Here is a 120,722-nt window from a genome sequence, read left to right on the forward strand (position 1 = left end):
AACCTGGCAGGCACAGGTTGCAGTGAGTCAAGATCGCACCACTGCACTCCAGCCTAGGTGACAGGGACTCTGTCTCAAAAAAAAAAAAAAAAAAAAAAAAAAACAACAACAAAAAAAAACTCCAGGTGTGGTGGCTCACACCTGTAATCCCAACACTTTGGAGGTCAGGAGTTTCAGATCAGCCTGACCAACATGGTGAAACCCTGTCTCTACTAAAAATACAAAAAAATTAGTCAGGTGTGGTGGAGGGCACCTGTAATCCCAGCTACTTGGGAGGCTGAGGCAGAAGAATCGCTTGAACCTGGGAGGCGGAGGTTGCAGTGAGCTGAGATTGCGCCACTGCATTCCAGCCTGGGTGACAGAGTGAGACTCCATCTCAGGGAAAAAAAAAAAGATTCTGACAAAATGCCGTGAAGATCATCTGTGGATCTTGTCTTGTTAAAGTGGAGTTGGATTCAGAGGGTTGGGGGCGGGGTCTGAAATAGTTTCTAAGCAGTTCTCACGTGGAGCCAACGCTGCTGGTGCAAGGACCACCATCCAGCAGCAAACATCCAGTGTACTTTACTTAACAGACAAGGATGCTAGCTGGGAAGGGAGTGACTTGCCCAGGGTGACAGGGCAGGGTGGCACATAGGAAGCTAACGGCCAGGGAATGTGCATGCAGCTGTTTTGCCAAAAATGGGTCACCTCCTTAAGCTGACCCAGATAGTGTCCACTTTTTTTAAATTTTTTATTTATTTATTTTGAGACAGAGTCTCACTCTCGCCCAGGCTAGAGTGCAGTGGCACAATCTCGGCTCACTGCAACCTCTGCCTCCCAGGTTCAAGCGATTCTCCTGCCTCAGCCTCCTGAGTAGCTGGGATTACAGGCACACACCACCACACCCAGCTAATTTTTTTTGTATTTTTAGTAGAGATGTTGGCCAGGCTGGTCTTGAACTCCTGACCTCAGGTGATCCACCTGCCTCAGCCTCCTAAAGTGCTGGGATTACAAGCGTGAGCCACCGTGCCCGGCCTTGAACCAAGGTTTCTAAGATGCTCTTAGCCTCCTTGGATCTGGCCTAGCCCACCTTTCCATCTTAGCTTTTCTGCACAACCGCCCACAGCTAGCCCAGCCTACGCCTCAGCCAATCTGGTTCCCGACGATGCAGAGCCGGCATTGGCTGCAGAAGCCAGGCCTAGTCCTGTCCAGGGCCCCCTGGCCGCAGACAAATGCTACAGACACGGCTCGTAGCACATGGTTCTCTTTATTGTGATGCTCAGTGGAAAACATCTGTAAACCAGCTTACTGTAGTGGTGACAGCTGCAACACATGCTAAGGCACTTTTATTATATAAAAAAGGGAGTAGGGTGGGAGTTTCACTCACTCCTTTGTGACAGCAACTGGGACCTGAATTCAGAGCTTGTAGGCATACGCAGCTTTTATATCGCTTCATGATTTAAGAGTTTGTTTCCTTTAAAAAAAAAAAAAATGCCTTCTTGCCGTAAGTCTCAATGCAGCATATACAAAACAGTTAGGAATACAAGTAAATTCGGCAACCAGTGTAGACCAGTGAGGACGAGCTACTCTCTTCTAAACAAAGGCAGTGAGAAAGACTCCGAATTTTATCATTTATTACGAGAAAGGGGAAAAAAGAAAACCTTATTTTGCTTTCAAAAATACCTGTGCAGGTGGCAGATTTTTAAACTATACTGAGTCAACGGTGCAGGTAAACTACCCTCGGGCCCAGTCCTGGAGTAGACACAAGATCGCCTGGGAGGGCCGCTGGCCCCTCTAACGCTCTGGCTGTCAGACTTGGGACAAGTCCCTTAACCATTAAATATATTTGGTCCCCAAGAGTGTTGGGAGAAGCCACTGGAAGGCTGCTGGCCTTTCCAGCTTGACCCCGACAGCCTTGCTGTGGCAGAGGCAGGCTGTCCTCGGTAAAGGAGGGGAGGGGGCATTGCACTTGAGACATTTTAGAATCAGGAGGGAGACAGTGGACAGTGGCGCTGCCTGGGACAGGGTGGGGAGGAATCCACTCGTCCCCCCACCCCAGCCTTCTGTGCCCTGCACAGAGGTGGAGCCCCAGGGCCTTCTCCTTCCGGACCGCCCAGAGCATGGGAGTGGGAGGCCCGAGGGGCAGAGGTGTGTGAGGTCACCACGTGTGATTGCAAACAGCAAAGAAAGGAGGAGGAGTGGGGGCGCTGGTGGCAGAGGTCAGGGAGGCTGACGACTGCGGGGGGTCCGACTACCAAAAGGCCTCAGTCTGAAGAAAAATAGATTCATAGAAAACTCTGGCCCCTCCCCGGGGGCCTGCCCTCCTCGCCTCCACATCTTGTGCTTTTTGGCAAGAGAGGGCTGAGAAGCCTGCTGGTCGCTCTCTGCCTGGGCCCGGGCCCTGTCTCTTTGGTATCAGATTCTGAGCGGGGGAGGGAGCTGGAAGAGGATGCAGCAGAGGAAGCCAAATGCCCTCAACAACACCTGGAGGGAAACGGGATGGGGGGATGGGGCGGAGGGCAGGAGGCACGTTCACAGCAGTCCCAAGAAGGTGGGGAGAGGCGTGCTGCGGGGTCTGGGAAGGGGAGGCTGTGGTGTCCGTCTGTCCATCCATCTCAGGCTGCAGGAGAAGAGGCTTATTCGGCAGGTTTGGCCTCAGCCCCATCCGCTTTGCCATCCACCTCTTCGTCGGAGCCATCCCCGGCGCCTTTCCGGGCCATTCGGCGGGGCACGACAAACGGGAGGTCCCCGCGCCTGGGGGCAGAGGCAGAGGCAGAGGCAGAGGGTCAGCGGGCCCAGCCAGGCCAGGGGTGGCCACAGCTCAGCACACACATGTCAAAGCGAATTCGAGAGGGAAACCAGGTGCCTGGCTGCTCCCACCAGGAAGAAGCAAGGCGGAGCCTTGGGAGCCACAGCTGAGCTAGACAGGACCACTCTCAGGAAAGCAGGCAAAGCTTCCCGCAAAATGTTTAGGTGTCAGTCATCTTCACACACAACAGCAGCACAAAAACAGCTCAGGCAAACAGGACCAATTACAACAGGAAAGGCACAAAAGTAAGTGTAAAATGCCATCCTCTGTTGCAACTCCTATAAAACCGGTGAAACCAAGACAGGTAAACAGGTGTGCCTGTTCACACAGAGTACAAAGACAGGCACCCTCTTTCTACTACATGGCAGAAAATTCATACACAATACTGACTACTTATGCTTAAAAAAAGAGCCCCATGAAGGCCTGGAGCGGTGGCTCACGCTTGTAATCTCAGCACTCTGGGAGGCCAAGGCGGGTGATCACCTGAGGTCAGGAGTTTGAGACCAGCCTGACCAATATGGTGAAACCCCGTTTCTACTAAAAATATAAAAATTAGCCGGGCATAGTGGTGCATGCCTGTAATCCCAGCTACTTCAGAGGCTGAGGGAGGAGAATCGCTTGAACCCGGGAGGCAGAGGCTGCACTGAGCCGAGATTGCACCATTGCACTCCAGTCTGGGCAACAAGAGCGAAACTCCGTCTCAGGGAAAAAAAAAAAAAAAGATCCCCACAAAAAACACGTCAGAAATGAGAATCTCAGAGAATAAGATACTCTGCTTCAAACATTCACTACTTCTTGAGTGTCAACACTCCCTGAGAAATGCAAAGGAGCCTTTTTAACCTCTGTAGGCATCATTCATGAGGCTCGTATTCGTTTTGCAGGTATTTAACTGAGGCACCTAAACATGTGCCAGGACTGGGCCAGGTGGCCTCAAGCAACTTCCAATTCAAAAGACAATAGACTTTTAGGACAGGCTGGGAATAAACTACCTAGAGTTTACCGTGTGTTCAAAACACTAAGCTAAAGCCTCAAAGGCAAGAAGCCAGAAGGGGCAGAGATTACTTCGTGCAGTCCTTTCTTGGTGACATTCGTGCCTTGCTTGTGGGCTCTGGTTGAGGAACAAGCTACCTTTTGAGAGAAGTGCCGAGGCAAAGGCGCGGGTGGGCAGGGTGGCTCACCTGAGCTTGTTCTTTAGGGAGCTGACTTCGCGGTTCATGGCATCGGCTGTCTCGGTGGCGTCCTCCAGCTCGCGCTGCAGTTTCCGGCGGGAGGCGTTGGCCCGCTGGGCCTCCTCTTCGGCCTCCTCCAGCTGCCGCTTGAGCTGCTTCAGGCGGGTGGATGCCTTGTCGGCCTGCAGAGATGGACGTGTGGCCCGTGGCCCCGGTTAGGGGCTCTGGGCGTGCAGCCAGCCAGCCCCACTGCCCTGCCTGTCACCCCATCTGCTGCCCAGCCCCGCTGCCCTTCTCACTGCCCCACCAGCGCCCACACCTGGTCCTTGTACTGCTCGGCGTTCCTCCGCTCGTCATCCACCTGCAGCAGCACATCCTTCAGCTTCTTCTCGGTCCGACGCACCTGTTTGCAGGCTGCCTGGCGCTCCCTGCATGACAGACAAGGTGGCTCAGAGGGAACACCCTCCTTCAGAGGGTCCGGCCAACAAGCCCTAACCTGGACCACCCATTCCCCGGGGCTCACTGGCATCTAGGGATCACCTAGGGAAGCCTTTGCTGGACACCTATGTGTGCCTGGCTTCTTACGACGGGCACTGCAAATAGCCCCATTTACAGATGAGGAAACGGGCTCAGGTAAGGGAAGAGCATCTATGTAACTGGAAAAGAGGTTTGGGGGCCTGGTGTAAAACCCATTCCCTCCAAGGAAGTCTCAGTCCTGCTGAGCCCATAGAACAACTGCCCCAGTGGGCAGGACCCCCCTCTACCTCCTGCTCTGATTCACCCTCAGACACAGCCACCAAAACTCCTGGCTTTAGAGGTGGAAAAGAGAATCCTGTTCAAACCCCACAAGCTCCCCCAACCACCCAACCTGTGGAAGGGATGAGGGCCCCATCAGGAGGGAGGGAAACAGCCTCCAGGCTCAGGAGACAGAGAGCTGGTTGTGGCCCAGATTTGGGCAGGACTGCAGGGGGGCCAGAGTTTTTCCCAGGACAGCTGGGGTTGGGCGGGGCCAGGGGCACGTACTTGGTCTCGTTGTCCAGCTGTTCCTCCAGCTGTGCGATCTTGGCCTCGAGGGCGGTGATGGAGGCCTTGTACTTGGACTTGACAGTGCCCTCCATCTCCTGCAGCTTGACCTTGAGCTCCTTGTTCTGGCGTTCCAGCTGCTGTCGAGCGTTCTCGTTCTTCTGGGCGTGGCTGCGCTCCAGGTTCAGGTCGGTGTTGATCTGGTCGATCTGCAGAAGGAGGGCCAGTGACCTTGGGGAGGGCTGGGGCCCTGGCTGGAGGGCATGAGCAGGGCCGGAGGAAGGTGGCAGCAGGATCCCACCAAACCCCTGGGGTCCAGAGTCTTGGGTCTCCCAGAAAAGAGAAGATTAGAAACTTCTGAACACCCAATACAGAAGCCAGAGGGGGACCTTTCATGTCCAGGTGCCTGGACATTTTCCCCTAAGCGCCTGGGGAGCAGCTGGCACTTGGCCTGTGCTTCTGCCAGCTGGGTCCGAGGCCAGCTCTGCCGTGGTGGCTCCAGCCAGAGCCCAGGGTGGGAGGCCTGGCACCCACCTGCAGGTTGGCCTTCTTCAGCCGGTCGTTGATCAGCTCCGTGTTGCCCTGCTCCTCCTCCAGCTCCTCCTCCAGCTGGGCGATGCGGGCCTCCAGACGCCGCTTCTCCTCTAATGCCAGGGCTCTGCGGGGTGGGCAGGAAAAGTGAGGGGCCTACCCTGGGGACACACCTGGTCCCCCCCAACTCTGCCCCCTCACTCGGCTCACCCTTTGCCGCTGCTGTTGGCGATCTCATCAGCCAGCTCATCCCGCTCCTGCTGGGCCTGGCGCTTGGCACGCTCCGCGGCTGCCAGTTCCTGCCACAAAGACCCAGAGCGTGACCTGAAGGCAGCCACAGCCCCGCAAGACCATCCTTCCCAGCCCCAGGCACCCTCCCCTCAAGCCCTTCCCCAGGCCCACCAGAAACCCTCTAGCTCACAGGGCTGGTGCCCCCCTGAAGATATAGCTTAAGCACCGTAAGTTTATAAAACTCTTACATTTAAGTGCCAGGAATCAAGCCAGGTGCCAGGGTGTGGCGATAAGTAAGAAGTGTTCTGGCCTAACCCGGGAGACCACGTGGACAGAGCCACTCAGTGCGGCCCCTCCCTGTTCTGAGTGAGCCAGAGCCTGGAGTCAGCTCTGGAGGCCGCAGGCAGATGGCTACACCCTGGACGCACTCGCAGCCAGCACATCACACTGCAGGGCACCCTCTAGACCTGGGAAACACTTCAGGACGGGCTCAGGTGCGACGGACAGGGCGGCCGAGGGGACGCTCAGACCCTTTCTCACCAGGCACCATTCACAGCAGGAGGTGGTGGCAGCCACAAAGCCTCATCTCATATGAGGGATGCCAGTTTCACACACACACACTCTGATCATACAAGGGAGCCCCGCTATGTAACGGAACCCTGGAGGGAATCCTTACGTAACTTGAGAGCCATCCCCAGACAATTCCTGGAGCCCAGTCCGACTCCAGCCCTGTCCTCAGCTGAAAGCCCCACGCTGCCATCTGCTGGCCGCAGGGCAGCGGTGCCGCTCTCCACTGCAGCCCCACCCACCTCCTGCAACTGGATCATCTCGGCCTCCATGCTCTTCAGCTTTTTCTCGTTCTCTTTGGCCTGGGCCAGGATCTCCTCGCGGGAGGCGCGGGTGTCATCCAGCTCGCGCATGCAGTCCTTCATCTGGGCCTGGGGTGGGGACAGAGGCTTGGCACCCCACCCAGCTCCTTGGCCCTCCACCCCAACCCTCGCAGGTCACCTCGCCAACAGGGCTCATGGCTGGTGCTCCGCTCAATGCTGTATTTAACCAACTAACCGTGGTGACAGGCAAAAAGGTAACTAAAGATAACCATCTGTGTATCCCACCCCATAACGCACACTTTGACGGTGTTCGTCACCATGGACGTGAGCCCAAGCTGAGCTTCATTTTCTACTTTCTGTCCCCTCCTGTGGGCCGGAAGCCAGTGCCCATGGTGCCACCCCTAATGCGCACCTGCCACTCAAAACCAGTGCCCAGCCTGCCAGGCCGTCCCCACCACAGGCAGGAAACACCTTTCCTTTTGTTAGTCTCCTGTTATTTGTTTTAACACTAAAGATCTTTGTCAAATAGCCTTTTTTTCCTTTTGCAGATAAATCCGAAATTGAGATTCCCCAAATCAAAGAGCATGACTGGCTATGTGCAGCCCGACCACACCAGTAAAAAAATGCCACCAGCAATCAGAGCATCTATGCCCACAACCTTGACCACAGTGAGGTTTTAAAGTTTTTGTGGGTTTTTTTTTACACTTAAAAATTTTTTTTTGGCCGGGCGCAGTGGCTCATGCCTGTAATCCCAGCACTTTGGGAGGCCGAGGCGGGCGGATCACAAGGTCAGGAGATCGAAACCATCCTGGCTAACATGATGAAACCCCATCTCTACTAAAATTACAAAAATTAGCCAGGCGTGGTGGCATGCGCCTGTAGTCCCAGCTGCTGGGGAGGCTGAGGCAGGAGAATGGTGTGAACCCAGGAGGCGGAGCTTGCAGTGAGCCGAGATCGCGCCACTGCACTCCAACCTGGGCAACAGAGCAAGACTCTGTCACAAAAAAAAAAAAAAAAAAAAATTTTTTTAAACTAAGGTTATTCTTGTTACATGATATGGCGTATCAGAGCTGTTTTTACGTGTTAATTATTCTTTAATTATTAGTGAGGTGAAGATTTCCAAGTATGTGTCCCACACTCCGGGCTGCTTCTCCGAACCATCGCCCCAGAGCCCAGAAGGCTGGAGGGTGTCAGGACCCGGGTGATTCTGGAAGTCTGCATTAAGTGAGACCTTCTTGAACTCCACCCATGTCTAGGCTTGTACTTGTTTGCTTCTGTGTTTTATGTACTCAGTCATACACCGTTTTGCAAGTTTGCTGTTGGACTATCATGTTTCCACTCACCTCCGAGCCTCTGAGTCTCTGTCAGTGAGATGGGGCTGGAAGCACCCCAGGACCTTCCCAGGAGGCGCCACCCTGCCAGGTTCCCGCCCCGGGCCGAGCCCTGGCACCTTCACATGTAGTTGGCTCAGTCGGGTGCCGCCCACCCTCACCTGGGCCCCGCCCACCCTCACCTGCAGCTTCCGCAGCTGTTTGATGGCTTCGTCCCGGTTCTTGTTGGCCGAGTCGATGTGCGCCTCCAGGTCCTTCAGGTCCATCTCCAGCTTCTTCCGGGCGGCCACTGCCATCGAGCGCTGCTTCCTCTCGTCCTCCAGCTCTGCCTCCATCTCCCGCACCTGGGGGAAGGAACATCAACAGCTTGGGAAGCTGGACCCACTCAGAGACCCTGCCCTAGCTCTGAACTCAGAAGCCTCAGGCCAGTTCTGCAGGATCCATGGGGCCTCAGGAAGCCAGTGGGGATTACTGATCATAAGAACTCTAAGAAGGTGAGTCACTGAACCCCGAGACAGGGGGCTAGAAAGAAGGGATATGGGAGGGGAGGTGTGGTCAAGGGGCCCTAACACAATCCAGGTGGAAAGAGAGAAGCCTGCATGAAGCCAAGGCAGCCTTGAGCACCCACGGGGTAGCAGGAGGCCATGCACACCTGTCTGACCAGCTGCTTCTTCTTCTCCTCGCTCTGCTCGTCCCGGCCCTGCAGGTCCCGCTCGAACTGGGCCTTCATGGCCTGCAGGTTGACCTCCAACCGCAGCTTGGCGTCTTCGGTGGCCTGCAGCTCGTCCTCCAGCTCTTCCAGCTGTGTCTTCATCTCCTCCACCTGCTGCTCCAGGGCCCGCTTGGACTTCTCCAGCTCGTGGACCTGAGCCCCAGAGAGCCCAAGTCAGGAGCAAGGGACTGGCAGGTACCTGGGTCTGCGAGACCCGGAGTCCGTGCACACACCGACCCTCTGTGATGACCCCGCTCGGGTCCCTCCCAAGACCTGGCTGCCAGGCCCAGCACTCACGCTCTTGCCCACGTCGTCCTTGGAGCTCATGAGGTCCTCCATCTCCGTGCGGAACTGCTTGTTGAGCCGCTCCAGCTCCGCCTTCTGCTCCATGGCTTCCTCCAGGGCCCGGGCCAGCGACAGCGCCTTAGTCTCCTTCTCTCTGGCCTCCGCCTCAGCCCGGTCGCGCTCCTCTGCGTACTTGGCAGAGATGGTCTTCTCCTCCGCCAGGAGCTGGGAAAGAGGTGGGCACCATGAGGCTCAGAGCTACGGCCCCCAGCAGGGCAGAGCAGCTGGGCCTAAGCTCCCTGGGGAACGAGGAGCCCAGAGGCCATGGCAGAGAGGAGCAGGCCTAGGAAGCACAGGCCCAGGGCTGTGCCCGGGACAATACACACAGTCCCGTGCATCCTCATGATGGGATGACTGCCGACTGGGGCAGGCACCACTGTGAACACCATGTTGTAACGTCTGTTTAATTTTCATCACTTACTAATCGCAACCCTTTATGGCACGCTGCCCCTTCCATGAGAGCCCTCCAAACCTGTAAGAGCTTTGGTTCTCCTGAACCAAAGTTGGCATTTGGTTGGCATTTTTCACGAAGTGAATACCAAGCTGGCTGCCAGGAAGCCTGAACCCCATTTGTGGTCTCCTCTAACGACAGCTTCTGTCCCCTGGCATCTGTTCTCTGTGCGCACCCACCTGGCTCTATCCTATTTCCCCACCTTCCCTTCCTTTTGGCCCAAACCTTAATTATCCCATGGGTTGCTGACCATTTCCTAAAGGGCCAGATAGTGCATTCTTTAGAGTATGCAGGCCCTACAGTCTCTGCAGCAATGGCTCAACCCCACTACCACAGCACAAAGCAACCAGAGACAACACGAGAACGACGGAGCGTGGCTGTGTTCAGTCTATCTTTCCCTACAAAATGCAGGGGGCCAGATCCGGCTGCTGCAGTTGGCTGCCCGATGTCTTCTACTGTTCTATCCCGTCCCCGAGTCCGCATCCCCCTCAGCTGCCCTCAGATCTTTTGGAATAAGGAAGTAATATGAATGCATAAATAAATCGTTTAAAAGACAGTCAAACCAGTTCATTAGAGAAAATCTGAAAAATGTAAAAAATCAGAAAGGAAAAGTCACTCCTCAACCCATCGCATGAAGACTCCCTCTTCCACTGGCCTTCTCCCCGGGACCCTCGACAAGCCAGAGACTGGGGGGCCTCTAAGCGCTGGCCCCGCACGGCCCCTCCTGGGTGAGACCCTGAGGGAGCCCAGGCTTTCTCTGATGGGCCCTTCGCCTTGGACTCAGTGCTTGAAGGAGAGGAAATGCAAAGGATGGGGCCAACGGCCACACACCTGGTCAAACTTCTTCTGCTTCTTCTCCAGGTTGCACACGCTCTGGCGCTGGTGGTCCAGGTCCACCAGCAGGTCATCCAGCTCCTGCTGCAGCCGCGTCTTGGTCTTCTCCAGCTTGTCGTAGGCGGCCACCTTCTCCTCATGCCGCTGGCTCAGGCCCTCCAGGTCCTTCTGGAGCTTCCTCTTCACCTCCTCAGCGGTTTCCAGGCATCCCACACTGTCCTCCATCTTCTTCTTCATGTCGGCCACCTGGGCAGGAGCAAGGAGTAAGCAGATGCCCGAGATGGCACCTGCTCAGGTGGCACACCCGTCCTTGGGGCAGCTGGGAGCCTGCCTGCCACACCGTGGAAGGGGCACCGGGGATCTGCCCAGTTATGAAACCGCCTCCCCCAGTCACTTCCCTCTTCATGGGGACAAGACAAATGGAGCTTCTGCAAAGGGGCATCCGTCTACTGTGTGAAGCCCAGGGGAGGCTGACACCCAGGCCCGCTGCGGGGGCTCCCAGCCCTCATCCACACCAAGCCTCTCGCCCTACGGAGACCGCTCCCAGAGAGCAGGGCCAGTGCCCTGTGGGGGTGTCCACAAGGTCCCCATCACCCAGCCCCATCCTTGCACTTGGAGATAAACCTGCAATCAGGCACACTCGCGGGCTACTCCTGCCCTGATTGTGGAATGGACTCCCAGCCCAACCCGAGGTGGTTCAGGCTTTCTGGCCTGGCACATGGAGGCCCAAGATAGGATCTAGAGCAGGAGCTCTGAATACATATTAGGCTATGGACCTCTTGGCAGTCTAGAGAGGCCTAAGGACTCCTTCTCATGACAATGTTTTAACAGGCATGAAATAAACATATGGGATCACCAGGCCAACCAGTACAGAAAAATGCATTTGTCACACATTCTAAAAAACCGTGGCTCAGGAAGCCACATGCTGCAAGGTAGCACATCAGATAGCAAACTCAGCGCAGGCCTGGGACCCACGAGGCCAAGGAACTCGGCCGCGACCTAGACAGGGTAACTGGCCATTTCCACAGATGACGAGGGTGCAGGTACTGCCACCACCATGGCTTGCTGCCTACATTCATAATGGAAGCAATGCTGAATTTCAGCTAAAGACTGGTGGAAATACAGGTGTAAAATAGTGAAAGCAGTGGTGTCCCCCATCTAAGTCCACAGATCCCTGGATTCCTCTCCTTGAGAGCACTGATGTGGGAGAGCACGGTGGGCTTCCCTGGGGGAGAGCAGCAACGGGCCGGCCCAGCGGGCAGGGCTGTCCTGCAGTGCCCAGGCCAATGCCCGGCCAGCAGCTCCCCAGCCTGCAGAGTCCGGCCGGTTCCCCAGACCTCCAAACCTGGGCATGGAGGGTGGCGATCTGCTTCTCCAGGTTGTGCTTGGCCTCCTCCTCCTCCTCCAGCTGCTCCCGGAAAGAATTCTTCTCATCCTCCACCTGCTTGAGCTTGGTGCTCAGGCTCAGCTTCTGCCGGTTCTCCTCCTGCAGCAGCTCCTACTCGCAGGTTGAGAGGGGTGCGGGTGCTCAGGAGGGTGGTGTCCAAAACCCAGGAACCCCACACCCTTGAGGAGAGGGAGGAGCTGGTCCTGCTGATTTAGGGGATGGCCACGTAAAGACCTGGTGGGAGCTGGGAGGACGCAGAGACCCACCCACAGGATGAAGGAGATGAAGGAGAGGATGGGCAATCCGATGGGCTCTGAAGCTAAGGTCGCGTGGACACAGGGGCCTTCCTGGGGGAGTCCACCTTCTGGGAACCTGGTGCCACCCTTACCTGAGTGTCCTGCAGCTGGGACTCCAGCGCGGAGAAGTCCTTGGTGAGCTTGCTGGACTTGCTGTCAGACTGGCTGAGAAGCCCGGTCACGTTGTCCAGCTCCACCTGCACCGGGCGGGGAGACACAAAGGACCATGGACCCAGCCCCACTGCTCCTGCCCCACCTCAGCTCCTTTAGGTAAAGCTGGACCTGAGTCACAAGCTGAACCGTGAGGGTCTGAGGAACCAGCATGTGAGACAGCACACGTGCACCCGGGGACCTGGGCCACAACTGCTGCTGGGGCCCACTGCCCACGCCGGGGTCCCGGCGGAGGCCTCACCTGCAGCTTGGTGACCTTGTCGGCCAGCTCTGTGCGCACGCGCTCTCCCTCGTTGAACTTGACCTGCAGCTCCTGCAGCTGTGCCTCCACTTTCTTGCGCTTGTGCTCCGAGTCCCCTTTGCCCTGCAGCAGCACCTTCACCTCGTTGGCCAGCTCCCCCCGCTCATTCTCCAGGGTCTGCTTTGCCTTCTCGAGGTTTGCTTTCACCTAGTGGGAAAGAAAGCAAAGACGTGAGTGGGGGCCTCCTGACACAAGGCTGGCTGGTCTATCATCACTGGACTCTAGATCCAGACATCACTGCTTCTGCAGCCCTGACGACGGTGTGCCTGAGTCCTGGACTCAGACGACTCAGGCCTCATCTGTCCTGTCCTCTTCTCTCTTAGCTGGTGGGTGACACTTGGCTCCTGTCTTCACTGCTTAGGATATCTCATAGCTTCCCCATCTCTAAAATAATACCTGCCCAGCCTTCTGCCCTGGGTAGAGGCCAGGTTCTAGGGCATGGCATTGGTGTTGCAGATGTTAGCAATATTTATAATGCAATGAGGGGAACTATAATTGTTTGTAGTTAGACTTCCAATAAAGCCTGTTTGAAGTCTGATGTTCAAAGTAACGATGTAATGTTTTCACCCTCAAATAACCACATGAGACAGACATACCATAATCCTCCCTTATGAACAGGGAAACTGAGGCATGAGTCACAAAGCCCCTAAGAGGGGGAGCCTGGCCTCAGAACCAGGCAGTTGGGTAGGACCCTGCAACTGCTCTGCAGGACTGGTTTGGATTCTGTGGGCCCAGCATGGGGAACCCTGCCCTCCCACTGCGGTCTCAGGGAGGCTCCGCACCCGCTTCGTCTGCTCCAGCTGTTCCGCCAGCTCCTCCACGGCCTGTGAGTGCTTCTGCCTCATCTCCTGGATCTGGGCCTCGTGGGTCTTGGCCTCCTCCTCCAGGGTCTTCTTCAGGATGTTCACCTCCTGCTCACGTTTCGACCTGGACAGAGAAATCCCCTGAGTGGAGGCTGGGGGTGCTGGAGCGAGGCTGTCCCTAGGGCTCTTCCCTGACCAAAGAGAGGCCTGGCCAGGGCACAGGCACTCCAGGCAGCTTTTCTACCCACCGGCCCCTCCTAGCCATCTAGCCCACGGCCCAGGCTCAAAGACGCGCCGTGAGAGGCTTCTGTAGCCTTTCAGCTTTAAAGCCCAGCCTTGCCTCACCCACAACTTTGAGCCAGGTTCTTCAACAGGCTTTCTACTCTGTAGAGAGAAACTGCTGAGGAACCAGCAGCTTCCATGCCTGCTGGTGCATAACAGGGCTACGGTGTGTGTGTGTGCAGAGGCCCGGGGTCCATGTCTCCAAGCCAAGGCCCCCCTGGCTGCCCTCCCCATCCCCAGGGACTTGGTCCCAGGGCACACCTGAGCTCCTGCTGGGCAGCTGTGGAATCCAGCGTGTCCTCCAACTCTGTTTTCAGCGCCTCTAGCTCTTCCCCAAGGTCCCGTTTCTGCTTCTCAGCTTTATTCCTGGAAGCACGCTCAGACTCCAGGTCTTCCTGGAGTTCAGAGATCTGAGATTCCAGCTCCCGGATCTTCTTGAGGGCCATGTTCTTCTGGGCAGCTTCCTCTTCCACTCTGCCAAAGCGACCAGCAACATCAGTATAAGGAGAGTTTCACCTCCAAGGAGCAGAGTTTGCAGGACAGGCCTGAGAGAGGTGCAGCAGCCAAAGCTGCCTCCTGTGGTCACAATCATGGCACTTAGGATGGCTCTCAGCAGAAACAACATCTGAGACAACCAGATTGAAGGGCAACACCCCTCTGAGAAGTAGAAAACCTCATAGAGGAATCGTTTCAATTTCCAAAGTAAGATTCACTGCTTCAAATATTTTTAAAAGTCAAATGATTTGTTAAATGGGAAGAAAAGGAAATAAAATGCTACACCACAGGATGACTGCAACTCAGTAAAAATACAAATGTGCTACGGACTTTAGATGGTTATGACGGGTCAACGTAGGTTCACCAATTAGAACAGACACAGCACTGTGGTGGGGGATGCTGACTGCAGAGGAGGCGGTGCATGAGTGGGGCAGCGGATAGATGGAGAAACTTCTGCTGACTCTTGCTGTGAATCTAAAACTACTCTAAAAAATAAAGTCTCAGAAAGAGACTTTTTTAAACAGAGTATCGCTCTGTCACCTAGGCTGGTGTGCAACGGCACGATCTTGGCTGACTGCAACCTCTGCCTCCTGGGTTCAAGCGATTCTCCTGCCTCAGCCTCCTGAGTAGCTGAGATTACAGTCATGCACCACCACACTGGAGAATTTTTTAATATTTTTGGTAGGGATGGGGGTTTCACCATGTTGGCCAGGCTGGTCTCGAACTCTTGACCTCAAGTGATCCACTCGGTCTGGCCTCCCAAAGTGCTGGAATCACAGACGTGAGCCAACGTGCCTGGCCAAGTCTTTTTTTTTTTTTTTTTTTTTTAAGTGTGCCTATAGCAAGAAATTAGGAAAGGACTATTGTAGGTGGGTGATAGAGCTGTGGATGACTTTTTTTCATATTATAAACAAATAAACAAAAGACAAATGAGGCCCCTCACCATGCCCTGAATGCACAAGAACTGTTTGGCTATGAAATAAATGGCTCTTCTAAGACAACGGTGGAAAGAATGCTCACAGCTCACTGGTGCAGAGAACCAAGGCCAGCAGCAAGTAGGAAGGGCTGGCCCAGGCCACCTGGCCTCGGGCGGGCTGGCGGGGTCCTCACCTGGCCAGGGCGGCCTGGAGCTCCTCCTCTTTCTTGGCCAGCTGCATCTTGAGCTCCGCGATCTGCGCCTGGAGCTCGGCGATCTGGTCGCTGAGGTCTGTGGAGTCTCCCTCCAGCTTCCGGCGGGTCTTCTCCAGCTCCTGTCGCTGCTTCTCCTCCCTGCGGAGGCGCTCTGCAATGAGCGGGGAGCCCACATAGCCCTCAGTGCCATGGGTTCTGTCCCCGTGTCAATTACTTATACAAAATACTGAGCACTCGTTAAGAAACGTGTGTCAGGCTTAAAGCATCACAAATACACAGACACTCGCACCCAACTCCTGGGTGCAGGAAGAGGACATCACCGCAAACTGCCAGCCCCTGGCGTGTCTCTCTCCAACTCACTCCTTGTCCTTCCCTGCCAGGAATTAAGTACTCTCCTAAAGCTGGTGTTCGTAATTCCCTTGGTTCCCTTGAAGGCTGTACCATGTCGGTATCTCTAAAAAACATGTTCAATTGTGTGTGAATCTGAACTTATATAATGGAACTGCCTTGTGTGAATTCCACAGTTGGAATCGCACAGTCAGGGCTCTATGTCTAGCTTTATAACTCTATGACGTCACTTGGGAAAGCTACTTTCTACACCTCGTCTGAGTAATAAGCAAAAGGAGACGGCCTACTTCATTAGGATGTTGTGAGGCGCCAATGAGTTACTATCTTAAAAAGCACCTAGAACAGTGCCTGCCTCGTGATGGTTATTCCCTGCCGTGCCTTTGCCACCTCATCTCATGATCTTGAGATGTAGCCCGTGAAGTTTCGCTGGAATAGATGTGTATGAACATTTGTCTAGGATTCCATTATGAGAATACACCACAACTTATTTATGTACCCGTCCTGCAGCTGGCGGGCATGCGGCTGTGTTCATCGCACGCTCTGATCAACGCTGCTGCAAGCATCCTGCTCACTCTCAGTGCACACGGCTGAGTGACAGATGGAACGGCCGGGTCACCGGCATGCCAAACTTCAACCTCACTAGGACTGCCGGATCGTTCTCTAACACCGTCTACCAGTTTGCAGTCCCAGCAGCAGCATGTGTGTGCTCTGACGGCTCCGTGTCTGTGTTAGTGCTTATTAGTGTCAACCTTTCGTGTCTGTCCATCTGGTGGGTGCAACCCCTAGACCTCCTAGATGACCAAGTCTTCCGGGCTTCTCCCAGGTGAGGGAGGGTGTCTGTGAGGGAAGAGATCTCTCTGTGTCCGGACGTCTCTTCTGCTGGACCTGACTCACTTCATCCCCTGCAGATGTGAGGAGGCCGGACAAGACTGTGAAACTAAGCTGGGGATAATCCTCCTGGCAGTCAGGTTTGGTCTCCCTCCCCTGGGTATGAGCTCAGAGTTCCCAGAGTAGTCAGGGTTCCCCTGTTCCCCCAGCTGTCCACTCCTCTCAAGGGGCAGGGCCGGGGGTCTTCAGACAGCCACGGACCTGTGCTTCTACCCCGGTGCCCCCACCCCGCCACAGATCCCGAGGGCACACAGAGACAAGGCAGGATTTGTCACCCTGCCCCAAGTCAAGCAATGAGCTTCCGCAGTATTTGTCTAGGACTTTACGGTACGTATGTGTTCACATGTATTTAATGAAATTCTCACAGACACCCTAGCACTGTGTCCCCTTTTTAGGTAAAACTAAAGCTCATGGAGCTTAAGTCATAGGTGCAAGATGACCCAGCTAGTCAGTGACAGAGCTAGTGAGTCCTGTGGGTCAAACCCTGAGCCTCCTAGGAAGTCTCAGAAGCTTCCAAAACCCACGGCACACAGCAGAGCAGCGCCAAAGCTCTCTAAACACGCTTCATGCAGGGGGGCATCTCGCCACAGAGCAACAGGGGCCTGGAGGCTCAGGTTCCCGCAGGCACCAGACACGGCTCCCCTCTACCTGGTGACCTCAGGTCTAAAGGACAGCAGCCAGTGCTGTAGTGTGGCCCAGGCTCACCGTGAGCTGAGGAGGCCTCAGTGTTCCTGTCAGACAGGCTGGCCCCTGCCCGCCAGCCCTTGCCCGCCAGCCCCTGCCTATCACCCCCTGCTCGTCACCCCCTCACCTTCCAAGTCGGTGATCATTGCCTCATGCTTGTTTTTGAGCTTGGCGAGGCTCTTAGATTTCTCCTCCTCTTCCGTGAGGTTGGTGGTAAACTCAGCTATTCTGTCTTCCAGCAGTTTCTTTTCCTGAGGAGAGGGGAGTAGGCTGGCATTTAGTGTTGGTTGAGCACAGAACACTAGCTAGCCTCAAAGCATGACTCGCCCAGAAATCTGGGGCTGAATGGAGAGGGCTTTAGACACTTGATCAAGTTCATTAGGATTTTCCTGGATCAAAGGATAATTTTGAAAGGTGACGAGTTCCCCTGAAACAGCAAGGTATGCTTCCTTAGAACCGAAAAATGTGGGTGCCCAAGCCCTTCCCCTTCCCCTGTGGGCTTGGGTGAGAAAGGATTCCAGGTGACAGCTAGTGTCAGCAGGGACAGATGGCTCCACTCCTTCAAGAGGCTGCCACACGGCGCTCACCTGCGCCACCAGGCCACCTTCTCCATGCCCCTCTCTCACCTGCCAGGTGGGCCACGGCCTCTACCCCTCTTCAGCCCCGCGGTGCCCTGGGCTGCTCTCCTTGCTTGCTGCTCTCCTTGCTTTCTGCTCTGTGTGGCCCCCGCAACACCCCTGCCCAGCGGCCACAGCTCGGCACAAGTGCCTGAGTCCCCTCATCCCAGTCCCGGGTGGGCATCCTGCCACCTCAGCCTCTGCAGCCTTTGGGGCTCCCATGTTCTGAGGAGCCCCGAAAGGTGGGGAGGCTGCCTTCTCCTGCCTTCTCCTCTAATTGGTTCCCCGGCTGCTATCTGCTCCCTGGGCAGACACTGACAGGGACCCAACTCATTCTCAGGAGGAACAGCTGTCGCCCGGAGACAGTGGAGGAAGAGTACCCAGTATCTCAACACAGAGCCACCAAAGTGTCCCCAACCCCACAGTGACCAACATTTGCAATGCTGCACAGATGGCCACCTTTACGAAGGCTCGGGTCTCACGGCTGGCAAAGAAGAGTTTTCCAGAGGGGAAAGGACAAACCCTTCCCCAGGGCCCCTTTGCTTATGAGGAAATCCCTCAACTAAGGCTCATGGGACCTCCAGGGAGCACTGGCAGTTAAGCAGAAGCCCTCATGCTGCAGGCGGAAGAGACAGAAAGCAGCAGCAGCAGGGCTGGAGCCCGGCCCTGCAAGGGTGACCACACTCTCCCATCCACGGCGCCCCTGGAGCAGCGGCAGGCGGCAGCCACGGGCCTCACCTTGGCCAGCTTGCAGTTCTGGTCCTCCAGGATGATCTGCTCCTCCTCCAGCTTTTTCAGCTTCGCCTCAGTGGTCACCTTCTCCAGCTGCAGCTTCTGCCGGGCGCTCTCCTCCTCCTCCAGCTGCTCCTCAAGCTCCTGCCGGGGGCCAGAGACACAGTAAGGACAGCAGACCCAGAGGCATGGCCGAGGTGAAGGCAGCAAGGTCTGAAGGCCAGGTCCAAATGCCAAGGAGAAAATAGCAAGGTCTGTGAGCCCAGGGCCATGGCTGAGGTGGGGACGGCAAGGTCTGCCAGCCCAGGGCCACAGCCGAGGCAGGGCCCAAGCCCCATTTGTTGGATTCCAGATTTCAAACTGGGACACAGGGCCAGAACACCGGTGCAATGTTCTGAAGGGTCTCCTGCAGCAAGCTCCCACCCATGAAACAGGCAGGACGCAGAGGTGCTGGCCCTGTGCCCCTCCGGCTAGCCAGGGCCAGGGCTCATGGCAGGGAAATCAAATTGGCCTTGATGCTGGCCCAGGCAGTGCTCATGGAGATCTCAGATGCACATGTCACAAACTACCAGCCCAAAGGGAACACCTCTCACTGAGTGCCCCAAGCAGACAGTGTGAGGAGCAGCCTCCTTGGACCCTAATTCCATGTTGTCCCAGCTCCTGGTCCCTGCTCCTCCGCCCCGCCCTGGCCCTCCAGCCCCACCCCTCCCCGGGTGCAGCGGGCAGGAACCTGGATGTTCTGCTGCATCTTCTTCTTCTCCGCCTGCAGGTGCTGACAGCGCTCCTCTTCCTCCTCCACCCTGGCCTCCAGGTCATGGCAGATCTCTTCCAGTTCCTGCTTCTTGGCAGTCAGGCGGGCCCGGAGCTCCTCAGCCTCGGCACACAGCTCAGTTTCTGCCTGGAGCTGCTCCTGCAGCTGCAATTTCTCTGCCATGAGCTGCGAACAACAAGTGGAAAACACAAGCTCCTCGCAACACCCTCAAGCCACTCCATCCTCAAGGATGGACGCCGTGGCTCAGGATCCCAGAGGGAAAGGAACATGCAGACAAGAGTAGCTTTCATCTGGATAGCTCTGAAGCTTCCAGGCACCTTCCAGACATCGTGTCCTTGATTTTTCACTACCCCATGAGCTCCAGAGCAAGGTCCCAGGAAATGGGCCCAAGTCATGTGGTAGAGCTGAGGTTTGAACCCAACACCTGTGAATGTTCCATTCTATTAAGTGGCCTCCCTACATCACTTAACACCGAATGGGGCCTGCAGAGAGACTGGTCACTGTTCCTACAGTAACAGGAAACTCAGTTGTAGAAAACTCCTATAGTAATAGAAGCTTCCAGCATGCCGTGCCTACCGATGGCCAACAGGTGGCAGCACCGGGCAGGTCGTGCGACCTGGACGGAGCCTGCACTGACACCCACCTGAGACTGCAGCGTCTCCATCTCCGTGAGCCTGTTCTCTGCAGCCAGCTGCTTCTCTCGGACCTTCACCAGCTCCTCCTCCTTGGCCATCATCTCCTCCTCCTGCCGGCTCACCTGCAGCAGCGGCTTGACCTGGGAGAGGAGATGGAGGTAGAGACATGCTTGGCTGGAAGATGCCCGCCTCTGCCAACTGGTGTGAGGCCTCTCCCTCACCTCTGGAAACATGAAAGTGAGGGGCAAGAAGACACACCGTGGTGGGGGCTGCAAGCAGGCACATCTTCCTGGCACTCTGTACCATGGGCTTCTGACCCACTAACTACATTCCAGGGAAACTACCCCTGCGTGTGCGTGAAGATGGATGTTCACCTCGGCATTGTTTATCACAGCAAGAAAATGAGGAAGGACCCATCTCTGAAAAAGTACCCAGATAATGATGTGTCCCCTAGGGAACAGCACACTACCTCTAAAAAAAATGATACTAATGAAGGAATCATAAATGGAATGTACAAACTACAATACTGTTTATATGAGTCAAACTCAGCTATGGAAGAATGTATACTGTTTACATAGCTGAGGTTTTATAGGCAGTGAGAAAAAGAGCGAGAGATTAAACACTAAAATTGCTGCTGCTGTTGGTTTAGGCTAAGGGTTTATGTGTGAATATTTATTTAATTCTTTAGGCTTTTTGTGAGTTGGTTTTTCGCCATTACCATAAATGATGTATTATACACAAAAGCAGCCCGGACAAGTTTAAAAATAAAGAGATTTGGTTTTTTTTTTTAAAGGCCAGGAAGGTCAGCCTGGGCAAGATAGTGAGACCTTGTCTCTACTAAAAATCAAAAAGGCCCGGGCACAGTGGCTCACGCCTGTAACTCCAGCACTTTGGGAGGCCGAGGTGGGAGGATTGCTGGAGCCCAAGAGTTTGTGACTAACCTGGGCGACATAGTGAGACCACACCTCTACAAAAAATACAAACAATTAGCCAGGTATGTATGGTGGTGTGCACCTGTAGTCCCAGCTACTCAGGAGGCCCTTCTAGCACGCACCTTGGTGAAGAGCCGCCACCACTGCCAGTTCCGCAGCTTCAGGTAGGCAGCGCAGTTCCGCTGGAGGACCTTCATGGCGGTCAGCTGCTGCTGCCGCTTGGCAAATGCTCTGTGGGGTGAGGAACATGGTCAGCACGGGGCAGTGGACAGCAGACCCAACCTAACAGTCCTGGCCTTGTCCTCAAGCTTTTCTGGGGGTCTACCCTTGCCTGGGGCACCTCAAGAAAGCAATTCAGGGAAGGGGTCTGGCCTTGGGGTTGAGATAAGTTTCTCCCACTTACAGGCTGTGTGACTCTATGAGGCACTAATCTTACAGTGGGCGAAGGACCTAGGTCACCAGACTACCCCTCCACTGAGGAGCCCATGGGGGTGAAGGCTCGTGTGAAGTAACCACAGATCCTACTTAGCGTGGGGACTGAGCATGACCCTTGGTCATTAAGCCGACTGGCCCTGGGTGACTCTGGACTTCAGCTTCCCACCCTTTGTGCTGTTCCCTATCTGAGCTTTTGTTTGGTGGGAGAACGTCGGGAGCTGATGTTCTGTGAAGGTGGGCTGCGGGTGTCAGCTGGAGGGCTTTTGGATAAACAAGCCTCCAGCTGTGCAAATGCCACACGCTCGGGCTTCGTCTCCCAGAGCTCGGCGCTCCTGCTAGGACCCTCATCCCCGAGCACAAGAGGACGAGTGTGCAGTGCCCACACCCGCTGTCCTGCAGCAGGGGGGCCCTCATTCCCCAGGGAGTCAAGGATGAGTCTGGACTCGAGGATGGCCTGCTGCCCTGGAATCACAGGGTTCTTTAGGGACAGGCAGGCTCTGGGTGCTGTCCCCACAAGGGTCACACGGTAAGCAGTCCTGGTAAGCAGGATCTTTCAGGCAGGCAAATCCAAGCAGTCGGCCTCTTCCCACCCATCACTGTAAACCCCAATCAGAAATGCCCGATTCAGCCAGGAGCAGTGGCTCACGCCTGTAATCCCAGCACTTCGGGAGGCTGAGGTGGGCGGATCACTTGAGGTCATGAGTTCGAGACCAGCCTGGGCAACATGATGAAACCCTGTCTCTACTAAAAATACAAAAATTAGCCAGGCATGGTGGCGTGCGCCTGTAACCTCAGCTACTAGTGAGGCCGAGGCAGGAGAATCACTCGAACGTGGGAGGTGGAGGCTGCAGTGAGCCGAGAATGTGCCACAGCACTCCAGCCTGGGCGACAGAGTGAGACTCTGTCTCAAAAAAAAAAAGAAAACAAAAAGAACTGCCCAATTCTACTCCTCAAAGGTAGAAATCCAGGAACAGGGGTAGGAAGAGCCACTTGGGCCTGGCTGCAGTGGGGTGTCCTAGACCACGGCCCGCTAAGTGCGCTTTGGCAACAGAAGGGCGTGCCAAGGCCTGGCGTGTGGGGCAGGAGTATCTCCCAGGACTCACTTCCTAGCCAGGTAGCCCCTGCAGCAGGCCTGGAACCCTATGATGACGTCGGTGATCTTCAGGTCCCGCTCCTCCTCCAGGTGGGCCAGCACACCGGCGCGGAAGAAGACTTTGCTCTGGCCAATGCGGTACAGGTTGCTGTCGAGCTCCAGGGCTTTTATCTAGGTGGGAGGAATAGGCCGTTTACCTGGCCAGCAACTGGCCACGGCTCCGTGAAAGGGTGGCCCAGGCACAGCTGGAGGTGTGCCCTTCACCCTTCTTCCCACTGGCTGACGGGCATCTGGAGAGCAGAAAGCCATCTCCCCTCCCTCCTTCTTCCTGTTCCCCATCTCCCCGTCACCGAATGCAGGCTGCGCACACAGTAGGTGTTGAACTTTTCCTTCTCTTTTCCTCCTACCAACTCCCTACTCTGCAGCCAAAGCTTTCTGATTCTTTAGAAAGAACATGAAGTAAAACGAGGCCAAAGGTAGCGGCTGCTAACCTGGACACGCCAGAAACAACAGGATCCTGGCAAGGGGAAAAAAGGAGCAGGGTGGGATTTAGCCCTGGCTTGGCACTGAGTCACCGCAGGGCCTTCATTCAACCGGAACTCAGAGCATGCGCACGGCCCATCCAGCACTGCACTAGGGCTGGGAGAGGGGAGGGAGGGAGGAGAAGCCCAGGTCACGGAGCACCAGGCCTACTGCCCTGGCTGTGAGCTGCCCTGGCTGTGAGCTGCCCTGGCTGTGAGCTGCCCTGCTCACTACACTGGATGTAGAGTCAGGCCCATGAGCAAGAAAGCGAGAGACTGTCCCCCAAACCAAAGAGGCCATCATCTTACATCAGAGCCCAGCCATGGCTACAGTTCTCGTCTCCTCCACACCACCCTGGTGCCAAACACCATCCCTGGCTATCTGAGGCCGAGGGGCTGCTGCAAAGGGCGCCCGGCAGAGTCAGACGAGGAGCATCAGAAGGGACACAGCCTGGGCATCCACTGACCACTGATACAGCAAGGCAGGCCCTGGCCATGCGGGAACTCCCCAGACAAGGGGCTGCCCATCCAGAGAGGCAGGGACAGCAGCTCAACTCACCATGAGCACGCACGCCTGCTTCCCGTCCATGAAGCCCTTGGGAATGGAGTTTGGAGTCAGGATCTCATATCTGAGGAAGGAAAGAGAAGCCTGGTCATTTTATCCATTGCCTCGATTAGGCAAGAGATTAAGATCATTTCTACAATGCAACAGACACAGAATTCTTTACATAAACTCTCCCAAGGAAAGAAGACACAGGCAAATCCCACCCCGCTCTTTTCTTCGGCTGAATGAGACAAGGAAGGCTTGGTGTTTTCCGGAAAGTGAATGGAAACTCGTGTAGGACCGTTTCAATCACTCAAGGGCGTGCTTCAGGTTGGACTCACTAAATGCTAATTGCCTGGGATCCTCATCTGTCACCCAGGGACAGCCATGTTCACACAGCTTCCCTGGGATGCTGCAGGGAGCTGCTAATAAACAGAGATGGCCCAAGAAATAAACGGCTGCATCCCGACAGCAACTGACACTCAGCACAGTCATTAGAGAAATAGGAAGGTGTCGCCGTCTTCGCACACAGCAACGCACGGCCGTGTTTCACGACTTTCATTTCCACAAAGTTCCTGTAATATCCTAGGTCTCTGGCTGATTCTTTTACATTTCTTTTCATAGCTCCTCTAACTGTAGCAAATAGCACCAGGGCCGGCAGTTACTAGGAGCAAAAGGCAACAGGATGATGATGACCTGCATTTCGGTATTAAAATGGGGAAGTCTCCTTTCCTGCAAAGGGTGGAAAAGAGAAGGAGGTGGGGAAGAGCTGGCCAGACTCAGTTCTACAAGGATGGAGGACGTCGCTCCCTCACGACAGGATCCTGCCAGGGAGCAGCAGCCCACCTCTGGGACTCACTGCACGCACAGCCGGGCCCAGGAGAAGCGGGCTCCAGGCCCTGGCTCACCTCTGCCGAAACTCCTGGAAGACCACCCTGTTGGGGAAGCCCTGGCGGCAGATGCGGATGCCCTCGAGAACGCCGTTGCAGCGCAGCTGGTCCAGCACGAGATGCGGGTCCAGCTTGCCGGCCTGGGGAAGAAAACACACGCATGCGGTCTCACTTCTGTGCCTAGAACAGTCAGAGAAAGGTCGGGGAACCCCTATGAACCTGACAGGGCAAAAGCCTAAGGGTGGGGGTCGCTGCAGCCCGCAGGTTTTGACAATGAAGTCAAAGGATGCAGGTCTGGGAGGGGCCAATGTCATCAAGAGGAAGTGCGGGCTGTGAATGCAGCGTATCTCCTAAGCGAGCCAAAGCCCACCCTGCAGAGAAACGACTGAGGGTTCTGTGCATGCTGGGGGGCTGGAGGCGTGCTTTTGCTGGGGAGAAAGACAAGGGCTGAGCACCCCACACCACGGTGCCCTGCCCGGGCCACCCCACCAGGCGGCCGCACCTTCTTCTCGTGGTTGGGGATGATGCAGCGGACGAAGTTGGGGTTGGTGTTCCTCAGCGTAGCCATGAGCTTGGCCAGCTGCTCCTTGTAAAGCTGCCCCACAGTGCGGAACATGCCCTTCCGCGTCTTGAAGGCCCCAGGCAGTGCCGTCTCCGACATGCCAGCCACCTGGTCCAGGCCAATGATGCGGTCCACTGTGGAGACCACAGAGAACACGTGAGTGCCCATGCAGTTGCAGCCGGGTGGGCGGGGGGAGCGCGTAGGAGAGAGAGACAGGCACACGTCGGACAGCAAAAGAGGAGACAGAATGAAACAACAGGACCCTTTCCAATTGGAGCCTACACTGGGTGCTAAGGTCATCCCCAAACACAGCGGGAAGCCAAGGGGGCTGCAAAGGCACTGGGATTGTCTCTCGGGGAGCCATGCGTCTGCCACAGCCACCTCACCTTCCTATCACCTACCTTCAGCCACTCTCGAAGCTCTTATTTACAAAAAGACTCAATGAAGCTAGTCATGTATTTTGGAATAGTGAGAATTCTACTAGCCTGGCTCTAAGGAGGGGTGTGAAAACCTGGCTTAGGGAATCCTGCTGTCCTATGGTCACAGTTAGAAAAACAAAATCAGTATCTTGAATTCTCACTGACCCTGTTGTAAGAGCACTGGACTGGGAGTCAGGAGGCAGAGCTTGGAGCCACTCTGTCTCCAAGGTGGAGACAACCAGCTTGGAGCCAGGTTCTGTCTGCAGAACCTGGCAGGGTCCCCTCTATATCTACGCAGACATCTCAGGAAGAGAGAGCTCCAAAGAACTGCTCTTGATCATAAATACTCCAAAGTTTAGGGATCTCTTCACGTCCTTGTATTTCATTTTGTCTCCTGGTGCACGGGTCTTTCTCATGTAAACCGACCCTCAAGGGAAGCAGCCCCTAGCACTGGAACTCACGCCCAGCAGCAATTGAACCAATTGCATACTCCAAGGTAAAAAACAAATAAACAAGCCAAACCAAAGTGGCCAGCGATTTGAGATCAGTTTAAGCAAGAGCTAATGTTAAATGTGAAGTCTTCTACTACTGGATATAAAAGTGAAGAATACTGACGAAGCCCATTTCGTATTCCTCCCCGGCCAGATTACTATTATTTACTTGAAGACAGCAAAAAGGATGCTTGCTTAAGACAGAAGCCAGGAGTGTGGATGGAGCCTACAAACCAGTCAATTAAAACGGGAGGTGGCTGGGCGTGGTGGCTCGCACCTGTAATCCCAGCACTTTGGGAGGCTGAGGCGGGTGGATCACCTGAAGTCAGGAGTTCGAGACCAGCCAGGCTAACATGGTGAAACCCCATCTCTACTAAAAATACAAAAGTTAGCTGGGCATGGTGGCGGGTGCCTGTAATCCTAGCTACTTGGGAGGCTGAGGCAGGAGAATCGCTTGAACCCTGGAGGCGGAGGTTGCAGTGAGCCGAGATTGCACCATGGCACTCCAGCCTGGGTGACAAGAACAAAACTCCATCTCAAAAAAAAAAAAAAAAAAGGGAGTCATCTTTGACCTTACGTATCCACCACAGGGCCAATATTCCTGGCTACCACAGGTTTCCTGGGCGTGGCAACTTGCAAAAGCCACTCAGGTTGTCCAGAGAAAGGTTAACGTGGCCTCACCATAACTGGCCCTTTTAGCTGAGTGTGTCCTGGCCCCACCCCCATGGAGCAGACCTTGCCGAGCAACTGCTGAATGAACACACAGATGCCACTTCAGCTTTCAGGTGCACAGACACACGCAGTGTGCATACCTGAACCTCATGCTAAGACACAGCCATTCAAGCAGTTTAAGACACTGTCTTTAGGGATGAAGCTCTAAGGAGGATACAAATTTTTAAACAATTTTTGCTGTTTTAAGATTTTTTTTTTTTTTTTTTTTGAGGCAGGGTCTCACCCTGTCACCCAGGCTGCAGTACAGTGGTACAATCGCAGCTCACTGCAGCCTTGACCTCCTGTGCTCAAGTGATCCTCCCGCCTCAGCCTCCCAAGCAGCTGGGACTACAGGCATGCACCATCACACCCAGCTGATTTTTTTTTTTTTTAATTTTTTTGTAGAGATGAGGGTCTCCCTATGTTGCCCAGAATGGTCTCAAACTCCTGGACTCAAGCAATCCTCCCGCCTCAGCCTCCCAAAGTGCTGGGATTACAGTGTTTTAAGATTTGAATGTGACGTCTCCAAATTCCAGACACAGCCCCTCATTTGCCCAGTTTGCTACTACAGGCAGGCGATAGGCACAGTGCAGGGAGCCTGCCCAGGAGCCCAGGGGCAGATCAGGGAACTGGGGCGTAAGCAGGCAGGAAAAGCTAAGGGCGAAGGGGGGGGGGGTGCGAGAAAACCTAGGCAGAAGCGTTTCTTGCACAGCTTTGGACGCACCACACACACAAGAGACACCACTCGGGCGGCCAGTCACCTGGTTCTAGGTGGAGAATAGGAAAGCGATGATAGAAATAGGCTCTCTGAGTGCTCTGCATCTCTGCAACAGAGAGGTTAAAGCAAAACCCAGGCAAAGGAAAAGGAGAAACCAACAGAAAGAATTAAAAAGAACCACTCAAAGCAACCAGCCTACCAAGGAGTAGAGGCGGGAATGTGACACGGCGCGGGGCTGGGAGCCTAGGCTGCAAGGCTCAGGGCTGCCTTTGACTTTCCCACACGCGGAAAGCGCTCCACCCAGGAGGACCTGGCCACGGTGTGTGCTCGAGGGCCGTGGCCTCCTGTTTTGGTCCGAGGAGCCCTCTCTCATGGGAGCTACAGAGGGCGGAGACCACCTGGCCTATGTCAGGGGGACATGTGTACCCCTTGTTTGGCAGCTCGGCCCACTGTGGAGGTGGGAAGATGACCAGCCGCAGCCAAGAGGAGGCAGGGGGCGAAGGGCAAAGGGCGTACCATCCTTCCACAGCTCCGAGACAAACTTGTCAGAGGACTGGTGGAGCAGCGTGGCGATGTTGTCATTCAGGGGGTCCATGTTCTTCATCAGCCACTCGTCAGCTTTGTAATCCACCTGGTGGGGTCAGAGAGGCAGGAGTCACAAGCTGCACTGGGGACACCTGTGCTCACAGGCTCTCCAGAGCACAGGCTAACCCCATGCGTGGAAAAGTCAGAAAACGTGAAGACCCTTTGACCCAGCATTTCCACCCCTAAGAAGGAAGTGATGAGGATAAGGGACGCGAGGCATTAAGACGTTCTCTGCGGCGTCTCGTGCAGAGCCAAAGCCTCAAAGCAAGGCATGACCAACAACGGGAGCCTGGCTCTAGACACGGCATGGTAGCCACACAGTACCGTGCTGGGTTTCAGCTTTTTTTTTTAATTCTTAGGTAATATGAACAAAGAAAAACAATCCTGGAGGGACAACAAAATGTTACTATTTCTTTCTAGTCATAAGACAAGTAATTTTTGTTTTTTCTTTGTCTTTTTAGAATGTTCACATTTTCTGAGTATGTGTCAGTTTCATCTTTTTGGAAATATATTCTGTTTTTAAATATATTTTTTTAATTGGGCAGCCTCCTAAACCAGAGGGTTCAGAGAGACTCCCAGAAATAGATTCCTTTTTTCTCATTTTAAATAGAGATAGGGGCTGGGTGCAGTGGCTCACGCCTGTAATCCCAGCACTTTGGGAGGCCGAGGCAGGTGGATCACCTGAGGTCAGGAGTTCGAGACCAGCCTGGCCAACATGGCGAAACCCCATCTCTATTAAAAATACAAAAATTAGCTGGGCATGGTGGCATGTGCCTGTAATCCCAGCTACTAGGGGGGCTGAGGCAGGAGGATCGCTTGAACCTGGGAGACGGAGGTTGCAGTGAGCCAAGATCGTGCCACTGCACTCCAGCCTGGGCAACAGAACTAGACTCCGACTCAAAAAAAAAAAAAAAAAAAAAATAGAGATAGGGTCTCACTATGTTGCCCAAGCTGGTCTCAAAATTCTGGGCTCAAACTGTCTTCTTGCCTTGGCCTCCCTAAGTGTTGGGATTACAGGCATGAGCCCCTGTGCTCCGCTAAAATATATACTTAACAAAACAAGTAATATACAGCATGACATCTTCATTGCAAAAGGTCCCAGAACAATACCCAGAGAGCAGCGGCGACCTGGGCCTCCCTCTTCCCAACACAAACTGCAGCCCAGAGGTGCTCCCCTCAGTATGCAGGCAAATGCATGCTGCTGCAGCCCAGAGGTGCTCCCCCAGTATGCAGGCGAATGCACGCTGCTGCAGCCCAGAGGTGCTCCCCCAGTATGCAGGCGAATGCATGCTGCTGCAGCCCAGAGGTGCTCCCCCAGTATGCAGGCGAATGCATGCTGCTGCAGCCCAGGGGTGCTCCTCTCAGCATGCAGGCGAATGCACGCTGCTGCAGCCCAGGGGTGCTCCTCTCAGCATGCAGGCGAATGCGCACTGCTGCAGCCCAGAGGTGCTCCCCCAGTATGCAGGGGAATGCACACTGCTGCAGCCCAGAGGTGCTCCCCCAGTATGCAGGCAAATGCACGCGGCTGCAGCCCAGAGGTGCTCCCCCCGTATGCAGGCGAATGCACGCTGCTGCAGCCCAGAGGTGCTCCCCTCAGTATGCAAGCGAATGCATGCTGCTGCAGCCCAGAGGTGCTCCCCCAGTATGCAGGTGAATGCACACTGCTGCAGCCCAGGGGTGCTCCTCTCAGTATGCAGGTGAATGCACGTTGCTGTTTATCATGAGGTAGGTGATGCCAGTTTCCTTTCCCCAGGCTCAGACCCTCCCACCCAGGCCAACGTCCTTGTCCTTTTAGCGGCCACAGCACAGCCCACGGAAAGACGCACCACAGCTGATGCCATCGTGCAGGCCCCTTGGTGGGCTCTAGGGTGTTCCTAATTGTTCAGCATTACAAATAATCCCACAGCAAAAGCCTTCCTGGAAGCTTCTGCACTAATGAGCGTGTGCGTTTCCCAAAGGTGAGAGTGGAGAAAGGAGGCTCGGGAAACATTCCTTGGTTAATGGTGTAAATTGCTTTTTTGGCTTTATTATTTTTTTCATGGGTAGTTTAAGACAGTTGCTTCTGCAGCCCCAGGAACCAGCCAAGCTAAGTAGAAGAGGCCAGCACAGGTGTGCTAGAACCGGGCCTGGACTCCTTGTGGCTTGGGAACAGACCTGTGAAAGCTCCCACATCTCCTCGCCAGTCACCACCAACTACTCACCACCACCAAGGAGATGGCGCAGCCCCTGCCTAATCACAGCAATTAACTGTTAGGGTCTTTGTGCAAGAAGCACACAATATGCTGAGAAAAACCAGCTTTTGTCTAAGCATGCACCTCTATGGACTAAGTTGGGTCTAAGCCCCAGTCACATGCAGACTGGGAAGATGTCTGCTAGGTAAGTGTTGAGGGCAGGTCCACCACTGACTGACTGTGGCAGACTTGGCAACAGGAGCTGTCACCCACAGCAGTGGCAATTCCCCGCCCTCCCCCCCCAAACTAGGACATGTTTGGCGATGTCTGGAGACATTTTGGGTTGTCACAACTAAGGACGGTGCTCCTAACCCTAGTGGGTAGCAGCCAGGGATGCTGCTAAACATCCTAGCATGCACAGGAGGGTCCCACAATAAAGAAGGACCCAGCCCGCAATACCAGGAATGCCGAGGTTGAGGAGCCCTGCCACGGAGCACTGATCCATGCCACGGTTGGGCCTCAAGAGCTCGTTTAATCCACATAATCCTGTATGGTGGGTGGTCATTCTCATTTTCCAGATGCGGAAACCAAGGATCAGAGAGGTTGAGTAACTGACCCAAAGTCAAACAGCTTATGAGTGGCAGAGCTCTATTCAAACTCTGAGCCCATGCCTTTAGCCAAAGCTCTGCACCTGGCAGACAGGCCCAACGATAATGCATGATGACAACCAGCCTGGGCACCGGGTGGAGTGTCGCAGGCTTCTAACAGCACGGACCAGGTGAAGGGGCTCTGTAAGGTGTGTAAATGACGATGCTGTCACCGGCCACATTACTGGGTGAGTCACTGTGCAAGAACTGTACTCAGGTCACACCCCTGCGTCCCCAGGAGCTGCCCAGCTCCCGGTCCTAGAGAGCCTCAACTCCACCTCTCCTGCGAAGGTCTGGCCAGCACCTCCCTGTGAGTGCTCCTCACCTTGCCGGCGTAGTGGATAATGCAGAAATCAGCTTTGTCCTTCAGCTGCTTGGGCTTCTGGAACTTGGGGTGGGTGCCCTGCTCCTGCATCACCTTCTCCACGAAGCTCTTGTCAGTGGCTTTGGGGAACCAGCACTCCTCGTCCAGCAGGGCCAGGATGCCCGGGGGGCCTGCCTGGAGGAAGCGCAGCATCAGCACAGGTGAGTGCACCCTGGGAGGGGCACCCCACCCTTCAAGAAGCCAAAGCCCGGACATCAGAATCCCCTGAATCCCACAGAGGGTGGGCGACGCGCTCCCCAGGAGGAGCAAAGCGCTCAGTTGAAGATTTCTAGTTTATAAAGAAACCTCTGGGGCCCAGGCTACGGCTGACACCTTTACCCAAGGATCCATCACGGTGGTTCTCCAGCATTAGTGAAACCCCCAGTGGGTTTGATGAAAAGTGCAGATCCGCTGACCCACGGGGCCAGAGTCTGACTTCACGGTGTACTGGAGTCTGCCCAGGAGGCTGCCCTCAACAAGTACCCTGTGATCCTGCCACGGGAGATGCCACCCCACATGCTTTGCGTCTGCACGTCTATGATGAGATGGGAAGATGGGATACGTAGGAGGAGCCCCTTGAGGAAGACAGTCCCAGGGACCCAGCAGCCTTCTGCACACTGAGTTTACAAGACAAGAAAGCAGATTTGGACACTGCAGAGAGGCTGTCTGACAAAACTTGAAGCCCGGTGGATTCCTATTAGTTGGAAAATTCAATTGATTAAAGAAAAAAAGCTCATTACAAAAGTAAATTGTTGGCCAGGCGCGGTGGCTCACGCTTGTAATCCCAGCACTTTGGGAGGCCAAGGTGGGCGGATCACCTAAGGTCAGGAGCTCGAGACCAGCCTGGCCAACATGGTGAAACCCTGTCTCTACTAATAATACAAAAATAAGCCTATAATCCCAGCCACTCAGGAGGCTGAGGCAGGAGAATCACTTGAAACAGGGAGTCAAAGGTTGCAGTGAGCCGAGATCACGCCATTGCACTCCAGCCTGGGCGACAAGAGCAAAACTCCGTCTCAAAAAAAAAAAAGGAAATTTTTTTCAAACTGAAAAAACTTTGTCCTAAGCCTTCTGATCAATTAACCATAATCAAAAGAAAACCCAAAGACAGGCCAGGCACGGTGGCTCACGCCTGTAATCCCAGCACTTTGGGAGGCCAAGGAGGGCAAATCACAAGGTCAGGAGATTGAGACCATGGTGAAACCCCGCCTCTACTAAAAACACACAAAAAATTAGCTGGGTGTGGTGGCGGGCACCTGTAGTCCCAGCTACTCAGGAGGCTGAGGCAGGAGAATGGCATGAACCCGGAAGGCGGAGCTTGCAGTGAGCCAAGATCGGGCCACTGCACTCCAGCCTGGGCGACACAGCGAGACTCCGTCTCAAAAAAAAAAAAAAAAAAAAAAGAAAACCCAGAGACAGAAACGGCTCAGGCTTCATTACAGATCACGCCCCCAACAAGCCTAAAACACAAACAGGCGACCCAACCTCCACCTGGCAAGAGGTTTAAGTATGAACTCATTGGAAAAGGTTCCTCTTTTCCATCTTCACACAGCTAATGCTGGCAATAAAAGCACTGCTGCTTGCTGGTTTTATGGGGGGATGAGCTGAGCTTTGGTACATGTACACCTGGGCAGAGCACTCAACGACCAGGGTCTGCACCGTTCCATGCTACAGTGAAAGCAGCCCGCGATAGGGCCTTACTACATCCATGCATGGCTGTTTCTTTAAGACAAAGAAATGCTTATCGAGCCCAGCCTTCAGGAGGATGCTGGGTGGTCTTCTGGGACTGAAAACAGGATGCTAGGGCCCCAGCCACATCCGCACCTGGTCCAGCAGCTGGGAGAAGCCCAGCCCACAGCTGCAGCCCAGAGCATCTCCTCTAATGGAGGCACCCACCCAGGTCTCCCAGGCACCGGATCTCAGCCTCGGGGCTTCGTCCTCCAGGAGGCACCAAAAGGAAGGGGAGTTAAGACACCTCCACAACCAACACAGAGCTGAGGTGAGGAGTGGGTGCCCCGAAAGGGAAAAGCCAGAGGCAGGTGTTAGGTCAAAGCACGCCTGGCACTCACTGGCTTCTCAATGAGGTCGATGCAGGGCTGCAGGTCGAGGCCAAAGTCGATGAAGTTCCACTCGATGCCCTCGCGCTGGTACTCCTCCTGCTCCAGGATGAACATGGTGTGGTTGAAGAGCTGCTGCAGCTTCTCATTGGTGTAATTGATGCACAGCTGCTCAAACGAGTTCAGCTGCAAGGAGAGAAAATAATGTCAGAGAGATGCCAACCCTGCACTAAGATGCCCAGACACCCCTTGAGAAGGAGGGCGGGGCAGGGATACAAGAATGGCCTCCTTGGGCACCTCCATGCCGCTGCCTTTAGAGCCCGGATGCTCCTGGCCTTCCCTTTATCCACCCAGCAGTGGGCGACATTTACTCTTTGGAGTCGGGGACCGCGGGCAGTCCGGTAAAGCCTTTTCAGAATAGTGCTTTAAAATTGCATCCAATAGATTACAAAGAAAGTAGTTATTTTGAAATATAATCATCAAAATACTGTGATCGAGTAATTCATTGTGCTTCCTTGTTTTTTATTTTTATTTTTTATTTTTTGAGACAGAGTCTCATTCTGTCATCCAGGCTGGAGTACAATGGCACAATCTCAGCTCACTGCAGCCTCCGCCTCCCAGGCTCAAGTGATCCTCTCAGCTTAGCCTCCCTAGTAGCTGGGACCCCAGGCACACACTACCGTGCATGGCTAATATTCGTATTTTTTGTAGAAATGGGGTTTCACCGTGTTGCTCGGGCTGGTCTTGAACCCCTGAGCTCAAGCAATTCTTCTGCCTCAGCCTCTCGAAGTGCTGGGACTACAGGCGTGAGCCACTGCACCAGGCCCTTCTATTTTTTTATTGAAGAGATGGGGCCTTGCTTTGTTGCCCAGGCTGGTCTTGAACTCCTGACTTCAAACGATTCTCTTGCCTCAGCCTTCCAAAGTGCTGGGATTCCAGGCGTGAGCCACTGCACCCGGCCTCTGTGCTTCCTTATTAACAAGAACTAGCCATGGGCTTAATAACTTCCAAAATTTTGAGGTAGCGATGCATAAATGACACTACCAGATCTCTGCAACAACTGGAATGTGACACAAAAACATCTAATTTCTATTGGTGACAGATCACAAGTACTGCTAATACAACTGTGGTTTATATAGTTTGTTCAGTTCGCAACTGGAAAAAATACATGATTTCAATGAGAGGTTAGTAAAAAATAAAGATGTAATTTTCTCATCCCAGCTCATGGCTCCTCTCAAACCTCCCATGGACTCCAGGTTAAGAACCTCTAATCTACTATAAGTATCGGTTTCCCTACTAGACCTCAAAGTCGTCATGGGCAAGGGAGATGTCTTATCCCAATGCTCAGGGAATATTTGCTGGAAGAATAAACAGGAAGCACCTGCCCAGGAAGCCTCCAAGAATGTGACCTAAAAGGTCCCATCCTCCCAGCCTGGACAACATGGCGAAACCCCATCCGTACAGAAAATACAAAAATTAGCCAGGTGTCATGCCACATGCCTGTAGTACCAGCTACTCGGGAAGCTGAGGTGGGAGAACGGCTTATGCCCGGGAGGTCGAAGCTGCAGTGAGCCATGTTCATACCACCGCACTCCAGCCTGGGTGACAGAGCAAGACCCTGCCTCAAAAAAAAAAACAATAAATAAACAAAAGGTCTCATTTTCTCCAGCATTTCTGGTTGAAAATGAGCACTTCTGTTTAGCTTAAAACACATCTAACTGAGCCTGGGCCACACCGTGAGGCCCCATCTCTACAAAAAATTTAAAAATTAGCTGGGAGTGGTGGTGTGTGCCTATAGTTCCAGCTACTAGAGGGCTGAGGTGGGAGGATCAGTTAAGCCCAGGAGGTAAAGGCCGCAGTGAGCTATGACTGCACCTCTGTACCCCAGCCTGAGTGACAGAGCGAGACCCTGACTTTTTTTTTTTTTTTTTTTTGAGACAGAGTTTTACACTTGTTGCCCAGGCTGGAGTGCAATGGCACAATCTCGGCTCACTGCAACCTCTGCCTCCCGGGTACAAGCAATTCTCCTGCCTCAGCCTCCCAAGTAGCTGGGAATACAGGCATGTGCCACCATGCCTGGCTAATTTTGTATTTTTAGTAGAGACGGAGTTTCTCCATGTTGGTCAGCCTAGTCTCAAACTCCCAACCTCAGGCGATCTGCCAGCCTCGGCCTCCCAAAGTGCTGGGATTACAGGCATGAGCTACTATGCCCAGCCGAGACCCTGTCTTTTAAAAAAGAAAAAAAAAAAAAAAACCCACACCCAACCAAACTCTTCATGCAAAGGAGATGGCCCACTCAGATTGGTGTGGGACCATGAGAAGCAGAGTTCTTAACCAAGGATAAGGCAACCAGCAGGCCAAGGAGGCAGCGGAGTGGGTAATGAAGGGCGAGACTCACATCAAAGATCTCGAAGCCGGCGATGTCCAGGATCCCGATGAAGGAGGCACCCTGCCTCTTGGTCTTGTCCAGAGCCTTGTTGATGCGCAGCACCAGCCAGCGGAACATCCGCTCATAGGTCGCCTTGGCCAAGGCCTCGATGGCAAAGTCAGCCTGCGGGGCACACCCGGAAGCACGGTGTCAGATACAAAGGATCTGAAAACCCTCACACCCTTTGCCCCAGTAATTTCACTTTTAGAGCCCTCCCCCTAGAGGAACATCCCTAAGTATGTGGGGGAAAAAAAAATCTTCGTGCACAAATGTGTTCACTGTGGTGTTATTTAAAATGATGAAAAGTAGAAACAACCTAATATCTAACAATATGGGGACAATAAACTTAGATCTTTCTAAATAAAATGGGGACACACTAAAGGATTTATAGAAAAAGTGATGCTTCAAAATAAGGCAGCTGTCTATGGCCATACCACCCTAAATGCACCCGATCTCATCAAAATAAGGCAGCGGTCTACGGCCATACCACCCTAAACACGCCTGATCTCATCAAAATAAGGCAGCAGTCTACAGCCATACCACCCTAAATACACCCAATCTCATCAAAATAAGGCAGTGGGCAGAGGGGCGGGGGGGATAAGACGAATGATGAGCCGAGACTCGCCGTGAGTTAGTAACTGTTGAAGCCGCCTACGTGATGGGCACGTGGGGCTCTTTACACTCTCCCCTCTTTGTTTTGCATGTTTGAAAAGCTCTGTAATTAAAAGCCAGAATGAGAACTAAGTTTAATTCTTTTTTTTTTTTTTTTAAGTCTTGTAGGAAAGAGCTGCCCAACGATATTCATCACTGGGAATTGTTTTCCTTCTCTCGATTTTTCTGTATTAAGAGTCATGTAGTATTTTTGTAATAGAAAATGGAGGTTTCTCCTTAATGGTCAGGGAAACGAACAGGTGGCAATAATAATACGCGATGTCTTTTGGAAACAACGGTCTTGTCTTTCATGCAATGCTTCTGCACAGAAACAGCCGTGAGCTGTCAGTGTACAGCGAATGGGAGAAAGACTAACAAAATGAGCTTCCAAGTATTTTTGAGAGATGGGTTTGGCACCCTAAAAACCCCCATGGCCAGCACCATAAAAGAAACTAGAGACCCCTGAGAGAGGCAGAAAGCAGTCTGCACTGGGCGGGACCTCCACTCCGGGGGCAGGCAGGCACATCAGTCTGGCAGGAAGGAGCAAGCAGTGCTGCTCGTCTCTCAGCACGCGTGGCAAGCCCAAGGCAGCAGGTGGTAGAGAAACAGCCGCTTGGCACAGGCTCGAGGATGACGGGAGCCGCCACCGTGGCACCAGAAGGAGTTGAGCTACAGTGGCATCAAGTTCCTGCTTTTATACCAGACAGGACATGCCTATATCCTTGATGACCAATCGGCCAAAATACCGTCTCAATGTAAAGAGGCACAATGCAGCCTCAGGATGGCACTTCCTGGGCATGAAGCCTTGAGTGTGCCATGAAGCTTCTCCAGTGCTCTAGATGGGGTGATGCCACCTCTCTCCAGGTTGCTGTGAGGACTGCATCAGGGAATCATGTGAAAGTGCCTGACATGGACACTCCAGGATGGCCCAGAACAGCCTCAACTGTGCTGCTGCAGGCACATTCACCCAGGAGGCAGCCGGCTGCCCTGGCCCCAGAGGACATACCTGCTCTTTAGTCTGCGCCTTCTGGACGTAATCCCGTCCCACTTTGATGCGCGGGGTGAGGATTCCTCTGGTGAAATCGGTCACATTGATACCCAAGAGATGGGACACCTTTTGGGCAGCTAAGATTTTTCAGAGAATAAGAGAGGGACAAAAAGTCCTAATTAGACCCAAGAGAGTAAGTCCCACTGCTTGACTTGGGAGCAGAGAGGAAGAAAGCCACGGGGTGAATGAGCAATCATTACCAGGACAACCGCACCTGGGCCCTTCTTTAGCAGGGCCACAGACACCTAGCACCCCCCAGACTCAGCAGCCACACGCAGGTCAGTGGGCAGGGCAACTGTACCTCCCCAGAGCCCCACGGGGCAGAGAGGAAGGCGTCCTGACTGGAGGCCCCAGCCAGCGGCAGCTGAGGTTCCTCTGTCCACTCTCAGCCACACACCTCAGAGTGTAAAAGCAGGTCCCTACCCACCAATGGGGCTGAGAGGAGCAGGCCGGCCTGGTGCTGGGGCACAGAACAGCACAGGATCCCACAGGAGTGTCTTTTTTTTTTTTTTTTTTTTTTGAGACGGAGTCTTGCTCTTGTTGCCCGGGCTGGAGTGCAGTGGCGCGATTTTGGCTCACTGCAACCCCTACCTCCTGGCTTCAAGCAATTCTCCTGCCTTAGCCTCCCAAGTAGCTGGGATTACAGGCGCACGCCACCATGCCTGGCTAATTTTTGTATTTTTAATAGAGATGGGAGTTTCACAATGTTGGCCAGGCTGGTCTCGAACTCCTGACCTCATGATCTGCCCGCCTCAGCCCCCCAAACTGCCGGGATTACAGATGTGAGCCACCACGCCCGGCCAAGAGTGTCTTTTACAATCCACACACCCATGCGTTACATCTTTAGAGAGACCCTAAGGAGGACACGTTAAGACTGAATAACTTGCATGGGGTCATTTGCAGCAACCCTAACAAAGGGGCTGAATCGGGTGTGGCAAGGACATAATTTCAGGATCTCGACATAGTCACGGGCAAGGCTCCCATTAAGGAGGAGCTAAGGCAGAAATCACTGGTGTCCTGACGAATGGTCTGGTCTCAGGAATGAATGAGGGAAGCTCTGGTCCACATGATCACAAGTTTAAGTTATTCTGAAATGCTTACTTGGTGAGAAGAAAAAGCAGGGTCATGTTTACATGTGTTTTACATCTGTACAGAAAATACCGACAGATATACGGCCATAAACTCACCTAACATTAAAAAGAACAGTGTCCGGAATTTCCGCAAGACCTTCCCTCCTGAGCAAATCCATGGCCAAGCACCTGCCCCATTATTTCCGGCGAGAGGCCCCGGGTGTTACCTGTGTTGTCGGGCATGGACGCCTGGTCAGTGTTCCGCTCCTTCTTGAAGACGATGTTGCCGAGCTGAAGAACCCCTGAGATGACCCGCAGCAGGCCTTTGGGTGCAATCAGAGGCAGCTCAGAAGCACACATGGGTCATGGTGATTCCCGGGGGTGGGGGCCACTCATCCACGGATCCTCAAGCCAGACAAGCCAAGCAGGGACACCCCCCAACTCCCTGGGGCCACAGAGGCACCAAGTCTGCGTCTAACGGTGTGTGGTGGGCCCAGCCACCCTAGAGGGCTCACCCCCTCCCGGCCGGCATGGCCTGTCCACACTGCCATTCATGCTGGGCTTCACCAGCACAAAGCACCCATCCATCCCCAGCTTCTTCCACACTCCCCGAGACAGGACATGAATATTCTACTTTCAGCAAATGGCAAGGGCTGTGCAGTGGACCCGAGCCCTGGGCAGTTAAGGACATGTCCTTTGCACCCTTTCTGAGTGCCTGTGGTACCACCAGGAACAAATAACCCTGAACCTCAAATCTGAGGAATCATTTTCCCACACACTGAAGGCCTTCCCCTTTCCCTGGCCTCTAGCAGACTCCCCAGGCCCATCGGCTACCCTGATGCCCCTGAGGGCGTGGGTACCAGCCTTCCTCCGCCCCACCCTCGACCACAGGAGGGCCAGCCCTGTACCCATTTGCTCCTCTTCTGGGATGCCCATAATCCTCATGGCCTCCATGGTCTCCTGGAACATGTCCTTGTCCTGCTGCCCGGGGATGGTGACGTGTCCATTGGACAGGAAGCGGTATTTGTTGTACGGCTCCAACAGGAGATCGGCTGTAAGGGGTGGAGGGCAAGGGCACCTCAGCGAGGTGCTGAAAGCAGAGGCTCCATCAGCACTGTGACCTCGAAGGTTGGAGAGACTGGGAAAGACCCTGAGCCCTGACGCACCCTGGAAACCGCAGAGTAGCCAGCAACGTTCAGCTTTCCTCAGTGTCTGAGACTCTGACACTCCCATCTTCTGGCCCAGGAGAGCGCCAGGGTCCTGTGATTTGCAGGTACACGTGCAACCCACCCTAGCTTTTCTCTGGCATGGTCAGACAGAAGACCAAGTCCTTAGGATGGCGCAGAGAACAGGAGTCACTCTCACTTCTGCCCGCTAAACCCAAGGCCAAAAGTTTTCATTTCCCAAATGATGTCTACAGCCCAATTCTGGCAAGAGGCCCAGAGCCTGGCAGCCCCGGTGTCAGGCTGCAGGCCGACTACTCACTCTTCAGGTGCTCTCCAGCCCCAGACAGGAGATAATAGAAGATGTGGAAGGTCCGTTCTTCCTTGGCTTGGCGGATAGCACGAGATTTCTCCAAAAGATCTTTGCATATATTAAGGAGCAACACAAGCTGGGGGGAAGGCAAGCCCTCCACTGTCCTCATTTTTTTTTTTTTGGAGACAGCGTCTTGCTCTGTCGCCCAGGCTGGAGTGCAGTGGCATGATCTCGGCTCACTGCAGCCTCCACCTCCTGGATTCAAGCGATTCTCCTGCCTCAGCCTCCCAAGTAGCTGGGATTACAGGCACCCACCACCACACCCAGCTAATTTTTAGTAGAGACAGAGTTTCGCCATGTTGGCCAGCTGGTCTTGAACTCCTGACCTCAGGTGATCCACCCACCTTAGCATCCCAAAGTGTTGGGATTACAGGCATGAGCCACTGTGCCCGGCCAGCCTTCCATTGTCCTCTTATTCTCGTCCAAAGGAACTCAACTTCACAAGGAAGAATGGCACAAAATGGCAAAACACAGCAAAAGCAAACTGCCTCGGTTCTCACCTTCAAGGGGCATGGCACGTCCAAGAGGAGCTCACACCTTCGGGAGCCTTGTCTCATTCTTACAGGTAATGGGAACAAGAACATTCCCACAAGCAAAGGCTAAACGCTGGCACGCGGGAGAGATAAAGTGGCATCCCCCAAATGCCCACCTCTGGGAGCCACACTAGATGGCTTTCAACAGCTCCATTCCATTCAAAGCACAGGTTATCCTGCCTGTAAATAAGGAAAGCCCTAAGCTCTGTGTTGGGTTTGCACTAGCCAATCCTGACAGTCCCCTAGCTCCACAGAGAAGGTGTCAGGACAGGCCCATAAGGGGAAAGTGCTGGAATCAGGAGGCAGCTTCTTCTCTACAGAGGTCATGCCTCCCCTCCGGATCCAGAACTCTTATCCCAACGAACCACAAGGATACAAGTCTCAATGTTGGCTCCAACGATGTAGCCATTGACATCAAAGTTGATGCGAATGAATTTGCCCTAAGAAAGAAAAGATAGCAAGAGATCAGGGGTGCCCCTGACATGGGGAGCTAGAGAGCAAGGGGGAGACCAGAGCCCCCCGCCCCACCTCCGGTGGGCACAGCTTAGAGGGAGAAAACCCAGAGATGGGACCCATGTACCAAGCCAGGGGCCCCCTACGCCCACACTGCACGGGACCTCGGGACTCAGGTGCCACACTGCCTGAGGTCATGAGCCTAAGACAAGCTGATCCCACACCCAGGTTCCTCCGCAGAGGGGGAAAGAGACCAGTTATCTGGAAGTGTTCCTCTCTGCCTGACCCGGGAACTAACTGGCTACTGGTGTCAGCAGAGCACTCTGGGGCAGAGCAGGCAGCGCCCTCACTGGCCTTGCCACCTCTCATGAGGGAGGCTGAAGAAGCTACTCATGGCCTTCTGCCTTAAGAGGGGCAGGGCAGGTCCACACCAACTGGCATTCAGTCTGGCCTAGTCCACACGACAGGCCAGATAGCACCGAGTCTGAACCGTCCTCGGTTTTGAGGGGAGGGCACCCAGGAAAAGGTAGGATGAGCCAAAGCTCCGGGCAGGGCCCTCTGTCCCCAGAGCCAGGGCGCCGCCACGCTACTCACGAAGCGGGAGGAGTTGTCATTCTTCACGGTCTTGGCGTTCCCGAAGGCCTCCAGGATGGGGTTGGCCTGCAGCAGCTGCCGCTCCAGCTCACCCTGCAAGGAACCCAGGGACACAGTGAAGGCCGGGCAGTGACCTGGGCTGCCGAGCCTGCCCTGCCTGGAAGGGGGACGATGGCAGAGCCGTGTCAGCATGTCCAACGTGCCAGGAACAGAGGTTTCCGGGTGGGCTCCAGTGTGCGACTCCAACCAAGGCCAGGCCCCGGTATCAGCCAAGTGCGCCTTCCTGCCAGGCTTTGGAAACCTTGGTCAGTTCGAACTTACTTCTGTGGCCCTGGAAACGGCAGGCAGGAAGCTTCCTCATCTCTCGGAACCTGGCCCTGGAGGACCCATGTGAAAGCAGCACTTAAACTAGGGAGCCGGCGGCACAGACACCCTGGGACAGTGTCTCCACCCTGTATACACCAGCTTCCCTCTACCTCCTTGCCTCTAATCCTCACATTTTTATTCCTTTTCATAGGAAAAGCAAATGAGGGGATCGGATCTGGAAAATATACATGCTCATCTCATCTGTGTCCTGATAAATGCTTCACTTTCTGTACCAGCCCCTCCACTGCCGCGTCCAAAACCCACCATGGCAGGCAGTGAGCACGGGATCCATGAGGCCCACTTTGGGCTCCAAGCTGTTTACTGAGAATGTCAATAAATCCTACTGTGAACTCCAGGGTGCTTTGTGGTAGACAAAATGCACCCTTGTGCCTTCTTATCCCTGGACCCCCACCACACTCACGGGGCAGGACAGAGCGGCCCCATTTCACAGAAGAGGAAGCTGAGGCCAAGGGAGGGGTGCTCAAGGTCATCCAGCTATCAATCAGCAGAGCGGGGTGGCAGAATTCCAGTCCCCTACCTAACCCATCAGCCACTGCCCCGTCTTCGCACCTGCACAGCAGGCCCATGCAACCAGGGATTAACTAACGATGGCTGAGGAAACTAGGGAGCTGGTTCCCCTTAATGCCTGAGTGCCCTCTGGAGGAAAGAACATCACACAAGGGCCAGGCAAGTCTTTGTATTTATTAAAGACTGGAGTCAAGCCAGGGTTTTCCGGGAACAGCAGCCGCCTGTGAGTGATGACAAGGAAAACTGGGAGGAGTAGGAGCTCCCAGGAGAGCCATGGACCCTGGCCTTACAAGCACACCTACCACAGACGAGATCCATCTGCAGGGCACTGGGGACACTGTGGAGTCTAGCCAAGCCAGACTGGAAGCCCACCTGAGACCACAAGGGACAGAGCAGAGCCTCCTCCTCTGGCAGCCCTCCTAGGCCAGGATGCCCCAACCCAGGGCTAGGAAGCCTTCCGCTTGTGAACCATCCAGACAAGTGAGGGCATTGCTCTAGTGCCCGCCCCTGAAGGAGGGTCAGCAGGGCCAGGTCAGAGGGCAGGGGTCAAGCCCACAGAGCAGGCTCTACGTGTGCACTGGGCACCAGTGGTAACTGGACACCGGGCTTCCACCCACAGGCCTCGGGCGGGCCTGGGAAGTCGGCTGAGGCAGCCCACGGAGCCAGATTTGGATGAGAATGGCTCCCCCACCCACTATGCCGTTCCTCTCAGAGCACAGGCCAGGCTGCCAGGCTGCCAGGCTGGCTGAACCGCTCCCGTTCCCGCAGACAGAAGGGAGCGCGGCCCCTTCAGCGCCTGTGTCTGCCCTGGCCGGGAGGCGAACTGAGGCCTCTGTTTGGGACCACACGCTGTTGCCGTGGAAAGTGGGGCCGCGGGGCGAAGTCGGGAGCAGCCACTTCAGATTCCAGAGCTGTGTTCCCTGCTGACAACAGTGATGACTAACCTATGGCTTTTTCTCTACTGACATCTAATTGGGCACAGAAGAGATTCTAATTTTTCAATGAAATCTGCGTAACATGAAATGATGCGGTACTGTATAAGGTTTGGGATTACCCATCGGTTTCTGAAGGGCTTCACTGGGTGGTGTTTCTGCCAGTGGGCCCCAGCTCGTACACAAATAACAGAGCAGGGAGAGTCAAAGGTCACCGTTCAGGCTCCGGGCATCTGCCTGGAAAGCCCCTTGGACCAAGCTCTGCTTTGCCAACCTGCAGCCCAGGCCAAACCTGGCCTCCCCACAGCAAGGTGAGGTCTGTAACAACCCCTCTGCTGGTGTTGGGAGGGTCAACTCGGCCACTGCAAGTGAGAGAGTGCTGGCTCCCAAACCAATTCAAGGGTGTTCCGTGCTCCGGCTGCCTGTGGAAAATCACAGCACAGCTTCAGGCAAGGAAATCAACCAAACCAGCCAATGGCCTTTCACACTGACAGCCTGAGCTATGACTGGAAGCCTGGGGCAACCTACTCTCTCACTCTAGTGGGCTCAGGGCAAGGACGGGGTACCTACCAAAGTCTGCGTTTTGACAATGTGGCTCCCACTGTCACCCCCAACCCCAGCATGCTGTCTTTGCTGAGTGCTGCCTTCCTCTCTACAACAGGAACCCCAGATGTAAGGCATGTGATCTATTTCACTGCTCTCTGTGTCCTGTCTCCTGTCTTCCAGGACAGGAACTCCAATGTCACCCTCCCAAGAACCAGTCACCTACTAGGCAGTCAATAAATACTTGGGAAATGGATTTTACTGCAAATTCAGAGATGGAAAACCACAGCTAGAGAACTCCTAACCTCACAGCTCTGTTTTTAAAATAGGCCTCCTAAAAAGAATGGAAAATGGGGGGTAGGGAGGGAGAGAGGGATGGAGAGAGAGAAAGAGAAGAAAAGAAACTTTATTAGTTTCTAAATATAACTCCTGACGCCCCGTGGAAAAAGATTCCAAACGTCTTGAGAAGCTTGGCACATGAAAAGTTACTTTTGGTTCAGTTCCAGAAGACTGTACTCCTTAGGCCATTCTGCAGGCCACACCCCAGACCTGCATGCAGACTCACACCCCTCCTTACTTACGAAGGCCGCACACAGCACGCCAGTAAGGTGGAGCCGCCAGGAGCGGCCAAGCTCCCCTGACGGCTTCAAGGAACACCACTGGCACTTAGCTTTCACAGGGGAGTTTAAGAGTGTGTGCTTGAGAGAGAGCATCCCACAGCCATGCTTAAGTCTGATCACCCCAACCTCTGAAAAACTCCAACGTGAGAACTCCCCAGCACTGCTTCTGACTGGCACGGCGGTGACAGGTGAGGGCAGCCGGCCATCTGCATCTGGTCTGGACCACAGAGCGTGGAGGGCTCCGTGAGAGCGGAGTCCCCGTCCACCGTGCCGGGGTCAGGTTCCGCATGGGACATGACAGCTATGGTGCACTGTGGGGAAATCCGGGCATGACTGGAGTTTCTGAGAACAATTAGGTGTGAGGCCCGTCCCCATTCTGCAGGAGCTGTCATTTCAGAGTGCACAGGAGGTCACTGTGTGCCACACCCAGACCCTCCTCCCAAGACAGTCAGTGAGCTGAGCCTAAAAGAAGAGTTCTAGCTGCAGAAAGTGACAAGTGTGGGGTGAAAAGCTGCTTAGAACAAAATACAGAATTCAAGGGCACACGATGGGCAGAACACGCATTCCCAGTGCAGAACGTGCAGTAAACGTGCAGCTCACCTAGCGAGGACGCTGCTGGGTTCAACCATAATCCATCAAAAGGGAGAGGAAAAAAATGGAGGTGAGATGACTTTCCAATTGCCCTTTCTCTCTTCGCTGGGGTGGTGGGGGTGGGTGGCTGTCCACCCAGAGGCATTTCAACAGCAGGGAAAAGAAATGAAGTCAAACACAGGTCTGCCTGAGACCCTTCAAGCCTCCATCAACTTGAGGACCAAGTCTTGGAATCCGCCTTCCAGCCTCAGAAGGGGAGGACACACAGCAATGAGCTGCAAACGCCAAGAAGGCTGCTATGCAAACTCCAGGACCTCGCCAGTTTCCACAGCAACTCAGAAGGCTAGGAGGTCAAGGATGGAATGGGCTTGCTACCGCCAGACCACTCCCAAGACAGGCCACGCTGTCGCCTCCACGGAAATGGGCCCAGCCTCTGCTTCATTCCCCAAAGCATCCTCTTGTAAAGCTGAAGCCAGGACCACTAAGCGCTCTTCCTCCATCATCCCACCAAGGCCAAGCAAGCGGCCACGGGACAAGGGCCGCAGCACTCACCTGGTCCTTCTTGCTCTTGTGCGAGGACGCCACATATGCCAGATACTGGATGACCTTCTTGGTGTTCTCCGTCTTGCCAGCTCCAGATTCACCACTACCAAGAGAGGCAAGGAAGTCCCAGGCTTAGGCATGGCCAAGTCCTTGACCTCTGTCCCTTCCCACTGCACGCTCCACTGCCTCACATTCTGTTGGGTGCCCGTGAAGGACCCAACGTGTGGCAGAAAACGGGACTGCCACATAAACGCTCTGGAATCCTCAGGCAGTCCACTTCCCACGGCCCTCCAGGGGCCGGACAGAAGTAAACTGAAATCCACTGCCTGCCCTGGTCACTTGGCAGCCTTCACATCCAAGTATTTTAAAAATCAGTTTTAGGCAGCTGTGGACTTAGGGGTCAAAGGCATTTGTACATGTTCCTTTGAAACGTCACTTAAAGGAACGTTCTGTGCCATTAACTCCCTTGGCAATGGGGTTTATGGATCTCCTTGTTAAGTTCAGAGGCTGAGAGGCCCCAGTGTCTACTTCAATCCAGGTAAAGAAAAGCCACCATCCAGAGCAAGAAGGAATGCCTTCCGCCCAGAAGTTACGGAGGAGCTGGTTCCCAGTTGGATTGTGGAGAAATCTTGCTTTTCCTTTCTGCCATAAGCTCCACCCTCCTTCCCACTGGCTCCTTGAGGAAGGATGATTGAAATTGAGCTCATCCATGCAGTGGGACCACTGAGTAGCAAACATACAAACTGAAGTCCTAGCCCTTGGAGAAGTGGAGGAAGGGACCTTGAATTGGGAATGGGGGACTCCACAAGCCCCAGTTGTGGTTTCAGTAGGAGACCTCAAGAATGAGAACAGATTGGGGTGAAACGAACCACTACCCAGACGGAGAAATACTTACGTGCACAAGATGGATTGATCTTCTCGGTCTGAAACAAAGGAGACATCAGATTAACTCCCGCCAGATACAAAAGCCTTCCCCCTCTTGCTCCCGAAGAGCTGCCCGTTTCCCAGACAGGGAGCACAGTGTCACAGATGCTGTCTTTGCGGGGATCTCGCAGCCCACCCTCACACCTGAATGGGAGGAGCATTTGCGGGGGAGAGTGCCATTGGGCAGCTGCTCCTGCCGCCCAGGAGCTCAGACTGTCCACCCACGCTGTTCAGCCCCCAACAGAAAACCAGAAATAGTTCTGTGTCTCCCACCTTAGAGGAACTAGTGTGTGGAAAACTCTCCAGGAGTCGACTTCCCTGGGAGCTGAGTGGGACCTGCCCTGTGTGTTTATAACGGGGGTGCTGAAGCTGTTAGAAAGAAGCCTGCTGCAGGTGCTCTAAATACCATCCCCATTGAAGGAAGGAGCACCATTTAAGAGGCTGGGGGAGGAGGGGTGACGAGGCCTGGCTTTGCAACGGGACAGCCCTGGGATAAGATGCTGCCTCACAGCCTGAGACCCGGGACAGGTGCGCAGGCTTCTCTGAGCCCCAGCTCCCTCCTCCGCAGCGTGGGATAACAGTACTTGTGTCCACAACACATGTGAACACATCAGTATGGTGTCTGGCAAGTGGAAGGCGTGCAATGATGTCACTTTAGACGCAGCTTATAAAGAATGACAGCTTCTGATGGGTTTCTGTGACAACCTGTTCTCTAGCCGGGTGTCAGGAACTTTCAGCAACTATCAACAGCTCCATGAACTCCTCGGCAAGGAAGGTTATAAATACCCACCCTCCCCCAGTACAGGAGGGGCAGTAATGCCCACACTCTGAAAGCTAATTTTGCCAGAAACACTAAGGCATCCTGGCTGTTCAGTACTGGGTATTCAAGCAACAGCTAAAAACACAAACTCATTTTTTTCCGTTTTATCCCACCACATCTAATAGCCTCACCGTCCTTGAAGTCAAATTGGCCTGAATCCAGGATCAGGCTACTTACAAATATTTGAGCTGCAGTGAGGTATTTAATTCTGAGTCTCAGTTTCTACGTCCACGAAGTAGATCTGCTACTAATTCCCTTGCAGGATTAGTTTGAAAAATAGAAATAACACATAAAATGGACCTGCCGCAGTCCCCGTAAAGACAGTAAGCTCCACAAACGGGTGCTGTCTCTACCGACTTCCCCATCGCGACGTCGCCACGATGGGTGGCAGTGGCATTGTCAGGGCAGCGGGAGCATCCGTGGCTGTTGGTACAGTATCGACACTGGGTGGAAACACGGATTCAGCGATGTGTGAAGGACACACTGAGGGGCTCGCACCGCCTGGTCAGGGCTCTGCGTGACTAGGCACTGGGAGAATGACTCATGGCTTTCCACGTGCATGGCCTCAGGAGACACATTTAACCGTTCAACACCAGTAGACACCGACCAGCTAGGCTGCCTGCCTCTTCCGAGGTGAGCTTTCTAGCGTGCCTGACCTCAGCAGCGTGTGGGGCTGGGCACTGCCTCCAATCTCTTCTTCTGCCCACTGGTCATTCAGGAGGGAAAAGGAAGCCCAGACAGAAAGAAGAAAAAACAAACCTCACACCCAACACCAATGGCAGCTGCCCCTGCCCTGGGCCGCAGCTTTCTCCCAGCCCCCTAAGCATCAACGGGGTGGGGGCGCAGAGGGGCTGGGTCACTCCCATTCACAAACACACCCCACACCCTGCTCTCTGATGTGGAAGCTGCTCAAGAGGCAAGCTCTAGGGGGGCCTTACTCCCCCTTGCCTTTCTCAAAAAACACAGAGTCCTTCAAGCCTGCACAGCAAGGACAAAGATTAGAGACCTGCATCCTCGACTAGACAGACGGGAAGACAGAAGGGAGGGAGGCGGCAGGAACGACAGCCTGGGGAAGACAGAGCAATTTCATCGCTGGCCCCTAACAACAGTGTGGCAACCGATAAGGGTTTGGAACAAACATTTTTGTCATCCCAGCCCCTTGCCCTCCCCCACTGCGTCTCCCTGTGGTCTGCCCCAGCTGTGGGCATGTTTAGTCACCGGCTTTACTAGCAGGCAAGAATGTACCTGCGAGTGCTGGCAAGTCGTGAGCAGCAGCGGCCCAATGCTACCATAAAAGGAAACATTCTCCAGCCCTTCCAGAGGAACCGTTTTCCCAGGGCTGTCCCTAGGATGGCTGGAATTCCTCTAATTGTGTGAGGAGGAGTCAGAGGCTCTGCTGCTGAACAACAGGAAGCAGAGCCCCCAAACACACTCGAGGGCATGCACACACAGGCACATGCACGCACAAGGACATGGACACACATATAGACACACAAGCATCTGTGCATACACACTCACATATGGAGGTAGGTGTACAGAGGTACATGTGCACAGAAATGCATGCACACACACGTGTGCAAAGCCATATACATAGATCCACACATGGACGCACACAAGGCACACAGCTGCACACGCATTCACAGATGCATATCCACAAGCACAAGTGCAAACACAGGCACGCAAGACACATGTATTCACAGGTGAATGTGGACATATATGTATGCACATAGCCATGCACACACACGGATGTATGCACACACACTTCAAATTCCGAAACCCCAGAGCCAAACTCAGTGTCTCCTCTCCATTCACCCCAGCATCCCTAGCTCTCCCACTTCTCCAGCCTTCCCCTCTAATTCCTGAAGCCAATTTACCACTGTCAACACAGCCTAACCACACCTTAAAGAAATCTGGATTTGTTCTGCCAGGAACATTCATCTGGACAGATGCTTTCTGAAAGGCAAACTGCTGGGAGGCCTCCTCATTGCTTCATCTCTTGCCGCACTGCTTAGTATCCCAAATCCACCTGCCCTATGCACCACGAATCATACCATGGCCCCACGCAACCGAAAAGGTCTTTCCAATCCTGAGGAAGGGTTTTGGTCTGTTATCTTGTGTGGCCTCCAATAACCTTACAAGGTATCGTATTGTAACATACAAAGCAGGTATTATCGTCACTGTTTTGCAATCTTTCCATACAGCGGTTCTTCTGGATTGTTCCTGATCTCAGAGGCATCTCTTCTGGGCAGTGGGGTGGTTAGAATTCTTAGCAACCAGTGGACTCTTGGCCTACTCAGTTTACTCTACAGCCCACCGCCCCACCTTGTGCATTCTGGTGGAGACTGCCATTGGCACCCACCCCATCAACCCTTCCCCGCACTGTCATCTCACAGGATGAGCACATTCAGAGTCCGGCCCAATCCGCTTGTTTTGGCTTGAGTCCTTATTTGGCCTGTAAGGACTGAAGGCTTATTTGAAAACGCCCTTCCTTCCTCTAAACGGGAGGAGGCCGCCAGGGAAAAGCCTCTTCTGGGACACGAGCCCCCTGCCAGATGAAAGTCTAGCCGTGGTAGGCGCCTGAACCCCCTGCCCCAGCCCCTCTCTTGGTGAGGGTGGGGTAGAGACGGGGTTATGAGTCACTCTGCAGTAGTTTTCAGACTTTTCAAAAAGCAGCAGCAGTCCTTCCTCAGATAAAATCTTCCCAAATCCCTGAGCAAGGGACACTGGGTGGTGGAGACAGGGTTCCTCAGAGCTCAGTTTGACAACCACTAGTCCATATGTCTGGAGCAGTTCTGCAAAGGAGGAAGCCACAGCCGAGAGCGCTGCAGCCCTGGGTTCCGCTCTTCCCCACGCAATGCCTGGCCCCTTGACCTCTCTGGGAATGAAGGGACTGCTCTGAGGATGGAAGGAAATGGTGTTCCTGTCATACACGGTGTGAGGCAGACGCCCAGACATGCCATCCTCACCCGCCTCCTGTCTCGGAGCTCCCAACTGAGCAATTCCCTGGCACCGCCACAAGAAAGTCTTTTATAAAAGTTACAAATTCAGGAACCAGGCCATTTTCTCCCTGGATTTCATTTTCAACCTGAAATGTCCTGAGGCCAAGCCCATGCAGTGAGAGCATCTGAGCTGATGTGGCCATCTACCTGTGGACAGGTGTTTCCAGCCAGCTCAGCAGGCTGGGCCCAGGAGGGAGGAAGGGGAACCTGACCGCAGGTATTTCATCCCAGGTGCAGACTTCTGCTGGGGGCTTAAGGCTCACTTCCTCTGTGAGAGGAGCTGCAGCTCACTCTTGTCCATAAAAGGCCACGAGGCTCACAGAGCGGTGACATCAGCCCGACAGGAAGTACAGAGGAAGGGGCCGGTTCACCAGCAGCCACTGCTGGGACTGACTCATCACCCCGCTCCCAAGATCACACCTCCCGAGGTTCTGGCATGGAGCAGCTCTCTCGGGCTCCACCTGGGAGAGGCCCCTGCAGGACCCCATCTTCGGCTCCACTGGGCTTCTTGAGAAATGGGTATGGGCCAAGAAAGAAAGACAGGAAAAAGGGCAGTTTCAGGTTGGACAACATGTCAACGTTGGGTGAGACTGATGGGATAATCTGAGACAAATGGGACCAAAACTTTCCACCACCAGGGAGCCTTCTGCTTTCAGGGAAACTCCAGAGTGGCCCCTGGGAGTGGCTTGCTATATGTGTTGGCACTGTGAGCCCTGCCCTGCGTTGCCAGGATGGCTTGATCAGAGTTGCACAAATGGGGCTGAGAACTCAGGTCTCTGGAAGCCTCACCCACCCCCGGACTCCCCTCCATCGAACACCCCTATGGGCACAGCACTCGGCACCTCCCGCAGGCCTGCCTCAGTGCTGCAAAGAAAGGGCCGCGACACGCTCGTGACGGGAAGCTCTGCTTCTCCACAGCCAGCTCAATTCACAAGCTTGGGTTACAAGTCTTTGGGAGGCAAATAGAGAGGTGAAGAAAAGCAAGTGCAAAATGATGCTTCATATTAGCAGAGGCTGCAGATCTGTGCCGAGTGGGGTGGAGCTTCCTGGCAGCCTGTCTGCCTAGCAATCCTCCAGCAAAGGAGGAAGCCCCTTCCGTCGCTCCCAGGCACACAATGTGGTCATGGGCAAGTGTGCCCTCCAGGCCACCACGGTAGGTCCAGACCAAGGGACATGCCTGCTCAGCAGCATCCACACCAGAAGCCAATTCGACTTGGCCCAGTGCCTCTGCCCATAGCCCCTGTGATCCCCCAGGTGGAACCTTGGTTTGAACCCGCTGAGACCCAAGTCCCCACTTACAGGAGGCAGAGAACGGGTAGCCCTCCCCCTCCAGGCACCCTGGATAATTAAAAAAAAAAAAAAAAACCTCAAGGGATTGCTCTTAACTTTCATTATGTCAGACTAAGCGAGGCCCCAAACAAGCCTTCTCTTGGCCAAAATGCATTAGGAAAACACAGGTAAGTTCCCAGCACACAGGCAAATCTGCCAGAAACAGCACTGCTGTTTCTGTGGGTGGGGCCAGGAGGGGGAACCTTCTCCTTCTGGGATTGTTGCCAAGGCAGCTCCAACAGGTTTGTCAGACTGGAGGGAAATTCAAAAGCCACATACAAGTGCTGACCACCCACAGCACATGCCACCGGGACACTCCCAGTCCAGTTCCGCCTTGCTCCTACCTAACATTCCCCTTGGGAAAAGGAAAGACAAGGCAGGAGGGGCCCCTGTTGAGTTCTGCAGAGGGCTGGAGCAACAGGGAATAAGAGGGAAGGAGCCGGGACACACACAGGGAGCATGGAAGACGCAGCCAGGCGCTGCTCATGACAAACTCGGCTCCCTGTTGGAGCACAAACAGGCCTGCAAAGACAGCAACTGGCTTTGTGAAACTCCTTTTGATGAGTCAAACGTGCTTGAGAGCACCAGGGACATCAATGGTAGGAGGCGAACAGTAACAGCGCGTGAACGTGCTGCCTTGGAGGAGCGGTCGGTAGAAGCAAAGGCATGTTGGTGACTGTTAGGCCAGGATTCACTCCTGGAGCACGGCTCACACTTCCTCTCCTTTCAGCTTAGACCTGTGCCCTGTTGTATCTGTGGACCACCTCATGTGGAAGAGACAAGATCTTCAGGAAGAATCCCGAAGCCAGGTGGGAATGACATCCTGAGCCCCCATCAGCACTGTCTGTTGCCAAAAGAAAACCTGGGGTCTCAAGAGTTTATGATCAAGGTCCACACAGGGCTGAAAGCCTTGGTCAAGACTAAACAAATTTGACAGAAGCCACTTGGAGAATCCCAACTTTTATACCTGTAGACTTTCAGCTCATTTATCTTTCTTTAGTTGTAGGGAATTACTTTGGTTCTCAACTGATACCTTCATTCCAGAAATCAGGTAGGTAAAGGAAAGCAACTCCTTTCTCTGAACACACTGTTGTTCAGCCCTGACAAACTGGGACACAGTTCAACTGAAGTCTCTGAGCCGGAGCTGAAGAGAACAGGAAAAACGGGCTGGTAGGTGACACTCATCAGGCAGCAAGAGAACTCGTCACGGGAGGCCAAAAGCACAAAGTGGCTTAGTGATTAGGGATTTGATGTGAGTTTTTGTTGTTGGTTTGTTTCAGGGGATGGGGAGCAGAAACAAAAAACACTGGGCAAAGCTTCCAAACACCCCCATCCAAAGTTTCAGGTTCTAAGAGGCCACTTCCTTTTCATCTCCTGCTCAGTGGGCCCAGAGCAAAGCATGGTGGGCCTGTTGGGTTGGTTTTACAAAAAAAAAAGTAAGCCTAACGCTGAATCCTTGAAAAGGGCCCGTTAACCACAGATTCCTCTTCTAGAAAGAAGACGTTCTAGAAATGAGACTGACAGGCAGGACCATGGGTAGTTCAGCAGCCTCATGCTGCGGCCGGGCTTTCCTTCCTGGGGGCGCAGGACAAAGCAGCCAGCTCGCATCAGCTCGAGGACCGCGCCTCCTGGCTGCAGCCATGGTGTTGGGTGGTGGCCCAGGGCCTGCTTCCCACAGCACCTGTCTGGTCCACCAGCAGCCCAGGGAACAGAAAAGCGTTTCAGGGCTGCAGAAGAACCAACTCTTGATCAAGCACATCTCCTAAAGCTCCACTGAGGCCACATCAGCCCCGGGCCTCAGCTCTGCGTGGACCAGACCAGACAAGCCAGAGACCGCGTCTGCTATCGCATTCCAGTGTGTGGCGCGGTTGCTGCAGGGGAAGCGGCTGTGACAACTCACTTCCTGCGCCTGGACTCTCGGGAGAGTGTTTTTGGGGAGATTCAAATGGCTGCCTGGAAGATGCATTTGGCCACCACCTTCATTAAGCGAGCAGGAGTGTGGACAGAAGGAATGAGCGATTTGAAGCCTCCGTGGAAGGCGGGGCAGTTCAGTCAAGAAGTGTTTGGACTCCTACTGCCAGCTCTAACAGGTACTTAACGCAGGCGTCACACACACGGCCTCTTACTTCTTACCATGGCCCTGCCAGGGAGTGTTATGAAGCCCAAGAGGAGGACAAGAGGACGAAGGTTCTATGAGAGTGAGTTGACTTGCTCCAGCCAGGTTGCAGTTAGGAAGCGAAAGAGGCAGATTCCTGCTCTGTCTAGTCCAAAACCCACAGTCTCTCCTCCACAACACACTTCCTCTTGCTCAAAGGCAATACGTGGCACTTTTCCCAAATCTAAGGCTGAGACAGGCCCGGCAGCCCCTTTTTGGTGCCCTATAGAAGTGCTGTGTCATCTATCAAAGGCCCGTACCCACCCCAGAGGCTCTCAAGGCTCAGTGGGGCACCCCTCCTCTGTGCTGGTCTCTCGCTCTCATCTTGAAGCTGATTTGCCTGTCTCTGGGCACGAGACAGTCACCTCCTCCAGGCAGGCCCCAGCCTGCTGTCTGTACACTCTCTGAAGAGTGCCGGGCACACACACAGTAGGTGCTTAGCTCAGCCAGCACAGGGAGACCAGCAGGTGCAGACACAGAACACGCCCCATCTTGGAGAGCCCACGCTGCCTCCACGGGCACATTTAGGCACACAGGGCCTGCTCCCGACCTCCCCAGCAGACAGCGGGGCCTTTGTGTGCTGATGGCTGGCAGGGCTGGCGGCCTCCTGGCTGGGTGCATTCCTGCTTCAGCAGAGTCATCCCATCTGTGGCTTCCATGGCGCTCCTTCCTCAGCTGCCTGTCCCGGTGAGTCGATTCAAACAGAGCTTTTCTGCCCCTTGAAGCTTTTTCCTGAGCCTCTGCCAAACATGGCACTTTTCCTCAGAAAGACCTTGGAAAGCAGACAGTTCCACAGGAGACACAACTAGCGGGGCAGGGAGAATGTGGAGAGAAGGAAAGAGAGGGCCTCTCCTCCCCTAGTGCCCCCCAACCACTGAGCTGGAGATAAGAATTCCTTCAAGACCAGCCAGAGAAAACGAGGGGCACCAATGCCCCGCGGGCCTGTGCCGGGGTAACAGGCACCAGGACAGGAAATTAGGAGACTGCTTTCTGGGGCTGGCTCTCTGTGGGCTTTTCGACAAGCCAGTTAACATATCTGTGCCTGTCTCTTTACGTATGAATTCGAAGAGCCATGCTCAGACGTGAAGATACACAAAAGTTCTACCCCTCATTGTTTACAGAAAAAGGTCAGACACCGAGGGGCATGTGCACACTCACTAGCACTCTGAGCGGCTGCTGGGTGACCAACTACCTCTGGTGCAGCTTCCATTGGGAACCAGGGATCGGGTGGGAGGGAGACTGGCACAGAACAAAGGGTTAAATTGCTCTCAGACAAGTTTAGGCCTAGAATGAAAGCAGATCTGCTTCCCCCAAAATGCTGGGAACTCATTAAAATATTAATACCATAAAGTCACTGAAAGTGAACCAAACCTGGCATTCTACCTTATTCACATAGAAGGGGCTTTTTCCACTCACTGGGGAGATAACTGGGCTCATGTCAAATTCCTCAACCAGCGAGTTCTCCTGTAGAGACATACACACCTTTCCCCACAGGGGAGACCCCAGAGGGTCTGGCCTGGGATCCAGAAGCACCATTTCCTAGGCCAGGCAGACCTTTTGCAGACCACAGCTGCTTCCACCTGAACTCTACAGCAGACCATTGTGCCTGCCCCGGGACACAGTCCCACCCATCCCCCGCTGCCTGGCAAGGGCCAGCAACACAACGTTTATGCTCTCTCACTCTCTTGGCCTTGGCCAGTTCAAAGCCTTTGATGCCATCACAGAGTTCCGAGGAACAGTCCAATTCCCAAGGCAGGAAGACCCAGGAACGGCCATGACAACGAATTAACAACAAGGTAAAGCCAGGGGCAGAAGGGTGAACCGACCATGTCACCCAAGGCCATGCTGGGCACGTCTGGGATGCCCTGTAACTACTTACTGACTGACACACACCACCGCCTTTCTGCAAGATCCGACCACCCCAGGCCACGCCACACCTGACAAAACTCCCAGGACACCTGACATTGGCTCAGTCATGCTGGTGCAGGTGTAGGCAGCAAATGTCTTGTTTTGTAGCTAGGGCCACAAATCTCTGCCTATAAACATGCCTCGTCTCTCCACCTGGACCGCCAGGGCATCCAGTAACAGGATAATGTCAAAACCTCCTGGCATTCTGGCACCTTCTGTCACCTACCTCCACAGCCTAATCCAAGGCACTACATGCTGTCATGTCCCACCCGTGCCCATGGCAGACAGCACTAATCCATCTCAGAATTCCTGCATCGAGTCTCAAATCCTTGCCAGCACAGGGCTCCAGGCAGCCACTACTGATCGATCGGAGATGACACTCAAAGTAAAACTAATCTGCAATGCTTAGTCCAGTAGTTCTTAACTGGGAATAATCTTGCCCCCCACGGAACACTTGATGGCAATGTCTGAGAATATTTTTGGTTGTCACAACTGGAGAGGGAAGGTGTGGCTGGCACCAAGTGAATAGAGGCCAGGATGCTGCTAAAAACTCTACAGTGCTCAGGAAGATCCCCCACCCCCAACAGAGAATCATCCAGCCTCAAATATCACTAGTGCCAAGTGTGAGAATCCCTGGCTTAGTCTGACAATAGGTGAGTGACATATAATTTATCCTCCAAACTGGGATGCTTCTGAAAGTGAAAGAGAGTGCTACTAATAATAACTGTGGAACAACAGGCATAAATCAGGACTGTACAGGCAAACCAGCACACTGAACAGATAAAGGCAGATGGAGGTCCCCAGGAGGGGTCAAAGAGCTCCTCTCCTACAAGTCCCCAGACAGAGCCACCAACTGCCCTATTTGGCAGAATAAATGCTAGTATGTCATAAGGCACAGCCAGATCAGGAAGGAAATCTTTGTCTAGTTCTTGTTTAAAGAAAAAGCACAAAAGGAACTTTCCGGCTGTGCCTTTTAAGATGTAAGTGGCAGAGAACAAATCTGTTTCCTCCAAAGCCAGGTGGGCAGCATGCACTAAGACTTCACTCCAAAAGACAGGAGCAGATTTTAACAGCCTGCAGACCCCGAGGCTCCACGGGTGACATATGACCCAGGGCAAGAACCAAAGGTTCCTCTGGACATTTTTCTTTTACTAGTGAACCAGCTTGTCATAACATGGACAACTTCTGTTACTAACTTCCTCCCTGCTCCAAGAACAAGAAACCTATTAGTATTTGCTTTGCAGGTCAGCTATATACAAAAAGAAGGAATTTTCTTTTCTTTTTTTTTTTTTTTAATTGAGACCAAGTCTCGCTGTGTTGCCCAGGCTGGAGTCCAATCACACGATCTCAGCTGACTGCAACCTCTGCCGCCCGGGTTCAAGCAATTCTCATGCCTCAGCCTCCTGAGTAGTTGGGACTACAGGCATACGCCACAATGCCTGGCTAATTTTTTTGCTTTTTCAGTAGAGACAGGGTTTCGCCATGTTGACCAGGCTGGTCTCGAACTCCTGACCTCAGGTGATCCACCTGCCTCGGCCTCCCAAAGTGCTGGGATTACAGGTGTGAGCCACCACACCCAGCTGAAGAAGAAGGAAAATAGCCTAGAAATGTCCTCCGTCAGTCAATGTGGGAGCTCAAGAGCTGCAGCAAGTCCAATGCTAAGCAGAAGGCAAAGTGAAAACCTCTCAGACTGAGGGTTAGAAAACACATGGACCCAATTCCTGCAGACTGCTTTAAAGGAGGCATCAACAATGCAAGTTTCCCGTGCTCACAAATGTATTTCCTATCTCTGGTCTCCAAAAGATGAAATCGCCCACCTGGCTGGGTGCAGTGGCTCACGCCTATAATCCCAGCACTTTGGGAGGCCGAGGCAGGTGGATCATGAGGTTAGGAGTTCAAGACCAGCCTGACCAACATGGTGAAACCCCATCTCTACTGAAAATACAAAAAAAATTAGCCAGGCGTGGTGGCATGCGCCTGTAATCCCAGCTACTCAGGAGGCTGAGGCAGGAGAATTGCTTGAACCCAGGAGGCGGAGGCCGCAGTGAGCCGAGATCGTGCCATTGCACTCCAGCCTGGGCGATAGAGTGAGACTCCATCTCAAAAAAAAAAAAAAGAAACCGCCCACCTACCTGCCCTCATAATTTGCAAATCTGATCAAACCACTTGATTCAGAATCTTGACAAATCATGAAGAGACCCTGAACTGCACAGATGTACGAGGGCAGTCCCTAAGTTCCTATCAAGGCCATTCGGCTATGGCCAAGACAAAGGAAAGCTCTGGTTCTCTGCATCCTTTTTTTTTTTGTTCCCCAATTACTTTCAATGTATGGAGCTTTCAGGCCACCACCAAATTTTTGTTGTTGTTGAACAAATAATAATTGAATGAATCTCCTGGAGAAGGAGTCCCACAGGTTAACTGAAGATAGTCTGAAGTCCAGATCTGAAGACTGTCTCTTGCCTCATCAGTACACATTACTCAGTCTTAATGTCTTGCCTAAAAGCAAAAATGCCCAGTTGCTAGATAACCATCCCAATCCAGGATCCAAGTGTGAGAACAGGCCCTTACTCAGTAGCTCAGATCTCAAGATGACTCCGGAGTACACTTCTTGCACTAGGCCAATTAAGAGAGCTGGGAGCCAACTGACTCATAACCTCTAGAGACAAAGAATCAGACTTTTCTGGAATCCCACAGAATGTTTTTCCACCAGGCTGTTCTAGTTAGCATTTTGAAACAGACATTCTACTTTAGAACTGAAAGGCTGACTTCCTCAAGATATTTTGATAGACGTGAACATAAGCCAAAGACTCGGCCAAACTTGAGCATCCTACATAATGCATCAAGCTCAACAGTAAAATGCCTCCTTCACAGCACAGCGCGGGTGGTGGGGGACAGGCCGCAAGCTGCCACTGTCAACCACTAAACCAGGGACAAAGTGGTTAACCCAACAAGATGCATTACCACCACTGTCTAGATAGACTGCAAAGTTTAAAGAAAAAAGGATCCATATGTAATGGGACATAACAAACCACTATCCATACAAGATAGGAGAACACGGCCCTGCCTGAAAATTGGGTTTGAGTCAGGATTACATATGCCAGGTACTTGGCTAAGTTCTGAGAATATAAAGGCAACATGGGCCCCATCTGTATCTAGGAGAGAAAAAGAAACGTGTCAACACTGCAGTCAAATAAAGCACTAGCAGGGCTCTGATGCAAATCTAGCCCAGATATTCTCCTTGGAGGCCCTAATGCTTCAGTCATGTTTTTAAAAAAAGAATAGGGATTTGCCAGGCATTGTAGGCAGATGGAGCAGGTAGGGTGTTTTGAAGCAGAAAGAGCTTTTAGGGAAATGTAAGGAGTTCCACATAGCTAGGAAGGTGGAGAGGTAGGCAAGAGGCCAATTTTGAAGGGCACTGTACACTACCAGAGTCTCAGTGTTATTAGGCTAGTGCAAAAGTAATCGTGGTCTTTGCCATTAAAAGTAATGGCAAAGACCACGATTACTTTTGCAGCAACCTAATAGCTCTGGAGGAATGAGGAGCCTATGATTTGTCAAGATTTCAAATCAAGTGATTTGATCACATTTACATCCCAGAAAGATGACCAGCTGGTGGAAGCACAGGGTGGGGGGCTCTATTAAGAGTAAAGTTGGCCGGGCACGGTGGCTCACGCCTGTAATCCCAGCACTTTGGGAGGCCGAGGTGGGTGGATCACCTGGGGTCAGGAGTTCGAGACCAGCCTGGCCAACATGGCAAAACCCCGTCTCTACTAAAAATACAAAAATTAGCCATGCACGGTGGCACGAGCCCGTAATCCCAGCTACTAGGGGGGCTGAGGCAAGAGAATCGCTTGAACCTGGGAAGCGGAGGTTGCAGTGAGCCAAGATTATGCCACTGCACACTCCAGCCTGGGTGACAGAGCGACATTCCGTCTCAAAAAAAAAAAAAAAAAAAGAAAGAAAGAAAGAAAGGGAGTAGTAGAGACCGTCCGATACTGGGGAGAGGTAAGGTAGGAACTCCTGAGAGCCGTGGACTTAGCAACACACAGGTCATAAGTGACTTCTGTCGGCCAGTCTGGAGAAGGGGTGGGGACAGATAGCCAGGGCGAGGGGAGTGACCAGGAGGTGGGGATGGAGGCAGTGAGCACAGATACTTCCTCCAAAAAGCTTCACTGCGATGGAACAGAAGGGGCACAGAAGCCAGAGTGACAGGGGGGCAGAAGCCACCCGAGGCTCTGCATCTGTTTGTGTAGAGATGAGAAGAACTCAAACGTGTTTCTAGACTGTGGGGAAGGAGCAAGAGAGGAAGAGGGAAAAACACAAAGGGAAGGGACGAACAGGAAGAAGAAGGGGCCTAAAAGAAAGCAGAGCGGACAGGCACAAGAGCTCTTGAAAAGTATGAGAAATTGAGAGAAAAAATAGGAAATGTATATTTTAAAGCTTCTAGAACATTCTATCAACATATAAACATGTCCTCTGGATAGCCACTGGCCCTGGCTTTCATACAGAGATCTACAGACCTCCATGATGCACTGCCAATCACCAGCCACTAGATCAGTGTGGCACCAAACGTGACTTAGCACCTGCAAAGGTGTCGATGAGGCCCCAGGTGAAGACTCAGCCCCAGGTGGGCTCACACTACGTCACCCACCTTGCATCATACTCCTGTAGGCGGTGTCTGTGATGGCATAGATGTGAGGGGGCATCTCGTGCCTCTTCTTGCCCTTGTACATTTCCACAATCTCTTCAGAGTAGATGGGCAGGTTCTTGTAAGGATTGATGACCACACAGAACAGGCCTGAATAGGTCTAAAGAAAAGAGCGGCAGATAGGAACGGGTTAGGAAGTCTGATTCTCAGTAGTGTACAAACTTTGCAGCAAAACATCTGTGGCTTCAAAGGACCCCTGAGTCAGTCTGATGTGAAGGCACTCCCTGACAGCCCTTGCTCCCAGTGGCCCAGCTCCCACAGCTCTGCTGCAGGTGTGGAGTACCGGCAGCCTCCTTCTGCCCTGTAAGTGAAGATCCTCCCTCTCCACTGCAGGAGTGCTCCAGCCTTGTAGGTCAATGAGTGTGCGTATCCACCAGGCAAGGTCCGCAGCCAAGCGGACAGCAGAAGTCCAGTTACAAAACTCAGATCCGAGGACAATGAGAGATGTCTTTGTCATTGTGAGAGAGGCACAAACAGAAAAGGGCTCAGCTGCAGCGCAGCAAACTGTAGAAACACAAATCATTCCACACTGAAGGACGCTGAGAGATAGTGAAGCTTACACCTTTCTAGCACTGGAAAAATGCACTGTGTCCTAAACCAATTAGATCTTTTGCGTGATAGTGGACCCCAGACAGACACCTCTTTCTCTGGAATCTTCTAGAGACATTCACATGCAAATCCCTCAAACACTTTAAGACTATTTCACGTCCCCTGTGAACTTTCTCCAAGACTTCTTCTCTGGAGGGGAACCCAATTAATCAACATCTTTAATGTGAGGTACCTAAAATATACCCAATACTCTAAGTGTGACTTGATCAAATTCAAATAAGACCCCCAGAGTCAGATGTCCTGAGTTCAAATCTCAGCAAGGATAAAGTTCTTAACCTCTCTCCCCCTCCATTTCTCGATGTGAAAAATGGGGACAGGCAGAGCTCTAGACCTCATTGGGTGGTTATGAGGATTAAATGAAGCGCTTAGCACAGCACGCAGCATAGCCTTGGAGAGTAGCTCTGGGTAGGTGAGGAGAACCATTTCCAACAGCAACAGTTTACACACATCTGTCCTTCCTCATCTTCAGGTAAATACACCTTACCTTGTGACTACCTCCGTGTCTTCAGGGAAATATACTTTACCTTGTGACTACTAATTCTTGTCCTAATAAATTTCCTGTTACTTTTTCTCCCAAGATCCCTTTCCCCCACCAAAAAAAAAAAAAAAGATTCCTAAAAGCTGCACAAGACTCCCAAGACCACCCAGGGTGGCAGATGTTCAGTTGGGGAACGCAACTCTCTTTAAGCAACTGGAGTGACCCAAGCACCCTCTTCCTAAGAAAATGGGCCTGAGGGGCCCGGCCAAGTGAGGCCGGGGCTCCACGCACCACATCACCTGTGGCCCTGCCTCTGTGGAGTGACGATGGAAGGTCACAAGGCATTGGGCAGAGCTGGGAGCAGACTCAGGTCTCCAATGCCAACCTCCTTGGTCATGGAGGCCAGTTCTCCGAGCTCCTTCCAACCTTTTGTTTTCTCCATCACAAGTGACCTGCACCTTCATTGTTCATGAAGCAGCCACCATCTGAGGGACTGCATGCACTATGGGGTCAACCCAGCCCCCTCCACCTGTGCCCTCTCCAGTCGCTCCAAAACTGAGGATGGATCTTGCGGCTGAACCCAAAGACAGGGTCCACACAGGAACCAGTCATGAAGAGAAGGCTCTTCTCAGGCACGGGCCAAAGGCTATGCACAGGGAATTTCCAAGCAGCAATTAGACTAAAGGCAGAACCCAGAGGGCCCCACCAACCACACAATGGTATGCATTCAAAACAGCTGAGGCCAGGCACAGGGGCTCACACCTGGAATTCCAGCACTTGGGGAGGCCAGGGTGAGAGGATCACTTGAGGCCAGGAGTTCAAGACCAGCCTGGGCAACAAAGCAAGTTTCCATCACTACAAAAAATTAAAAAATTAAAATAAAAATTAGCTGGTTGTGGTGACATGCACCTGTAGTCCCAGCTACACAAGAAGCTGAGATAGGAGGATCACTTGAGGCCAGGAGTTCGAGGTTGCAGTAAGCCATGATGGCAACACTGTGCTCCAGCCTGGGTGACAGAGGGAGACCCTGAGCTTAAAAAAAAAAAGAGCAGCTGAGCTTAGAAATGGACAAGCATGTTTGGCTGCTTGGAAAAGGAGATGCAGGGCCTTTGATTTCCTTTCTTCCTGGGATAATTAGTCACTTGTTTTCTCTCCAACTACTCTTTTCACAAGAGACCAGGAAAGCTCTGAAGAAGTGTAAATACGGTATTGGCAACCTGCGGACCCAGGCATTTCAGAAGGAAGAGACACGGGAGCCTGTTCTGGTTTTTCCTCTGCGTGAATGTCGAGTGGGGACAAGACAGAAGGCCAGGGAGCAGCAAGGTCACCCCAAGAGCTCAGAAACAATCAAGCTTTGTTCCTGGACTTTGAGAAAACCCACACTCTAGGAAATCCAGCGCAGGAAAACCAAGGACACATGGTAGCACACTAAGGGAGTGCCATGGAGCCAGATGTTTGGAAACAGCTGGTGCTGACAGCAGAAGGGGACTGCGGGTCATTAGGACAAGTCTTTCTGACAGCTGGGTGGGCAGATGGTCCTGTGGAGTGGTCTACGGGGGCTCAAAGTTCTCTGGGCTAATCCCGTCAAAGCAGTGATGATGGAGCTAAGCCCTGTGGAATGAGCACTGAGGCTCAGGTGGGAGGAAGGAGATTCACTGGATGCTCGTGGAGGCAAGACATCGAGCAAGCGGCTTTGCTCCCACGCGGCGCGGCCGCGACACGGCGCTGCTCCATTCACAGGCCACAGAGGCTCTTTGTGCCCGTCCGCCCCCATCCCAGGGCCTCACCCCCTGAAGAAAAAGACAGAGCAGCTGTGGCTCAGAATTAGCCACGCCACCCACAATGCTGGGCAAACAGGCTGCACGAAGGCTCCTGAGGTCATGATTTGGAAGCTTGATGGAGAGATAGACCATGAACCAGGCAGCACCTCCCGCCCAGGCAGCCCCGCCCAGGGGCGCTGACATGCTAATAGCTCTGCACCTGCTGGGGTCTCCACTAGAATGACTGCAGAGGCCATCAATGGGCCTCTTAGTGATGATGCTTAGAAGAAGGCTGGTGAGAGGCAGGAGGAACTGCACACCAGAGGTGACAGCAAGGAAGCAAAAATGAGAGTTAATGCCTCCAGCCAAAGAGTTCTGGAGAAAATTCGTGGGCACTACCCACCACGCCCACCCACAGTAAAACCTCTGCATGTGGCTTGCAATGGAAAGACGCAGCCACTAACACTGAATGTATCTGAATAATGACTGTTCCCTTTCGTGGGAGGGAGAGGCCCTGTGCAAGCTCAGGCAGGCTCAGGTGCTCCACTTGTTTCAACTCATATCCAGCAGATCCCAAAAGAGACTCAAGTTAAAAAGGCACCAATAAAGAGCCAAGCAGAGAAACAGGAGTTACTTTCACTTGTAACACACATCAGCAGACTGAGTCCAGGCCCCCAGGCCTTGTCCCGAGCCAGGTGCTGGCTGGGTGCTTTAGAAAGTTCCCATGGATCCCAGGTGTGGTGGCTCACGCCTGTAATCCCAGCACTTTGGGAGGCCGAGGCGGGAGGATCACAAGGTCAGGAGATCGAGGCCATCCTGGCTAACATGGTGAAACCCTGTCTCCACTAAAAACACAAAAAATTAGCCGGGTGTGGTAGTGGGCCCCTGTAGTCCCAGCAATTCGGGAGGCTGAGGCAGGAGAATGGCGTGAACCTGGGAGGCAGAGGTTGCAGTGAGCCGAGATCGTGCCACTGAACTCCAGCCTGGGCGACAGGGCAAGACTCCATCTCAAAAAAAAAAAAAAAAAAAAGTTCCCATGGAATCCTCACAGATGAGGAGGTGAGACTCCACATAGCCATGTCTCATGGCCAGTAAGGGGCAGAGCTGGGATTTGAACCAGGTCCTGGAGGCTCCAACTGTAGCACTTAAGGGCTCTGCTTTACTGAGCAGAGGCCATCTCAGCTTAGTGGCACAGCAGAGTGGGTGTGACATAAGCTATAAAGCCTGCCAAGAGGAGCGCCTCCCAATCCCAGACAATGAGGCTGCAGCTCCCATGTTGCCCCCACAGACACACTGTGCTTCCTTAAAGCACAGTCTGCCATTCATTTATTTGCAAGTCACTAATTCTGAATTTCAGTGGTTAATACTCCTTAGGGACAGGGGCCTTTAATTTGGTCCACATGATAATCTTATCAAGTAACAGATGAGACACAATAGGTCCGAAAATCAGGAACCCAGTTCCAGCCTCAGCCTGGCCAACACCTGGCTGTGTGACCCTGCTTAAGTTCCTTGCTATCTCTGGGCCTCAATTCTTCCCACCTGCCATGTTAGAAGGCTGGGCTGGGGCCGGGCACGGTGGCTCATGCCTGTAATCCCAGCACTTTGGGAGGCCGAGGTGGGCGGATCATGAGGTCAGGAGTTCGAGACCAGCCTGGCCAATATGGCGAAAACCCGTCTCTACTAAAAATACAAAAATTAGCCGGGCATGCTGGTGGGCACCTGTAGTTGCAGCTACTCAGGAGGCTGAGGCAGGAGAATCGCTTGAACCCGGGAGGCAGAGGTTGCAGTGAACCGAGATGGTACCACACCACTGCATTCCAGCCTGGGAGACAAAGTGAGACTCCGTCTCAAAAAAAAAAAGAAAAAAGAGAAAGCTGGGTTGTAAAGGAGACTGTTCCACATATCTACTTGTTGATAGGTCTTTGATGAGCCAGGTTCATCCCCAAAGGGTGGGCATCGATGGATCGATGGCATAAAACAAGGACCTCGTTATCACAGACTGATTTAGCAATAACAAGGAAATGCAGTCCTAGTCAGGAATTCCAGGCAAATAAAATGGCCCATGGCTCCACTGAAGGCTTTAGCACATTGCAGGGCACTCAGAAGCATGAGTCTACCTCGTAGAAATGTGCTTAAGTCTGTCTGAAGTCATACAGAAAATTAAACAGCTGACCCTTTGAGAGCTGCTGTCTCTGTAACAGAATGAGCCTGCCACCACCTGCTTTTATTACATATGTGATCATGAGCAAAATCCCTCAGTCTGAAAGTTGGTCTTCCCATCTGTAAAGTGGGAAGGCCATAATAATCTTTTTTCTTTTTTTTATTTGAGACAGGGTCTCACTCTGTCGCCCAGGCTGGAGTGCAGTGGTGCAATCTCAGCTGACTGCACCCTTGACCCCCCGGGCTCAAGTGATCCTCCCACCTCAGCCTCTAAGAAATAGCTGGGACTATAGGCACGCCACACTAGGTCCATCTAATTTTTTTATTTTTTTGTAGAGATGGGGTTTCACCATGTTGCCCAGATTGGTATCAAACTCCTGAGCTCAAGCTATCCTCTCGTCTTGGCCTCCCAAGGTCCTGGGATTGCAGGCATGCATCACCATGCCCAGCCTATAATAACCTCTTCATGGCTTTATTCCACTAGGTCAAAAACATTTTGAGGACTGTTTTATTCAGCCCAAAGTTCAAGGTGGCTAGAGCAGCATAAAGAAATAAAGAGCTATTTTAGGAATAATAACAAGCAGATATTTCTTTCCCACTGGGGACAAAACCAGAAGGAAATATCTTTGAGTTGAACAGAGGAATTTGGGGTTGATATTCGACAGGACTTTGTGACCCCAGAGCCCGTTGCCTCCGGGATGTATAAATGCTCATCTCCCTGTCTCCTAACTTGGTGATGGGCTGTGTTTCTGCATTTTCTTTCTTGCCAGAAGAAAGAAAATGACGCCCCTGATCTGCTGCATGTGCTGGCCCTTTGCACATGCTGCTCTCTGGACTCTCAACACACTTCCCCTTGGTCAAGCCTGGCAAGGGACCAGCACTAAAGTGCTGGACAGAGTCCCGGAGCAAGTCTTACTCTTGGTGGCTCACCTCTGCTCAAAGCACACTAGGGAAGTAAGCCACACCAACAAGCATCCGTAAAGAACAAGATGGGCCGGGCACAGTGGCTCACGCCTATAATCCCAACACTTTGGGAGGCCCAAGCAGGAGAATCACTTGCGCTCAGGAGTTCGAGACCAGCCCTAGGCAACATGATGAGACCCTGTCTCTAATAAAAATATTAAAAATTAGCCAGGCGTGGTGGCACAGGCCTGTAGTCCCAGCCACCAGAGAGGCTAAGGTGGGAGGATCGCTTGAGCCTAAGAGTTTGAGGCTGCAGTGAGCTGTGATCATGCCACTGCACTCCAGTCTGGGCAACAGAGCTACTTTGGGAGGCTGAGGTGGGCGGATTACGAGGTCAGAAGTTCGAGACCAGACTGGCCAATTAAAAAAAGACTCTGTCTCAAAAAAAAAAAAAAAAAATAGTAAGATGGCAGAGATACCAAAAATGCGCTTGGGGCAAATGGTGAAGGGAGAAGAGATCCAGTGATGCAAGAGGAACAAAGCAGGAAACCACGAACTGGCACTCCCTACTTTAGAAGGAATCTACTACATTTTTAAAGTGCAAAAGGCTTATTGGAAAGAAATCAAAAGAGATAAAGATATTTTTATAAAATATCTTTTAAGATATTTAGATATTATATTTAAAATATTTTATTTTAAAAGATATTTTTTAAAATATTTTAAATAATGAAGATATTTTATTTAAAAAAAAATTTTAAAAGATATTTAAAAAATAATTAAAATGTTAAAAAAGATTTTTTAAAGATATTATTAAAAATAATTAAAATTTAAAAAAAGAGGCCAGGCATGGTGGCTCGCACCTGTAATCCCAGCACTTTGGGAGGCCGAGGCGGGTGGATTACCTGAGGTCAGGCATTCAAGACCAGCCTGGCCAACATGGTGAAACCCCGTCTCTACTAAAAATACAAAAATTATCCAGGCATTATGGCAGGTGCCTATAATCCCAGCTACTCGGGAGGCTGAGGCAGGAAAATCGCTTGAACCCAGGAGACAGAGGTTACAGTGAGCCAAGATCATACCATTGCACTCCAGCATGGGCAACAGAGGAAGACTCCGTCTCAAAAAAAAAAAAAAAAAAAATTAAAAAAGAAAGAATCTACAACATTGACCTGAACCTTCATATCTCCACCAAAACTTGAGGATGAAGGCCAGTGGGTGGGCATCCCTCAGACAGGGCCATATTCTTCTCCCTACATATGTTCTAAAACAGGCTTCCTGTTTTGTTTTTGGCTGCAAAGGGAAAATAATAATGCTATAAGAACATCCCACTAGGATGTTCAGATGTCAAAGTTCAAGGATGTCGCCCCAGCACTCCTTCGAGCCCCCTTCTCAACCAGAGAGCCAGGGCCCAGGCACGTGAGGGTGAAGGGAAGACCTGGCCCGCCCCCACCTCGGAGCCCTCAGACCCATCCTGTGGGGTGCCAGGGCAGCCACTTACGTAGATAAGCCCTGAGTAGTAACGCTCCTTGAGGTTGTGCAGCACCGAGGCTTCGTTGAGGCACGTGAGCTCTGCCATGTCCTCCACCTTGGAGAATTTGGGTGGGTTCATCTTCTGGATGTCATCCTTGTTCACCTTCACCTTCTTCCCGTTCTCCACCAGCTCCACGATGGCCTCTTCGCCCACCTCCTCCTTGAGGCTGGCTGGCTCGAAGCCACTCTTGTCGGAAGGCACCCATACCAGCTTCTTGGCAGCCCAGTCGGCCTGGGCCAGCGGGTTATTGATGAAGTTTTTATCCACATAGAGATACTTATCGGCAGCTTGCTGTGCCATGGTGACTTATAGCCAGGACCTAAGGGAGGAGGAAAAAGACAACACATTACATACAACTATGTCAGCCACACAAGATCACTCATGCTCACACCTCTTCTCTTTGCAAACTGTATAGGATTAAGACGCAGTAAAACTCTATATAACCAAGCTGCACAATTTTCTTGTTCCACACTTTTGGGATAAAGATGTGCATCACTGAAAAAACAAGTTGAGCCCAGGACAGTGGCTCATGCCTGTAATCCCAGCACTTTGGGAGGCCAAGGCAGGCATATCACCTGAGGTCAGGAGTTCAAGACCAGCCTGGCCAACCTGGTGAAACCCCGTCTCTATTAAAAATACAAAAATTAACCAGGCGTGGTGGTGCACACCTGTCATCCTAGCTACTCGGGAGGCTGAGGCAGGAGAATCACTTGAACCCAGGAGGCGGAGGTTGCAGTAAGCCAGCTCACACCACACTGCACTCCAGCCTTGGCAACAGAAAAACAAGGTGATAGCAGGGATTTTGTTAGCAACTAATGGTAAGGTGTATCGTCCTAGGGTCAATCCACAATCAAGAAAACTATTGTGCCAAATGAACATAACAAGAGTCTCAAAGACAGATGCAATTCAAGTCGCTATGCTACAGATACAAAGGTAGCAAAGTAGTCACACAGTTTGGGAGGATTTCCAACAAAAACAGGTTTCTAATCAGCCAAAAAACGCAACTGACTACAACCCCACATAGTGGAAGCTTCCAGTTTAAAAAACTTGTTATTAGTTCATGAAGTCAACTAAGACAAGAGAAGAAAATAAAACATCAATACATGTTGCCACCAGATTTTAATTCCATCTTGATAATACAGCCCAAAAAAAGCAAAGAGAAAAGATGCCAGGTTCCAAGAAACATGGAGAATGCTAAGAGTGCTTCCCTTTGGGGACACTAAGGTCAAAAGTGACCCTCACAATTCATGAGCCAAGAGAACTTAAGTTCATGTGTGTTTGCTTTTTTCAAAACTCATTTGCAAAATGAAGACATAAAATAGGCCGGGGACGCTGGCTCAGGCCTGTCATCCTAGCACTTTGGGAGGCCGAGGCGGGCGGATCACCTGAGGTAGGGAGTTTGAGACCAGCCTGACCAACATGGAGAAACCCCGTCTCTACTAAAAATACAAAATTAGCCAGGCGTGGTGGCGCATGCCTGTAATCCTAGCTGCTCAGGAGGCTGAGGCAGGAGAATCACTTGAACCCAGGAGGCGGGGGTTGTGGTGAGCCAAGATTGTGCCATGGCACTTCAGCCTGGCAACAAGAGCAAAACTCCGTAGCAAAAAAAAGACATAAAATAATAATGCTTTATATATCTGTCTGGTTTTATAGTTTATGAAATGCTTTCACACATATTTCGCTATCTCGAAAGGTCTTTGTCATAACAACTCTGTAAACCAGGTAAGGTATATATTATCACCACCAATTTACAGTGAGGAAACAAGCTCCCTGGATGTAAGGGGCTTCTCCATAGTCATCCAGTCCTGTGGCCTTTCCACGGCTAACACCATCGTTATTCCTGCTCAGAGGTACAGGCTGGGATCACCTGAGGTGACTACCCTAGTGTAAAACAGACTCAGCTTGTGACCACCAGAGGAGGCAGCCCAGAAGCTCACTGCCCAGCTCCCACTGGGAAATCAAGGAAGATCAGGAAGGTTCTTTTCCCTCTGTGAGATCAAGCCCCCTCCCCTCAGGCTCCTGCAATCCAGGAAGTCCCCAGATCCAAATACGGAACACCTTGGGCTTTCGTGCTTCCAGATTCCAAGAGGGACTTGGATCCCAAGGAGGCTGGGGGCTTGGGAGGGAAAGAACAAAGGGAAAAGTCTAGGCTGCCCAGAACTTTTCATCTGGGCTTATTAGTGGTTTTCAGTCAAGGCCGAGGGGCTCCCCTGGACTCACTCCAGGAGGGGCGGTTTTCCAGGAAAAAACCTTTTTGCTGGCTCCCTTTCGCCAGGAGGGACACAAGTCCCAGGAACAGAGCTTGGTAGCGTCACCAGCTTCCCCGGCCGGTGGCTCTGTTGACAATTCCCAACACAGGCAAACCTCACAGACCCTCGTGGGGGCCAGGGGGCACATCCACTCTGCAAGGACCACCCTGAGAGCAGGCTGGGCTCAGAGCGAGTCAGAGCAAACAAGACAGGAACGGTGGCTGTGAACTGCCTGGCCGGCCCTCGTCTTTGCTGCAGGTCTGAGGTCTAGGGTCTACGCCAGCAGCAGCCCCCAGGGCGCTACCAGCTTATTTTCAGCTGTCTGCACTTCCACGCTGGCCAGTCCATTCAAGCAAATCCAAGGTTTCTCCCTGCCAGGTAAATCCTAGTTGTTCTTTGTCTCCCTACCATGTGTCTAACCACTAACTAGTCAACAGGCACCCCTAGCATCCCAGCACCCAGGCTCCCCAAAGTCTCCCCATCGCGCCCCTGCCCTGCTCAAGACCTTGCAGCAATCATAGAACACAGGTCTCAGGGGCTGCGGGTTCTCAGCCTTTTCATAGACCCCAAACCCACGAAGGATAACTCCATGAATAGCAGAGAGACTCACTTGAACCCCATGCCCCCAATCCTAAGTGTGCTGCTGACCCCGCCAATGAAGGCATCTGAGGACATCGGTGCCCCTCATGAGACTCCTACCGAGAGCAGAAGGGACAGGGGACGGTTACTAAGTACCTCCCAGCACCAAGCTCAGTTTATTCACTACCTCACCTAACTGGCAACCATCCTGGGAAAGAGCTGTCTCATCATCCCCAATTCATAAACTAGGAAACAGACTCAGAAAGTGCAAGTCACTTGCCCAGAGTTGCCCAGCCCAGGCATGGAGTGGGACGGTAACCCAGGGACGCCTGGCCCCTGTGCCTGGCCTCCTCCCAGAACAACTGTGCATGGGGTCCCTCGGAAGCCAGGCCGGCACTGGAGCTCGGCCCTAACTGTCCCCACGAGCTGAGTGTGATGTGGGGAGTGGAGAGGAATGCATTCCAGAGCGTTCAACAAATATTTGCCGGATGTTATCGGGTAGGCAGGAAGGCTGAGTGAGCCTTCCCAGTGTGGACCACGTGGCCCGTCAAAAAGCAGGCACGTTACAATTCAAGATTTACTCCCTCGGCCCGCTACTGTCGGCAGCAAGCTTGCAGCCCATCAGCAATGGCAGAATGAGCTCTGATCGTCCTTAAACTCTGCTTCGCCCCAGCAATGCCAACCCTAACAGCAAAGAACCCATCTGGTAGCCTGGCTTCTCAGCAGCCCATGGGCACCCTCAGGCTGCAGGGCCCAGGCACTCAGACTGCCCTGGAAATCCGCTCTGGAGGGTCACAAACATCACACCAGCTGGCGGGGAGGAATTCCACCCAAACAACTGCCCTCAGAACCTCACCCTGCCCGACTTTCAGGCCTTGGTGGGAGGGCAGGGGACAGTCACAGGCCAGTGGTGTCCACCTGAAGACCAGCAGAGGCCTGGCCACCAAGCCACAGTTCTTGCAAGAGGAAGAGAGAATGCATCCCGCCAGGGACACCCCCCGCCTCCAAGGACCAAGGCTCCAGCCGAAGGTCAGAGCCCCCACTTGCCTGGGCACCTCCCTCCCAGAACTTTTCATTAAGCAAGACTGGGATCTGCTCAGCCTGGCCAAGGACAGGGCTATTTGGTTTCAGCAACTCTGCTAGAATGACGTGGGTTAGCAGCAGCACCAAGATCAATACACAGGTTAGACCAGCAGGGAGAGCCACAAAGGTCGGGATAAACAGTGGAGTTTCTATGAAAGCCCCCTCGCCCACCTGGGCAGGATTAGCCACATTCAATGATGGGGGGCCACAGGGCTGCAGCAGAGCTGCTGTTTCCACCTGTATCCTGTGCCCCTGGGGGCGTGCGTGTGTGTGTATGTGTTCATGTGTGTGTATAAGTGTGTTCAGTCAGGTTAATACTCAGACCTCTCCAGGATGCATGTGGGTTAAACCACCTTATCTATAATCCATACGCCTCATTTATGAATGGGGGATAGTAAAGAGCTACTAAAAATTCAATAAGGGGCACGACAGCGGGATACCCGGAAGGCAGTCTATCAAACACAGCAGCCAGCGTGCAGCCACTCCTCCCTATTCCATCCTGGGGCTGTTAAACGGCCTCTTTGAAACTTTTTTTTGAGACAGAGTCTCGCTCTGTTGCCCAGGCTGGAGTGCAATGGCGAGATCTCAGCTCACTGCAACCTCCACCTCCCAGGTTCAAGCAATTCTCCTGTCTCAGCCTCCCAAGTAGCTGGGACTACAGGCGCCCACCACCACAGCCGGCTACTTTTTGTATTTTTAGTAGAGATGGGGTTTTAGGTCAGGCTGGTCTTGAACTCTTGACCTCAGGTGATCCGCCCGCCTTGGACTCCCAAAGTGCTGGGATTACAAGCATAAGCCACCGTGCCCGGATGAAACTTTTTAAAACTGCCCATACTATAAAAGTTTTTGAAAATAAAAGAAAAATAATTCCCTCAATTCCTGAACTCCCCCCACCACCCCTCCCCGCCTTGCAAAATCAGTTTTCTCTTTCTTTTCGTGGTCCTTTCTGGACCTGGTTCATGGAAACACTTGATTTTTAACTATCAGGCAGAGGACAGAGTTTCAGATTTTGTATTTTCCTTACTATGACTGTTTTCCTGTAGGGTTAAGATTTGCTTGGTTTTTGTTTTTTGAGATGAAGTCTTGCTCTGTCACCCAGGCACGATCTCAGCTCACTGCAACCTCTGCCTCCCGGGTTCAAGTGATTCTCCCACCTCAGCCTCCCAAGTAGCTGAGACTACAGGCGCGTGCCACCATGCCAGGCTAATTTTTTGTATTTTTAGTAGAGACGGGGTTTCACCGTGTTGGCTGGGCTGGTCTCGAACTCCTGACCTCATGTGATCTGCTCGCCTTGGCCTCCCAAAGTGCTGGGATTACAGGTGTGAGCCACCACACCCAGCCTCAGATTTGCTTGTTAATCAATTTTATCCAACCCATTTTGCAGATGATGATGCAGCGGTGGCCCTGAGAGAAAGTAACTCTACTCGGTCACACAAGCTGGGGAATGAGGACCTGAACCCAGAACTCCTGATGCCAAGGCCTCACTGTCCATCATGTAATGGCTACATCATATTCTCAAGTGTTTTTTTTTTTAAGGACCACTTATAAGGTTTTTTCACCCTCTTATCTAGTATACCATCTTTTTTTTTTTTTTTTTTTTTTTGAGATGGAGTCCCGCTCTATCACCCAGGCTGGAGTGCAGTGGCGTGATCTCAGCTCACTGCAACCTCCGCCTCCCAGGTTCAAGCGATTCTCCACTTCAGCCTCCCGAGTAGCTGGGATTACAGGCATCTGCCACCACGCCCAGCTAATTTTTGTAGTTTTAGTAGAAATGGGGTTTCACCATGTTGGCCAGGCTGGTCTTGAACTCCTGACCTCAGGTGATCTGCCTGCCTCGGCCTCCCAAAGTGCTGGGCTTACAGGCGTGAGCCACCGCGCCCGGCCCTAGTGTACCACCACCTTGAGATACATTCCCAGAAGTGGAGTTACAGGAGCAAAGATCATACAAACATTTCTACAGTCCTGAGATGTCCCATCCAATTGTTTTCCAAAAGGGCTGAATCGACATGCACTGCCATTTGAGCAGGATGTACATGTGAAAGCAACCAACCAGCATCGTCTACCACTTAAAAAAACAACACACACACACACACACACACACACACACACAAAGGAAAGCTCTCCGTGGCTCAGAAAGTCCCGAGCTCCTGTGGGAATGGGCAGGCCAGCAAGAGGTTCAGAAGGAAGCAAGCAGCTCTCGCCCCTGGAGATGAGATTGGATCAGGCTGAGGCCATCCCCCAGCGCTTTCCTTCCCGCCAGCTTCCTGCGGGTGCCAGTCCAACTCCAAGAAACCCAAGCAGTTGCCTTTTTAGGCCATAATCGAGCGGGACACAACCAGAGGCTAAATTAGGACTCTCAGGAAATGATGAAACTGAAAGTAAATAGGTTGACCAAAAACATCTTTCAACCCAAAATGTAATGCCTCAATTATTTGCCTTCTCCCCTTCCCCCCAAACATCCATATGGATCTTTTATTTCTCCCTGTTTTCCCAGAGACTACTCTCCCTCCCTCCCTCCGTTTCTCTTTTTACTTATTTGTGGGTTTGTCTGGAAAATGAACAGCTAGCACCTTAAAGACAGAATTTATTCTACTCTCAGATCTTTGGTTGAAAGGTTGAGAGCATTTCCACTCCCAGACAACGAGGGCTGATGTAAACCTTTCCGTGGGCCAAGTTCTAGGCTGGGAGTGTCCAAGTCATCACCTTCACCATAAAGCTGCATAGACTGAGGGCCTGCTAGTAAGCGCTATATGTTCTCACTCAATCCTTGCAATAATTTCATGAGGCACATACATACTCATTTTACAGGTGGGGGAAATGGGGCTCAGACAAGGCACAAAACCTAGGGTCAGACTCAGCCCCGTGTGGCTTCAATGCCCTGCTCCGTTTCCCCCTTAGCTGCCTTCCTGGTGAGGTCAAGGGGGCTACAAGAAGCAAACAAACAGAGAACCCCCTCTTTATTAATTAAGCAGACATTGATAATGCCACCTCAAAGCTGTAAACCCCATCTCCCCATGCTGGCTCGCACAAGGGACTCCATCCTTCCAACCTAAATTGCTGGGTGCTAAAAGTAAGAAAGAAGGTGGGAGTGTGACCTTGGGTGAGCCATTTGAGTTCTCTGTGCCCAGTCTGCCAGGAGTTGACCTAACCAATCTCCAATGGCCTTGGGCATGCCAAGGCTTCAGTTCAGACACCCCAGCAGCCTCAGCGCAGACACTGGAAGCCCTATTCCAGCCTCACCACTGATGTATGCAAGCAGCCCCTCTGTTTGTTTGTTTGTTTCCGTCCCCATCCCCATCCTGGAGAACACAGGTGAACATGTCCTTTCTCTTTCTACTTGCGGCCGTTGGTTTTGAGTTAAATAAAACTATCAACGTAGCTGGCTTCCATTGTTAAGAAAGATTCTTTGGGCCAGGCGTAGTGGCTCACACCTGTAATCCCAGCACTTTGGGAGGCTGAGGCGAGTGGATCACCTGAGGTCAGGAGTTTGAGACCAGCCTGGCCAAAACAGTGAAACCCTGTCTCTACTAAAAATACAAAACTTAGCCGGGCGTGGTGGCGCGTGCCTGTAATCCCAGCCACTAGGGAGGCTGACGCACGAGAATTGCTTGAACCCAGGAGGCAGAGGTTGCAGTGAGCAGAGATGGTGCCACTGCACTCCAGCCTGGGCAACAGAGTGAGACTCCATCTCAAAAAAAAAAAAAAAAATTCTTTGAAAGCAGCTGCTATAATAATGTAGAATTTTTCAAGCTCGTTTGATTCACTTATTCAATCAACTAATACATAGAGAATCCACATGCAAAAAAATCATGACAAAGGCATAAAGATCCCAGGGGGTTTCTAATGAGGTAGCGTGGCAGGACAGACATGCACCTAGGTGACTAGGTGGATTGTCCACCTGGGCAATGTGGTAGAGTAGACAGAAAGCAAGCTCCTGGGCTTCCTTCTGTCCTGTTCACTGCTGAATCCAACACCCAAACGCAGTAAGCACCTGCTAGACAGATCTGCCATGTGGATGAATGCAGAAACTCCTTGCTGTGTGGCCTTGGGCCAGTGCCACCTCTCTGGCCTCAACTGTAAATGCAGATAATATTTTATGCTGCCTTCCCTGCCTCGCAGGGCTGCTTAATGCAGCACGTATTCCTTAAATGCACATAACGATGAGACAGGACACCTACCACAGTGGAACATTCATGCAGAGAGGAACACCCACGTCAACAACCAGCTCCACCACAGACTCAACGAAGAAGAGGAGAGGAACATGCAACTTGCCGTGGGAACAAAGAGAAAGGGACACTTCCTTGGACACTCAAGTGAGAGTATCGTGGAGGATGTGACATTTAAACCGGGTTCTGCAAGATGGGTAGAATACTGGCAGGGAAGGGAAGAGATGGTGGAAAAGTATTCCAGGCCAAGGGAGAAAAGCAAGAGCTGACGTACAGGAAGAAGGTACGGTCGCTCAATAACCACATCCAAAACGATGGATGCCACGGCACTATGGCTATCTGGGGCCAGAGAATCCTTTGTGGTGGGGCTGTCCTGTGCCATGTGGGGTATTTAGCAGCAGAGCAGCACCCCTGGCCTCTACCCACTAGATGCCAGCCGCACCCTGTCACCAGTTGTGACAACCAAATATGTCTCCAGACATCACCAAAGGTGGAAATTGGGGGTTGCGGGGGAAGACAAATCACGCCCAGTTGAGCCCACTGATTGAAGGGGTTCGTATGAGCAAACGCAGCACTATGAAGCCAGACCTCTCAGTCGTCATCCTCCCCCATCTCTGAAGTGCATGGGCCAAATCTCCTTAACAAAACAGAAATCCTCAGGGCAAAAGGATTCCCAGGACCCCATAAAAATGGCCATTATGGATGGCATTGTCACCAAGGAATGACAGCCCCTTGTAACATACTGTATTCTAAGAGATCTGACCTAGATTCTCCTGCTGGACTGTGCTTTAAAGATCCTGAATACCCAATTTAAAAGTAAACCAATCAATCAGGCAGAAGAGACTGATGTGCCTCCCCAGGCAGGCAAGAAGCACCTTCAGAATCTCCAACACGGCAGCTCAGCCTGCGACTCATAAGCAAAGTCACCAGCATCAAAGGGTCCAGATGATTAACGGAAGACAAGCGGGAGCCACATTTTGGAGGTTGGGGGTGGGAGTTGTTGACACAGCTGTGCCAGCTCACTCTACCCTGGGAATCCCATCAGGCTGCAGTGCAGTGGCACGATCTTGGCTCACTGCAACCTCCACCTCCCGGGTTCAAGCAATTCTCCTGCCTCAGCCTCCCGAGTAGCTGGGACTACAGGTGCATACCGCCACGCCCGGCTAATTTTTTGTATTTTAGTAGAGATGGGGTTTCGCCATATTGGCCAGGCTGGTCTCGAACTCCTGAGCTCAGGCAATCCGCCCGCCCCGGCCTCCCAAAGTGGTGCGATTATAGGTGTGAGCCACCACACCAGGCCCAAATGCTATTTATTGAATAGTTTTGGCAAATCAATCTGGATTAGACCCAGGAAATCCATGGCTTCCACCACTGGGACAGCCGGATTATTTCCCGCCCAGAGCTCTCCCCTACACCCCCTTCATATATTAATAAATATATTTAAACACCTACCAACAAGCCATCTCCACCTGGTGGACGCACCATCACACTTGAACTCCCCCACCTTCTCTCCCCAGACCCAGACCCTCTTCTGGGTGTCCATCTCTGGGAGACACCATCCATCTGACCACCCAAGACAGTCACCGTAAACTCCTCCCCAGCCCTCCGCCAACACCACTGCCCGTGCCCTGTTCCAGTCCAGGCCCACAGGCCCTCCCTTCTGGACTGCTCCAACTGCCTCCCTCCTGGCCTCCCCTGCCACTTCTACAGAACTCCTTTCTGATGACTCACAAATTCAAATTCCTATTGATATGACTTCCTATTTTATTGATATTACTTGGTCAGTTCAAAATGGTTCAACAGCTCCACACCTTCTCCAGAATAAAATCTGCATGCTAAGCAAGCCCTCTAGGACCCCACCCATTCATCTTGCCCCTGCCCTTCCTTTTGCCACAGTCATTCCCAGCGGCATATAATCAATTCCCCACTCACACTACACTCTGCTCAGGCCTCTAGGCCTTCAAAGAAGCCAGAGAAGTGTCCTTTGTACTAGGAACCCTCTCTGAGATCTCAGCTCAAACACTCCCTTCTCTAAAGACTTTTTGCAGCAAAAAGACGTCTCATATATATGTCCCTCCCGTCTGTGCTCTGTACTTGTTCCACCGTAACCAAACAGCTAAATACTCATTATTTGTAGTTTTATTTGAGGACAGGAATTGGGTCTCATTCATCAATTCCAAATGTCTGGCACAATGCCTGGCCCAGAGCAGGTGCTCAGTTAAAGTGTCCTGAATGAATAAATGAGAAACAAGGCCAAAATGAGGAAGAAAGACTTAATGGGGAAGGTCCCAAGAGGCTGGAAAATCCCCTTGGGCTGTGGCTGTGCAAAGAGGGACAGGGCTGGAGAACTGAAGGTAACAGGAGAGCCAAGTTGAAACCACACACGCATGAGGGTTATAGCCACCTAATTTGTTACAAACACCAAACCATTTATGGACTCATTTTTATATCCTCAAAACAAAAAGGGAAAGAATGCATACTGGGGCTTTCAATCTATGAAGAGAAATAGGACTGAAGATAATTTACTGGTTTTGCATATAGTTCAACCATCTCTGTTTTCTAGAACCTTCTAGCACCCCCTGATTAACCAGTGTAGAGGCACCTACCACCTACTACCAGTCCGACATACCAGAAAGAATCTTGGCTGGCATGGCCTCTGCTCTTGCTAGGATGCCATGAGAAGGTCGTGTGCCCTCCTGGAATGCTACGCCTCCATCTATCAAGTAGGTGCTGGCAACATCAACCTTTGGTATCAACTCAGAACTGACAGACCGCAGTGGAAAAACCACAGCCATGTGAAGTCCTGGTTCTGCAAATCCCAAGATAAATGCTTGTAATGTACCATGATGGGGTTTATGGCTTTGGGGCCAGACAGACCTGGGTTGGAGTCCCAGGTCCCCTACTCACAATTCCTGTGACCTTGAAGCTGTTAGCACCTCAATTTCCTAGCTTTAGAATGAGGACAAACAACAACAACACCATCACCACCACCTAACATCAGAAGAGTTGTAGCTCAAGTTACCAGTGGAGAATGGCATGATAGGAATTTCCCTCCCAACTCCTCTATCTTGTGATCCTGAGCTATGTAATCCCTATTCTTCCTAGGAATGACACCTGGGCCCTCTGAAAATCAGTTACCAGGAGTCTAGTGACTCTTTCTGCAGGTTATGTCCATCCATAGAGGACAGGACAGTTCTCAGGGACGGTGACTATAAAGACAGCAATTTGCAGAGGGAAGAGGGTTTCATGGCCGAGTAAGGATGGAATGCCACCTCCCTGTGGCCCTCTTGCCATCACAATATGCACAAAAGGTTGTAGGAAGCAGCCTGCAAAAAGAAATCTGCTTAACTTAGTCCGGGCGTGGTGGCTCACGCCTGTAATCCCAGCACTTTGAGAGGCCGAGGCGGGCAGACCATGAGGTCAGGAGATGGAGACCATCCTGGCTAACACGGTGAAACCCTGTCTCTACTAAGAATACAAAAAATTAGCCAGGCATGGTGGCAGGCGCCTGTAGTCCCAGCTACTCTGGAGGCTGAGGCAGGAGAATGGCGTGAACCTGGGAGGGGGAGCTTGCAGTGAGCCAAGATCACACCACTGCACTCTAGCCTGGGCAACAGTGTGAGACTCCATCTCAAAAACAAAAAAAGAAAGAAAGAAAAAGAAAAAAAGAAATCTGCTTAACTCCATCCCAGGAATATCCTGCAGGAAAAATCTCTCTCCATGCTGGTCTGAGAAATGCTGGTCTGGTGAGATGGGCACAAAGCCTGTGGCAGAAGAGCTGGATTTGAGTCCAGTGAGGTGCTGACCAGCTGTGCAATCCTGCAGGCACCACCCAGGCCTCGGCTTTCCCACCTGTAAGATGTCCTATCTGCTCACAGGTATACACAAGGCCACTCTCTGCAATACACAGGGCTGTTAGAGCAGTTATCTACAGGGTGGGTCAGCAAAGTGGCTCCTGTCACCCAGGGCTAATAACCTACAGCAGCCTCGACCTAGGCCCTCACTCTCCCCAGGCTAACAAGGAGTGGGGGGCTCCTCCCAGCTGCCCAGGGCCCAGGAGGTAAGAGCTGAGGACTGCCCGTGGGCCCCCCTTCCCTTCCCACCTCAGGAATGTTGTTTGCTTACAGAAGAAGCTGGAACTTGTTTCCATTAGCACTATTCCAACCCAAGCCTGTGTTGATGCTTAGCAGATAAGAAAACCAGAGAGGAACTTAGTGCCCGGGCCCCAGAGCCTGCCCCGTCTGCAGGCTCTGTCTTTGCCTCCTCGAAGTGGGCATGGAGGGGGGGCTCAGGTGACTGCTGAAAGTCCAGGGAACACTGAAAGATGACGGCATTTGCCTGTCCAAGGGAGGGCCTGTGGTCACTTTCACTTTGCCTGGCACCCAAGGAAACTCAGGCTATCAAAAACAACACCAGTACATATTTCAAATCACGTTGTACACGATAGATATAAACAATTTTTGTCAACTTAAAAATTAAATCAACAATTTCTTTAAAAAAAAAAAATGACACCAGAAACCAGAATGTGGTACATAGAGTCCCTCCTCCTGCGTGGGAAGGGGTGGGGGCAATAGCTTGGGACAGGCTGGAGGGGATAAACTGGGGCAGCTAACCCAGGATCTTATCAGCCATTTAGGAATGTGGACTTTATTCTAGGGATAATTGGGGAGGAGCAGAGGTGACATCAGATTTGTATTTTAAAGTAATTGGCTGGGGGTGTCTGGTGGCTCACACCTGTAATCCCAACACTTTGGGAGGACAAGGCAGGTGGATCACGAGGTCAGGAGTTGAAGACCAGCCTGGCCAACATGGTGAAACCTCATCTCTACTAAAAATACAAAAATTAGCCAGGCGTGGTGGTGTGTGCCTGTAATCCCAGCTACCCGGGAGGCTGAGGCCAAGAATTGCTTGAACCCAGAAGGCAGAGGTTCCCGTGAGCCGAGATTGCGCTATTGCACTCCAGCCTGGGGGACAGAGCGAGACTCTGCCTCAAAAATAAAATAAAATAAAACAGAAATCATCCTCCCTTACCTGCATGGAGGGGCAATGAGAAGTCAGTGGTTGGAAAATACTGGGGACTTGCAAGGAGAGAGCTTCCAGTCTAAGAGAAGAAAAGACAGTTCCCTGACCAGGCTAGGTGGAGAGTGATTAAATGACACGAGAGGGACAAGTGCAGCCACAGACTTTACCCTCTGATCTCCTACTCAATAGAGCCTGGCTCGAGGAGAGCCCTGGAATCACCGTCCTACGACAGTAAGAAGTGACCCAGCAATCCCAGGAGCTCCAGGGCCAGTGTTTCCAGAGCATCTTGGGCATAGATCTCATGTGGCATGTGTCACACGGACTACACAATAAAGTGACCAATGGGGTGTCCTCCACTAAGATACCAACTTCAGCACCACAGAGACATGGCTTATAGGTCCTCAGCACGGAAACCATTTCTGAGTCGCTCTGTTGCCCGGGCTGCAGTGCAGTGGCACAATCTTGGCTCACTGCAACCTCTGCCTCCTGGATTCAAGTGATTTTCCCGCCTCAGCTGGGACTACAGGTGCAAGCCAGCACGCTCGGCTAATTTTTGTATTTTAGTAGAGATGGGGTTTCACCATGTTGGCCAGGATGGTCTTGAACTCCTGACCTCAAGTGATCCACCTGCCTCAGCCTCCCAAAGTGCTGGGATTACAGGCATGAGCCACTACGCCCAGCCTGAAACCATTTCTTAATGAATAAATCAATCAACTAATGAGCCAGGGCAGAAAGCAGCAAAAGTTCGAGGCCAGCCCTGCCATCACCCCAGAATGACAGCCCATCCAGCATGGATAGAAGTATGCCCCCCACAGCCTTTATAACCCCACCTCAATGCCTTCCACCAGTGCCTCTCGACCATCTTTCCAGCCACACCTCTCTTGTCCACTGCTAGAACCCTCCATTCCAGTCACCAGAGCACACTCCCCAGAGCAGCCTTTGCTTCAGCTGTCACCCAGAGACAAGCTGGAGGGCCCATCTCCCCAATTCTCCACAGACTGAGAGTCCCCAAAACCAAGTGGACATGCCATCTCCCCCAGGCAGCCTCTCCTAGTATGAATTACTCATAGTATGAATTACCCTAGTATGAATTACTCATCCTTCTCCCTCCTCCCCGACAGGCCCAGCGCAATCTGCCTTATACCAGAACCATGGCTTCATTGCCTGTGTCCTCCACTGTCTCTTAGAACTCTCTAGAGGCAGGGACTGTCTCCCCACCCCTCTTGCTCTTGCCCAGGGTGCTGCAGAGAGAGCATCAATGCTTGTTCAAAATAACTGAATTGTTCAAAATGCTTGCAAGTATTTTCTGGGAACCTGGCAGTCCAAAAGAATGACCACTCCAAGGGTGGCTGGAGGGAGAGACGGAGAGAGGGAGGGAGGAAGGAGGGAAGGAAGGAAGGAGAGGAGGAAACAATAGGTTAAGCAGCTTTTGCCCCATGTTAAGAGGCCAGGCAGACAGAACTAGGGCTGGATCTGCAGATAAGTCATCTACACTGGACCCTTGGCTTTGCTTTTAATTGGTTCAATATTTGCACAGTGACATCACACCTGCACCTTACCTACTCAATAACAAGCTTTCTCTCAGCCACCAAGGAGAAACTGCAAAGAAAAGCAAATTGTTTCAGGTATGGTGGGGAAGTCCCCTCCTAAATAGTGAGGGGCAGATGATCCCCTCTGACTCGTCCCCAGGTTGGAAGCAGCTGACAGGGGAAGGGTTTGGTTGGGTTTACCAAGCGCACCAAGCATGTCCCCCTGCAGATGGTATCTCCCCAGCTGGCTGGAGGCTTCCCACACCCCCAGGAGGGGGAACTTGAACCCTTCAGATTCCTGCAGCAAAGTTATTCCTTCCCTTAGCTTCTGCTGATAGAATGGTTTTTCTTTCCTCAAGCATGTGAGCACAGTTTGCTGAAACCCAATGCAGAAAAATAACCATACTCAGAAGATGTAATTATATGGCCACCGTCTCAGTGGGAAAGTGCAGCATGAGGGCTTTCTGAGTCCACATCACGACTGCTGAGAAGTGCAACCAGAGACCAGAAACAGAAGATCACTTTTGAAGGTCGCTCAGCCTAGAACCCGTCAGGCCTTCAGCAGCTTGTTATCCTCTTGAGTGATTATTTAAATAACACAAAAAAAGCGAATGAATGAGAAGCCACTTTCCCCCAGTAGCCATCTCACCTCTAGTCCTGCGGGGCTGAGGGCTCCAAGGCAGAGATCGGGTCACCACTGCATCCCCAGTGCCCCACATATGGGAGGTGCTGAACTAAAGTCATGGGAGAGGTTCCCATCTTCCCAAAGGTCCAGACTCCAGGGACCAACTCCAGTCAAATCTGCGTCACCCATTCTTAAGTGCCTGATGTTAAGCGCAATCATCTTCTATCTTACTGTCCAAATAAGTCCACATGACTATGGTGTGGCTCATGTCTCCCCTTAGCAGGACAGACAGCAAGGGCCACCCACAATGGGCCATAGCTTCTCTGTGGCCATCCAGGGTCCTCACCCTCCGCCCCACCCTCTGCCTCACTGATAACTATATCTGCCGTACGCTAATTTTTATTTTGTTTCCAAGAGACACATCACTGGCCAGGGGTCAGCAACAATCTCCCTGCATTGATCAAGCGGTCATTGCAGTGGACTCTGATCATGGGCTTCAAAAGGAGAGGGACCTGCTCATGGTGATTATTCACTTACAGCCTTCACAGAAGACATCTGCGGATGAGCCACAGCCAGGAGGTAGAAAAGCTACCTGTGGAATGCCAGAGCCACCACTTAACTAACAGAACAAACTTTGCCAGCTTGACTTGGGCCCCAAGCCTCAGTTTCTCCACCTGTAAAATGGAGCTGATCCCAGCTACCCCCATGGACAGCTACAAGGAGCCCCAGTGGCTCTAGCTGACAGCCCCCACCCCCACCCCCACCAGCCCCTTCTTCTGCATTGGATCGGAGTATCGTCTAACTCACAGTGCCACTGTGAGGACAAAATAAGCTCCCAGAGCTGGGCTCGGGGCAGCCCCGCACACCAGCCCCTCCCCCATGGTCTTTCCCTCCTCTCAAGACAGCCTGTGTCGCCACTGAGCTCATAATGAGTCAGTCACAGACGCTGCCCTCACACAGCCCACTTCGAGGGTTTGAAGTCACATCCTGCCTAACCCAACTCGACATGATTTATTCCACCCCAGGAATGTAGCTCATTTCCCAGAATTTTGTTAAGCCCTTTAGTAAAAGAGTCTGATCTGGCAAGGGGCTCCCTTTACAGCCCTGGCTGAACATGCAGCTCAGCTCGGGCCTGGAGGCAGGATCCACCCTAAGTCAGGGCTGCCAGAGGCACCAGGGCATCTCATCCTTGGGGCCCCAACATTTATCTTAAGCTATAATTTTTATTTTTTTTATTTTATTTTTTTTTTGAGACAGAGTCTCACTGTCGCCCAGGCTGGAGTGCAGTTGGCACAATCTTGGCTCGCTGTAGCCTCCTGAGTTGAAGCAATTCTCCTGCCTCAGCCTCCCAAGTAGCTGGCATTACAGGCATGCACCACCGTACCCAGCTAATTTTTGTATTTTTAGCAGAGACGGAGTTTCACCATGTTGGCCAGGCTAGTCTCGAACCCCTGACCTCAAGTGATTTGCCCGCCTCAGCCTTCCAAAGTGCTGGGATTACAGGCATGAGCCACCGCACCCAGCCTTTTTTTAAATTTTAATTTAAAAACTTTTTGTCACAAATACAAACATGTCTAACAAAACTGTCACAATGTGACATACACATGCTATTCACTCTGATTCTTTTCCATTCAAGTCTATTTTATTTCATTTCTAAACACACTGGTTGCTGGCCAGGCATGGTGGCTCACACCTATAATCCCAGCGTTTTGGGAGGCTGAGGAGGACAGATCACCTGAGGTCAGGAGTTCAAGACAGCCTGGCCAACATGGCAAAACCCCGTTTCTACTAAAAATACAAAAATTAGCCAGGCATGGTGGTAGGCACCTGTAATCCCAGCTATTCGGGAGGCTGAGGCAAAAGAATCACTTGAACCCGGGAGGCGGAATTTGCAGTGAGCCAAGATCCTGCCACTGCACTCCAGCCTGGGTGACAGAGCGAGACTCCATATCAAAAATAAATAAATAAATAAACAAACAAACTGGTTGCCACTCACTTCACGACCCACCAATGAATCTCACTTGAAAGTTCTTGAAAAACACCACCCTGACTTATCTACGCTAGGAAGGAGAGGCACGATCTGCCCAAGATCACATAGCCAGGCCAGCAGAAACTCAAGTCCAAAGCCAAAGGGAAACTCGGTGAGGGGTGGGGGTCGGGGGGAGTGTCCCACTCCAGGCAGGTGAGACTCAGCTGTAGCAACCCCATCACCTGATACATTCATCTCATGGTGTTTACATCATCTGATCCCGCCAGCCTTGGCAAAGTGAAGGGTCACGCGGCCCCTCCCCCTAAAAAAGGAGACAGCCTCAGAGGCTCAGGGAGGCTAAGTGACTTGCCTAGGTACAGGGCTTCCCGGGAACATCCTTGCCGACGTGCAGGTGCAAGAGCACAAGAACGAAAGAGGAGCCCACCTTCCTCAGCATCCAAGGTAACAAGAGATCAAGTCTGGCATCAGAAACATCCCCCCTCCCATCTCCAGGCCCAGCTCCACACTGAAGAGATACCCAGAAGTGACGGTGTTCTAAAGGCTTAAATACAAGAAGGATCATCAGGGAGCGGAAGGCCACTGTGCTGGAGCTACAGTGATGAGCCCCAGGAAAGTGATCACCGCTGGGGTGGCACAACCTAGACTAGAACAAACCCCCATCCTGATCCTAACGGCCCCCGGGCTGCATCCGTTATGCGACACTCACACGTGTGCACACTCTACAAATGGAAAACCCAAAGCTTCTATTTGTCTAGGTCAGTGGTCAAAGACCCCTTTGAGAACTTGTGAGAGGCGGTGAACGCCTTGCATACCACATTAGGGGGCTCGCAGAGACTCTGCAGTGTGGTCCGTGGACTTTTAGGAGTCCCCTGGTCACAAGCTCAAAGGTAATGGGGCACTAGTGTGGCCTCCTTTTCTACCAAGGCAACATGAACAAAGACTTGAGGGGGGATCTCTTCCTTCGTCACCCTCCGGAGGGTTAAGCAGGATCTCACTGAGGAAGCAAAGCTGTGGACAGAATAACCCAACAGTGAGAATCCACGTGGCACGGGAGGGAGGCCGATTCTCCTGCGATGCTCTGGGGTGCCCTGGACTCCAGGAACAAGAAGCCCAAAACTGAAGGGTGAACGGTCTCTCCTCCCAACATTTCCATCCCTTGGTCTGGTTCTCAACTGAGCCAGCACACAGCCAGCCCTGGGCATATAGAAGGCATGGCAGGCAGCGCCAAGCTTTCCAGAGAAGCATCCCAGAGCCTCCTGCATTCCCTGGGGGGAAATGATCAAATACAACTGAGGACGAAATCCACTTATTTTGCACTTTACAGGAAAATTAACTTACCATTCCTAGACTGGGTTGCGGCAGCACCCTTGTCTGAAAGGCTGGCCAACCCCAGTGTCCTTGAGCAGGCAGCCTGGCCGGCAGGATGACCTTACCACGTCCTTCCCCAGAAACGTGACTACCGCTTACTTTACCACCCACCAAGCAGCGCTCCTTGGCCCAGGCCACAGTCTGGTTTGAAAGTGGCCAAAGCTGTGGCTGCACATGAAAGAAGGAAGCAGCAGCGGCCCCTGCTCTAGAGAGCTGCCAGATTTGGGCCAATGCCATCCTGCCCTGGACAGAGGCCCAGGCCCCCTCCGCCCCTCCCCACTCCAAGATGGGTGCATACAGACTTACACACACACAGATATGCATGCACACAGACACGTGCAAAGATCTGTGCACACAGAGGTGCAGAGACATGCACACAGAGACCTGTGCACACAGACATGCACATATACAAACACACACACACAGATGCCTGCATACAGGCACCCCAGAGGATGCCGGGATATGGCCAAATGTGATACTCCAGAGTCAGGCCAACCTGGAGGTAAGCGCTGGATTCTCCTCACTGGCTCAGGAAATCCGGCAAATTATTTAAATATCCTGAACCTCCCTTTCTTCATCTGTACAATGGGAATGAAAAGGCCCACCTCCCAGGACCCTGTTGGTAATTAAATAACGGCCGCTTGCGCTTTATTCTGAGTGCTTTTCACTAGGAATCTCACTTTACCACACAGCATTCTTGTGAGGTAGGTTCTACTGGTATCCCGTTTTGCAGATGGGGAAACTGAAGGCCAGAAGGCTTACATGCTGAAGGGCACAAAGGAAGTAGCTGCTGGTATCTGTACCCTGCAGGTCTCACTTGGGGCTCCGGGTCTTCCATGCCTAACCACTCTGCTCCACTGCCTCTAGGGGTGCAATGAGACAGCGAATACACACAGAGCATCCAGCAAGGCTCCACATAGGACCTGGTCAACAGCATTTGCTCTGTGATCAGGAAGGGGAAGCGCAGAGGTGGACCCGCAAGCTTTCCAGTAGCCCAGGGCCAAAGCACCAGTATCTGCCCTCCTGGCTGCTACCAATCCCCTCCAGCAGACTCACTTTTAACCCAATTTCTCTAAGATAACAGTGCTGGGAGGTGGAGGAGTGTTATCTCCCCACCCTTACCCCTCCCAGCTGTCTAGATCGCCCTAAACAACCAGGAATTTAATGAGCCTGGAGTTGTCTCTGACTCCCAACCACAACCAATTTGGAATGCCCCAGGTCCCGCAGCACAACAAAGGCGGCCCTGCAAAGCCCCGGAAGAGCCTGCGAAGCCTGCCCCGTCCGCAATAGAGCATCACATTCTTCAGATTCTTGTGTAAAAGCCTGAAGTAAGGCAAGGGGGTGGGGGTGGGGGGCTCTAATTTCAACCTAAGGGTCATTAAAGCCTGTGACCTGTATTAAAAGGGAAGAGATCCACCCCTCTGCAGCCCCTCTGTACCATGCTGGTCCTCCAAGGTGTATGATACCACACAGGTCTGCACACCTGGGCCTCACAACCAGGAAGCGCCCTCAGCCTAGTGTCCCCTCTTTGAGGACATCAAGGCTCCAGGACACACAGCTAGTCAATGGCAGGAGGGATTCTGCCAGACTGACCTTCAACGTCATACTGGTGACCACTATCTATTTCTTTCTGTCTAACATAGGTTTAAAGTTCTAGCCAGAGAGTCCACAGAACTAACCCCAGGTAGAGTTCAGGGGAGACGTCGAGGTGCTGATGGAGACTCGTGAATTCCACAGTGCTCAGCAGCAAGTAATTAATCTCATGATGAGGCATTTTTCATGAGCACTTGGCATTATATACCCACCTCCCCCTCGCCCTGGCAAAGGCAGGAAACAGTGGGCGGCAGGCCGGCTCTGGGCAGAAGGCGGGCTGAGAACAGCATGCTGGTGGGCTAGGAAGGTACGAGGGGGCGATATCCATTCTTCAGAGGGAAGACAGCAAAAGCCCAGGTTCCCCACAAGGACCAGGCTAACCAGACCTCACACCAGCCTGCCAGCCTTCACCTGCTGTCTACCCGACAGGTCTCTTAGGATGGAACAGGGAGGGCTGTAATTTACAGCTGGTGAAATAAAGCCAACTAGGTAATGCGACCCAGCAACCACCACTGTGTGGCTATGCATGGAAGTCTACAAAAACCCAATTTCACAAACTATTGTCCACATAATGGTTGAAGTGGGATGAGAAGGCAGGAGAGGCGATACAAGTAGATATGGAAAATAACTGGCCTGAAAATGAGGAGCTGGGAGAGGATTTTAGATCATTCACTTGCTACCTGGGGCTAGTCACGTAGGTTCTCTTGGAGTCTCAACATTCCCAGCTACAAAATAGGAACACTAATACTGCCACCTTCATGGGATTGAGAGACTTTTGTTGCAATAACCTGAAAGTGACTTTAACCTTTGTAACGTGATATAAAAAATAGACTGAAATTTTTGAACAGATAAAAATATATCACCTGGCACTATGCTGGATAAATTGTGGACAGATAAAACATATAAACGGTAAAGCTAAACTTTATTAGCATCAAAACCCTCTGTGGCATTTATTTTCCTCATTCCACAGATAAGGAAAACTGAGGCACACAGAAAGATTGTATGACTCACTCAAGGTCAAAGGGCCTGCAGGTGGGAGAACCAAGATTAGGGCAGATGGTCTGAGTCCAGAGCGCCTGCCTATTTACCTAAGCACCAGATACACGCCCATCATGCTGGCGAAGCTCAGAAGCCAGAGAAATAAAGCCATCTACCCAGGGCACATCAGGGTCTGTGCCACCCGCATTCTAGTACGAATATCCTCACCTGTTTCTCAAGCATGTATCAAGCGCTCACCATGGGCAAGGCACCATGCAAGGGTCCTGGCGGCAAGGCCTCTAAAAGGGGAAGCGAGACCAGCACATAAGCCAGCACAGAGAATTGCTAAGACATGAAGCAGTCCACTGGGAACAGTGGCATAAGCGAAGCATTCGGCAACGCACGCTCGAACCGCAGCCATCCAACACTCGGGCCAGTAACTGGGAGTTTAGGTTATAGTCCTGCACCAGCTTTCTACAACAGTTCCTCCTTACTGGTGTCAAAAGTGCTTATGACTTAACAGAGGGGAAGAGCCACCTCCAAGAACAATTGGCTCACGGGCACTGGGCAGAAGGCAGGGCAGCCTGGGAGCTGGGAGCAGCCAGGGCAGCCCCCACCTGGTTCTCAAGTGTTTTGATCAGAAGTAGGAGCCGGGAGCAGAGAGCAAAGTGGGACAAAAGGAAAAAGCGCTGGTGAACCAGGGGTGGGGAGTAGGGGGCGGGAAGCAGGGCAGGAGGGGGGCATTGATACTTATTGGGAGTCCATCATGAACTAGACACTGCTGAGACATTTCATACTTTAGCTACCCAGAGAACACTAACAGATAGTTCTATGAACCAGAGTTTACAGATGCAGAAACTGGAGCTCAAAGAAATTAAACAACCGGTAGAGCACCGTCCTGGAGGGCTCCTCCCCCAGATCTGAAGGCATCCACAGAATGTCCCTGGATCAGAGAACCCTCTGCTGACACAAACACACTCCCCTACTCCCTTCTTCCCTGTTATGGATTGAATTGTATCCCTCCCAAAAATATCCATTATGTTGGAGCCCTAACTCCCAGTACCGCAGAATGTGACTGTGGTATTTGAGGACAAGGCCTTGGAAGAGGTAATTAAGTTAAAATGAGGTCCTTCGGGTAGGCCCTAATCCCATGGCTGGTGTCCTTATAAGACGAGGAAGAGACACCAGGCATGTGCGTGCATAGAGGGAAGACGATGTGAGGACACAGTGGGGGGACGGCCATCTACAAGCCAAGGAGAGAGGGCTCAAAGGAAACCAGGCCTGTCCACACCTTAATCTTGCATTTCCAGCCTCCAGAACTGAGGGGATAAATGTCTGCTGCTTAACCACACAGTCTGGTACTTCATCATAGCAGCCTGAGCAATTTTTTTTTATTTGTATTTTTATTTTGAGAAAGGGTTTCACTCTTGTTGCCCAGGCTGGAGTGCAATGGCGCCATCTCGGCTCACTGCAACCTCTGCCTCCCAGATTCATGAGATCCTTCCTGCCTCAGCCTCCCAAGTAGCTGGGATTACAGGTGCCCACCACCACGCCTGGCTAATTTTTGTATTTTTAGTAGATACAAACAACAGCTGGCCACCATGTTGGCCAGGCTGGTCTCAAACTCCTGACCTCAGGTGATCCGCCCGCCTCAGCCTCCCAAAGTGCTGGGATTACAGGCGTGAGCCACCACACCCGGCTGCCTGAGCAATTTATTACTTTTCAACGTACCCCCTCACCTGACCTGGGCTCTCTACAGCTCTTACTGTCTTGACCTACCTAGTAAGCGTGTTTATTGTCTGTTTCCGCCACTACAGAGGAAACTGCAGGGACTTCAGTTGCTTTATTCAACGATGCATCCCCAGAACCTAGAACAGTCTCTAGCAATTGATATGTATTTTTTAATGAACAAATAAATTGAATGAAAATGAAATGTAAACCCAGCAGCTGCTTCTGAAGTCACCCACTCCCTGCCCCACACCACACTTCCTGCTGCTTTCTCTATTCCTTGTATCCACCTCTCCTTCCTCCAACATAACAGCTACTAAATAATTTTAAATAGTATAAATTCAGACTGCGTGCAGTGGCTCACGTCTGTAATCCCAGCACTTTGGGAGGTCAAGGCAGAAGGATCATTTGAACCCAGGTGTTCAAGACCAGCCTGGATAACATAGCAAGACCCCACTCTACCAAAAAATTTTCAAATCAGCCAGGTGTGATGGTGTGCTCCTGTAGTCCCAGCTACTTGGGAGGCTGAGGTGGGAGGATCACTTGAGTCCAGGAGGTTGAGGCTGCAATAAGCTATGATTGCGCCACTGCACTCCAGCCTGGGCAAAAGAAAGAGTGAGACCCTGTCTCTTAAAAAATAAAAAGTTGACAGGTAATAAAAAAAAAAACTTAGGTTAAGGTTTAGGTTGTGTTTTTGCTGAGTTTGTATTTAATCATGGGAGGGTATTAAGGACTGTGACAGAGCTGTCCCAGTGAAACCTCAAACCCGAGAGGCCTGGTGCCGATCCAGGTCCCAAGAGCAGGCTGGAGGGAGGACACAAGGAGCTCAGCAAATCTGCAACACACAAGGGCAGCGGCGGCCACCATGACCACCTGGGCTCCCAGCCCTGTTCGTGCCCTCAGTGGGGTGGGGAGCAACAAGACTTTGGAACCTTTCCCATAAGCAAACAACTTCTCTCCTGCTGTCTAGGAAGACAGCAGAATTCAGGTCAGCTGGACTTGAGTGGGGAGCCGGGGTTGGGGAACAGGTGCCTTGGAGGCCGAAAGAGATGGCCACAACACCTAGCAGAGGAAGCCTTTCTCAGGAATGAAAGGAAATACCGGAGCAAAGGCAGCTCTTGCATTCCAATTTCTAGCCCCTTGACCACCCATCTTCTCCCCTTAGGCCCACCCCCAAATATTCTCTTTCTACAAACATCTGTCTGCTCAAAAGTAGCCACTAGGATTCTGAAACTTCCTCTTTACAACAAAACTAAACTGTTGCAACTTGTTGCTACCATTCTCACACCATCCTGGAAAAGGCAGGGGCCTCAGCAGAGCCCAAGTCGCCTGCCAATGGCCTTCCGACTTTGGAAGACCACTCCACCCCACTATCCTCCCCCTGCCCCTGCCCTCAGCTGCCCCTGCTCCACTGCCACCCTCAGTAGAGTCTCTCTCAGTAGGTCCGGGGGCTATTTCCCAAGCCTCCCTGTTGTCATGGTCCCTTGGAGACTTTTTCTCTCCCTCACTTCGTTCCAGTGGGTTTTCTAGCCAGGGGCCTTGAAAGTGACACACTCCACAGAGGTGGGGTGAACAGGTTGAAGAGCTTCCTCCAAAAGCCCAGAAAGATCTCCCAGCTCCCTTGATCCTAAGCCTTCTCACCACTAATGACAAAGTGGTTTTACCTGTTTTCCATCGGCTGGAATCGACTGGAATTGGGAATCACAACCACACTAGAGTGAAGTGGCATGTTCCTAGGTCTACACTGCGAGCCCCTCCAGGACAGGGCCTGGGACCTCTCGTTCATCTGCATCCTGACCAGCGGGCTGTTTCTGGCCTAGATCTAGAATAGATGTACTGGATACGTTTGCTGAATGAATTTCCAAGACTCAATAAAACTCATGGAACTTTCTGGCAACATGAAAAATGGTCCCTCTCCTCAGTGGACATAAGAGGGTCATTAAAATATGAATTCTGGCGACCAGTGCAACATAGGAACTTTGCATTATTGTACTAAGTAACTCAGAACACACACAGTCTCCATTCTGCTTACAATTTTGTAAAATACGTGTGTATATGGACAGGAAACCCAGAAAAATGCAAAACGGTGGATAAGGTGCGGGCAAATCTGCTTCTTGCCAGCTTTGTTGCAATAATGCTCGTGCAATAAACACCACACACCCCTCTTATTTTTTTTTTTTTTACTTTAAAAACAGAAGAACTGGCTGGGCACGGTGGCTCACACCTGTAATTCTAGCACTTTGGGAGGCCGAGGCAAGTGGATCACCTGAAATCAGGAGTTCAAGACCAGCCCAGCCAGCATGGCAAAATCCCATCTCTACTAAAAATACAAAAATTAGCCAGGTGTGGTAGCTCAAGCCTGTAATCCCAGCACTTCGGGAGGCCAAGGTGGCCGGATCACCCGAGGTCAGGAGTTTTTGAGACCAGCCTGGCCAACATGACAAAACCCCATCTCTACTAAAAATACAAAAATTAGCTGGGCATGGTGGCACACGCCTGTAATCCCGGCTACTCGAGAGGCTGAGGCAGGAGGATTGGTTGAACCTGGGAGGCGGAGGTTGCAGTGAGCCAAGATTGTGCCAGTACACTCCAGCCTGGGCGACAGAGTGAGACTCTGTTTCAAAAAATAATAATAAATAAAAACAGAAGAACTGATTCTAATAACAATTATGTCTCTCTCAATATTCCATGAAAAATCTCATCCCAAGTCCTTTGGCTAGAAAAACATGCTGGCCACACAACCAGAGGGCGCAGGCAGCGTTCCCAGCATCCACCCCCAAGGTTAGTGACCTGGGAGTGGAATCCTGCACTCCCACATTTCCTGGGAAATGGGGCAAGGAAGCATGCCTTCACGGGCCGTCTTGGCCTGTGGAGAGGCTGGGTCTTGGCCTAAGGAGGAGAAGAAACGTTTCACCAGCCCCAGGTGACTCACAGGGCCTTCACCAACCTGAATCACCCCTGAACAAAGCTCTGCCTGAGTCTGGGCAACTGAACGAGGTCCCACCCCTGCTCCCTGGACTTTCCACACCATGTCTCTACTTTACAATCTCAAAGGCTGCCTCCTCCAGGAAGCCTTCTCAGACTCCCCCATGCCTTCTCCCTGGGTTTCCAGCATCGGTATCTGGTGGGAGACCATCAGCTCCCAGAAACAAGGGCCTATGTTTCTTTTCCCTCCATATTCCTGGCACCCAGCCAGTGCCTGGTACCTAGAATCAGTTCCAGGGAGTCACTACTGAATGACTATGAATCTGATGGGTGGACAGATGAAGGACAAAAGGAACCCAACGGTTTCAAGTTGGCTGATGTCAAGAGCTCACTAGGCAACATGATAGCAGGTCGTCTGGCTAGCTGGTTCCCCAGAGGGCACTACTCAGACAGGCACAGCAGTGCCTGGATTCACGCTGGGGCCAGGGTCTTTCCACCTGCTCTCCCTTAGGATTAACCACATTCATTTGAAAAATGGCCAGTGGGGTTAAAGGTGAAGTCAGTAGCCAAGGCATCACTACTGACCTGGCAACCCTGCTGTGGGTTGCCAACTGCTGTATGGGAGATCCCATTCTGCCGCAGCCCAACGTTCTCTCTGCCCGTTGAATGAATGCTCAGCCACTGGCGAGGGTGGAGGCCTCAAGGACCAGCCCAACCACTCACCGCCAAGTGAGGAAACACAAGTCCAGGAGTGCAGGGCATCTCCAAGGCCACAGAGAGTCAGGAGCTGGAGCACCCAAGTTTGAATCCCTGCACAGTCTCCCCATCTGCAAAATGGGGATAAGTTCCTACCTTATGGAAACAAGGGAAGAATTAAATGAGATAATCCATGTAAAAGCCCTAACATGGCCAGGTGTAGGTGCGGTGGTGCCTCACACCTATAATCCCAGCACATTGAGAGGCCAAGGTGGGAGGATCACCTGAGGCCAGAAGCTTGAGACCAACCTGGACAACACAGTGAGACCCCATTTCCATTTTTTTAAATGTAAGTTAAAAATTTTTAAATAAAAGATAATAATTTTAAAAAAGCATCAGCATGGTACCTAGTACACACAAGTGCTCAGTAATTTCTTTTTTTTTTTTTTGAGATGGAGTTTTGCTCCTGTTGCCCAGGCTAGAGTGCAATGATGAAATCTCAGCTCACCACAACCTCCGCCTCCCAGGTTCAAGCAATTCTCCTGCCTCAGCCACTCCAGTAGCAGGGATTACTGGCATGCACCACCACACCCGGCTAATTTTGTATTTTTAGTAGAGACGGGGTTTCACCATGTTGGCCAGGCTGGTCTCGAACTCCTGACCTCAGGTGATCCACCCACCTCAGCCTCCCAAAATGCTGGGATTACAGGCGTGAGCCACCGCGTCTGGCCAATAAAGCTTAATAATTATAATTAATAGCTAGGCTGTGATGTGACCCAGACAGCAGCTCTTCCTCCTTTCCATACCCACCTTCCCATCCTCCCTCCTAGGACTGCCTGGAGGTTATAGGCAATCCTAGCCTCCAGGAACCTAGCTCAAGATGCTCAGATGTCTTCAGTGACTCAGGGTAGCACGGGCTTGCCTCAGTATCCCAACTCCCTGTTGGAGGATAAGGCTGCTTGGTGACAGGGACAGGCTGTCAGCCCTCCATCGCTGCTGAGCCCCACCAAGCCAGCACAGTGCAGACCACATAGCTGGAGCTTAGGGAGTCTCTGCAGACTGACTTGGCAAAGGGCAACTCCCTTATACCCAATACTTGGTTCTTAAATATAAAAAATAAAAACTTGAAAATGCCCCCCTACCACCACCTTTCTCCTCCCAGGGATTCCCCGATCAGTGTTCTGTAAAATGAAGAGGTCACTAACAGGCATTCAAAAGCTTTTGGCTATCTAGGCCTCCCTGTCACAGGCTTAGAACTGAAGACACTGGCTGGGCGCAGTGGCTCATGCCTGTAATCCCAGCACTTTGGGAGGCTGAGGCAGGTGGATCACCTGAGGTCTAGAGTTTGAGACCAGCCTAGCCAGCATGGTGAAACCCCGTCTCTACTAAAAATACAAAAATTAGCTGGGTGTGGTGGTGCACGCCTGTAATCCCAGCTACGTGGGAGGATGAGGCAGGTGAATCGCTTGAACCCAGGAGGTGGAGGTTGCAGTGAGCCAAGATCGTGCCACCGCACTCTAGCCTAGGCGACAAAGCGAGACCCTACCTCAAAAAAAAAAAAAGTGAAGACACCAATGAGACCTGAACCCCATTTGTGCAATAAGGACTAGGAGCTGACTCTAACTGTCCCAAACACGGAGTTACAGCCTAGGGACAGAAATGAAAGAAGACCCCGCCTTTGACCTCCTCATCCGCACAGGACAGCGAGTTCTCAAATCTCCCTGATTCTGGCCCAGTTAGATTAAGTCACCCAAACTGTCCCAAATGCCTCGTTCTTTATGTTTATCAGACAGGAAGCTGCCTTCTCTAGCTCAGTGACTTAATGTGAAACACAGGAAACGCAGTGGCTTTTGAACATAGACAACTCTAAATAAAGGTGCCTCTATCGCTTTGTAACAGCCTTTCTAAAAAAAATACTTAAACCAGCTCAGATCAGTGTAACGAGATGAACTGAACTGTAAGGAAAAAGGATGCGAAAGTTGCAGGCATCAGAAACCCCAGCATCAATGCTGGGGACGAGTTCCAGAAGGTTCCTCAGTCATCTTGATCACTGCACCTTGTTATCGAGGGACAGCCTTGTTGGATAAATACAAAATCTCTAAAACTTGAACCTGTGCGGGCGCGGTGGCTCACACCTGTAATCTCAGCACTTTGGGAGGCCAAGGCGGGCGGATCATGAGGTCAGGAGATGGAGACCATCCTGGCTAACACGGTGAAACCCCGTCTCTACCAAAAATACAAAAAAATTAGCCAGGCATGGTGGCGGGCACCTTGTAGTCTCAGCTACTCGGGAGGCTGAGGCAGGAGAATGGCGTGAACCCAAGAGGCAGAGCTTGCAGTGAACCGAGATGGTGCCACTGCAGTCCAGCCTGGACAACAGAGCAAGACTCCATTTCAAAAAAAAAAAAAAAAAAAACTTGAACATGTATTTCCTACCACCTGAGGAGAGATGATGTTGTTGTTACTATGAAGAAAAGGAGAAGCTGGGCGAGGTGGCTCACACCTGTAATCCTAGCACTTTGGGAGGCCAAGGCAGGTAGATTGCTTGAGCTCAGGAGTTTGAGACGAGCCTGGGCAACATGGCAAAACCCCGTCTCTATTAAAAAAAAAAAAAAAAAAAAAAATTAGCTAGGCCTGGTGGTGCACGCCTGTGGTCCCAACTGCTTAGGAGGCTGAGGTGGGAGGAATGCTTGAGACGGAGGCCGAGGCTGTAGTGAGTTGTTATCGTGCCACCACATTCCAGCGTAGGCAACAGAGCAAGACACCGTCTCATAAAAAAAGGAGAGAGATGAAGGGGAGGAAGAGGAGGACCAGACCACTTCACATCCATTTATAATGCTAAGAAAGAGGCTTCTCCACGGTGCAGATGGGAAAACTAAGGCAAGCAGCAGGAGAAAAGGCGGGGGGTCTGCTCCTAGCTCTGCCTGATCCCAAAACTTTGTTTTCTTCCTTCTCCCGTGCCTTTTGTGTTGAAAATACAACAAATTATCACCCAAGACATTAAGTGACCTAAAGTTACTAGAAATCAGGGCTGGCTGTGGACAGCGGGCAGTGGTGTGGCTTTCTGAATGGCCCACCCTGCTGCCTGGCACCACCCCATGTGAAATATTGATTTTTCGAGCTGTGGGAACTTTCAGCCCAAGTGGCCACGTCCAGCTGGAAGAAGTTCAGAGAAACCCAAAACACTTCCCACCCCATTCCTTAACCCTAGTGCCCCCCGCCAAAAAACAACAAAAAAGACGAAGGGAGTAGAAGAATAGACTCTTAAGGAAAGATTAAAGGAGCTAAGTATGTGTTGCTTGGCTAAACAGGGCATAAACATCAAAAAAAAAGAGAGAGTCACCATTTAGAAAACACGTTTAAATGAAGCCTCCTGATTTGGAAAGGCACTGGGAATGAGCAAAACCAGGGGCCAAGGTTTTCTACCGACTCACAGAATGAGGTTGAGCAAATCCCTTTTTCTCTAATTAGGAAAAAAAAAAAAAAGAAATGTTATTTTAATTATTCCCAACATCTCTTCCAGCCAGGCATTCTATAATTCTAAATCCAGTAGGGAGGGTTTTCATTGTTGTTGCTGATTTTTCTTTTAAGCAGGGGATCATTTCAAATTAGAGTTAAAATGCAAGAAGAAAGGCTCTTCTTTCTAAGGCCCACGTCCTTTTGGTGAGTGGCAGCCAACTCAAAGAGATTAGCTTCGAGCTCCCCCAACACATTAAAAATTGTACAGAGAGGCCGGGCGCGGTGGCTCACGCCTGTAATCCCAGCACTTCGGGAGGCCGAGGTGGGCGGATCATGAGGTCAGGAGATGGAGACCATCCTGGCTAACACGGTGAAACCCCGTCTCTACTAAAAATACAAAAAAAATTAGCCAGGCGTGGTGGCGGGAGCCTGTAGTCCCAGCTACTTGGGAGGCTGAGGCAGGAGAATGGCGTGAACCCGGGAGGTGGAGCGTGCAGTGAGTCGAGATCGCGCCACTGCACTCCAGCCTGGGTGACAGAGCGAGACTCCGTCTCAGAAAAATAAAAAATTGTACAGAGAGACATCATCTTGGCCCAAGAAGGCAAGAGAGGGACCTCTCTGAGAAGCCCCTTTTCTCCTCTGGGACATACCATAAGAATGATAAGGGCCTCTGAGAGGTACCAAGGAAGTGACTCGAGGGTGGGGGAGATCAGCTACCTGTAACCCCACTACAGGCCTCAGCCCAACCTGCATGGCAGGAAGCCACACCCTTCCGGAAGGCCCTGCAAGGCTCCTCCCAGGCTCCTTCCAGCCACAGCAGGAGGGTCCCGGGCTAGAGACGCAGACAGCCACTGAGGGACTCCCAGCTGCTCCAGCGCTTGGCAGAAGGCCAGCTAAGGGCCTTCTCTGGGGACACCTGCCCGGGTGCTGAATCATCTCAGGCTCGAGAAGCTAATCGTGGGAATGGGAACCTGAGTAATTCCAACAGAAGCCTAGGTTACTTTTTAAAGAGACATGCATCAGACAGAGTGGGCAGTTCCCCTCCTGCCTCCCAAATATTTGGTGCCATCTAAGCACAAGGGACAGGGAGCTGGGTACAGACACAGGCCGCCCGCCCAGGCAGTGGTGGTCCCATTTTAGAGCCAGTCTCATAGTGTGTACTCATGGGTGACTCACGCCATTCCCCCAGGAGGCCCGGAGGCTGCCTTGCAGGACCTCAGGACCCTGATGGGGTCTTCCAGACCTCACTCAGGAAAGGAGTCAACCGGGCACAACAGCAGCGCTGGCAGCTCCTCCCAGGGCCCACACCATCCAAGGCGAAAGACAGCCATCCTTGAGAAGGGGGTTAGGGCCCTCCGATTCAAAACACCCCTCTGATCACATCTTCTCAAGAATTTGGGCTTTTCCAGTGTTGTTATACATAAAAACCACAGGCCAGATGTCTCAGGGGAAACTGGGGACAGAGTGGGAAGGGGCATAATAGTGGATGCAACGACCCCAAGTTAAAAAAGAAGGCCAGGTGGCCGGGTGCGGTGGCTCACGCCTGTAATCCCACCACTTCGGGAGGCCGAACCGGGTGGATCACCTGAGGTCAGGAGTTCGAGACCAGCCTGGCCAACATGGTGTAAACCCTGCCTCTACTAAAAATACAAAAATTAGCCAGGCGTGGTGACAGGTGCCTGTAATCCCAGCTACTCGGGAGGCTGAGGCAGGAGAATCGCTTGAACCTGGGAGGCGGAGGTTGCAGTAAGCCAAGATCACGCCACTGCACTCCAGCCTGGGCAACAGAGTGAGACTCTGTCTTCAAAAAAAAAAAAGAAAAAAAAAGAAAGCCAGGTATGTGAGGGCCTGGGTTGGGCTTCAGGCTGGGGTGGGCTCCCCAGGACAGGATAGCTTATGATTTGGAGCCAAGTGAATTATGGAAACCTTGCAAGACGGTATCCCAAAACGCTTTCCAGACACACATGCAGGCTTTCTCTTCTCATACAGCAAAGAAAAATCAATCATCTACCATTTCCCAGAATATGAGGAAATAGATCAGAAGGCACTTCTGTTTAAGGGGTTACTCTAGTGATATGACGTCATGGGAAGAAAACAGGACCCAAAGGTTTCAAGCACAAAGACCCCTCCCTACTTCCTTGTACAAGGTAGGCATTCAATATGCAATATGGAACCTAAAGCAATGCACTTTAAAGTTGAGACCTACAGATTGGCCAGCTGGACCCCTTATTTTTATAGTTAAGAAAAATAAGAAGGCTGGGCGCCGTGGCTCACGCCTGGAATCCCAGCACTTTGGGAGGCTGAGGCGGGCGGATCACGAGGTCAGGAGATCGAGACCATCCTGGCTAACACAGTGAAACCCTGTCTCTACTAAAAATACAAAAAAAAAATTAGCCGGGCGCGGTGGCAGTCGCCTGTAGTCCCAGCTATTCGGGAGGCTGAGGCAGGAAAATGGCGTGAACCCGGGAGGCGGAGCTTGCAGTGAGCCGACATCGCACCACTGCACTCCAGCCTGAACGACAGAGCCAGACTCTGTCTCAAAAAAAAAAAAGAAATAGCTGAATTTTTTATTCTTTAGGGACAATATGGCCGGGCACACTGGCTCATGCCTGTAATCCCAGCACTTTGGGACGAAGAAGTGGGTGGATCACTTGAAGTCAGGAGTGTGGGACCAACCTGGGCAACATGGTGAAACCCTGTCTCTACTAAAAATACAAAAAAATTAGCTGGGCATAGTGGCACACACTTGTAATCCCAGCTACTCAGGAGGCTGAGGCAGGAGAATCACATGAACCCAGGAGATGGAGGTTGCAGTGAGCCAAGATCGATCATGCCACTACAGCCTGGGCAACAGAGCGAGAGTCCATCTCAAAAAAACAAAAAAGTATTGAGTGAAATGTACTGCTCACTCCCTGCTCCTGTTGCCTAGACCCTAGGCAACCACCATTACCAGGGTCTCAGTATCTTTCCAGAAATACTGCATGCACAGAGCGGAGTTTACATACCATGTTTTACACAAAACGAAGCACCATTTACACTACTTTGCGTCTGGTGTTTTTCACTTACAACATAGCTTGGAGAGCACACCCTATCAGTACATATGGATTGACCTCATTTTTCAAAGGGATTCAAGGACTTCCACTGTACGGCTGTACCATGATTTAGTTGACCTTTTTAATAGCACAACTTGTTTCCTGTCATTTTCTATGTCAATGCCGCAATGCAGATTCTCAGACATTTCCTTCAGCACATCTGAGTTTATCTGTGAGATAAATTCCTAGAATACAGTCAGAAGGAGTATGCTTTGACAGATACTGCCAAACAACTTTCTTTTGTTGTTGTTGTTTAATGTAATAGAGACAGACTCTCTCTATGTTGCCCAGGCTGATCTCGAACTCCTGGGCTCAAGCAATCCTCCCCCCTCGGCCTCCCAAAGTGCTGGGATTACAGATGTGAGCCACCATGCCCAGCCCCAAACGACTTTCTAAAAAGAGGGTTGTACAATATACGCTCCCATCAATAAGGTAACCAGAGTGCTGGCCAGGCGCGGTGGCTCACGCCTGTAATCCTAGCACTCTGGGAGGCCAAGGTGGGCGGATCGCCTGAGGTCAGCAGTTCGAGACCAGCCTGGCCAACATGGTGAAACCCCGTCTCTATTAAAAATGCAAAAATTAGCCAGGCGTGGTGGCAGGCACCTGTAATCCCAGCCACTTGAGAAGCTGAGGCAGAAGAATCACTTGAACCCAGGAGGCGGAGGTTGCAGTGAGCCGAGATCGCACCAGTACGCTCCAGCCTGGGCAACAGAGCGAGACTCCATCTCAAAAAACAAAAAATAGAGTGCCTAGGAAATTAAAATTACTTGATTTTGCTGGGCGTGGTGGCTCATGCCTATAATCCCAGCACTTTGGGAGGCCAAGGCGGGTGGATTGCCTGAGGTCAGAAGTTCGAGACCAGCCTGGCCAACATGGTGAAACCCCCATCTCTACTAAAAATGCAAAAACTAGCCAGGTGTGGTGGTGTGCCCCTGTAATCCTGGCTACTCGGGAGGCTGAGGTGGGAAAATTGCTTGAACCCAGGAGGCAGAGGCTGCAGTGAGCCAAGATCATGCCACTGTACTCCAGCCTGGGCAACAGAGTGAGACCCCATCTCAAATAAATAAATAAATAAATACATACATAAATAAATAAAATTACTTAATTTTTCAGTTTTTCAGGCACTCCCATACATAACTTGTGGGCACATAAACTGGTATGATGTCTTTGTAGGGAGATACGGCACCTCCTCGGAAATCAAACCTGGCACATAAACTGGTATGATGTCTTTGTAGGGAGATACGGCACCTCCTCGGAAATCAAACCTGGCCAGGCGCAGTATTTCACACCTGTAACCCCAGCACTCTGAGAGGCTGAGGCAGGAGGGTTGCTTGAGCCCAGGGATTTGAGACTAGCCTAGGCAATGCAGCAAGATCCCATCCCTACAAAAAAACACAAAAATTAGCCAGGTGTAGCAGTGTGCACCTGTAATCCTGGCTACTCAGGAGGCTGAGGCAGAGAATTGCTTGAGCCCAGGAATTTGAGGCTGCAGTGAGCTATGATCATGCTACTACACTACAGCCTGGGCAACAGAGCAAGACCCTGCTTCAAAACAAAATCAAAAAACAAAAAGGATATCAAACCTCCCCTCACCCAGGGGCAGAGTTGGAAGTAAGGTCTCCAGTCACCCAAGTCCAGTGCTCTTCCTGTATCACCCTTTGGCTATCTCCCAGACCACAGGAAACCATGTGTTTGAACTAAAACCACAGTCTGCACACCTTCTGTCCCAGCCGGGGCCCTGTGAAGAGGTTACTCAGCACAAGTTCATCACCAAGTGCATCCAAAAGCATCAGCAGATGGGCCTCATAGCCACTTGCCTATTCACCACTTTGTGGAGTCACAGTCCACAACCACAATACACGCACACCTTGTTGTGCACAGAGGCAGAAAGAACACCGAGCTAGAAGCCAGGAAAACAATCTGTCCCCCAGCCTCATCCCTGCCCCCTCAACCTGATAACCTAGGGAGTTAAGACTGATCATTTATATTAAAAAAACAAACAAAAAAAAAACGGTGGGGGGCCGGGTGCGGTGGCTCATGCCTGTAATCCTAACACTTTGGGAGGCCGAGGCAGGTAGATCACCTGAGGTCAGGAGCTCGAGACCAGCCTGGCCAACGTGGTGAAACCCTGTCTCTACTAAAAATACAAAAAAATTAGCCAGGCATGGTGGCGGGCACCTGTAATCCCAGCTATTCGGGAGGTTGAGGCATGAGAATCGCTTGAACCCAGGAGGCGGAGGTTGCAGTGAGCCAAGATCGTGCCACTGCACTCCAGCCTGGGTGACAGAGTGAGACCCTGTCTCAAAAAAAAAAAAAAGTTGGGGAGGGGGTGCTGGGCATAGTGGCTCACGCCTGTAATCCTAGCACTCTGGGAGGCCAAGGCAGGTGGATCACTTGAGGTCAGAAGTTCCAGACCAGCCTGGTCAACATGGCAAAATCCCATCTCTACTAAAAATACAAAAATTAGCCAAGTATGGTGGCAGGCACCTGTAATCCCAGCTACTCGGGAGACTGAGGCAGAAGAATCGCTTAAACCTTGGGGGCAGAGGTTGCAGTGAGCTGAGATTGTGTCACTGCACTCTAGCCTGGGCAAGAGTAAGACTCGTCTGGAAGAAAAAAAAAAAAAAAACCATATACAAGTCGGGCGCACAGTGGCTCACACCTGTAATCCCAGCACTGTGGGAGACCGAGATGGGCAGATCACCTGAGGTCAGGAGTTTGAGACCAGCCTGGCCAACATGGTGAAACCTCATCTCAACTACAAATACAAAAACTAGTGGGGTGTGGTGGTGGGCACCTGTAATCCCAGCTACTCGGGAGGCTGAGGCAGGAGAGTTGCTTGAACCCAGGAGGAAGAGGTTGCAGTGAGCCGAGGTCACGCCATTGCACTCTAGCCTGGGCGACAGAGCAAGACTCTGTCTCAAAAAAAAAAAAAAAAAAAAAAAAAAAAAAATATATATATATATATATATATATATATATACAGCCACTACATATTAGGCCATGTACATACCTTATTTCTTTCAGTTCATGCATCTAACCCCACAGAGTAGGATCTTGATTCCCATATTACACATGAGCACATCCAGGCTGTGAGGCTATGTGACTTGCCTAAGGTCACAAAGCTAATGAGTGGCAGAGTCAGGATTTGAACTCGGCCTGTTTCCAAAGCTCACGTTCTTTCCACTACCCCAGTCTTCCCAGCTCTAAGAGTGGGATTCAGTAAGCCACAGGAGCAGCACCGCCAGGGCTCCATTCTTTTGTCAGCAGAGGACTCCAGCCCAGGGTCTCAGCACACCAAGGGTTAAGGCTGAGAGGCAGTGACTCTCTGGGGCTGCACAAAGGGAAATGCACTTCCTGCCCCAGCAGGCAGAGATGCTGTTTTATGCTCAGTAAATTAGGACGTTTGTTTAATTAAGACGACACACAGATTTTGTTATTCTAAATATTTTTGGAACATGATGCTTGGGAGGAAGCTGTCAAGGCACGGGTTTTTTTTTTTTTTCTCTCTCTCTTTTTCCTTTGCTTTGGGTTTCTCTTTCTCCCCCTCCAAGAGAAGGGTAGGGCCAGGCTCGGAGGAAAACAACAGCCAACCCCTCCTCTCCTTTTGAAATAAAGATGTCAAGCTGGTAAGAGCTGTCTTAAGTACTTTATTGAAGAATTAGCTAGAAGAGGAAGTAAAGGAAGAACAGCCAGCCTGGTTTCTAGCAATACCCTACCAGGCTATACAACAATGCTGTATTTTTTGAGTGTGTTTTTCTTCTTTTAAAGAGCTAACAGATCCTTGTTTTGTTTTTTTCTGGAGCAAGAGCGGGCAAAAGGCAGGCTGTGATTAACATGCGTCCTTCATCCTACAAGAGAGAAGTTGTCCCATCTCCAACCCCTTAGGTTAAAAAGTTTAAAAATAAAAGCAAGAAAGCCAGGGCCCTGATCTTCTCTCTCCTCTACCCTCCTGAACCTTTCAGATGAACAGCCTCACAGAATGCTGCCCTTCTCTCCGGGGCTGGAGAGCTCCCCAAACAGAGCTTGCCAATGCCGGCTCTCCAGACACCTGGATCTGCCCACCTGCGCTGCCAGGGTTTGCTGAGTGTGAAGACTGAAGTTCTTCGGTGTCACCCCACAGTCATCTAGGGCGCAGTGGCTCTCAAATTACACTGAGAAATCTCTCCATGTTTTTAATTACCCCCCAATTACTCACTAAGTGGCTCCTCACTTTACAACACTGCATGCTTGCCTCAGTTTGCCAAACCTGCAATGTGCTTCTGCCTTGCAGCAGCCTCCTCCTTGCCCCAGAGAAGTGGCCCCTCTCAGCCTTGAAATTCCTCGAGTCCTTTGTCTATGGCATACTTGGGACACACATCACAGGCTGCCTTTGTATTTCACTCGTTCTGCCACTTTCCCCTTGAGGACTGTAAACTCCCCAAGGGCAGAGGCAGGGCCCCGGGGATTTCACAGGGCAGTCTGGTTCCCTTCTCCCAATCCCCATGACTCACAGTACCTTTCCGGGGTCCCTGTCATCTCCACCTCACGTTAGACTCATCTACAGATTTGTCTCAGTTCTCCCCTAAGTGCCCATGGGCACGGGCTAGGTCTTACTCAACCTCCCACCCCCCACCACCTGGCTGAGTCCCTGGCACAGGGAGGGCAGTTAAATATTTGCTCAATTACACATCTGTGTCCCCTTCCCCCCACACATAGCAGCCTTGTATATAAACTGACTATTATTAATTGAGTGATTGTCTCAGAAGGCCTCCCTCCTTACCAAAAAGGGACTCCTAGGCCATCAGGTGAGCCAAACACTGGCCCAGACAGCGGAGTTAGAATGGCCACAGTGCTGCGCTGCACGGAGAAGGAGCTAAGGCTCTCTTCCCTTTCCACAGTTACTCAACAGTCACTTTGAAATCCTGTTAAACCCAGAAAAAGGCGCAGTGAACCGAGAAGTGGCTGGGCCTCTCAACTGCCCGGTGGAGACAGCCGCCTGCCTCTACAACCTGGGGCTTCCCAAGGAGTCTTCTCTCCACACCGGCTGGGTGGGGCCGTGCGCTCACCCTGCCCCCTACCTCAGGACAGCCGGCAAGCTAGTGCTGGGGGTGCTGAGTCTCAGTTTGAAACAGCGGGGCTTCCCTGGAGGATGAGGGTGCCGCAGTCCTGTCTCCTGTGCGTGGCCCCAGAACAGGATGGGGAGGACCCCAGCACAGAGAAGCGGGTGCGGGGAGTGGAGAATAGAAAACTCCGATCTGGCTCAAACAGGAAAGATGCAATCGCCCAGGCCTGGTCGTAACGGCAGAGCTAGCTGCCCCCGCACCCCGCCCGGACGGGATGGCCCCTGGGCGCGGTGGAATCAGGTGCACGCCTGGGCGGCCCCGACGGCTGCTGCATTCCGGGCCTCCCTCCCCCGGGGAACAGAAGTCGGAGGACAAGGGCTGGAGCAGGGACTGGGGGTGGCCCTTCCTGACTCGCGCCCGGGTCCCCGCCGGGTCCCCCTTGTCCGGGCAGCCGCCGCACCTCCCCCGGGCCCTCCCCGACCAGTCCGACGGCAGCGGGCGAATGAGGAAGTCGGCCGCGGAGGCGGAAACCGGGCCGGGTGCAAGGTCTGCAGCGGGACGGTCCGACTCTGACTCAGGAGGACGCCCTGACAGCTGCCAAACGGTGCCCGCTGCCCGTTACCTCCATGCCTCAGACGCCAGGAACTTCCACGGGAGCGGCTGCCCCGGGCTCCCAACCCGTGAGGCTGCGTCCCAGGGGCCGCGGCTCCCGGAAGGGGTTAAAAAGTTTGCCCGAGTCGGGCCTGGGCGAGGCGAGGGCGGGGCGCGTGCCCCAGCGGCTAGGGGAGGTCGGCTCCAGTGCCCAGTCCCGGGACCGCGCCGGGGGACACGGGGGGCGCCGGGGAGCGCCGGTCGCGAGGCCGCCCCTGCACCCCGAGGCCTCGTTGCCGCCGGCGCCCTCCCCGAGCGCCCGCGCGGGGGTCCCGGTCCCCCTGGGAAGGATGCGGTGCCGGGCCCTGAGCCGCCGGCGTTCGCGCCCGCCCGCGCGGGTGGCGGGCCGCACTGAGCCCAAGAACCACAAGTCGGCCTGGCGGCAGCGCGTCTCGCCCCCGCCCGCCCGCCAGCCGCCGCCTGCCCGGGGCGGGACCGCGGTGGGGCTCGCTCACCTGAACCTGGATCTGCCCCGGGAACAGGCGCTGCTTCTCCCGAGAGGACTTTCTCGAGCGCTCGGGCGGCGGCTGGGTGGGGCGAGCGCACGAGGCGGGAGCTGCAGCAGGTCAGCCTTGCTCAGCCTTCCGTGCCCTGCCCAGGAACCGCGGTGATCTGCGCGCCTCACCGCACCCAGCTCGGCTCCTCGCCGCCTTCCCGCCCCGCCCTCGGAGCCCCAGGCCCATTCCCAGCCGGGAGCCGGCTCCGGGGCGGAGTCTGGGGGCACAGTCCCGCCCCGCTTCCTGCTTCACCCACTGCAGACCGCGCCTGGCCTTGATGGGCAGACATGTTGGCCTGTGGAAAGTGGGGGGTGGGCGGAGCCTCTGCGGCCAGATGGGTGGGGATTCATCCTCCTCTTTCGCCCCCACCTCCACCCGCTCCACCTTCCCCCGCGCTTCCTAGGCGGGAGCCCCGCCCTCTAGGGCGGGTGCAACGGACAGCCAGGTTCTAGGACAAGGATTGACACAGGGGGAATCCAATCAGGAGGCGGTGACTCGGGGCGCGGAGGGCTCCGGGCCGGGGTTTTGGTGCCTTGCCTGGGTCAGGGCGAGGTCCGGCGGGAGCCGACTGGGAAGGTCTGGAACTCTGACACCCCGCCCCGCGAGCTGTGCTCTCAGTCTCATGTCATCCCGCCAGAAGGACAGATATTAAGTACCATATATGGGAAAAATGCTATTTTACATAATTATGATCCCTGTGGGGGCGGGCATGGACTCAGCCCTGGATTCCATTGTGGGCGTCTTGAGTTCGATTCCTAACCCTGCCTCTTTAGAGTCCGCACGTTGCTGCCTTTCAGCCTCCAAACCTTTGCTCTGACCGTTCTCTCTGCCTGGAATACCCTTCCGAGCCTGTCTTCACTTCCATGTCATTAACTCGCATACATCCTTTCAGGTACTTGTTACAAATTGCACTTTTTTTTTGTTACTGTCCACTACAAGAGAATAAAAAATGTTTTCATTTTTAAATGAAAAATCTTTTGATCCATTTGGAATTTATTTTGGGGGTAAGGAAGAAATCTAACATAATTTTTGGAATAGCCACTTGTCCAAACACTATTTTCTCCACTGATTTTAGTTGGCACCTTCATCGCCTATTGAACTATTTTATGCTTGAAGCTGTTTCTGACTTGTATGTATTGATCTTTCTGTGTGCACCTGTGCCAATCCCACCATGCTTTAATGAAGATACATCTATATCTTTATAATACATTCTATATGTATGAGGGCAAATTTCTCATCATTACTCGTTCTTACTGGAATGTGCTTGCTATCATGACTATTCTTCCAAATTAACTTCAGAAAAAAACTATGTTCTAAAGGCAAAAGAAAGCTGGGAAAAAAAGATTTTGCAACTCTGTGACAAATTACTATCAGCAATATATAAAAATCTCTTCCCAGTTGATAAGAAAAACCTCGGCCGGGCGCGTGGCTCATGCCTGTAATCCCAACACTTTGGGAGGCCGAGGCGGGCACATCACCTGAGGTTGGGAGTTCAAGGCCAGCCTGACCAACGTGGAGAAACCCCGTCTCTACTAAAAATACAAAATAATTAGCCAGGCATGGTGGCCCATGCTTGTAATCCCAGTTACTCAGGAGGCTGAGGCAGGAGAATCGCTTGAACCCGGGAGGCGGAGGTTGCAGTGAGCAGAGATCGCGCCATTGCACTCTAGCCTGGGCAACAAGAGCGAAACTCCGTCTCAAAAAAAAAAACAGAAAAACCTCAAAGACTCCAAAATAAAAATGGTCAAAAACAGGAACAGGTGATTTTAAAGAAGGATTATAAATGGCCAATAATTATTTTTAAAAAGCCGTAAGAAATGCAAACAAAACAACATAAAATGCCATTTTCACCTAATTCAAAAAAAATGCTCAATATTGGTCAGGTTTATAGATACAGATGAGAAAGTAAATTGATCAATTCTATCTGAGAATTCATCTTAAAAGACATTAGAAAAGTACACAGATACGAACTTTAAAGTTCTTTGCAACATTGTTTATAGTCACTAAATGTTAGAAATAAATGTACAATATATTACAAGATTGAATACATTGTGATATAGTCATATGTCGAAAAGTACAAAAAAAGTCATTAAAATTTTTATGTAGATTTGTATTTGCTGATTGAAAATATGCTAAGTGGCCAGACGCAGTGGCTCATGCCTGTAGTCCCAGCACTTTGGGAGGTCGAGGTGAGAGGATTGCTTGAGCCCAGGAGTTCAAGACTAGCCTAGGTAACATCGCAAAATCCCATCTGTACGAAAAATACAAAAACTAGACGGCCATGGTGGCACACATCTGTATTCCCAGCTACCCAGGAGGCTTAGTTGGGAGGATTGCTTGAGCCTGGGAGGTTGAGACTACAGTGAGCCTTGATGGTGCCACTGCACTCCAGCCTGGGCAACAGAGTAAGACCTTGTCTCAAAAAAGAAAAGAAAAAGAAAATCTACTAAGTGAGGAAAAGCAAATTTATAGAATGCTGTTACAACATGATTTTGTCCTGGTGTGGTCGCTCACGCCTGTAATATACACACACACTTAGCTGGGCATGGTAGTACTTGCCTGCAGTCCTAGCTACGCAGGAGGCTGAGGTGGGAGGATTGCTTGAGCCCAGGAGTTTGAGGCTGCAATGAGCTGTGAGCATGCCACTGCACTCCAGCCTGGTCAACAGAGCAAGACCCTGTTTCTGGAAAAAAAAAAGAAGAAGAAAGAAAAAATACAAAATTGAAAGACTCATTTCATGCCAGGCGCAGTGGCTCACGCCTGTTATCCCAGCACTTTGGGAGGCTGAGACGGGTGGATCCCCTGAGGTCAGGAGTTCGAGACCAGCCTGGCCAACATGGCGAAACCCCATCTCTACTAAAAATACAAAAGTTAGCTGGACGTGGTGGCATGCACCAGTTATCCCAGCTACTCAGGAGGCTGAGGCAGGAGAATCGCTTGAACCCAGGAAGCGGAGGTTGCAGTGAGCTGAGATCGCGCCTCTGTATTCCAGCCTAGGCAACAGAGTGAGACTTCATCTAAAAAAAATTAAAAAATAAAAAGACTCATGTTGATGTCACCACTTCCTTTTTTTTCTGAGATGGAATCTCGCTCTGTCACCCAGGCTGGAGTGCAGTGGCGCGATCTTGGCTCACTGCAACCTCTGCCTCCCGGATTCAAGCAATTCTTCTGCCTCAGCCTCCCAAGTAGCTGGGATTACAGGCATGTGCCACCATGCCCGGCTAATTTTTTTGTATTTTTAGTAGAGACGAGGTTTCACCATATTGGCCAGGCTGGTCTCGAACTCCTGACCTTGTGATCCACCCGTCTCGACCTACCAAAGTGCTGGGATTACAGGTGTGAGCCACCGTGCCCGGCCAGATGTCACCACTTCTAAAACATCTTTCCTGACTCTCAAGACCAGTTAGGAACTCCTCCTCTGTACTCCATTCTCTGGTATCTATTCTCTCATTGTACTTACACACTGAGTTTTAATCATTCATTTACTTTCTGCTTTTCCTGCCCAGGCTGGAAGCTGCCTGTGGACAGTCGGGGACTGAGCCCTATTTGTCTCTCTGGGCCCAGAACTAGCACAAGGCCTGACATAAAATGGCCTTTAGTGAATGCTTAAGCAGGACTCAGAGAGCCTGTTTCTTTATCTGCAAAATGAGTGTGATCACTGGGCCTGGACCAGCCCACAGGACTGTTGGGAGGAACACAGGAGACTATGGACCTGAAAGTGTTTTATAAACCACTAAGCAATGCGCATTTACAACAGAGCATTATTGGTAATGATTATTTCCATTTTCCTCATGCCCCCGGCCTCCTGAGCATCACCCTCTCCAGGGAAAACTTAAGGTCACTAAGAAGACAAAAGGCCTCCATCAGGCAGGCCCTGAATTCTTTCCTCCCCATCCCCAAGGCTACACGGGTCCTTTAGCTAAGGTAACCCTCTCACTTGCATAAAGCCTAACCCTTTTTCCAGCCTCTAAGAACCTGCACCCTTAATAGTTTCTACTCCTGTAGATTTTGAAATATATTTCTGGCCGGGCGCGGTGGCTCACGCCTGTAATCCCAGCACTTTGGGAGGCTGGCGGATCACGAGGTCAGGAGTTCAAGACCAGCCTGGTCAACATGGTGAAACCCTGTCTCTACTAAAAATACAAAAATTAGCCGGGTGTGGTGACGCACACCAGTAATCCTAGCTACTCAGGAGGCTGAGGCAGGAGAATCACTTCAACCCAGGAGGCGGGAGTTACAGTGAGCCAAGATCATGCCATTGCACTCCAGCCTCGGTGACAGAGTGAGACTCCGTCTCAAAAAAATAATAATAAAATAAAATGAAATCGAGAGATCTACATGTACATGGTCACCTGATTTATTATAATAGTGTCACTGCAAACAAGTCAGTGTAGAATGGTCTTTTGAATAAATGGTAGTAGGTCAATTACATACCCACATAGGGAAACATGAATCGTGACCCGACCACACCATTAAGGAACATAGTTTAGGATGGATCAGAGACCTAAATGTAAAAACAATAAAACATCTAAAAGAAAGCATAGGAGAATATCGGCCGGGCGTGGTGGCTCACGCCTGTAATCCCAGCACTTTGAGAGGCTGAGGCGCGTGGATCACCTGAGGTCAGGAATTCGAGACCAGCCTGACCAATATGATGAAACCCCGTCTCTACCAAAATACAAAAATTAGCCAGGCATGATGGCATGCACCTGTAATCCCAGCTACTTGGGAGGCTGAGGCAGGAGAATCACTTAAACCCGGGAGACAGAGGTTGCAGTGAGCCGAGATCGCACCATTGCACTCCAGCCTGGGCAACAAGAGCAAAATTCCATCTCAAAAAAAAGAAAAAAAAAAGCATAGGAGAATATCTTCATGACCTTGAAGTAGACCAAAATTTCTTAAAACACACAAAAAAGTATAAGCCATAAGAGATGGATGATTATTAAATTGAACCTCATTATTATTAATAACTTCTGTTCATCAAAAGACACATTTAAAAGAGTGAAAAATCAAACCATAGACTGGTAGAAAATATTTACAATACATATATCTAACAAAGAATATGTACCCAGAAGTTACCAAGAACATCTATATTAAGAAAAAAGGGGCCAGGCGAGGTGGCTCACGCCTGTAATACCAGCACTTTGGGAGGCCGAGGTGGGCGGATTGACTGAGCTCAGGAGTTCGAGACCAGTCTGAGCAACACAGTGAAACCCCATCTCTACTAAAATACAAAAAATTAGCCAGGCATGGTGGTGGGTGCCTGTAATCCCAGCTACTTGGGAGGCTGAGGCAGGAGAATCGCTTGAACCCGGGAGGCAGAGGTTGCAGTGAGCTAAGATCTTGCCACTGCACTCCAGCCTGGGCTACAGAGCGAGACTCTGTCTCAAAAAAAAACAAAAAAAAGGAAGAAGAAAAAAAAGGGCAAGGTGCGGTGGCTCATGCCTGTAATCCCAGCATTTTGGGAGGCCAGCGGTGGGGGAATCACTTGAGTCCAGGAGACCAGCCCAGGAAACATGGCGAAATCCTGTCTCTACGAAAAAATACAAAAATTACCCAGGCAGAGTGGTGCACGGCTGTAGCTCCAGCTACTCAGGAGGCTGAGGTACAAGGATCGCTTGAGCCCAGGAGGTCAAGGCTGCAGTGAGCTCTGGGTCGCCCAGGCTAGAGTTGCAGCGGCCTGATTACAGCTCACTCTTACTGCAGCCTCAACCTCCTGGACTCAAGCAATCTCCCACCTCAGCATCTTGAGTAGCTGGGACTACAGGCACTCACCACCATGCCCCACTAATTTTTTTTTCTTTTTTTTTTTTCTTGTTTTGTTTGTTCCTTTGTTTTCTTTTTCTTTTTTTCTCCCCTAGTACTGGCCTTGCAAAGCAGGGCTACCCTATAGGCAGTGCGCCCAGAGTAGCACCTGGCCAATTATTGTATTTTATTGTAGAGATGGGAGGAGGTCTCACTTTTTTGCCCAGGCTGGTCTTGAACTCCTGGGCTTAAGCCATCCTTCCACCTTGGCCCCCCAAAGTGCTGGGGATTACAGGCGTAAGCCACTACGCCCGGCTGTATTGCCTATTAAAGTAAATCTATTTTTAATGTGAAAAATTATGCTATAAATTCAAATATAGATGCAAAAGAATACATGCTCATTTTAAAAGTTAGAAAATATAAAAAAGAATAACAAAACACCTTCGTTACCTGTGGTTCTACTCTCAAGTTCAAGATTCTTGGCGTGTTTCCCTATTGTTTAACTGCCTTCTCCTTAAATCCAGCACACAGTGTCTAGCCGGGCTCCCACCATCCTGATTCTTGCCAAACCTGTCTGCATGCCTGACTTCCTGCTCCGTTCAGGTTTCCAGCCTCTCTCTGTCAACCACACTCACGCGCAGTCCTTCTCGTCCCTCTTCCCTGGCTGCCAGGACCCATCACTCCTCCCCACCATCTTACCCAGCCATCCTCTCCTCCCCAGCACTCTTGTCCCACTCTGATACTTGCCCTCCTTTCCTCCCCTCCACACCATGAACTTAGCTTCTCAACAAGGCCCTCCCCCACTGTCTCTTCCAACTGCCACCTGTATCTTCTGCATCCTCAGTTAATGGTCCTGAAGCCCAGCTGTAAGCATCAGCTCGGCACAAACTTACAGAGTTGTTTTTTTGTTTTTGTTTGTTTTTTGAGATGAGTTTCGCTCTTGTCACCCAGACTGGAGTCCAATGGCGTGATCTCGGCGCACTGCAACCTCTGCCTCCTGGGTTCAAGCGATTCTCCTGCCTCAGCCTCCCAAGTAGCTGGGATTACAGGCATAAGCCACCATGCCCGGCTAATTTTTGTATTTTTAGTAGAGACAGGGTTTCTCCATGTTGGTCAGGCTGGTCTCGAACTCCCGCCCTCAGGTGATCCACCCACCTCGGCCTCCCAAAGTGCTGGGATTACAGCCGTGAGCCACAGGCCCTGGCCATGGAGTTCTTATATCCCAGGCATGGTGCTAAGGGTTTGGCATATATATTATCTTATTAAAGCCCTTCTTCAGTATCCACAGGGTGTTGGTTTCACGATGCCCCTGCCCCCCACTGAGGATACCAAAATTCACAGATGCTCAAGTTCCTTGTATAAAACCACAGTATTTGCTGAATAACCTATGTAACCATCCTTCCATATACTTTAAATCATCTCTAGATTACTTATAATCCCTAATACACTGTAGAATGTAAATGCTAGGTAGTTACTAAAATGTTTTGGCATTTTCTTAACCACAATCAGAGGTTTTTTTATTTGTATTATTATTATTATTATTATTTGAGATTGAGTCTTGATCTATGGCCCAGGCTGGAGTGTAGTGACGCAATCTCAGCTCACTGCAACCTCTGCCTCCCGGGTTCAAGCAATTCTTCTACCTCAGCTGGGATTCTCCTACCTAGTAGCTGGGATTACAAGCACGTGCCACCATACCTGGCTAACTTTTGTATTTTTAGTAGAGATGGGGTTTTGCCATGTTGGCCAGGCTGGTCTTGAACTCCTGACCTCAGGAGGCAGAGGTTGCAATGAGCCGAGATCATGCCACTGCACTCCAGCCTGGGCAACAGAGTGAGAGACCCCATCTCAAATAATTAATTAATTAATTAAAATAAAATAAGGTTGATGATAATCCTTACAAAACTGGGTTGTTGTGAAAATTAAATGACTTAACTAAATGTCAAGCACCAACAGTACGGCCAGCACAGAGTAAGTGCCAAGTGGTATTTGCTATGATGATGTCATGATGATTATGCATCTTCCTATCTTATCTCCTCTCAGAGTTTCATTTTTCATTCCCCAAATATTTCCTGAGGGCTTGTGATTTGCCAGATCCTGTACCAGGTGCTGGAACTCGGTGATAGACAATCCACAGTGTCTGCTCTGAAGACATCCATGCAGGTACTAACAGGTCAGCCTGGTAAATCCTGAGAAGGCTTCAGCACAGGGTGCTGTTGGGGAAAGAGGAGATGGGGTGTGTAGGGTAAGGGGGAATAGCAGCTCGTTCTAGACAGGAAAAACTGGGTGCGTAGCCCAGAGGGGAGAAGACAGTCTGTGCACAAGCTCAGTGTAAGGGGAGGGAATGTCAAGAAGGCAGCAGGAGTTGGAAGGGGCAAGGCCCTGCAGCAGATATGCAGTCCTGGGACCCTCAGCATCACAGCATCAACCTCACCTGGAGCCTTTAGAAATGCAGTCTCAGCTGGGCGTGGTGGCTCATGCCTGTAATCCCAGCACTTTAGGAGGCCGAGGCGGACGGATCACGAGGTCAGGAGTTTGAGACCAGCCGGGCCAATGTGGTGAAACCCTGTCTCTAATAAAAATACAAAAAACTAGCTGGGTGTGGTGGCATGCACCTGTAGTCCCAGCTACTCTGGAGGCTGAGGCAGGCGAATTGCTTGAACCCAGGAGGCAGAGGTTGCAGTGAGCCGAGATTGTGCCACTGCACTCCAGCCTGGGCATTAGAGGGAGACTCCATCTCAAAAAAAAAAAAAAAGAAAGAAAGAAACAGAAAGGAAAAGAAAAAAAAAAAAAGAAATGCAGAGTCTCAGTCCAGGAGCAATGGTTCACACCTGTAATCCCAGCACTTTGGGAGGCCCAGGCGGGAGGATCGCTTGAGCCCAAGAATTCAAGACTAGCTTGGGCAACATGGCACAACCCTATCTCTACAGGCTCACACCTGTAATTCCAGCACTTTGGGAGGCTGAGGCGGGCAGATCACCTAAGGTCAGGAGTTTGAGACCAGCCTGACCAACATAGAGAAACCCCATCTCTACTAAAAATACAAATTAGCCGGGCATAGTGGTGCATGCCTGTAATCCCAGCTACTCGGGAGGCTGAGGCAGGAGAATCGCTTGAACCTGGGAGGTGGAGGTTGCGGTGAGCCGAGATTGCACCATTGCACTCCAGCCTGAGCAACAAGAGCAAAACTCTGTCTCAAAAAAAAAAAAAAGCTGGGCGCGGTGGCTCACGCCTGTAATCCCAGCTCTCTGGGAGGCCGAGGCGGGCGGATCACAAGGTCAGGAGATCGAGACCATCCTGGCTAACATGGTGAAACCCGTCTGTACTAAAAATACAAAAAAAAAAAATTAGTCGGGTGTGGTGGCAGGTGCCTGTAGTTCCAGCTACTCGGGAGGCTGAGGTAGGAGAATGGCGTGAACCCAGGAGGCGGAGCTTGCAGTGAGCTGAAATCATGCCACTGCACTGCAGCCTGGCCGACAGAGCGAGACTCCACCTCAAAAAAAATTTTAAAAAGAATTATCCAGGCATGGTGGTGTCACATGCCTATAGTCCCAGCTACTCAGAAAACTGAGGTGGAAGGATCACCTGAGCCTGAGAGATTGAGGCTGCAGTGAGCCATGATCAGGCCACCGCACAGTCTCAAAAAAGAAAAAAAAAAGAAAGAAAGAAAACAAATGCAGAGTCTGAAGATCCAGCCCAGATCCACTGATTCTGAATCTGCACGTTAACAAGCCCCCAGGTGGCTGGCATCATATTAAAGTGTGCAAAGCACTGGCTTAATCATAAAGTGTCTTGTGGTTGTGCTGAGAAGCTTTTAATCCATCAGACATCAGAATCTTTAGGGAGGTTTTTTTATTTTTTTATTTTTATTTTTATTTATTTTAAGAGACAGGGTCCCACTCTGTCATCCAGGTTGGAGTGCAGTGGTGCAATCATAGTGCACTGCAACCTTAAATTCCTGGGCTCAAGGAATCCTCCCACCTCAGCCTCCCAGGAAGCTAAGACTACAGGCCCATGCCATCATACCCAGCTCATTGTTTTATTTTTTTGTAGAGAATGGGTCTTGCTTTGTTGTCTGGTCTGGTCTCAAACTCATGGGCTCAAGCAGTCCCTCTCCCTCAGCCTCTAAAGTGCTGGGATTACACACATGAGCCACCGTGCCCAACCACCTAGGGAGATTTTAATTAAACCAGTACCTCAGGTGGTGAGTCCTGAACACCCACATTTCATACCATTCATTGAGTAAATGATCACTGAGCACCAGCTCTGTGCCCTCCACCTGAAGGACCACACCTCCTCCTTCCCTGGATCGGCGCTCCGGACCCCCTCTCTAGCATGCACTCAACAAACATTCCAGGAATCTGATGCAATGGTTCCTGTGCCTGATTCCCAACATTGTCCATCTAGGGCTCACCCTGGTCTGCATACCATTAACACTTCCCCACTGCCCCTTGAGTCTTTGAGTGTGGTAACTCCTTCTGGAGGCCTCTCTGGATCCTCTGGCCTGGCATGGATGTTCTCCTCTGTGCTCCCATTGTACTTGGGGTTGCTTCTGTTTTACGTTTTTTTGAGACACGCTCTCACTTTCTTGCCCAGACTGGAGTGTAGTCACGTGATCTTGGCTCACTGGAGCCTTAACCTCCCAGGATCAAGTGATCCTCCTGCCTCAGCCTCCCAGTTAGCTGGGACTATAGACATGTGCTACTACAGCCAGCTAATTTATTTTTCGTAGAGACAGGGTCTTTCTATATGGCCCGTGCTGATCTCAAACTCTTAGCCTCAAACAATCTTCCCGCCTCAGCCTCCAAAAGTGCTTGGATTAGAGTCAAGAGCCACCCCACCTGGCCTTAGGGTTGCTTCTGTCATAGCATTCTCATGCTGTCAGCTTGCCTACCCCCGGACAAGGAGGTCATGAGCTTCCTAAAGACAGACGAGTGCTTTATGCTTATATCCCAAGTATATGGCACGGAACCTAGCACTCTGCAAGACCCTCAATAAATGTCCATGGCATGAATAAACAAATAAGCTACTAAATTGAAATAAGAATCTATGTGGGCTGGGCACGGTGGCTCACGCCTGTAATCCCAGCACTTTGGGAGGCCTAGGCAGGCAGATCATTTGATCCCGAGTAGCTGGGACTACAGGTGCCCACCACCACACCCGACTAATTTTTTTGTATTTTTTAGTAGAGACGGGCTTTCACTGTGTTAGCCAGGATGATCTCGATCTCCTGACCTCGTGATCCGCCCACCTTGGCCTCCCAAAGTGCCGGGATTACAGGCGGGAGCCACCGCACCCAGCCCATGCTTCTGTTTTTTTAAACAGCGTTATCAGGATAAAATTCACACACCTTACAACTCAGTTGTTTTTAGTATATTCACAGAGCTGTGCAACCATGACCAGTAATTCCTGAATATTTTCATCACCCTAAAGAAACTCCATATCCATGAACAGTCACTTCCTGTTTTCTCCCAACCTCCTCCCCCAGCCCTAGGCAACCATTAATCTACCTTCTGACTCTACAGATAATTTGCCTATTGTGGACATTCCACATAAATGGAATCATACAACATGTGGTCTTTTGTGTCTGGCTTCTTTGATCTAGCATGATGATTTCAGGGTTCATCCGTGTCGTAGCATCTGTCAGTATTTCATTCCTTTCTATTGTCGAATGCCATTTCATTGTATGGATAAGCTACATTTCATTGATTCATTCATCAGATAATAACGAACCTTCCCGCAGGTGTACAGCGTTTGGCTTTTGCAATAGCATTTTCATGCCACCTCGCTTCATCTTGATGTTTACTGTTTGAGAAGGGTTGTGTTTAGCCCCATTTTGCAGATGAGTGAACTGAGGCCAGAGTAAGCCGTTGTGACATGCCACGGAGACCACAGGCTATTAAATGGCAGAGTCATAATTCGAAGCCCTTTTTTCTGTGCCATTCTTCCTCCCTCCCCAATCCAACTCATGCCACATGTCTCTTTTCCCCTCATACACCTACTCTTCATGGTGTCCACAGTGCCCTATGGCCACCTGGACTTCAATACACAGAGGTTTGGGTGTGTGCTCTGGGAGGGTGTCAAGCCCTTATCTGATCTGGATTTCTAGGCCAAAGGTCAGCCTTCCTTCCAGCCTGAGTGCATGCAGGTCACTTCTGGGTCCCAGATGTGGGTGGGTGGGGTATAGCCAAGAGGAACCCCACAGCTCAGGAATCCATCAGACCTCATCATCCACTCTGCAGAAAAGGGACCTCTCCCACCTGCCCCAGCGCCACCCAGCTCTTCCCATCGCCACTTCCTTCTGCTTGACCCTTCTTGCCACACCCTTTCCTCTCCAACCACAGAGAACTTTAAACACACTTCTTGTATGGCACTTGCCATACTGGGGCACAATGATTTTTTTATATGTCTGCTCCACCAACCTGTGAGCCGCAAACTTCAAGGGTCTCAATCATCTTCGTATCACAGGAACTGGCACGTAATAGGAACTTGGTCAGTAGTGGTGGAATGAACAGATCTTCCTGTATTTTAATAATAACATCTACCGGTCGGGCACAGTGGCTCACACCTGTAATCCCAGCACTTTGGGAGGCCGAGGCGGGTGGATGACCTGAGGTCAGGAGTTCGAGACCAGCCTGGTCAACCTGGTGAAACCCCGTCTCTACTAAAAATAAAAAAATCAGCTGGGCGTGGTGGCAGGTGCCTGTAATCCCAGCTACTTGGGAGGCTGAGGCAAGAGAATCACTTGAATCCAGGAGGAGGTTGCAGTGAGCCGAGATCACGCCATTGCACTCCAGCCTGGATGACACAGTGAGACTCCATCTCAAAATAAATAAATAAATAAAATAATAATAATAATAACGGCCGGGTGCGGTGGCTTACCCCTGTAATCCCAGCACTTTGGTAGACCAAGGCAGGTGGATTACAAGGTCAGGAGTTCAGGACCAGCCTGGCCAAGATGGTGAAATACTGTCCCTACTAAAAATACAAAAATCAGCCAGGCGTGCTGGCAGGTGCCTGTAATCCCAGCTACTCGGGACGCTGAGACAGAGAATTGCTTGAGCCTGGGAGGTGGAGGTTGCAGTGAGCCGAAATAATGCCACTGCACTCCAGCCTGGGCAACAGAGAGAGACTCTTCTCAAAAAAAAAATAATAAATAATAATAATAATAATAACATCTACCATTTATTGCATGTTTGCCATCTTATCGTGACAATAACCCCGTGATGTGATGTCTAATCTCCTTCTTATAGAAGAAGAATTGAAGACACAGAAAGGCAAAGTTTACAAGTCTAAGCTGTCTCAGACAATAAGAGATGGAGTAGATGACTTAAAAAAATAAATAAATAAAGCCGGGTGCTGTGGCTCACACCTGTGATCCCAGAAAGTTGGGAGGCTGAGGCGGGTGGATCACCTGAGGTCAGGAGTTTGAGACCACCCTGGCCAACATGGTGAAACCTCGTCTTGACTAAAAATACAAAAATTAGCTGGGCGTGGTGGTGCATGCCTGTAATCCCAGCTATTCAGGAGGCTGAGGCAGGAGAATCACTTGAACCTGGGAGGCGGAGCTTGCAGTGAGCCAAGATCACGCCACTGCACTCCAGCCTGGGCAACAGAGTGAGACTCTGTCTCAAAAAAAAGGAAACGTCCAAGGTACCATTAGAAGTGAAAAAAAGAAGAAAAAGGAAAAGGAGGCCAGGAGCCCAAAACTTTTCAAACTACTGTCCTGTAATCTCTATTATTAGATCTCACTTTAGGTCTCGAGAGAAAACTAGCTCAGAGAGGTGAAGTGATTTCCAAGGATACTTGGGATGGGCCAGCCTCTGTTTCCAAGGGTCCAAGGAGAGACTTGCTTCAACACATCACCATCACTGCATTTTTTTTCTTTTGAGATGGAGTCTTGCTCTACTGCCCAGGCTGGAGTGCAATGGTGTGTTCTTGGCTCACTGCAACCTCTGCCTCCCGGGTTCAAGCAATTCTCCTGCCTCAGCCTCCTGAGTAGCTGGGATTACAGGCGCATGCCACCACACCTGGCTAATTTTTATTTTATTTTTT

The 120,722-nt window shown here is 51.8% G+C and overlaps 1 protein-coding gene across 4 annotated transcripts; it reads right to left on the reverse strand.

Annotated features, from left to right (window-relative positions):
* Nucleotides 1–1,230: 1,230 nt before the first annotated feature.
* MYH9 (myosin heavy chain 9) lies at nucleotides 1,231–107,187 on the reverse strand. Of its 4 annotated transcripts, none has more exons than XM_024239996.3 (41): nucleotides 106,881–107,187; nucleotides 67,615–67,966; nucleotides 60,150–60,306; nucleotides 46,259–46,286; nucleotides 45,373–45,466; nucleotides 41,241–41,333; nucleotides 40,570–40,633; nucleotides 39,610–39,708; nucleotides 39,033–39,176; nucleotides 38,352–38,447; nucleotides 37,013–37,131; nucleotides 35,326–35,478; nucleotides 32,940–33,113; nucleotides 30,832–31,005; nucleotides 27,620–27,734; nucleotides 24,705–24,898; nucleotides 24,221–24,342; nucleotides 23,328–23,397; nucleotides 22,258–22,418; nucleotides 20,842–20,950; nucleotides 19,796–19,927; nucleotides 19,111–19,317; nucleotides 18,387–18,524; nucleotides 17,159–17,282; nucleotides 15,091–15,262; nucleotides 13,747–13,959; nucleotides 13,183–13,327; nucleotides 12,341–12,547; nucleotides 12,021–12,125; nucleotides 11,591–11,743; nucleotides 10,243–10,491; nucleotides 8,913–9,125; nucleotides 8,556–8,768; nucleotides 8,086–8,247; nucleotides 6,552–6,680; nucleotides 5,722–5,810; nucleotides 5,515–5,638; nucleotides 4,981–5,189; nucleotides 4,277–4,385; nucleotides 3,967–4,139; nucleotides 1,231–2,733 (listed from the first exon to the last, which is right to left on the reverse strand). In XM_024239996.3, the coding sequence occupies exons 2-41, from the start codon at nucleotides 67,945–67,947 to the stop codon at nucleotides 2,616–2,618; spliced, it is 5,883 nt and encodes a 1,960-aa protein (XP_024095764.3). In that variant the 5' UTR covers nucleotides 67,948–67,966; nucleotides 106,881–107,187; the 3' UTR covers nucleotides 1,231–2,615. The 4 variants fall into 4 exon arrangements, with proteins under 4 accessions (XP_024095764.3, XP_063579111.1, XP_063579110.1 ...); XM_063723041.1 differs by lacking the exon at nucleotides 106,881–107,187 and adding an exon at nucleotides 106,397–106,489; XM_063723040.1 differs by lacking the exon at nucleotides 106,881–107,187 and adding an exon at nucleotides 105,790–105,961.
* Nucleotides 107,188–120,722: the final 13,535 nt, after the last annotated feature.

The sequence above is a fragment of the Pongo abelii genome, chromosome 23, assembly GCF_028885655.2.
Source record: "Pongo abelii isolate AG06213 chromosome 23, NHGRI_mPonAbe1-v2.0_pri, whole genome shotgun sequence".
In the NCBI taxonomy this organism is placed as follows: domain Eukaryota; kingdom Metazoa; phylum Chordata; class Mammalia; order Primates; family Hominidae; genus Pongo; species Pongo abelii.

Excerpts from the sequence above, each read along its gene's own strand:
- MYH9 (XM_024239996.3), bottom strand. The coding sequence starts at position 67,947 with ATGGCACAGCAAGCTGCCGATAAGTATCTCTATGTGGATAAAAACTTC. Across the intron at positions 46,287-60,149 it reads CTACAGGAGTATGATGCAAG|ACCGAGAAGATCAATCCATC; the intron begins GTGGGTGACGTA and ends CCTTTGTTTCAG. Across the intron at positions 19,318-19,795 it reads TGGAGACGCTGCAGTCTCAG|CTCATGGCAGAGAAATTGCA; the intron begins GTGGGTGTCAGT and ends TGTTGTTCGCAG.